General features: G+C 39.9%; 1 protein-coding gene and 1 long non-coding RNA gene across 3 annotated transcripts; one reads left to right on the top strand and one right to left on the bottom strand.

The window, feature by feature from the left end:
• Positions 1-29701: 29701 nt before the first annotated feature.
• elfn2b (extracellular leucine-rich repeat and fibronectin type III domain containing 2b) lies at positions 29702-139432 on the bottom strand. 2 transcript variants are annotated; one of them, XM_023957625.2, is made up of 4 exons: positions 139157-139432; positions 116705-116863; positions 40387-41049; positions 29702-40218 (listed from the first exon to the last, which is right to left on the bottom strand). In XM_023957625.2, exons 3-4 carry the CDS (start codon positions 40726-40728, stop codon positions 37720-37722), a joined length of 2841 nt encoding a protein of 946 aa, XP_023813393.1. In that variant the 5' UTR covers positions 40729-41049; positions 116705-116863; positions 139157-139432; the 3' UTR covers positions 29702-37719. The 2 variants fall into 2 exon arrangements, with proteins under 2 accessions (XP_023813393.1, XP_078807633.1); XM_078951507.1 differs by lacking the exons at positions 116705-116863; positions 139157-139432 and adding an exon at positions 65798-66023.
• On the top strand, positions 54219-54688 carry LOC144994292 (uncharacterized). Its single transcript, XR_013657747.1, has 2 exons — positions 54219-54421; positions 54501-54688. It is a non-coding gene; the product is annotated as an uncharacterized LOC144994292 (long non-coding RNA).
• Positions 139433-140137: the final 705 nt, after the last annotated feature.

The raw sequence follows: 140137 nt of genomic DNA, 5'->3' as shown, positions 1-140137 counted from the left end.
AGATGGTTCCTATTGGAAACCAGGGGCCTCATTTATAAAACTTTGCATAGGATTTGCGTCAGAAGTGGCGTACGGATGAAACATAGGACGTGCATACGCACAGAAATATTTGGATTTATAAAACCGTGCGCACGCACATCCTACGCATCTTTCCCTTAATAAATCACAACCAATTCTAAATGCACCGCAGCTTTTGCGGCTTCATGACACGCCCATAGTTGCCCATAAATAGTCCGTGAAACGCCCACGAATGAATATTCATTGATTGCGAAATCATGGCAAACACCGAGAGGAAATGAAAAAAACGTTACTTCACTCAATGTGAAGTAGAAGTTATCGTTGGCGAGGTGGAAAAGAGGAGAAAAGTGTTCTTTGGAGGGCACAGTGTGGGCATTACTAATGCCAAAAAGGCACGTGAGTGGCAAACGGTGGCAGACGGCTGTAGCCTCACAACCTCGGACCGTGGCTGAAATAAAAAATAAATGGTCGGACATCAAAGTCGAGGCAAAAAAACGTCTGGCGCTGCATCGCCAGAGTGTGTCTGCCACGGGTGGGTGGGGGGGGGACGACACCGGAGCTGACCCCTCTTGATGAGAGACTGGCGGCAATAATTGGGGAATCCCTTTTAAGTGGTGTGGTGACTTAGGCGCAGGGGGAACACCGACGCGCCAGATGCACCGGGTGACACAACCCCAAATGCCCGCAGAGGTCCAACAGGACGGCTCGAGGAAGGCGGAACTGGCTCATAAGCCACTCGTCCTCGTTTGCCAGCAAGTCTTCTTGCTGTCTAAAGATGCGTTCACTCCGAATTCTTCCATTTGCCACATCTTCTAAGAGCGCAAGATCAGCCATTGTGCGTCATTACGCATTGTGATGGGGCATTTTATTTCCCTCCATTTAATTGCATCTGACAAGCTACAGATGTCAGTAATAATCAATGTGGAAATGGGAAATTGATCAGCGCAAATGTAATTTCTTGTTGCTTTCTGAATGGTTGAGACATACGCCATACATTGTTCTATCAAAAATAAAACAAACCAAAGGCATATGCATGAATACCATAATTCCGTAGCTTATGAAAAAATGTTTTACTATGAAAACAACTTTCCCCAGTGGACAATTAATATGTCCGTCTGTCTGTCTGTCTGTCTGTCTGTCTGTCTGTCTGTCTGTCTGTCTGTCTGTCTTTCTGTCTGTCTAATTGCACCTATATCTGCTCCGCCAGACGGACACATTAACGAGAATATCAGTTTTGTACATTCTATCGTTCTGTTAACTATGTAATTTATGAGGATGAATTGCACAACATGCCAATATTGCAGAACATATTTCACTTTTCTTTCAGCAAATACGTGTTCATTTGAATTTTTGTTGTAATTTTCGTTTGATTTTTTTGTTTGTTTCACTACTGATCAATCAAACGGGTGTTCGTGTAGGCTGTTAATTGTAAGACTTGCTTTGTGAAGTCTTCATGTTATTTCTGAGAGGCAGTATTGTCATTTTCACTTTCACGTGTTTCTTCCATCTGCCGACGGTGTCGCCGTTTCTCATTTCACCCGTTTTTGTGCGTACGCCTGGGTCAGAGCTTGCGTGAAGGACCGCACATTTTCCCGTCAAGTTTGCTTTTTATAAATCTCAATTATTGCGTAGAGAGTGGCGTACGCCTTCTTTTGTGCGTACGCAACGTTTATAAATGAGGCCCCAGACCAGGAAACCGAGCTCTGACTTCTGACAGTCGCACTGTCCGAATCTACAATTTCAAAATACAGTAGAAATTTCCCAGAAGTCTCTGCTAAAAACCACTGTGCATCCATCGTTACTCACTAGATTGATGAATGTAGACTGCGCAGTGCATTTGAGGGATTTGTTTATGTGAAAAAAATGAATGTAATTATTTTTTTTTACGAATCCAAGTTTCATTAAAACACACTAGATTCATAAATAGTCTTCTTAAAATGTTCATTTTATAAGGGTTTTTACTTACTTAATTAGTGATGTCATGTTTGCCGTTTATTTTAAAACACGAGTACGGGTCAGGTCTGTACAATATGTTCCTATTTTTAAAACAGATTCAATTATTCAACAGATCACATGCATTAGCAGACAATTTTGTACATTTAATTCTTAATTTAAAGAAAGTAGGGACCTTTTTAACAATCACCTGACATGATAGCTGTCTGCCACAGAGCAAAGATGAAAGTGTTTTCCAATTATGTCGAGTAAAAAAGAATTTAAATTTAAAATGAATTAAAGAGGAAAAACCTTTTGTGAACAATGTCATGGTTCCAAAACATCATCTATGATAACACTGTCTACCTACGACATTTTAAGTACATTCCTAAAGAGTACATTTCTACCCACTGAAAAAATCTTTAGTAAGAATATTGAGACAGTTTGGAGAGATGTAGAGATAGTTCGGGGAGTTATTTAGGAGAAACTGTTGTTTTTAATAAAATTGAATAAAATGCCCGTTTTGCTGTTTTGATTGTCACATAAGTATAGCCGTAAAGTAACACCAGCACAGTGAGATTACATAATAATCTCCAATGTGTCCTTACTTTTTCTTTTAACCCGACCATTGCATCATGTCAACAGACTCCATCATAATAGGTTCACAATTTATATTGATATCACAAACATTCATGTAAATAATCATTCCTCTGTTCATTATAAATATTTCCACCAGAACCACGATGATCAGGTTTGTTCTAATATCAGTCTGCCTCTTACACCATCTTTTGTCCACTTGACGTAGCGGAACAAATGAGGCTCAGGGGTCGAGCAAATTAATGGAATGCCTCAGTGCTTCATGAGGGACTAACTAACTAACTAACTAACTAATTAACTAACTCAATGCTTCATGTAGCATCGCCTCACCATCGCTACTTTTGGAGTTACATTGAACCGGTAAATGGCAGTCGGAATTTAGACCAAACACAAGGTTCAAGACTCGATCCGGACTAAATTAAGTGGACTTAGTCTGTACCAACAGACTTGTCCTGCCTGAATACAGCCTAGGGCTCTATGCACAAGAAAGTAAGCTCCCCCCTTGGCTAAAAAGCTGCATTGTGTTTGTGGCAAACACAATGCAGTCACAAACCATTTAGTCACTATTTGGGTAGCCACAGGTCTAAACTAATACCTTCAATTCTGTGACGAACTGGTCAAACGTCTCATGTTCACCCTGCATCTGTTGGTGGAACTTGTATCTGGCATATAAAGGGTTAGCATTAGGTGTGATATATTCAGTGTACTTATAGTGCGTCTGCAGCTTTTATAGCTTCGTCTGCTGTGAGGTTCCATGTGTCATAAACATCATATCCTTTGTCGCCAATCCATAATAGCTGCACTTATCTGCCTCAGCCTTTTCAGCAGAGCTGATGAACACCAGCTCTGTATGCTTTCTGAACTTCCTCCATGCTTCTGGAAGGATCAAGCATTTTCAGAAGCTGTAGGACTCCATTTTTGGACAGGGTCGACAGAATATCTGCTATTTTGACACCATTATGTTCTTTCTTAAAGAACTTGTTTTGTGTATGAATAAATCACAAACAGGCCAGGAAACTGTGTCATTCACTGCTTTACTTCAGCCATCTTGAGTCTCACACAGGTAGGTACATTTGCAAATGACCTCGTGGTTAGAATATTACACCGGTGAGTACAACGTGGGCAAAATGCGCATTCAAGAATGTTCTTGAATTTAAGGCACATGCCTGCTGTGAAAAAAACAAAGAAAAATAATACTCCTCTGATAACTGTAACTGTTTTATTTTTTTAAATAGCCCTATTAGAAAGACAAAACAACCCTACCATCTAAATAAACTGTACTTCCTGCCCTTTTCATGCGAACCACCACTGGAACAAACATTAAAAATTAGGCTTTTAAAGCTTTGCCGTGACATAATGGATGTTGATGTATGCAGCACATGCAAAAGGAAAAAAAGTTTGCTTATTTGCTGAGTTGCTTGCTAATGTGAATGACTCACTGAATCTCTCGAGAATCAATAAACTGCTTAGATGGATTCAGTAGGTCGCCTTTTGAAATGTAGCCAAATCCAGTAAAGACCTGACTTGGAAGCACATGAAGACTTTCGGGCTTTATCTAAAAGAAATCTGTTTTTATAATTGTATTTTACACCCAGTATTTACCACACAAGCACAAATATTTCATCATCAACTTGTTCATGTCTAACACTTTTGCATAATCAAGTTGAAAATGAACAAATACGTCCAAAACGAATTCAATATTCACCAGATGTCATTTATATTTAAGTGCAATGAATAAAACATCTGGCAGAATCCTGAATGCATCACTCAGCATTAAAAATGCAGGGAATCCTTCCAACAGGTTTTTTAATAAGTCTGATTGGTTGGATCGAGCGTTCATTAGAGTTGTAGTATCAGGACACCTAAGCTCATTACAAAGCTCATTCAAACACTACTGTCACGCCAGGGTTAACGGCTTTGTTGCTTTGTTTTGTCGCCAACAAAACCTCAGTGATCAGCAGAAGTACTCGAGTGTCATTTCCATGACATTGTGCAGCTGCATAATTAAAACAGCAGCTATGATTTTTTTGAAGAAGGCAAAATGTAAAGAGGGCAACAACAACAAAAAACTACCAAGCAATGAATAAAAAGACAATTGCAACCATTGAAAGTAATGAAATTAGAAACCATCTTCATTGATGAAAGTCTAATATGCTAGTAACATTTCAGTCTGGCAGCATGGAACAACATTTGCTATAATTAGATTGAAAAATAATAATTACTTCTTTTAGCCTCTTGTTTGGATTCTCTTCTAGCCATTGCAGAATCGGACTGGGTCATTGTCAGGAAAAGAACAGACACAGGTTCCATCTCCATGATTTGCCTGGCCATTTTACCTTTAATATCCAACTTCAAACTAGGCACCAAATGTAACAGTGACTGGATGAGTCAACAGCAAATGCATCTTGAACCTTGAGAACATCAGCTGCATATATTCTCTCACCTTTTTTTGTGGTCAATCCAAGCTCATTTGGTCCCAAATCTATATATATATATAGATTTACAGGAAACCCGGGTTCGATTCCCAGGGCGGAACGAACAATTAATGGTAATGGAAAATGGGGCAATTACCATAACAATGGAATTGGGGCAATTACCATAACAAAGACGGGCAATTACGTCACCCAGTGAGGGTCCTTGGGCAAGACCCTTAACGTTAATGCCTACCTCACAACATGAGAGACAATGAACCACATGTCATGCCGGTTCAGACGTCGCCCGGCCAAACAAGGTCTGCGTCAGGTGCTGAGGAACCAGAGCACCCTGATGGAAAGTGGGCTACTGGAACAAGACGGAAATGGACTAGATGTGAGAACAAGGTTCTGTTAGAATGCTACTACTCAAGTAATCCCACCCAGAGGGGTTTCATGCAGAGAATGTGGAATGAATGGATGCTTCGAAACCCACAATCAAGGCTAACTGCCAAACAACTGGTAGCTCAGTGCTCTAACATCCACAAACGGCAACTACTATCACAACTTGAGATTGAAGCGATACAATACAATGCCACGGGAGAGCCAGAACAACAGGTCAGAGAGGTCAGAGGTTATGCCACACTCCCACCCTGAGATTGGGTACACAGCCCCAACAACACAGCCCCAACAACCACAATTACACTGAGCAAGGCAGCAATTGACCTGAAAGACAAGATCATGTCTACAATGAACACTAGGCAACCCCGACACCAACTACAACGGTTAAGTGACGTACCTGAAAGTCTACTGGAAACTGTGAATGAAGCATTGAGGGCAATTCCTACCACAACAATCACAGTAACCAATGAACTGATTTACACTTCAGCAGCAGTGATCCTTGAGATGCTTGGCTACAAGAGCAACCATGGAAGAAAACAGTACCCACCATGGAAGCAACGGTTAGAGGCCAAAATCAAGGCAACTCAGAAGGATGTGAGTAAGCTGACAGAGGCTCAAAGAGGTACAATGAGAAAGCAAGTACCTAAGAGATACAGCCAGATGCCCATACTTGAAGCACTGGAAACTGCCAAACAAAGGCTCCTAGCCTTGAGCAGCCGCCTAAAGAGGTACACAAGAGACAATGAAGCCAAACGAATAAACAGGCTCTTCACAACTCAACCTGCAAAAGTGTACGCTCAGTGGCAGGGTCAAAACAGCCGAGCAGACCCACCAAGGCTAGAAACTGAACAGTACTGGAAAAGTATATGGGAGAAAGAGACAGCACATAACAGCAATGCCCAGTGGCTGGTCTCTCTGAGAAAAGAACATAGCAACCTCCCTGAACAGAATCCAGTAACCATCACAGTGGCAGACATCCAAGAAAGAGTCTCAGGTATGAAGAACTGGACAGCACCGGGCCCTGACATGATACATGCCTACTGGCTAAAGAAGCTTACCGCACTCCACGAGCGCCTGGCAGCACAAATGAACCAGCTGCTAAGAGATGGGACTCACCCCGAATGGCTAACGGAAGGGCGAACGATCCTGATCCAGAAGGATCCCTCAAAGGGTGCAGTCCCATCCAACTACCGGCCAATAACCTGTCTGTCCACAACATGGAAGCTCATGTCAGGCATCATTGCAACAAAGATAAAAAGGCACATGGATCAATTCATGAGTAACACACAGAAGGGCATTGGTAGAGACTCCAGAGGAGCCAAACACCAACTCCTGGTCGACAGAACAGTCGCTCAAGACTGCAAGTCACGACACACCAACCTGTGCACAGCCTGGATTGATTACAAGAAGGCCTATGACTCAATGCCACACACATGGATCACTGAATGCTTGGAGCTGTACAACATCAACAGGACTCTAAGAGCCTTCATAGGAAACTCACCCTTGAAGCCAATGGGAAGCCACTTGCACAAGTGTCCATCAAATGTGGGATATACCAAGGTGATGCTCTGTCCCCACTGCTGTTCTGCATAGGTCTCAACCCCCTCAGTCAAATAATCACCAAGACTGGCTATGGATACCGACTCAGAAATGGGGCCAACATCAGTCACCTCCTCTACATGGATGACATCAAGCTATATGCTAAGAGCGAGCGTGACATTGACTCCCTGATCCACACCACCAGGATCTACAGTACTGACATTGGGATGTGATTCGGGCTCGAGAAATGCAGCCGGATGGTGACAAAGAGAGGCAAGGTAGTCCACACAGGAGGAGTCTCACTCCCAGAAGGAACAATAGCAGACATCGAGGACAGTTACAAGTACCTTGGAATCCCACAGGCAAATGGCAACCTGGAGCAGGCAACAAGGAAAGCTGCAACAGCTAAATACCTCCAACGAGTAAGGCAAGTCCTGAGAAGCCAGCTCAATGGCAAAAATAAGACCCGGGCAATAAACAGCTACGCACTGCCCGTTATCAGATACCCTGCAGGAATAATAAGATGGCCAAAGGAAGAGATACAGACCACGGATGTTAAAACACGAAAGCTCCTCACCATGCATGGAGGGTTCCATCCCAAATCCAGCACCCTGAGACTGTATGCTAGCCGCAAGGAAGGAGGCCGAGGACTAGTGAGCGTAGAAGCCACTATCCAGGATGAAACATCCAAGATCCATGAATACATCAAGCTCAAGGCCCCAACTGACAGTGTGCTCAGTGAATGTCTCAGGCAATGGAGAACAAAGGATACAGTGCTGGAGGACAGATCCTCATGGGAAGACAAACCCCTGCATGGGATGTACCACCGGACCATAACTGAAGTGGCTGATATCAAGAAGTCCTACCAATGGCTAGAAAGGGCTGGCCTACAGGACAGCACCGAAGCGCTCATCCTGGCAGCCCAGGAACAAGCCCTGAGCACCAGAGCAATAGAGGCTCAGATCTACCACACCAGACAAGACCCAAGGTGTAGGCTGTGCAAAGAAGCGCCTGAAACAATCCAGCACATAACTGCAGGGTGTAAGATGCTGGCAGGGAAAGCATACATGGAGCGCCACAATCAAGTGGCTGGAAAAATATACAGGAACATGTGTGCAGAATATGAACTGGAAACCCCAAGGTCAAAATGGGAAACACCTCCGAAGGTTGTAGAGAATGAGAGGGCAAAGATCCTGTGGGACTTCCAGATCCAGACTGACAGGATGGTAATGGCAAACACAACATTGTAGTGGTGGATAAAGAACAGAGGAAAGCCGTTGTGGTGGATGTGGCAGTGCCAAGCGATGGGAACATCAGGAAGATGGAACATGAGAAACTGGAAAAATACCAGGGACTCAGACAATAACTAGAGAAAGCCTGGAAAGTGAAGGTGACAGTGGTGCCTGTGGTAATTGGAGCACTCGGGGCAGTAACCCCCAAGCTGGAGGAGTGGCTACAACAGATACCTGGAAAGACCTCAGACCTCTCAGTCCAGAAAAGCGCAGTGCTAGGAACAGCTGAGATACTGCGTAGGACCCTCAAGCTACCAGGCCTCTAGTAGAGAACCCGAGCTTGGAGGAGAAACCACCCGCGGAGGGTGAGAGGGGCGGTTTTTTTTAATTTTTTTATATAAAAATGTCATGGTGCCTCTGTCAGGTTCCTCCCCCCTCCCCGTCTCTGCTTGGCCTAATTCACCGCAGCTGCCGCCACTCAACTCATCAGCCTGCCAGACCTTCATAAGGAGCTCCAGGACCAGTATTCAACGCGAGTCCATTGCCTCTAATGGTGCATGGTCTAGCCTCTAGTGATCCATGTTTGATTACCTCCTACACTTCGCCTCATGACTCTTTGTCCTGTTCCAGGAATATTCTAGTCCACGAGTGGACGGTCAAGCGGACGCGGCGAGCAGATTTCCATCCGCACTCACCTCCTTCAGTGGAGAGCTGTTGGAGTCCACGCCAACTCTCAAGCCACAGTCGGTCCCTCAAGCTACGTTTCCAGTCCTCGTCTCGTCTCGGATCCACGGACCCCCTCCAGCCACGTCGCCTCCCTGCCGCATCAAGACAACATCTCCAGCTGAACTAATAAACCCATTACTTACCACTACTCACCTCCTGTCATCCTTCCGGGTTCCAGCATCTGGGTCTGCCAAGCCTAGTCAGTCATGACAAAGAATTTTAAAACTAATATATATATATATATATATATATATATATATATATATATATATATATATATATATATATATATATATATATATATACAGTCCCTGACAAAAGTCTTGTCGCTTATCCATTTTGTAGAAACAAAAGCGTACAACCTCACTGTTAATGAATCCATTGGTTTTAGAAATTTCTCATATGAAAGCTAAAACCCTCCCAAATTATGTTCGATATACTAAAATAAAATTGCTTCACTGAAGAAATATTGATCATTTAATGAACACAAAAAGGTCACATTTTGGCAAGACAAAAGTTTTGTCGCCTTGTCATATGATGCACCCAATCCTAGATTACAGCCTCACCTGTGATCAATTACTGATCAATCAATTAGTGGGTGTGTATGAAAAGAACCCCAGCACACCAGGCCTTCACATCAACTGCAACTTGACCTCTAACAACATGCCTAAGATTTACCCTGAGACCAAAGCGTTGATTATCAAGAGGCTGAAGACCAGATCCACTGCTGAGGTGGCTGACACCTTTAATGTGTCTCAGCGTCAAGTACAAAGAATAATAAAAAGATTTGAAGAGACTGGAGATGTTTTTGACAAGCCCAGGTCCGGCAGACCCCGCAAGACAGCTGCTCAGGAGGACCGTTTGTTGGTTCGAAAATCCAAGGCCAGCCCCTTTTCCACTGCAGCAGAGCTCCACCAGGCCTGGTCACCTCAAGTCCCTGTGTCAACCAAAACAGTTTGTAGAATTCTGTCTCAAAATGGCCTCCATGGTCGAATCAGTGCCCAGAAACCAGCACTAAACAAAAGGCAATTGAACAAACGTGTGGCATTTGCCAAGGCCCACAGCCTGCTAAAAGGATGGACGCTGGAAAAGTGGCAGAAGGTGGATTTCTCAGATGAGTCTTCTGTTGAATTACATCACAGCCGCCGCAAATATTGCAGGAGACCAACTGGAGCCCGCATGGACCCAAGATTCACCCAGAAATCAGTTAAGTTTGGTGGCGGAAAAATCATGGTCTGGGGTTAAATCCAGTATGGGGGTGTGCAAAACATTTGCAGGGTGGAAGGCAATATTAATAGCCTAAAATATCAAGAAGTATTAGCTACCTCTTACATTCCCAACCATAAAAAGGGTCAAATTCTGCAGCAGGATAGTGCTCCATCGCATACTTCCATCTCTACATCAAAGTTCCTCAAGGCGAAGAAGATCAAGGTGGTTCAGGACTGGCCAGCCCAGTCACCAGACATGAACATCATTGAGCATGTCTGGGATAGAATGAAAGAGGAAGCATGGAAGACGAAACCAAAGAATCTTGATGAACTCTGGGAGGCATGTAAGACTGCTTTCTTTGCTATTCCTGATGACTTCATCGATAAATTGTATGAATCCCTGTCGAACCGCATGGATGCTGTCCTTCAAGCTCATGGAAGTCATACAAGATATTAAATATGGATCTCACAGTAGCACTACTTAATTCACTGATGTTATGCAACATATTTTTGTTTTTGAAGTAAATTATTTGTTAAATTTTCACATTACTCCATGTAGGCGACAAAACTTTTGTCTTGCCAAAATGTTACCTTTCTGTGTTCATTAAATGATCAATCTTTCTTCAGTGAAGCAATTTTATTTTAGTATATTGAACATAATTTGGGAGGGTTTTAGCTTTCATATGAGACATTTCTAAAACCAATGGATTCATTAAAAGTGAGGTTATACGCTTTTGTTTCTACAAAATGGATAAGCGACAAGACTTTTGTCAGGGACTGTATATATTACCGTTTTTCCTACCTTTTTTCCAACCCAGAAGTTAGATGACTCGATTTTTGAGGCACCGACTTTCTCTCCTTGTGGGTGCCGCCCATTTCATGACATCAACCTAGAGCCAGCCTAGGCAGCGTCTCTGTGTTTCACCCATGAAAAACAAACAACATCCGAACTTTTGCTTAGATGTATGTGCGTATGGTGCAAAAAAAATTAAAGTGTCTTTCCCGATCACCTCTAGCACCTTGAAGAAAGTGTCTGTGTTAGCCTGCGGGCAGTCCTGGCAGGACAGACTTTTCCTGGAAGGGGCTGTTCCTTACTTTGTGATGTCACAATGTGAGGACCAAGTTGTTTTTGTGGATTGGGGTGGCTGGTGCTCAGAGCGCAGGACTGTGTGAATGGATTAAAATACCGTTTTGGGTTTGTTTTGTGTGAGGACTTAATTATCAAACGGTGCAGTTCCCCAAATGACCACTGGAGGCTGATTTCAAAACATAGCCATTTCCCCATGATTCACATGAAAAATAGGAAGTGACTATTTGTGCGTAATTAGGGCAGGGTTAAGAATACCCTCTTGGGGCCCCCGGTCGCTCTGGGTGTCATCCGCTTCGGCTGCGGGGTCTGGGGGGGGTGGGGTGGGGGGTCTTGTCGGCCTTGTCCTGTGGGGGGGCATTCTGGGGGAGGGGGGGGGCACTATTGGTACGGGGCAGGGGGGGTTGACGGGTCGGGGTCTCCGCTGAGGCCATCGGCGGTTTCCCCGGCCGGTTGGCTGCCTCGGTCCCGTCGAGGCCTGACTAGAGCTCTTTTAGGGCCTGCGTTTGGGGGTGGGGGCCTGGGCTTGCTCCGGGGGGGGCCGGCGCTTTCTGGCTCCTCTCTCTCTGTGTGGGGGGGGGTGGTGCTGGGCCTGGGGTGTCGGCGCCTCCGGGGGTGGGGCCCCTGGGCTGGGTGGGCCTGGCCCCCTTGCCGGGGGAGGGGGGGGGGGGCGGGGGACAGCTGTTTGACCACCGGGGCACAGTCTATCAGCTGTCCCCAACTTACCCCCTTCCTCATATAACCTCATAATAGGGTGAGGGGGTGGGGGGCTTAGCCTGCGATGAGCCTTGGGGGGGGGTATACTAGGCAGTGGCCCCCCTCCTATGGTTGCCGTATGGAGTGGGCCCCCCCTCTTTCGGTTTTATTTGCACCTTAGACATGTAGGGCCCTTGGTAGGGGGGGTGCTTGGACATCACTGCCAGCAAGCAGCGGATGTCCTCCTAGCACCCTACCCGCCAATTTTAACCGCACCTTAGACATTTACGGCCCCTTGGTGGGGAGGGTGAGGGGACGTCACTGTGAGTAATCAGGAGATGTCCCCTTAGTGCCCTACCCGCCAATTTTAACTGCACCCCCCTTAGTACACACACCCCTCCCCCCTCAATATATACATCCCAACATAAACACACACACATGCACACACACACCCTCTCAAACACACATACACGCACACACATTTTGCAAGGAAGGTGGGACCTGGGTCCGTCTGTCCCCTGCCTCTTCCCTGGTGGGGGGTACGGGCCCCTTTGCAACGGCGGCCGTGTCCCCGGGGTGCCGGCTTCCTGGGCCCGGCGGTGCTCTCTCCGCACGGTGGGGGGGTTCACATTACATCTGAGCCGGGGGTGTCTGGTCCCTGGGGGGTGGGTTCTGGTCCTCGCTCCTGAGTGCTGGGCCCCGCCAAATTTCCAACTGTGGCCGAGCCTGGTCGGGCCATATTTACAACACCCTTTGTGGGCCCTCTTTTTTCCCCGGGGTTCCCCCCTCCTGGGCGGGGGCGGCGGGCCCCTGCCTCGCTCCTCCCTGGACCAACCGTGGGCCGGGCGGATGGCTGCCTGGAGTGCGGAGCGGGTCTCCCTTGGGGGGTCCTGGCTCGTATCTGGGGTTGGGGCGGGGGGGTGCCCGGAACTCCTGGGTGGTGGTGGGGTGCTCGTTTGGGGCTGTGGGCGTCCTTCTCCGGTGGGGCCCTGCGTTGGGTTCTCCCGGCGCGGCGGGGGGGCTGCTCTCCTGGTTGGGCTGGGGCGGCGCTCTCTTTCCCTCCGTGCCTCCCTGGCCTCTGGCTCTGGGGGCCTTGCGGCGGCCCTGCTGGCCCTGGCCTGAGTGGCGGGCTTGGTCGCCCGGGCGGCGGTTGTTCCCTGCCGGTTCCCGTGTGGCGTTGGGGGGATTCCGGCTGCCGCTGCTGCTGCGGCGGGGGTCTTGGGGTGGGGATGGCTGGGCATTCTCCCTCCTTCTTTTCACGTTCCACCACCCATTTTAGAAGAACATAAACACTCACCTGAGCACTGGTGTTAGCTCACCTTTGCACTAACAGTTTGCATGACTGAATGACTGAAATATTTCACACTAGTTGGTTTTAAGGCATAAGTATGCGTGTGAACACTATCTGTTTTGTGTACATGTCGACAGGTGGACATTTTTGCAGCTAGCAGGTGTGTTTAATACATTTGAGTGTGTGTGTGGACAGGCTCCGCCCCTTTTTTATTTTTATTTTATTTTATTTTTTTACTACATTTGAACCTTACCATAATGATTAACAACCAGTAAACTTGTTGCTTTATGCTGCTTCATGGTCTTATCCCCCTTCCCCTCCTATTATCACCCCCTACCCCCCCTCTCTCTAACGTCCCTCTCTCTTCTTCCCTTCTTTCCTTTTCCGTCCGGTCCAACACCAAAGATTTTCAGACATGATTGAAATTAATAAAGTTTGGCCTCAATTACAAAAGGGGTTTATTCAGACATACCTTTGGTTTGTCTGAAGATTAATAACCCCTCTTGTTAAAGTAAAATATGTCCAACACAAGAGGCCCTCAGCTTTCATCTGTCTGCCCAGCTGTTGGACAGGACAAGTTAGAAAAAAAAAAAAAAAAAATGTGTAGTTGTATTTCAGGTTGCTGCTCTCCAGCCACCCCCTGCCCCCGTGCTGCTGTCCCACTTCACCGTCTGATTGTAAGAAATTGTACCGATATATACCGTTAGGGTTCAGAGCGAGGACTGCAGCAATGTGCATTTTAGCCACAGGGATTACATGTGACCAACTCAAAAGTCCTTCAATTTTTGTGCAACTACTATTTGCACAGGAAAACGTAGAAATAACATTGCCCTTAAAAATATTCAATTACTACCTAAACAGACCTTTTTTTATTCCTAATGACAACTGTGATAGGGTGATTTTTTTTTCTAAACTAGTTGTTTTGATTTGTCCCAGCTCTAATTCTTAAGCATTATAAAGGCTATAAAAATATGACTGACAGGTAAGTGGACCCAGCAAAACTTCAATTTGTCCTGCCCAACTGTCCTTTTTACAAAGTTAAATGAAGTAGGTTTCAAAATAAGATAAGCTCCAGTTAATATTTTTACAGAAAGAAAAAACAATTTCTAGAGGATACTTGATGAAATATGTTTTGCAAAAGAAATGCTTTCATATATTCAATTTCACTATTATCCATAGTAATGTCTATTCAATAATGTAAGAATCTTTTCTGAGCTCCCTTCTGTCAAATCTTCAGGTTTAGAAAATCCTGGAGTTTTCAGACCTCTAAATGCCTTTCTAGGCCTGACTCAGACTATATTTAGCATCTGCCCTTTAGCCTCCACAAACTCCCTCCTAGATCTTATAGTCATAAACGACATCGATTAATTGTAGGCGTGCGCGTTTTGAACATCTCACTAAGAAAAAGGTGAACAAGATATAGCATATTATAGCTCTTTAAAAAGGCACTCAAGAACTGCGAAACAAAAGAAGCATTAGACGACTTTTTCTTTTAATCTTTTTTATGCAAAAAAACGACAAAAGGTTTACCACTAGATACTTCGAAGTAAGGACGAAAATAATGCTACAGCGACTGACTGATGCTTTAGCCTTCACCTCAGCAGCACTCTGCTAAGCAGCTAAAAGGGAGACCGTGCAAGGAGGGATGTACATAGGATAGATGAGGGATTAGAGGACGGGAAGGTTTTAAAATTTTAAGGAGGGTGAAAAGGGGGGGGGATACGGAGACGTTCAAATGAGCCTTAATAGCTTCTTAATAACAGTGATTTCTGACACGCTTTTCATGCAGGAGCTGGGATGACACGTAATATTCAGAGTAATTACACGGGTGCCATGAAAGGCTGTTAAGTCCTCACAAGAAGTGGCTGACACAGTTGTAGTTTTGCTTGAGAGAATGTTGTGGACAGCTTGTCTATGCACTTTTACTTTGTTAGGCAAATATTTTAGTGTAATTCATCAAAAATTTGACTATTTAAGTTCAATTCCAGTTGGCAGCTCAAGTTTTCAAATCATTCTCCCAAGTTTCTTTAAAGTCACACTCCGATCATCTTTTAATCTATCGTGAAACCGTTTCTATTTTTTTTCAGTATGTCGTTTTTAGCCAAAATAAAAAAATTAAAAAACTGTGGCATTTTCTAGGAAAGAGTTTCTGCAGAGCAGCAGTAGTTCATAAGAAATATTCACCTCAGTGAGCCTGCACATACTTCCCATGTTTACACTTTCTCTGCTAGCTAATGCCAAGAACAAATATACAACTGCCACCGTGTGATGTGGAGACCATGGCAGAATCTTTAAAAACAGTTGCCGCCACCCGCTTCTTTTGAAAATTGTCGACACGGTCGTGAATGGAAACAGCCACTGGTTATTTGTAACGCACATTTTGGGAGCACATATTAATGATAATAATGATAAACCTTATTTATATAGCACTTTCCAAAATCCAGATTACAAAGTGCTGTGCAAAAATACAAGACAAAATCAGGATTAAAAACAGTATACAGCACGTAAAAATAAAACCCAGTACACACACGAAACAGTGATAGCGGTTAAAATAGAGAGCGGTTCTAACCCTCGTGCTATCCTAGGCCATTGGGAGTTGGGTCATGTAGACCCACTAGACAGTGCTCTGAACCTTTTTCCTTCAATGATTTGTGATCTTCACTGGTGTCCATGCATTACAAGAAATCTTTCCACCTTTATCCACCTTTGTTATGGTAGGGAGAACACGTCAAAGTAAGGGTGGGGTCATAGGATAGCACAAGGGTTAAAAGAGATTTAAAAACTGGTAGGGATTCAGCGAGCCTGATCTCTTCCGGAAGACCGTTCCAAAGTGTTGGGGCTCTTACAGCAAAGGCCCTGTCTCCCCTGGTCTTCAATCTAGATTGAGGGATTGTTAAAAGGCCTTTTGCCGAAAATCTAAGATTGCGACCAGGTACATAAGGAATGAGGAGATCAGCTATATATTTAAGGGCCAAACCACAGAGTGCTTTAAAATCACTCATTAAAATCTTAAGATCTATTCTAAAACGGTCTGGGAGCCAGTGCAAAGACGCTAAAACTGGAGTGATATGGTCTCTCATTCTGGTTTTGGTTAGGAGTCTGGCGGCAGTCTTTTGGACTAACTGGAGTTGATACACACTCGGCTGTGAAAGGCATGTGTGGAGTGCGTTGCAATAGCCCAAATGGGAAAAAATAAAAGTGAATCATCATATATATATATATATATATATATATATATATATATATATATATATATATATATATATATATATATATACACACATCAATTTCTGTCTCCCCATTTAGACACATGGCAGGTGGGATAGCTAGATCGTCGTCCCGTCATCGTCGGGCCCATGCCCAATGTCAACATCACTAGTTGGGTTCTTGAAGTTTACCATACAATTTCTTACAATCAGACGGTGCAAATAGTAGTTGCACAAAAATTGAAGGACTTTTGAGTTGGTCACATGTAATCCCTGTGGCTAAAATGCACATTGCTGCAGTCCTCGCTCTGAACCCTAACGGTATATATCGGTACAATTTCTTACAATCAGACGGTGAAGTGGGACAGCAGCACGGGGGCAGGGGGTGGCTGGAGAGCAGCAACCTGAAATACAACTACACATTTTTTTTTTTTTTTTTTTTCTAACTTGTCCTGTCCAACAGCTGGGCAGACAGATGAAAGCTGAGGGCCTCTTGTGTTGGACATATTTTACTTTAACAAGAGGGGTTATTAATCTTCAGACAAACCAAAGGTGTGACTGAACAAACCCCTTTTGTAATTGAGGCCAAACTTTATTCATTTCAACCATGATTGAAAATCTTTGGTGTTGGACCGGACGGAAAAGGAAAGAAGGGAAGAAGAGGGAGGGATGTCAGAGGGGGGGGGGGGGGGGGTGATAGTGAGAGGGGGGGGGGTAAGACCATGAAGCAGCATAGAGCAGACAGGTTTACTGGTTGTTTATCGTTACGGTACAGTTCCAATGTAGTACAAAAAGGGCGGGGCCTGTTCACATACACTCAAATATTATCAACACACCTGCTAGCTGCAAGAAATGTTCACATGTCAACATGTACACAAAACAGATAGTGTTCACACACGCATACTTATGCCTTTAAACCAACTAGTGTGAAATCTTTCATTCATTCAATCATGCAAACTATAAGTGCAAAGGTGAGCTAACACCTGTGCTCAGGTGAGTGTTTATGTTCTTCTAAAATGGATGGTGGAATGTGAAAAGAAGGAGGAGGAGCGCCCAGCCACCCCCACACCCAGACCCCCGCCGCAGCAGCAGCGGCAGCCGGAATTCCCCCAACGCCACACGGGAACAGGCAGGGAACAACCGCCCCCCGGGCGACCAAGACCGCCACCCAGGCCAGGGCCAGCAGGACCGCCGCGAGGCCCCCAGAGCCAGAGAGCAGGGAGGCGCGGAGGGAAAGAGAGCGCCGCCCCTGCCCAGCCAGGAAAGCAGCCCCCCCGCCGCGCCGGAAGAGCCCAACGCAGGGCCCCACCGGAGAAGGACGCCCACAGCCCCAGACGAGCACCCCACCACCACCCAGGAGTTCCGGGCATCCCCCCGCCCCAACCCCAGGTACGAGCCAGGACCCCCCAAGGGAGACCCGTTCCGCACTCCAGGCAGCCACCCACCCGGCCCACGGTTGGTCCAGGGAGGAGCAAGGCAGGGGCCCGCCGCCCCCGCCCAGGAGGGGGGATCCCCGGGGAAAAAAGGGTGGCCCACAAGGGGTGTTATAAATATGGCCCGACCAGGCTCAGCCATGTTGGAAGTTTGGCGGGGCCCAGCGCTCAGGGGCAAGGACCAGGACCCACCCCCCAGGGACACGAACACCCCCGGCTCAGGTGTAATATGAACCCCCCCACCATGCGGAGAGAGCACCGCCGGGCCCAGGGAGCCGGCACCCAAGGGACACGGCCGCCATCGCCAAGGGGCCCGCACCCCCCACCAGGGAAGGGGTAGGGGCCAGATGGACCCAGGTCCCCCCCTTCCTTGCAAAATGTGTGTGCGTGTATGTGTGTTTGTTTGAGAGGGTGTGTGTGTGGATGTGTGTGTGTTTATGTTGGAATGTATATATTGAAGGGGGAGGGGTGTGTGTACTAAGGGGGGTGCAGTTAAAATTGGCGAGTAGGGCACTAAGGGGACATCTCCTGATTACTCACAGTGATGTCCCCCCACCCTCCCCACCAAGGGGCCCTAAATGTCTAAGGTGCGGTTAAAATTGGTGGGTAGGGTGCCAGGAGGACATCTGCTGCTTGCTTGCAGTGATGTCCAAGCACCCCCCCTACCAAGGGCCCTACATGTCTAAGGTGCAAATAAAACCGAAAGAGGGGGGGCCCACTCCATACGGCAACCATAGGAGGGGGGCCACTGCCAAGTAACCCCCCCCCCTAAGGCGCATCGCAGGCTAGACCCCCCACCCCCTCACCCTAATATGAGGTTATATGAGGAAGGGGGTAAGTTGGGGACAGCTGGTCGACTGTGCCCCGGTGGTCAAACAGCTGTCCCCCAGCCCCCCCCCCCCCCAGCAAAGGGGCCAGGGCCACCCAGCCCAGGGGCCCCACCCTCGGAGGCGCCGACACCCCAAGCCAGCACCACCCACCCCACACAGAGAGAGAGGAGCCAGAAAGCGTCGCCCCCCCCGGAGCAAGCCCAGGCCCCCACCCCCAGACGCCGGCCCTAGAGGAGCTCTGGTCAGGCCTTGACGGGACCGAGGAGGCCAACCGGCCGAGGCAACCACTGATTGCCTCAGCGGAGACCCCGACCCGCTAGCCCCCCCGACCTGTACCAATAATGCCCCCCCCCTCCCCCCCAGAACGCCCCCCCACAGGACAGGGCCGACAAGCCCCCCACTCCACACCACCCCAGACCCCGCAGCCGAAGTGGATGACACCCAGAGCGACCGGGGGCCCCGAGAGGGTTGTCCCATCCCAGAGCCAGGGAAGGGCCGATCCCAGCCCCAGGTGCAGATGGGCAGCCCATCCGGCGCTGCTGCCCCCCCCCCCCCCCCCCGAACAGGGCCCCCCGCCAAACCCCCCCAGCGCAGGCAAAGGGACCACCCCCCCAAGCCAAGCCAGACAACCCCCCCACCACCCCACCACGCACCCCCACACCCAAGCCCAGAGGACCACGCAGCGCCCCAGCCCACCCCACCCAGGCACCGGACCCGGCCCCCCGACCAACGGAGCCCCCACCGCCCCCGCCAGGCACCGGAGGCCCCGACCCCCACCCCAAACCATGGCAGAAGGGCAAGGAGCAGCGACGACCAAGCCCCCCACCCCTTAAGTCATGGAGTCAACCACAGGAGACCAGAGAGACTGAATTCTTTCAAAGTTACTTGAACTTTGGGCTGACGTTTTTTCCAAGCTGATATGATCAAACAGCAGATTTCTGTGTTGACTTATGTTTATATTTTTCTTGTTTTTCCAATTTATTAAAATAGTTTTTTTGGCAATACAAAGAGTTATGAAAATGATAGATGCTAATCCTCCTTCTACATCGATGGCACTCATGTCACCAAGCACACAAAGTGACGGTGAGGCAGTGATTGAAACCTTAAGCCAGACTGATAAATCGGCACATACCTGCTGCCAGAGAGCCTGGACAGGAGTGCAGAACCACAGTGCGTGCATGTAGCTGTCGGGTAGATTATTATCACAGTGCTCGCAAATGTCTGAGTTACTGAGACCCATCTTGAACATCCTCTGTCCAGTGTAGTAAATTCTGTGAAGAGTTTTGAGATGGATTAGCTGCAGATTTGGACTTTTTGTCAGTTTAAAGGTGTTTAGACAGAGTTCTGACCAGAAGCTTTCATCTGTGCTGATGCTCAAATCTGCATCCCATTTTTTTGTTGGAAGGGCAATATTGTTATCTAAATTACATAAAAGTTTGTATATTTTGGAGAGAGTTCTATTCATTGAAAAATTAATCAGAGTGGTAACTACATCTGGTAGCTTTAAATCGTCGTCTTTAAATTTATACTTTTTAGTAATACTTGATTTAAGTTGCTGATATTCCAAGAAGTTATTTATTCCATGTTTGTCTTGAAGTTCCTGGGGAGTTATGAATCTTCTATCAATAATTACGTGCTCTAGTTGTTTTATGCCCCCTGCATGCCAAGCTGGGAAGTGAATCATTTTTTTGTTAATAAGGATGTCCGGGTTGTTCCAGATGGGTGTCATTTTGCACGGTTGAATTGATGATTTTGATATTTTGAGAAATTCCCACCAGGCTGTTAAAGTGGCATTTATATTAATGCTTTTGAAACAATCCTGTTTTTTAACTGTTTGGCTAATAAATGGTAGCTGTGACAGGTTGATCTTCCCACATAACGCTTGTTCCAAGTCTAACCATGAGTTGGTTTCTGGATTAACAGAACCCAACAACTACACATTTAAGTCCAGCAGATGAGCTTCATCCAGATGGAGTTGGGGGGACGGCCGGGGGTGTGAGTTGAGCCGGAGACAGGATCCAGGTCAAGACCAGCATGACCTGTGCGAAATGTGCAAAATTAATTTGCACAAAGCACAATGTGATGACTGATCACTCTTGTGCTGTGCATATGTACAGACACACACGGACAACTTCATTTTGCAATTGCTTGTCTGTTGTTTTGTGATTTAGTTTTTTTTCTGGTTCACAGTGCATGCATGTAAAACAAAATTTCAAGATTATGTTTCAATGTTATGTAAAAGTATTGTATTTTATATGGTGGTCTTTTAAAAGTAATACAGTAGTGAAAAATTTAAAAAAAGTTAGAACATGTATATTTTTAAGAAAAACGAGTGAATTATCTAATAATTCAACCACCAGCTGTTAGAGGTCAGGAACACCATTTCACTAAGTTTTGATAGAATAACTAGTAATGAAGTTAGTAATGAAATATTCACACTGCTTGTTAGGATTTTTTGGGGTTTCAGACATCTTTTAATTAATAAAACCTTCACCGGGTCAAATTGACCCAGGAACATCATCTCTGTTCCTCACAAACGAACATAACAGGAGGGTTAATTTTCTTCATAAATGACAGAAAAAAACGTTACAACATGTCAAAAACCCCAAAATTTTCATCGGCGTGGGACTTTAAACACCATTTAACCTTAGAAATAAACTGATGTATGATTTAATGCCTGGTGAGATGTGGAAGTGGTCACTCCGTTTTTATTTTGGTCCAAACTGCACATCAGGCAGTCTGGTGGAATCCCCCCCCCCCCCCCCCCCCTCCATTATTCCCAGCGCAGAACATGAAGTGTCTGTGTCACTCATTTTCAGCAGCTCCATGAAACTGACAATCTGACATTCACACCCACTTCACACCATTAAGTGAGAAAGGAACTGTGTTCTGGACTTTATTCTGTTTTTGGTGTGAAACCCAGAGCATCGCTGTGAACATCCCACTTTCCAGGGAATGTGAAAACATTCCCAAAAACACATCATGTGTCAAAATGACAGAACTCTAAAGTGTTCTTGTCAGAAACCTTTTTACTCCAGACACCATCTAACAGCTCAAATGCTGCCTGTGAATGATGAATTTAGGCTTGATCACATAGATAAACTCCACAGGGTGCATAGGGGGTTTGCAGCCACAGCAAATGCGCTGTGATAAAGCAGGTGGCAGTGAGCAGCAGCAGCATGACCCAGCAGTTTTATCACCCCCTCAGCAGCAGGGATCTTTACTAATTACTGGGTGCATAGTTCCACTGAATAAAATCAGTTAGTCTGCATAACTTTAGTTACCCTGGTACAACCAATTAAACTAATGGAAAGTGGGAGTGGCTAATTACTGTTACTGTCTCTAAATGAAAGAATGCGTTTCTATTAAGCTCAGGAACACGTGTACAGGTTGTTGTAGTTTTCTGTCATGGTTGCAACAATAATGCGAAGCAATCTAGATAATAAAATAATAATTCAATTTAATTACATTTAACTTTTTCAATTATGTTAATTTAAGACCCGCTCTATAGAAAATATTTTTTTTTTGTGTTTTTTAACAAGTTCTTGTGACATTTTTCTCAAAATGGAAGATTTACATAAAGAAAACAAAGCTTATGAATGCATTTTGGAATATTTCTTCATTCAAATCGTTTGGAATCAGGAGCAGTTTAAAAAAGCTTGTATGTGTGACGCTACTACGGCACGCCACGAGCTCCCTGCTCCGCTCTGTTCCGATGAATCCACTGACAGACAAATAGATCCATGTACGTCTTTGTTTTTTCTTTGTCCGAGCTAGAATCTGGCTCAAAACACTACGAGACTGTACAGCTGGATAGCTCTGATATTGGTGGTTGTTTTTATTGCTTCCATTAGGTTGGGGGTTGGAGGTGCTGTGAGGATGTAAACAAAGAGATGACAGAAAATGGTGGCAGGCCTACTTCCCGCCCTCAGAAGTGAATTTTTAAAGAACTACTGCAGCTCTTTAAATGATGTCCTAGAAAGTAACACGTTTTATTATTTTGGGCAAAAACGATATATAATCAAGATTAAAAAAAAAACACTGGGAACACTTTTAAAATAGATCAAAAGATGATCTGAGTTGGAGTTTATATCCATTCTGATAAGGATTTTCTGCCTGCTTTAAGACATAAGTCTCTTTTTTTTTAGTGTCTGTTCAGAATAATTAATGTGTCGTCCACTCTGGCCCTTATAATTTATGTAAATAAAAAGTGAAGAATTGTTATTGCATTAGTTCTAACTTTAGGTTCTCTCAAAATCACAAGGTTATTGCTTTCAAATTGTGTAACACATGATCACAAAGCCCTCCCAGCTTCTGATAAAGCAGGGCAATGAGAGTCATTTACACCTGCACATCATACTTAACTCCAGTCGCTGAAGAACAGAAAAGATGTGTCATTCTGACAGCTTCTCTTGTCTTTGGATGACATCAAATAAAACAAAATTCTAATACACAGTAGTTTCATTGGGAAGTAGTACGGCAACTATCAGACATTCAAACATTAAGATCTCATTTTTATGATAGTTTTTGTGTACGCATCATCTCTTCCACAACACATAAAATCTTACAAAGCAGGAACACAAATGCAATCATTGTAACGGTACAAAAACAATAGCTTATCACATTCTGTCGATTGTCTTTTCTCATTCTAAAATGTGAAATGGAAACAGAAGAATAGGTTTCAGTTTAAATAAATAACATAACATAAAATGAATATTAATAACAACATAATATTATTCATTCAAAAAAATGTTGTTTTTACATGTTATTTTGCTTCCTAATAAAATTTTGCAATTCCAAATTTCAGAATTTAGGGCCCAAAAAATACATTTAAAGTATTTTTAAAGTATATATATATTTATTAAAGGATAAATAACATGTATAATTTCTGCATAATTAATGTCTGTTTGATTGGAACCAATGGATGAAACATTGCATGTCAAAAGTCTGAATATTTTTCTTTGAAAGCTGCCGAATGGAAATGCAATTAATCTATTTGTGCAACACAAATATGCAAATGACATATTCCTGAAATATAAATAAAGAAAAAAGCACTGCATGCAATAAATTCATGAGCAAAGGTCAGATTGGTCTAACATTTTTTTTAATACACAGATATGAGCAAATACAAGCTGAAAGCCAGGAGAACACAGAGAGAAAGAACAATAAATGATTTGACTCTTGCAAAAATAGATAGATAACCAATCTAGAGGGGTTGAGTTTTATCCCATTGCTTCAACTCTGTGGGAATTTGCTTGCATACTTTAGAAGCTGACCAGCAACTACTATGACCATTTTTGCCTAAGCTGCAAGAAAGTAAAAAAAAAAAAAAGAGTTTTAAGAATAAAATGTAAATTGCACATACAAAAAAAATTGTGTTTCCACTGCAGATCATTTGGATGTAATGATCTGTTTGCTCGTTGAACATATTTGACAGATCAGAGTTTACAAATAAATTCTCCCAATACATTTCCCAATTAGCGATTTTGTTTCATATCTCATTCCTGCAAGTTTTTTGTTTTTTTCAAATAAACATAGCTGATAGTTATTGGACCAAGGAAGATTGGAAATTATATATGGAATTTACAATATCTCGCAGAAAAACACCAGACAGACCATAACAAGAGACACAGCACCACACAAAAACACACACAGAATTTACACCTTGTCTTACCTTTACTTGTACAGAAAGCCTCTGTGACTATGGCGTAAAAAAAGTCCTTCTTTTTTTCTTTTAGTTTTAGAACTCATTTAATATCAATGGAGGTGTATTAGTCTGGCATTGGTCATCTGTTATTTATTTGATGATGTTTTGAATCAAGTCTAATTTTGAGACATTTTGGAGCTGAGATAATACACTTCCAATTTTTTCATTCAATCTGACCATAAAAAAACAAAACAGATAAATATGGAAATTACTCTTGTGCTTTCTTAGATGACCCCACCCTTACATTGACATGTTCTCCCTACCATTACAAAGGTGGATAAAGGTGGAAAGATTTCATGTAATCCATGGACACCAGTGAAGATCACAAATCACTGAAGAAAAAAGGTTCAGCGCACTGTCTAGTGGGGTCTGGATGACCCAACTCCCAATGTTAAAGTGCCTATAGCACAAGGGTTACGGAGCAAACACCAAAGAGTACGTGTGAGCTCACAAGTGCCATCTATGTTTGCAGCAGAGGTACTCCCTGCCTCACCTCATGTCTTTTCGGTGGAGCTTTATGTCAGATAATTATTTTATCATCAGTGTACATCTCATGAAGGCAGTTGAGGATGATGAACGGTGCTTCACCTTCTTCACCTGATTGGAAAACAATGATTCTACCTTCCGTTCTAAAAACATACTGGGATTTTTCCTTTTGATGAAACTAAATATTTAAAACAAATGAAAAGAGCTTTAAAAGCACAAAAAAGGACAGTAAAAATACCCAAATCATTTCTCACTTTGTTTAAAGTCGATACATTTACTTCAGAAATGATAATAAAACAGAATTGTAGGGTCAGCCTCTCTATCTGCAAATCAGTATTTTTTGTACATGTCTGTTCATTGTGCATTCACAGGGCCCTGTGCTCTTCTTTCTGCTCTGTTTTGTGCTATATGGAAGAGCTAACCCCCGAATCTGCAACAGTCTTCCACCGTCTGAATGCTTAGCAGGGGAAGATTCACCAATCCCCATAAATATGTGTGGGGAGCAGAAGGCTGCATAATCAGGTCCATCCATCTATATTTTTATCCCCACGTCATCCTGTTCAGGGTCAGAGGGCTGGAGCCCACAGTGCATCAGTCCCTCACACCGTCACACAAACATGACAAAGAGCTGGACGTTCACACATACACCAATGAGACTATATGTATGGAGAAAAATGCTGGGAGAAAATCCCAAAAGGGATGTTTACAACATTTCTGACATTTTTTTTCTTTTATTTTTTGGGGGGTGGGTAGTAAGGGTCATCTTGTCTCTCTTGAGTAGTAAACCCCAGGCACTCACCTGAATAATTCTCATGCAGTTCAGTCATTCTAGCTGAAGGTCCGGCTCTTGAAACCAGCAGATGAAGCTCAGGTGGGTCACGTCAGTCACACCATGCCTCCATTAGAAGGAGGTCTCTCTCTGATAATGAACTGGATAATGATAATGGTACAGCAGAATAGGGGTGGGATTATATAAATTCACTTCCTTCCTCTCCCTTTCAAGCTAATTTAATGTCTATTTATCCTAAGTTTAATATGTCTTTGTATGTGTGTATAACTGCTGATGGTATTTTTTTGTGCATTATTCTTGCTTTGATTGCTTGAAATAAATCATTTCAAATCAAATCAAAATGTGCTTCTTTCCTGGGCGCATTTATTTAAACTGTTCCCTTAATTAATTTATCTTAATTTCTTAGGTTCTTAGGTTTGAAACCTGAGGGGCATGTCCATCTGAAGAAAACATAACAGTAAACGTCTCTACAAAATATGTGGCTGAATTCATATATTTCAGTACCAGAAAAAAATACTCTTACTGAACTTTTATTGTTTACGACGGAGTTTTAGGGCCACGGGGAGGAAAAAAAATTCTGGCCAACATGACGAGATTAAAGTCGTCATGTCGACTTTAATCTCGTCATGACGAGAAAAAACTCGACACAAAGTTTCGAGAAAAAAACTCGTCTTGTCGAGATTAAAGTCGAAATAAAGTTTCGAGATTAAAGTCGCAATGTTGCGCGCGAGCGAAAAAAACTCACGAGAGTATTGTGGAAGTGAGCAGCACGCAGAGCAGCAGGTGAACGCCGCGCAGCAGCAGAGCAGACCGACTAAACTTTGTTGAACAGGCGAGCTGAATGTTTATTGATAACGTCCCAGATGTCTGGAAGCTATTAAGTTATTAAAGTTTTATTTATTGATGGTTGGTTTGCAGGATCACTGCAGCCCGATGAAGCCGTCATCGGGTGTCCCTGCAGCTGTTTGCTTGAATCCTTTCTTCCTCCACCAAAGACAAGATCTCTATGTTTGTGTGATGCTTCCGTCTGAGGAGGAGAAGCACTTTTTGCCTTTTTCAACGTTGTAATGCTAATATATAGGACTATTTTCATTCATCTTTGTTTTTTAAAGATCAAACGGGTCGCTTCATCTGCAGGAGGGGGCGTATGTAAAATTGTTTTGTATTGATTTTTTACATTCAATAAAGTTTGAAAAAAAAAAACACTGTTTACTTCCGCATTGGTGATCGGATGACAGATTCATGACGTAATGTGACAGATGAACTTCAGGTTATGTGAATGAAAAGGAGAATAAAGGCTGCAGCGATCCTCTACACCCAAACGTGTCTCTGAGCTCCTTATTTTACGTATGAAAGTCCGCTTTACCGACACCGAACCCCGGAAAGACTACTACACGGAAAATAATCTGATTTTGAGTCGCCAAAAGACTCAGAATCACTTTGTTTTAAACCTATAATCCGGAAATAAAGCTTCACAAAAGGCTCCACATATTTCATCTTCAAGCGATGCTCCGATAAACAGACAACTTCGGGGTTTTCTCCTTGTTAATCTATGACATTTTTACCCGTAAATTTACGAGTTTTTATCTCCTAATAAAATTTCTTTTTTTGGTGGCCATAAAACTCTGTCGTAAACTCTTAAATACAAAGCCACTAGCTCACTAACGTTAGCCATAACACTGAATATTCCTGAAAGACTCAGCTTCACTTCTCTCGCGCAACATTGCGACTTTAATCTCGAAACTTTATTTCGACTTTTATCTCGACAGGACGAGTTTTTTCTCGAAACTTTGTGTCGAGTTTTTTCTCGTCATGACGAGATTAAAGTCGACATGACGACTTTAATCTCGTCATGTTGGCCAGAATTTTTTTTCCTCACCGTGGCCCTAAAACTCCGTCGTAGTTTTTTCCTCCCAAAGATTAATACTCAGAAAATGATTTCATAATTACACAGATTTCAGCTGAGGTTGTAAAAACAAATTATTGTTCGATAACCTATGATTCAGTTTTCTTTGAAGAATTGTTTAGCAGTTTTTAGGCACGCACACACAAAAAGAAAGTTAATCAAATTATACTTGTGAGAAACTATATAAATATAGCCTAAAAATATGTCAAACAAATTGTTAAGGATTGTTGACATCACTATGGATGCGTATTGCCTTCTAAAGTTTTACTGTGTATTTAAATAAAACAAAAATAAAAAAACGGGATCTTCGTTCAAATCCTTTCCGTGATTTTTGTTCTGATATTTTGAAGAACTGCAAAAGCAAATAACTCCAAACAGGCTGGGCTCTAACTTCGTCTGCTCATGAAAACTAAGAGATGAGCTGCAACTAAAAGTTAAAAAGTCAAAATCTGTCTGTCATAGACATCATCTGTTATGTTTATGTGCTCGTCACAAAATCGGCGGTCGTTTTTTTTCTTCTTACTTATTTTATCCACAAATATTACAAAGCAAAATGCTGAATGTAGTTCGATTGACCAGTATGAACTATTTTCTCTGTGGAGATGCAGAACATGAGTTACAGCCGGAGTTTGCCTTGATGTGAAGCTGCAGACAAACGCCCCAGACAAACAATGGCGGTTTCTGAATAACTCACCATAAATATTCTCAAAAACATCAGAAGAACTCCATAAAAATCCCCAATATCACCATTCTTTCTCTCAGACTGAAGCACTTTGTAGGTACGTCCCAATATCTTATAGCTTTATAACTACAACTGTTGTAGTCCTAAAAGTCATTACAGCAAAATCTGTTTTTTTTTTTAGAAAAGTTGACCAAGCTGCCCACATCCACAACGCGAGCATGTAGCAGGTCACCCAGAAACCGTTTTGTGCCCAATATTGTTTTCTGGATTGACTTACAATCAAAATAAATAAACAGTTAATACTGGTCAATTTTTAAGACTTCCCTAACGTTTTGCTCTGTAATATTAGCGGATAAAGTAAGAATAGACTGGTGATACTGTGAGGAGCACATAAACAAAACAGATTTTGTGTTTTTAAGACACATTGTGGCTTTTCAACTTTTTATTGCAGCTCATCTCAGAGTTTTCATGATCCACAATAGCTTTTGCACTTTTTAAAAATATTACAACAGAAATTACTGGAATTATTTGAATGAAGATCACCAAATTTTTTTCTGTTTTTTTTTAATTCATGAAAAAAAATAGTTGAATGCAATACGTTTCCATACTTAACCAATAAGATGTTTTAATAACCGTTTTATATGAACACACTCAGAAATGTCAAGAAAGAAAGAAAATTCAATAATCAGTGTGCATTCAGAACTATTGGTTTTTAATTTAATGGTAAAGTTGTTCCTGATTTCATTTTTGCATTAAAAAAAACTTCTATGTTTAACCACATAAAAAACTCAATCACTTTGTAATTAGGATGTTCTTTAAACCTTTAGAAAAAATCTACAAAGACATTTTTTAAAGATTATATTAAAGTAGTCATCTTGAAATGAACAGAAAAAAGCCGTTATACTGCCCCTAGTGGAATGATAGCACACAGAAAACATGGACCATGCTATCATAGGATTTAAGGAAAGTTATGATGAAATACTGCATGTATCAAACATGATACAAATGGTCATACGGGGTTAATTTTGCAGAAACCTTTGGTCAAGAAAAAAATGGATAAAATGTGTAAAAAAAAAAAAAAAGAGTACCTTCCAGATGCTTGTTAGTTGTTTTCCTGCAAATTAAAGATATTGTTGTACCTTGTGACCACTAAATGATGACTATTTTATAACAAAGCAAATATCAATCTATGATTTAGTTGTTCTTGCTTTTCAAAAATCCTTTTTATACTCATAATAAATAATTTTGTTTTTCAAAGCATCCAAGAATCGTATCAGCAAATCTCACAGCTGCAGGGAATTCTGGTCAATCCTGGAAGACGGTTGTCATCATCCTTTGTTTTTCCCCTTTCATTGACTTGTGTTTGTCTAAAGGGGAAGGGATGTGATGTATTTCTCAGGACTCTTTACCTGCATGTCCTGAGCTGTGGATCAGCCTGCACAGATAATGTCTTCTCACCTTTTTTTGAATTCAGTTTTACTGTTTATCATCAAAGACAGTGAATACAGACATCTCAAGCAGGTCATTTTTGTGATGTTTATTAAAAAATGTATTGCAAATATATAAATTGATCTTTTGTACAGAAAACCCAAACTGAAACATGTCAGCAAAAGCAACCGGCTGAGAGAGAAAAGCAGGGAGCCAGGATTTGTCTGCACCCATCCGAACCTCTTTTTTTGTTTTTCAACTTTTGGACTCACGTGTGACCGTGATGAAACCAGAGGGCCAAGTCCATTTCCATCTGAAGAAAACACAACTGCAGCACATTGGATTTCACGCAGCAGTGATCGTTCCAGCTGTTTTCACAGATACAAACTTGTCACATGATGTTTCTGCATTGTATGAGATCAACATAAATGATGAATTATTTTGTTGCTGCCAAGCTAAGACAAAATTAGCATATGATTAAATCAGCCAGTAATCGTATTACTTCAGTACGTCCCCCTTCTTGGTGCCACTTTAAAAAAAAGTGCAACCATTCTGCCAAGCTCTCTGGTTTGAAAACCCATCATCAAGCTCTAAAACTAACAAAGAATTAGACTTAGCTTTAAGAATAGCAATGATGTCCCAACCACTTACTTAAGAGGGCAGAAAATATTACCAGTGACTTAACTGACAGGCCTCAAACCCTCAAAGGCATGTAGATCTGATGCTATGGGACTTTTACAACGTTCTTTACCCCTGGAGACCCAAAACCTCTAAATTAAAGATTAGTCTGCAGAGCTAGATATGTTATGTTTGCTTTATCTGATGAAAGGGCAATTTTTAAAGAGAAATTTAAAGACTAGTTGTTTTTTATAGCACAGCTATGTTGACAGCATGATGAACTGACCTTGCTCAGAGGTTAATACATTTTATTTTTTCTTTGTAAGTGACAAAGGAGACATCCTTCAGCTTTGGAAAAAGCCTGAACCACAAATAACTTATTTGGGAAGTCAGAGAATTATCACAGCCAAATTAATCACGACTTTGTCTTGAGGCTTGTTTTATGAACCCGCAAATGCAAAAAGTCATGCGTCAGTCAAAAAGGGGATAAATATGTTGTGAACCTGGTTTAATTTTTCAGTTGTCTTGAATAAATTTGGTCGCCTCTATTGGGTCAATGTTCATTTTTAATTCTCTCTATATTTGACTTTCCTTTTACCATATTCTCCGCATGAGGCGCACTTACACGCCTTAATTTTTTTCCAAAAACAACAATTCGAAGGGCCTATAGCCTACAATGTGGATTATTTCTGGTTGTTCTTACTGATGTTGACGCGAATTTGAGAAGTACACGAAGCTTTGTCAAAATCACGGCTAACGTTTAGCGGTGTCGGACTGTGTTTTTTACGTGTTAATAACAAGGTTGAGAGTTTTGTTAATACACTAACGGAGCTGTTGTCGAACGTATCTCTGACTTTTGTCTCTCTTAATGTGCCCTTATATGACATAATTTCGACAACACTGGCGTTTCCAGCTCAGTACGATTTAATGTGACAAGAGTGGATTGAAAGACATGATAAAAAGACTCGTTTAGAAGGGGCAGCAAATGAGGTGAATTTAGTCGAGGGTAAAAAGCCAGCAGGTTGTTAGACAAGAGGAGGATGAATGACAATCGCTCACTTAGCTAACAGCAAGTGGCTGGAAACTGAGAGGATTGCAGCTTTTGCTGCATTCATTTGCAGCAGACCTCAAACTGATTGATAGATTAGAATTTCGCAAGTCGAGATTGGCAGCTGAGTCTAAGCCCGCTTCTCCTTAGATGTCATTATGTGATTTTAATCAAACGGAAGTGACTGCACAAGCTGTGGTTTGGGGCCGCCTTGAGCCATGATAGCAGCTTCTTGCATCTGTCACGTAATATAATCTATGTAAACTTGTATGAAAGGAGATGTAAGCCACCACCAGCTTCAAACATTCGGCCCCTTTTTTTGCACCACATTTTACCGCCGGCTGCGGCGAGAAGAGCAGCGCAAAACTGCAGTATCAGGATGTGACAGAAAAGCAGAGAAAGAAAAAAACAACAACACACAGCTGGCAAGAAAGTAAGCGTCATCAGAGTACAGAGAGAAAGAAAGAGCAAAAACCTTGATGTTCAAATGGAATTTACTTGAAGAGACTGCAAATTCAGCCCCTGGTATTTTAGTTTTCAATGAATGTCCACTCATTTTACACAACAACATATTTTCATCTTTCAAAAAATACAGGGAGTCATGCAAATATAACAACGCCTCTTTTTTTTTTTTTTTTACTGTACACTAATTTTAGCTTTCTCTGTTCTTAAACCTGTATAACATATGGTATATGACTGAAAGTACTAAAAAGTCAGACCCTCCATTCCCAGTTAACACCCCCACCCAACCAAAAACAAACAAAGAGACAAACAACCAACTAAAAATAGAGAAGTACACAGATATATCAAGTATAAAACATCCATTGAAGCATTTTTAGTCTTAATAGTACTTTTTCCCCTCTCATTTAATTTACAAAATTCACAGATATTTCACAGATTGAAGTCCGTTGTCCCGTCTTTGGAAACTGGATTCAACCAGGTGGCAAACCCCTTCTCAACTTGGCTCAATCAAACAATGATTCAATGCTCTTCTGCTCAGAAATCATAACTAGTCAAGGCATCTAACCCAGAAATTTATCCCCATAATGACTTCGTTTTTGTGTAAATTTAGATTTTTTCTTTTTGTTTTCAGTTTCATCCTTAATGGTTAGATTTTGGATAAAGGTTGCAATTTCATTTTTTCAAATTTGCTAGAATATCCAATAAGCACACACCATGTCTGATTTTATTGTACCATATAAGCTCTAAAATCATTAAAATGGGAAAGAAAAAAGCACCAACAGTGGTAGTAGTAATATCTGTTGTGCTACATTTACACCAGGCATGTGACTCACATTTAGCTTATAGTGTTCACACTGGAAGAGATGGGAGGGGCTTCTTCTTCTTCTTTTTTTTTGTATACTAGTGCATGTCCGCCACCTATAGTTGGAAGAGGCTTGGTGCGAAATGTCATAGCGGTGCTAATCCGTTTTATCTCACTCCCGGCCTTTTCTTTCACAGCTCTATTCCGAAAAAGATTTTGTGTAATTTAATTCCAACAGTTAGTAATTTCTCCCCCATGATGGATTTTCAAATGGTTGGCACTTCCATGAACGAAAAAAGATACCATCCGTGCGTCACTACCGAATCAGAGTCTCCTATTGGTTTAACTGAATGGCTGCACGTAGAGCCCAAAAAATGGTTGTAGAAACTTGCGCAGCTGTGCGGGAGCAGGAGTTTTGAATGCAGAAGCTCGACATGCGTTTAAATTGACTTTTCACCGGAAGTGTCCACATTGCAGAGGCTGGTGTGAACATAGATTTATTCTGCTGCTGTCAACTCAAACTACACTTCTTAAAGCTTTAGCTGATCAGTTAAAGCTAAAAATAGGCAAAGCTTTAAAAAGACTGATTTGTCTTTTTAAAGCTTTGCCTATTTTTTTACATAATACGTCAGTCCTTTTTCTTTAAAAGCAAAATCTGCCTAAAGGCTGGAAAGATATGTTGTCAAAAAAAAAATGTTGCAACAATCCCTTGAGAGAGCAACGAAAGAAAAAACGTCAGTTTAGAGCTATTCTCACAGTCTTCACGAGAGACTAGCAAAGAATGACAGTAAAGAGGAGCCTATCCAGATCTGGGCCCTCAATCCACCAATGCAGACAAGGGCCCACAGATGCCTCACGCCTGCAGCTTAGCAGCCCCACAAATCCCCACATCGCTACCTAATGCATTCCTTAGAAAAAAATAATTCAAATCGTCTACTTGGTGAATAACACAACCTGCATGTTGTCGTTAAAGGGCAACAATAAGCATCAGCGGACTAGAAATGGAAGCATGTCTGGGGATTGTTTTCTTTGCAGTGAAGCCACATAAAGAAGCTAGTTTTTTTATTATTTTTTTTTTATAGAGGGATTAAACATTAATTGCACAGTGGTCGGCTTTCTCAGATCTTGCTTTCCTGTGTCTCAGACAAACAATAGGGATGGTGCTGTGCAAAGGACCATCCATCTTCAACCAAGCCCCCCTCCAGGGATGCTGGGAAACAGCCTGCTGAAAATGAAGACAATTTTTTTTCCTCCTTTCTTTTTTTTAAAGTTTGTTTTGTGGGCTATGTTTACATAATCTTATTGCTAATGCTTCGAGGATTTACTTAACTGATTGTTTTGTGTGTCATATTCCAATGACAGTTTATAGAGGAGCTGATTTGAAAAACAAAGATATACTATTATGTGCACACAAAAAAAGCTGAGAACCAATTAGTTTCCTGCTGTTAACAGAAAACAGGTGATGATTGAATTTAGCTCCCTTCACTCTTTGTTTTGCATTGCTTTATATTTTATCTATATTACTAAAAATTATATGAAATATAATTCGTTTTGCCTCAATCTACATTATTCCAAGCATTGCTTTCAATTGAAAGGAATGAAATCTGAGCAGAAGAGCAATTGCACCTTTATCACCTGAAAGTTTATTTCCTGAAAATACATCATACATGTAAATAAAAATAGAAAATTTATGACATTAAAAGTCAATAGGGTTTATAAACAAACAGATTTTTTTATACTTTAACTTAATGGATGTGAATGGTTGCTAAAATAATGACCATTCTTTTATTCCTGAATGTTTGCTTTTCCACTTCTTCCGTTCAGTGTCCTTTCTGTAAACGGGCTGTGGCAGTCAAGAGAGTGGGAAGTTGAGTGTAACATGTTTTCATCCCAGGGATTAAAATGCTATGTAAGCATAACAGCAATATACAATATTTGCTTTGGTTATGGTGGATTTCATTCATTTATAAAAAAAAAGGAGTCATACTTCCTATATTTAGGATAAAAAGCACCAAAGAAAAATGTTCAGACACAGTAGATGTTCCAGCAATGACTTTAACTGAATGTGGATGCGACAACTGAACACTGAATCCAAGAGACGTAACCTCTAAGCATTATCGTCCCCACTCATAGATTTAACTAGAATCAAAACAAAAGGGACAAATGTGTTTTTTAAAACAAATGCAAAGTAAATGATGCATCTATTAGAATGGACTTTAACATTGTTTTGCATATTTTCTCCTCAAAAATGCATTCATCCAGAATATTCAATAGCACACAAAAACCTTAAAAAAATAAATAAATAAAAAGAACCTTTACAATGACTCTGTGTCAAAGAGAAAAGTAAATTTGGTAAATGTTGTTGGCAAACCAGCTTGCATGAATGCTTACACAGCAAATTTGACTTAACGACCTGCTCATACCACACTCTTGTTTTATGGGACCCCTGGGAGCAGGGAAGGTATTGGGAAAAGGGTTTCTGAAATGAAACGGACAAAAATGTACAGCAAAGGACACTAGTTCACATTTTAAGGGCAGTATATTTCTGATGATGGCAGATTTGTCTACAGTTAACTATCATTAAAGACAAGTAGGTAACCTTCGACCTCACAATTGTAATCTGCATTAAAAACAAAAACACTAAAATAATGAACATGTTTGACATATGTACATTTGTACATGCCATTAGTATTCCAGTACTCAGACAATCAGAGATGGACGAGTATAATTTTAAGTCAGTTTAAGGGCATACAGAATATATTCTGACAAGGCATGCCAACACCCGCTTACAACGACCATTGTGTACCACAAACATAATCATGAGGCATAAAGTGCAAGCGGACATGCCTGTCACACGTTGGTTAATTAAGTTCTCAGTTTTAGACAACGACGGCATTCATTTCCATTACATAACAGACACACTGGCAGTAATCAGAAGAGTCCCCTCCCACTGTGCCCTATTTTGTTTAATAGTACAGGATGAAAATGATGTGCAACCTCTGCAGCAGGGGGGGGGGGGTGTAACATGTATCACCCTATGGTTGAGCTGAGAAATAATTTCGTGCAAAAAAAAAGTTGGATGAAAACATTATTAAGACCTGTGACCCTTTGCAAAGAGTTGAATAAATATATATAAAACAGGCAGGATGACAATTTATGAGAAGCAGTGGCGTGAAATGATTCCACTGTCTGAGACACAAATGCAAGGTTTTTCTTGTAGATTTTATCTGTAGAGTTAGGATGTAGTCATTTTTCAACATATTCTTTAAAATCAATATAAATAACTATGAAACAGATGAGTGAAAGAGCTCAATATTTATGAACTACAAGATTTTAAGCTAGATAAAGTAAATGTAACTGCCAGTAGTAGTTTAGCTTCTGCAATTCTTATTGATAAAAACCCCTCAACAAACTTCATCAAAAGTTAATATTCTTTACATTTAGAGATAAGATAAAATCAGCTCTGCAGCAACATTATCAAGTTAAAAACATTAACTGTGAGCTAAAGGGGTTATTTGATTGCTCTGTACTTTTTTTCTCTCCCACAAATGAATTGGAAGAAAGGAACATGCCATTCAGGACAGCCGTTAAAGTGGCCTTTTTATACATTTTTCCACAAAGTAAAACAATTTAATCTGATTTAAATCATATTACTCATCAACCCTAACCTCCTCCATGATTTATTTTATCCTCCACAACCTGTAAAACTCTGTTTTCTCATTTTTTGTTTGGATTATCCACATTCTTCTGTCCTAAATTCTCACATACTGTATTTGCCAAATGCTTAAATTATTCACTATTATTTGTTTTACCGTGACACATCCTAACCCATTTTTTATACATACAAATGTAAGCAGGTTATACAACAGTAAAGATCTTGGATCAAACAACCTTAAAGCTTGTGATGAAGCATGGCACTAATTAAACGGGTCAGTAGGATCACTTGAAAGAGTACTTAATTACACTGTTGGCATTTGTTCCCTGTAGAGAATATGAAACCCACAAACGCTAACAAGAACAAAAAGAAGGGTTACTCTTGAGAACAAAGGCCACATTTTACCCTGTACGTCCTTCATCTGTATGGACATATGACCAAGAGGTGGAAAAACTAAAGGATACCGGAATAGATACAGAAAATCTAGATTATTTTTCTTTTATAACTACTCTGTTCCTATTTCCTAATTATGGGGTAGTCTGTAAAGTGACAGGGTAATAATGTGGGTCCTAAAAGACAATTCTACCCTACAAACAACTCAAAATATCCTATGGGTGTTGGAAACTAGTGAGGCTCACAGTAGCTGTTTTAACTGGACAGTTTGGGGCGTGGTCTCTTATGAATTTAATGATTAAGCATGATCAGTACTCTTATGAAATACAGAACATCTCGTTATCCACACCATTCACTGCATTGTCTGCTAAAATGCTCCCATCGATGGAAAAATGACTCAGTTATCCTATATTTAAAAGCTTTCACTTAAAGTTTCTGCAAAGATTTACATTAATGTATGCCTCAAACTTGATAAAATTTAATCTAAGTTAGATACTAGTTTTAATATGCGTAAATGAAGGCCCAGTCCCTTTCACTCATGTACACACAACTTCACGCACTGTGGCACCACCAGGAGCTATGTGGGGTTTTGCCCAAGGACACTTAAAACAAGGGCTGGGAAGACAGGAACCAAACCTGGAACCTTCGTATCCGAGGTCAACCATTTTACCTCTGCACCACAGCCACCCCATGGCCATGATCTAGAACTTCTGTATCCATCATCCATTCGGCAATCCACCTATAGGCCCATCATACAATGTTTTTACATTTAAGTACATTATAATTGCAGAAAAAAATGTGAACATGCCTACGCATTTTTTGCAGGGTAAAAGTTGGGCTTTGTTCTGAAGTATTTCCAAAAGAACTGCTGCCATAAAGTGTGAAATAAAAACATTGTTATGACTCTCTGATCCCAGGCACAGTTTCACAGTACTATCTTTTAGCACAATATCCTATATACCTAGCATGCCAAAAAAAAAAAAAATCACAAAAAGAAAGAAAGAAAATAAAAGGCCATATTTTTGTCCAACATTTTCTCTTCCTGCAGTGTTCAAGTACTCTCTGTTGCCCACAGGCTGATCAGAAAAGGAAGTACCCAAACTTTTGTAACCATTCTCATCTTTTTGTCCTCAGTCACAGCTTCTGCTGAGCAGATACACCCTTCCAATAGTCAAGGATGTCATGCAGGTCCTCACCTTTGGCGAACTGCACCTTTTTTCGAAGAGCGTTTCCAGCTGTCACGTAACATGCCTCTTCTCTTGGGCCTTTCCGGTATGGACGAAAACGCTCCCAGATCCTCAGCGAGCTCTCTGAGGAGTACTCCGGGCTAGAGGAGTATCCAGAGTAACTGGAGTGGTGCCGAGCAGGCGAAAGCTGGGAATAGGAAGCTGCGTCTCTGCGGGAACGCGTCAGGGGTTTGAGGAACGAAACTCTCTGAGCTGGGGAGCCCTGGTGGGACCCTTGGTAGTAGAGAGCTGGGACAGAGTGGCGGTGCTCCGAGCAGTGGTAGTCCTGCTGCACTTCCAGCTGCTGCTGTTGCTGCTGCTGCAGTTGTTGTTGTTGTTGTTGATGGTAGTGGTGTGACTTCTGGCTGTCCTGATGCTGAGCACCAACACCACCACTGTCGCAACCACCACCCCCTCCACCACAGCTCCCAGTCCCCACTAAGGGCAGCCTGTCCAGGGGTTCCCTGCAGCCCACGGGACTGGCCCGTTCTGGGTACTGCTGCTGCTGTTGACTACAACCATCTGGACTTCTTGGTTCTGGAACGTCCAGGCTGTAGACTCTTGATGTTCCACGTTCTCTTTCCCGACCCGTGGAGCCACAAGAAGTGGTGCTGCTCTGCTTCTTGACAGCATTTGCAATAACCACTGCTGCGTCTGCACTCATTTGCCTTTGAACTGGACGAGCAGCATTGGCTGGCGGTGGGTGCCTGTAAGGGGGACTAACAACAAAACCACCGCCGCTTATCCCTGGTCGCTCAGAAAGCGGGGTGTTCAAGGCAGGGAGTGGGGGAGGAGGAGGAATTTTGTTTGCAGCAATGACCTGACATGTCTCTGTCACTCCTGGTGACAAAGGAATCAGGCTGGGAGTGAGAGATGTGCTGGTAGGTGGGGGGGAAGTGGGGCTGGTGGAACCTGTGTGATTAGCAGAAGCACCTGAAGATGCAACTGCTGCATCCAGTTTCAGAGCATCGATGCAGTTGTTGATGATCTGGTTCACCTTGTCCACCTCCATCGCAATCGTAGAGATCTCTGAGGCAGATCCACGCCCGTCATCATCAGAGTCTTCTCCAGGGTCAGTCCCATCCTCATCTCTCAAATCCTCACCTCTCATGCCAACATGTCCACCATCTCCCATTCTCTCACGTCCAGCTCCTGCACTTCTCACATCCATGTAGTTTCCTTTGCTTGTGGCCAGGGCTTCAGAGAAGGCGGTCGCCATCTTTTCTACTTGAGGGATTGATGAAAGCCTGGAGGAGGTGGTGTTGGCCGAGTGGAGCATTCCTGAGCTTGAGGACGTTGACAGTTTTCCGCCGTGGTGGTGCTGATACTGATGATGTTCTCTGGATTGCTCCTGAAGCTTGTGGACGGCTGATGGATCATTTGCCACGGCGGCCGCAACCTCTGGGCCATAACGCATTTCTAAAATAGTTTTCTTAACGCAGATGGACTTCTTCTTTTCATCATGCATTCGCTTCTTACGAAGACAATAGTAGACAATTCCTAAAACAATTAGCATCCCAAAAAGGCAGCCAACAATGGTCATGATGTAGTGAGTAGTGGTGGAGGGGAGAACATCCTGGCTTTGCCCTTTGGTGGTGAAATTGAGGCAGGTGTGGTTATACCGCTGAGATTTGCTGATGGATGCTACACAAAAGGTGTAATTGTTGTGAGGCTTTAGCTTGTTGAGAGTTATCCTCTCCTTTGTGTTCTTCAGATTCATCACATCAGAAACGAACGTTTGGTTGTACTGCGTCAGAATGTACATTTTACTGTAAGGTCGTGGAATCTTCACAACAAGAGACGCTGATGACAACGTGACATGCTCGAGTATGATTTTGGGGCTGAGGTTGTTTTCTGCTGATGACGAGGAAGTGGTGGGTTGGTGGTAGGGCCCCACACCACCAAACATGTCTGACCCAATCCCAGATGGGCCCTCCAGATCCGGGGGTAGCGACGTCATGCCTGCAATCATCACACCGTCTCGGCAGTGATGGTACAGTATGTTTTTGGCATTCCGAATGGCATGGCCAGCCGCGACGGGACTGAGTAAGGGGTAGCCAAACATTTCCCGCGGTGTCTCACACTGGAGGCGGTCGTAGGTGTGTGACACGTTGTTAAAGAACTCCAACCAGGTGAGGAAGCTGTAGAGATCACAACCGCAGTGAAATGGATTTGCTGCTAGTTCACACACCATTAGTCGATTAAGAACTGTGAATGTGGAGGGGTCAATTCGTGCAAGTTTGTTGGATGACAAGTCAATGCTGCTGAGGCTGGGGCACTCCCAGAATGCATTGGTGGCAATCACCTCAATGAGGTTGTGCTGCAGGAAAAGACACTGAAGGCGCCCAAGTCCTCTCATCATACCCTCAGTTAGGTTGGTCAACTTGTTGTAGCCCAACTGAAGGACCTGATGAAAAACAGAAATAGCATTTAGATACTTACAAGCATAGCAAAATAAATTAACATCATTTGGTTATTTTTATAAATATTTATTTTTTACCAATTTAACTATTTTCTTTTTATAATCCTCATCCTATCTGTAAAGCTTAAAGCTTAAAGATCCAATTTTTATCACCTGAAGATTTGCTTGTCCCGCAAAGGCGCCATCCTCTATATAACTGATTTCATTCTTGGTGAGGTTGAGGTCTGTCAAATTGGTGAAGCGATACATGGAGCTAAAAAGCACAGCTTTCAGCTTGTTCTCGTTCAGTCTCAGGTCATGCACCGTGTTGTTGATGTGTTGGGGTATAGTCTCATAGGGCGGCTGGTTCTGACTGCATATAGCAAGCCAAACATAGCCTTTGTCCCCTTCAATGAGCCAGCAGTCCCCTCTGACCATGTTGGGGAAATTGGACAACAATAAGAGGGAGGGAAGAATAAGAAGGAGGAAGGCGGGGATGGGAGAAGCACTTTGCATGATGTCAGTGAAAAGAAACACAGAAGAGGAAAGCCTTAATCAGGGAAAATATGTGAGGGGCATATGGGGAAAGTTAATGTGTATTTGGGGAGAAAGGGAGACAAGAATAGATGCAAGAAAAAAATAAACTTAAGTGGGGATTGGTTGGGTTGGGCCTGGAGAAGGGGATAAAAGCTTCACAATGCCAATATCTGCATTATGGTGATTAGGAGAGGACCCATGCTATTTCATCTTTGTTCAAACTGGAAGGCGAGTGGACTTGGAATTTGTCTTCATGCTCTCTCTGATTGCAACTGGAATGGAGCAGCCTTCAGAAATGGCCTGAAAAACAAAAGCAGAGGGAAAGAAATGTCAACAGTAAAACACGTATAAAGGTGACTTTATGCAGAACGTTGAAAATAATCTTCACTAGAAGTGTATGGAGCTTGTTGATAGAAGCTCCAATTCAAGATTGTATTATCTTAAAAGTCCATCATAGGTCAGCTACATTGTTTTTCTTACTGAAATTTTACCGCAATGGATTACAAAATACATTATTCAACGGTGGAGTTTTTAAGCTTTGGCTTGGACATTTGTATTTGCCACTAAGTCCTTTGTGCTTTTTTTAGACCCAAAATGCTGCAATAATCATCAAAATGCTAACAGTACTTTGGTCTCTACAGTCAGTCTCCAATGTCATAATTTTGCCAAAACTCAAGCCAAGCATTTACATATGGTCAGGATTAAATGCCTCTTATCGTGAGGGATAGTGTCCCCCTTGCTTGCACTGCAGCTAGGAAAAACACACTGGTATTTACATGGACACTGCACAAATGTGCACATCATAACCGACTCATGTTCAAAGAGAAATGTATGAGTACACTTGCACACTGAAATATATTACATACCCGCTATGGAACTGTATATTTTTAATTGTATTTTTTCTATGCAAAGATCACTGACTGTACTGTATGTCCACATTTGATCAAAACTGAAAAAGAATTACATCTCGGCTCTGAAGGAAAATGCCATTATTGTACTGCAATTTCAGACCAAATCAAAAAGAAGAACTCATTATAGTTAATTCTAGTTCATGATCCCCAGAGGTACAAGAAAAAAAAATTGGTCCATCTCATCTTTCAGTCTACCAACTACTGCTGATACCCATAATAGAGGATTCTTGTATAAAATAACACATTAGGACACAAACACGTCCACGTAGAGCATCGAGGCAAATAACATGTAACACAATTAGTTGTGAAAATGTATAGTTTCAGAGCAAAGTAAGTAACATGTATGTTAAAACTGATTAATACAGTCAGCTTTTTCATGTTTGAGCTCTTAAGGAGGTCGTAGGTATAAAAACTGTCCAGAAAAAAACAACTCTGTACCTAATAATTGTGATTCTGGAAAATGTAAAATATCACTGTGGCACAAAAATATATATTTTTGTTTACACCAATTTTTTAGTCTTTGCATCTCTATTCTCTTGTATGTTAAAAAAGTTATTTTGTTTTCAAGTGTAATTTAGGGCATCGTTTAAAGGTAGCACAAACTCTGTACATTAGTTATTTTCAGATTAGTCTGAAGGTACATTCACACCAGCTGTGTCTACTTGTGTTTGAGTGGCCACTTCCAATGAAAAGTGTATGCATGTAAATCCTCGTTTTTGGCTTTCGGGTCTAGAACTCTTTAGTTCTCGTGTTGCAAGTTTTTATGTCCGGTCGCGGGGCCCAGGTATTCATATATTGCGCACTGGAAGTTTAACCAGTTTTGACTGCTAAATAGCAAAAACACTGAACTTTGACCAATCAGGGACACGGGCTTTTCAAAACACCAAACTGCTAACTGTTGGAAACATGATCACAAAGGAGAAATACATAAATGGAGGTTTGTGTCTGGCTGGAATAACATGACATCAAGACCATCATATATCAGAATAGAGCTGTGAAAGAAAAAGCCTGAAGCAAGATTCACAAGAATTGCACCTTTGGCTTTTCAACAATTGTACAAGTACTAGTAAACAGTAAAAAACAAAAGAAGAGAAAGACCCTTCCTGCTGCTACCTGCTTGTCCAGTGTGTGAACATCACTGGCTGACTGCGCATTCATTAAACCGTACATAGTGCGTTGTTACATAGCTTAATGCTACGTTCACATCTGGCTTGAAAATGCACGTTTGAGCAACCACTTCCAATGAAAAGTCCATGTAAACACGCAAATAAGTGCATTTAAGGTTTCTGTCTTCAAAACTCTCACGTTTGCAGGTTGCTTCATACGTTTTTTTGTCCGTTTCTGGAATATACGTACAAAAGTGCTGCTGAAAGTTAAACCAGTTGATTTCGCACAATGGCCTCTTCCAACTATTGGTACATACACTAGTATCGGGTAGCTATATCGGGTATGCTAAAAGGGCATTTGTAGCATTTTAGGAAAGTCACTAAATGTCCAACGTTATACCTATTTTTACACTTAAAAGCTTGCTATTACCAGCTATTTATATCTTGTTACTTACAGGAAAAAACTGCATGATAAAAATGACAAAACCTATTGCATACTTCTACTTTGATTTGCAAAGATCAACAAAATCCTTCAAAGAGGAGTTGTCACTGACAAACTTTGAATTATTATTATTTTTTGACCAACAACCGTTCATAAGATGTATACCTGACAGACAACATGTTCAGCTTTTCAATCTGTTTCACTACTCTCTAGTGGGACAAACAGAGCCTTTTTTTAGCCTAGAAAACCCTGTTTTGGTATACTCCCTTGCTATTCAGTATGCTGCTATCTCGACTGAAGTTTATCCTCTACGCATGAGACATGATCTCATTTGCTGTTCCACATACTGAAACCCAGAGGGTTCACATGAGGGAAACTGCAACTCACAGTACGTCTGCATGTGTGGCCGACTGGGGATTTGACTATATAATTAGGAATATGGGACATGTTGCAACACCTGTCTTAGAAGGACAAACCACATCCTTAACACAAATGCACTTGTAACGTAAATCTTTAACTTCTCCATCAGGCATTTCTCTCTCATCATTTCTTTTTTTCCCCACTTCTGCTGTTCCTTAAAAGAACGGTTTTGCAGCAATTTGACATTTTACGCTATGTCATTTGAAGGTGAACCACACCAAAAAGCTGTTTTTGCATATCAGCAAAACAAAAAAACACAAATAGCTCCTACAGTATATAGCATTGTAACTTGCAGCTATATTTGACCTATATGCTGGAACAGCAATGATCCAAATCTGGGAACAAAATGGAGAAGTGAAAGAAAAATGTATTTCAACAAAAGGTCAAATTTCAACTTCATGTCTTCTGTTTATTCTCCATCCTATTTATGTGTTCACACAGATTTGCAAAAAACAATGACGGTTTGATTTTCAGTTAGAGTTTCTCCTACATGCTGTAACCCTTATTGTGTTCGGGTCATAATTGACCCGGTCAATTTTGACCTGAGCCAAATGACCTGACCCAATATAAGGATTTTATGGCTATTGTAGTCCTTAACTGTCTTACTGATTGAAATTTTCCACGTTACATCGTCTTCCTCATATATTCTTAGAGCCTTACATCAACAATTACATTTCTGCAAAACTTCCCAGACTCTATTTGCCTCTATACCCACGAGACCCCACATATCCATAGAGAGGCATGACACTATGTCTTCCCAACAGTATGTCATGGAAGCATGCAAGCAGCACAGATGCTGCTGAATAATCATTGAAATAACACATGAATATTAAAAACTCCACAAGGAGCAGCATGCATCAGAGACGTTCTCCTTCCACGATGTCTGTACCGCTACCTACGTCTTTGATCAAGAAGGTGACATTACTTTAAAAACAAATATTTGCTGCTGTTGATGTTAGATACAGCAGTTTAAAGTTAAAAGATGTTACAGATCAATAAAATATCAATCAAAGATCAAATAAATAAAATAGGAGAAAAATAAGACAATAGTCCATTGACTGATCTGTCTGTTGCTTTAGCATAATGGATGGTGCTACTAGTTTTTGAACAGTTTTCCTCACATTCAGAGCCTTTAACGTGTGTATTTATAAAAAAAAGAGAAGTTACTCTGAAGTTTTTCACATGAGGAAGGAGAAAAAGGAAGGCAATTTAACGAAGCAACTGCATCTAGGTGATTTAGTTGGCATTCATTAAGTCCTCAAGTAATCTGCTGCCTTTGAATTTCTTTTATTTTTTTTGTCCCAAAAACATCAATTCTTATTTTCTTAATGACCTCATCCTGTTTAGGGAGCCACACAGAAATTCAAATGTCAATTTGCAAACAAACGTGTTAACTTAGACAAGGTGTCTGGTTAAAGAAAAATGATTGTGGTTTTAGTTAGCACTGGCTTATTTTTGATTATTTAGATCTAAGACCATATGGCTAAGATGCTCTTTTAACAATACAATAAACTGATAATTGTTTTTACTGCTGAAATTAAACCTAAATTAAAAGGCTATGAGCTATTTATCATTCCTCCAGGAAGCACATATTTCAAATATTGAGCAAAACTGTGGTAAAAAAATTTGATCTCCTGTAAGCTTTGTTTAATGATAAAATAAGTATAAAGCACAAATTATCGACCAAAATAGTTAGTTGCTGTCCAGAAGTGCTAACATATATATACTTTCTGAAGTCACGTTAACATTAGTAAGTAGGGGGAAAAGACAATGACAGACCACCATATTTTCTGCACAAGTTTTTGTGTTTTTTAAATTGAATTTCTTGATTTAAATCGTGGGGAATCAGAGGCAGATTAAAAAGTGCTGTTTAAAAAAGTTCTCAGTTGTGACGCAGCAGCTGACATGGCCGGGCCAAAGTCTCAGTTCTGATGCATCCACTTGCAGACAAATAGATCCATGTATGTCTTCATTTTCCTCGTCCAATCTAGCATCCGGCCTAAAATTGTACTGCTGGATAGCTTTGATATCGCTCATCATTTTTGTTGCACCACTAATATTAGCTTGGGGCTGTAAATTAATAATAATAATAATAATAATAATAATAATGGATTGGATTTATCTGCGCTTTTCAAGATACCCAAAGCGCTTACATTATGTCCATTATTCATTCACTCCTCATTCATACTTGGTGATGGTAAGCTACTGTTGTAGCCACAGCTGCCCTGAGGCAGACTGACAGAGGCGTGGCTGCCATTTTGCGCCTACGGCCCCTCTGACCATCACCGGGATCATTCATACACATGCACACGCCAGTGGAGCTGCACTGGAGGCAAGGAGGGTGAAGTGTCTTGCCCAAGGACACAATGACATTTTTGCTGGTGGGAGCGGGGATTGAACCGCCAACCCTTTGATCATTGGACGACCCGCTCAACCACCTGAGCCACTGTCACCCCAAACTAGTGGGAGAGAGTGTAAATAAAGGGATGATGGGATATCAGCGGAGGCTAACTTCCATGTCAACAGTCCCACCCACAACTCAGAAGTAAATTTATGATGAACTTCTGCAGAAACTATGTCTTAAAAAACGATACAGTTTTTTGATTTGGGCTAAAAATGGCAGAGCCTTGCTTAAAAGACCACTGGGAACAGTATCAATTTTTCTAAGGATTATATTTGGTTTAGCTTGATGATCGCATGTGGAACAGATTATCATGTATTTTTAAAGGAACTGATATGTGGCTTTGTCAAACCAAACGTATCTCTGAGCTCCTTATTTTACATAATATGAAACTCCACTTTAACAACACCAAACCCCTAAAAGCCAGCAACACAAACAAAAGGTTCAGAATTTTTTGTTTTTGAAACCTATCTGATATAACCGATATAAAGCTTTTCAAAATGCTCCACATCTTTCATCTTAAAGCAAGGCTCCGATAAACAGACACCTTTGCTGTAGCAGGTTAAATCTATTGAGACTTTGTTTTGACTTTATTCTCGACATTTTGACTTTATTCTTGACATTTTGACTTTATGTCGACATTTGGACTTTTTTTTCCTATAAGTGAGGAACAAAAACAAAATTATCCTCCAGAATCCTAAAACAACGTTGTATAAATCTGCTATAAAAATGAAGGATTATTTTTGATCACATTCATCAAATAACCTTCTTTTCTAGAATTATAAAATATCTAATTAGTTTTTTTTTTAAACTATAAAGCCAAAAACAACCATTACACCCCTTCAGCTCTATATCCTTTCATCTCGACACAGATCTGGGTTACTCTGAAGTTCCCATTGATCTTCCCCGTTGCCATGGAAACACACTTAGGATTGACAGTCCCAATTTCTTCTAATACTGAGAGAGTGGAATGCTGTTGGCATTTGCATCAAATCAGCATGTCTGCTCTGCTCCATTACCCTCGCTGAGAAAACTCTCCTCCATGCATTCCAGCAGCATCCACCGAGCACTCGTAGTGACAGGTGCCGCAAACGGAGGGGGATCCATATCTCTTCCACCCTATTACCAACACGACTCCTGGACCCGGGCCACTGTCAGCCCAAATGTGAATTCATTGGCTGGGACCTCGTGACTTAGGCTGCATATGATACTGTCATTTTGCATTACATCACCTGAGAATTGTCTGTGGGTATTGCACTGGCGTGCTAAAACACAGAGATGCACATTAGTCCACCTGAATGCACAGTAAATGCACACTCTGCCTTTTATCCAATTGTCACATGGCAAATGTTTCAGGATTAGCAGGCGATATACTCTTGCAGGAGCCTATTGCATGATCAGTAAGATGATGATCAGTAAGTGGAGAGAAACATTACTGAATGAGTCGGGATTTAAAAAAAGAGTTGCTGCTGCAGAAATGCTACTTCTTAATATTTATGAACTCATAACAGTGATTTAAGAGAAGCGGCAGCGTTTTGTCTATTGACTCATTTAAAAAATAACATTAGAGACAAACAGCCTAACTTCAGTTCCATTGTTAGCACACAAAAAAAGAAAAGAAAACTTGAGAATTATTCTTTGATTTATTTGCCTTCCGCTTTATCACTTTAAAGGGAGTGAAATCCGTTTTAACTAGAAAATGACTCCATAACAGGATCTGTGAATGTGGTAGCTGCTGGTGTCCGTGACAATAATCCCATCATTACTTTGGCGTGTTTAGAGAAACCTGTCCGTCAGGGGCCCCATTTTTCCAAGTCGTATTACTATACAACAGAAGCAGCCATTCCCACAGTCTTTCTGAAGAGCTCACAAGGCAGTAAATGCTGTCAAGCAGATCAACACTGTGGAGCCTGATACATACTGAAATGAGATTTTCTGCTTCTGTTACACTCCCTGCACTTTCCCAGAGCATGTTTATCTGAGGGAAAACTAACATTTTCTTTAGGGAACTCGGTTTCATAAATAACAAAAATGTATCAATTTGTAAAAAACAAGTACAAAATAAATCCAGGAAAATAGTGTCTGAGTGGAAAAAAATAGTGATATCTATAGTATTTTTTTGTGTGGTAATATTCCAAGGCAAAACTTTGACTCTTTTATAGAGTTAACCACTGTACCAGTACTCTAACTAATGTCAAGCCCGGGTTTTTTAATGCTGTTTGGTGCTGATTCACTTTCCTTATAGTAAATAGTGGATTTACTGGTTTACCACTTATCCTATTGGACAGAATAGAGTGAATAATTCAAGTACTCGTTCATCCAATCGCAACCAGCCACACTACTATTTCTAGTAAAAAAGTCCCACTCTGTTCATCTTTTGATCTATCGTAAAAGTGTTCCCAGCTGACTTTTAATTATGATTATGCCGCTTTTAGCCAAAAAAAGACAACAAAGAAAACAGTTGTCCTTTTTTAGGACATAGTTTCTGCAGAGCGACAGGAGTTAATTAGAAATTTGCATCTGAGTTGTGAGAGGGTAGCATCACAGCCCTCCCCCTCACGTTCGAAATAGGTAATACCTGCTGGCTCCAAGAAACTAAAGTGCCATAGATTTCTGTAGAGAAATAAACAACTAACTGTCACAACAACCATTTTTGCTCTAGTACCTTTCTTCTTGCTAATTCTAATTTTTTTCATGAGATTTTCTTTTTGGTTATTCAAGTTATAAACTGACCAATCAGACCCCAGCCTCAAATGTTTGATCGACAAATTCTTCAGCTTTCAGTGGAAGTGGCGTGGACTTCAAGGAAACTTACTCATGATTGGTGACAGAACTTGCCTTTAGAAATGTGAAATGTAACCAACTCGGACTAATCACTGTTATCTGGCTCCAGATGGTGGCGCCCGCATCGTGGAAAAATGGCAACTGAATGGACTTCACTTGCTGGAGCCCAAGGTAAGGCATTTTCTATGGGTGACGTCACACCCGTATTGTCCAGTGATATATGACTGGCAGCGCTGCAGAGTTAGCCCAGCCCCATTTCCCATCATCCCTTTGTTTACACCCTTTCCTGCTAATTTAAAGCCCCTCATAATCCAAATTTAACATTAGTGGTGCAACAAAAATGGTGAGCAATATTGGAGGTACAGTTACAAATTTCAGCCAGATGCAAGAATGGACGAGGAAAAAGAAGACGTACATGGATCTAGTCTACGTCACACCTACAAGCTTTTTTCAACTGCATTTTGTCAACTGCCCCTGATTCACCACGAATTGAATAAATAAAAACTCAGAAATGCAATTTCAAGCTTCATTTTCTTTAAATGTGTCCTCCATTTTGAGAAAAATGTCACAAGAACATGTCATAAACAACAAAAACACAATCTTTATCATAATTGGTCTTTAAAGACGTAAACTTCAAACACTTTATCCTTTATTTTTAGTTGTCTTTAGATTTTTTTTACTTCTCTTTCCAAGTCCGATTTGGGTCTTATCATCCACTCCTTCCTGCTTTAAACTGCAAACATTTGTGAAGTTCGACAGTGATCAGTGGTGTGAGTTTGTTTGTTGTTTTTCCGTTCACAGTTTCTCTTTTCTTTTTCCTTTCATTTAACACTGGTGTTTGTTCGTCCTTCTCCTCCAGGACAGTTCCCCAGAGTACAGTCTGTGCAGTGCGAAGACGCTCCGGCTGTCAGCAAAACACTCTTTCCTCTCCACTTCACACGGGGCTTAGGAACTAGACGACCACAGCTGCAGACATATGAGGCTCCTCTGAGAGCTTAACCTTGTGTACCACTGAGTGGAGCAGATGATATATCAGTTGCCATATTGGTAACCTGCTCAAAGCGGTTGCAGCAATGTGTTCAATGGTTCTAAGCAGACTGCTACTCATCACCTTGTACTTTAACCTCTTCACACCAGCACTCTCTTCCGACTACCGTAACTCTTCAACCGTTAATGCAATTAATGTAATTCCAGCAGATTCTGAAGTGCAGAAAAGCAGCTATGCAGTGAAACGCAACACTTTACAGTTGAGGAGTGTTTACGCATTCAATGTGAATCAGCTGATTTTGTCGTGATGAAGGGGGAAAACCACACCACCTAACTTTCTAAAGATCACATTAAAAAACCAAAACAAATAATAAAAACACAACGTTGAATTTTAAAAATCAAAACAACATTTCAGAAAAACTAAAACACAATTCAAAAACAATGAAACTAAACAAAAATGAAATGTTTCGGAAAACAAAAGTATTTTTTTCAGAAACACAGAGAAGCTAGGTACTATGGGACATAGCCAGCTGATGTATGACGTTTTTACAAATGCGTTGTGAAGGTTTTATGATTAGTATGGAACATATTTAATATAGCAGGTATGTCCAACTAAACTGAAAATTGTGAAAGCAAAATCAAAGATAAGGAGAAAGCAATATGAGAGACAATGCATCTAAAAAAAGTCTGTGTTGCAAACGCACAAATGTATTTTAAAGGCAAACGAAAAGATTTTAAAAGCACAAATTTGTTATTTTTAATTGCAACTTTGAAAGTTTTGTTTTAAAAAATGAACATTTTCTTTGCAATGCATTAAATTTTGATCTCAAAACGGTGACTTCTGTTCGCGATATGGTGGCACAAATATCACTCAGTAATTTCAGTAATGTCCCATGGTCCCTACCTATTTCACTCTCTTGTGGTGTTTTTTTTTAATATTTCCTTTAGTTTTCTGAAAATCCCTTTTGTTTTTTCCGAAAGATTTTGTTTCATTTTTATGAAAACCGGATTTTCAAAAATGCAATTTTAGTATTTGTTTTTCTTCTTTAATTGCCGATGTGATCTTTGAAATGTTTTTGCGTTGATGTTGAGCGTTGAGTTTGTTGGTGGGATTTGCACTTTTGGGGCACCGTAGTTACTCAGCACTTTAAGTTAGAAATGTGTTGCATATCGGTGCAAAGCCAATCCAAAGAGTTGCTTTTCTGCACTTCAGAATCATCGAATTCACGTTGATCGCGTACATAGTCCAATAGTTCTGGTCGATCAAAGTGTGTGTTATTTAGGTGTCGCCGGCGACATCCCTGGTGTCAAAGGGTTAATACAACATGCTGGAATTTATTTTAGCATTAATTTGATATACTGAGAAGACTTACATTTTAGTTTTACAACATAAACATTTTAGCAGCTTTGGGTAAAGAAATAAATGTGTCTGAATTGATGAATAGCTCTCAGGGGCGATCCCGGGCTCAGCTGCGTCCCGCGTAATTGGTGTCAGGAACAAGGTCACCAAACATCTGAACATCACTGAATCTGTCAGTCCGTTCGGAGGCTTGTGCCTCTTAAAGGTATATGTAGAAAAATGTCACGTTATGCAATTACATTAGGATTAAAACTGAAACAGAAAGAGGGGAGGATACAGAAGCCATAAGGAACAGAGAAAAGATGCTGCAGCAGAGCACTCCAGACAAAACCTTTTATTTTGAGGATTAAAAAGCCTACAAATGATAAATAAAAGAAAAAAGGCTAAGCATGAAAGTGATAAAACATAAAATAAGCGAAAAGGAGTTCTGTTTCTTTTATAATTCATATTTTACCTTTGTGCTCTGCTATCTTTTCAACATGTCCCTTCTTTTTTTAATGTCTGTGTAAGGATTCAGTGGTTTGGTTTTCTTTGTCATGTTTTTGGTTTCCTTGTCAGTCACACCTTCAGGTTCATGTTCATGATCCACAGCTGTCTTCAGTTCAGTTAATTGCCCTCAGCCTATTTAAGTGTCTTGGTTTCTGTTCATCCTTGTCAGGTCATCTGCTCTGTTTTGTCACAGTTTTGTTTCTCCTCATAGTTTTGTCATGGTTCAGTTTGCTAATTAAATTTTTTAGTTCCTGTCACCAAGCTTGGTCTCCTGCATTTGGGTCCTCCACCACCAGTTCGTGACAGAATGACCTGACCAGCTTGGACCCAGCAGGGGAGTTTTCCGTCATGCCCATTCCATGCCTTGCCAGATGAGTTCCTGCAGCTTTGTTCATGCTATGCCCTTCCACATCAAGCCTATCTGTTCCTGAGGGGGATTGCCGGGACCATCCTTCAAGCATCAAGTTTCCTGTGGAGGGTCACCGGGGCCGCTCCTCTTCATGTCTGTTCCTGAGGAGGGTCGCCGGGCCCACACTTCATGTCCCCTGTCCCGGAGGATGGTCACCATTCCCCCTTGGCTGTGTCACCTGGTCCAGAAGAGGGTCACCAGTGCTGCTCCCCTTCATGGTTCCTGTCCCTGGGGAGAGTAATTGGGACTTCTTCTCTTCATGCCTGTTCACAGAAGGGGTTCTGATGCCCCTCACTTCCGTCTGGGTGCAGGAACCCAAACTGTTCTGGACTTGTTTTTCCATTTTCTGTTCCTCCAGGTCCCCTCCTCCTAGGGGTTTTTGGGCATCTGGGATCTGCCCTTTTCGGGAGGGGTACTGTAAGGATTCAGTGGTTTGGTTTTCTTTGTCATGTTTTTGGTTTCCTTGTCAGTCACACCTTCAGGTTCATGTTCATGATCCACAGCTGTCTTCAGTTCAGTTAATTGCCCTCAGCCTATTTAAGTGTCTTGGTTTCTGTTCATCCTTGTCAGGTCATCTGCTCTGTTTTGTCACAGTTTTGTTTCTCCTCATAGTTTTGTCATGGTTCAGTTTGCTAATTAAATTTTTTAGTTCCTGTCACCAAGCTTGGTCTCCTGCATTTGGGTCCTCCACCACCAGTTCGTGACAGTCTGTATCGTTTCCTGTTACTATCCCGTGTGGCTTTCTTCTTGTCTTGGTCTCACACTGCATTTGTTTGTCGAAGTGTGATGTTTAGACCACTGTCATCTGTGGCTGCTCAGCCATGACATCATATCCATTTCTTGAATGCCTCGAAGGAAAAAAAAAAAAAAGAAGAAGTGATGCAGTGGAGCGTGGCGGATGGCCTCAAGGTTTGGGGCTAAATGGAGCAGAGCCCCTCGACGGCTCTCTGACTGACCACTGCATCCAACTCCACAAACATACTTTGCTTTTTTTGTCCCACGGATGACCCGGAGAAAGACCAGCAGCTGTACTGGCATGGTGTGGTTTGGGCATGCAAGATAAGAAGGTGGCTGAAGAGTTTCCAGTAGAAGAAGCAGGTCAGATGCCACCCCCAGCTCAGGTTGAAGCCGGGGGCATACATGCTGAAACTCAAGTGAAGTTATGGCACTCATGTGGAAAGAAAAAGATTGTTTTCTTGCTAGAGGCCAAGACGGAACTTGAGGAAAAATGGCAATGAGCAGCAAAACATGCATGGCTTGAATCTGGGCCAAAGGGGAACATAAAGTGGATCATGTGAACTACAAGGAGAGTGCAGATAAATCAGAGGTTGAGATCAGTGACATATGAGAGATTATAGTTCAGGCAATAATCCATAATGCAGAGGTTTAGAGGATGGAGGCAGAGGGCGTGTTCCTTTTTGCATGTTACAGTAACGGTGAATTATGCTCATCATAAAAGTTTATTCTTAAGGTCCTTTAGAGGATGTTAGAGCTTGCCTGGGTTTCCCCTCCCCTTTTTCTACTGTGTGTGCACGTCAGCAACCAAAAACCCGTAGTCCTTGGTTGGTTCAACCCTCGCTGCAGCACACCTGAGCTCATTCCAATTACAATCAGGGGTTCTTAAGTTCACATTGACTTTCTACCCCCTGCCAGATTGTCTGACTCTCTTGCAGAATTACAGATGCCAGTCTCTAATGTCGGGAGTGATGCCTTGCCTTCTTCATTCACTGTCCAGGAAATGAGTAACTTCATGCTGCAGATCATCAGGAGTCCTAAGTGCATTCAGAACTGATCACATCAGTGTGAGCCTCTGCAGGAAATCATCGCCGGCAGCCTTCACCCTCATCTCCACCTGTTCAGAACAAGCTGAACACATCAAGTCACTAATCAGGCCGGGGCAAATACTGAAGCTCAGAGCAGCAGTCTGTGAAATCCCCATTCAGAACTTCAGCAATTACAAAAACACATTTAAAAAGAGTTTTAGACACTCAACAGCTGAACAAAAGGAGATTTCAGCTTCTATGTTCATTAACGACCAACTCTGATGAAAATGGTGTTTTTACCATATTCTTGTGGATTTTTTTGTTTGATGACGGAGAACGTAAATAAAGAGAATTAAGCTTAACATTGCTGAATACTTATTTAACCAAATAATTGATTTTTTGAGTTGGGCTTATTAAATAAAAGACCACTGGGAAGACTTTTACAATGGAACTGTCACGGTGCCTGGCGGTCTCCTCCCCCCTCCAGCTCTGCCCTAATGTTCCTGATTGCCACCAGCTGCCATCACTCTCCTGATCATCTTCTGTGGATTCAAAAGGAGATCAACGCCACTACTCGACGCCAGTTTGTTACCCCTTATGGTGACTGCTCTGGTTCTAGCCTCGTTACAGCTTTGTTCCAAGTCTCTGGCTCTAACTAATTCTTTGCTCCCTGTCTCAGGATCCTACCGCTCACGAGTGACGGCAGCACGGACCTTCCATTCTACGCCTCAGGAGCACGGAAACTCTCGGCAGCCGCTAACCGCTTCAAGACCCTCCAGCCACGCCACAGCCACGTCTAACCTGGACACTCCTCAAACCAGCCATCTTCACATCTGGAGCAAACAATAAATCCATTCTCATCCTCCACTTACCTGTCTTCCTTCTGGGTTGCAGCATCTGGGTTCCTCATCCTTGTGAAATCATGACAGGAACAGAAGATGATCAGAGTGGGACTTTAACTCTTTTACAATTAAGGGACATTTAAGTTTAGTAAAGCTTTGAGATACTACTTCTTTTACATGACATGCCCCAATTAAAATCCTATTAAATTCCTGAAAATATGGTTTTGTTCCAGGTAATTCAGGATGGATGTGTGTTAATGGATAAAAAGTAATGACATCACATTTCTACTAAGTTTCAAATTTATCAAATACAACTTTCAGCTTTTAGTTTTAGGAATGATCCTCTCTGTAAAGAGTGCTTCGCTGATTCAACAAAAACGTTCCAACAGCATCGCAGGTTGAAGCCAGGTCTAGTTTTTACAATCAGCTCATCCGTATTCCTACAGCCCATCCAGTTGCACTTTGCGGCCATGGCAACCACTTATCAGAACTTGAAGTGTGACGGCACATTTGCTTTTTGATCACACAAGAGCATGAGGAGCAACGATGCATAAAATGACGGTTTAGATGAAATCGAAGAGCAAAGAGCCGAAAGTGAGAACAGTGGGAGAAATCTGGTCCTTTTGGGAATCATTGACTGCTAAATAGTTCGCTACCACATCTCTGAAATGTAAAGCTTTAAGGGGAAAGACAGGAGGATAGATGATCAGATGGTCTTTACGCCCCAAGGTACAAACAAAGCATTTTAATGACTTTGAGGTGGACTGGATCGTTGCAACATCTCCATTCTTGGTTTTTGCAGGACTGCTGCTGTACTCCATCATTTAACACAACCTCCATATGTCTAATTTACCAACCAGTTCACCTCCTTTGTCTCCAAAACCACTTGCAAGCTTGACTCCGCCTTCTTTTATGCCTTTTCCCCTACTTAAATACATGCATGAAAAAATGTTCCCCAAACTCTGGGCTCCAGTCTGGTACCGTCTGTGGTACATTTGGTACCAGGCGGCAAAAGAAAAGAAAAAATCCACAACCAACATTTTTTCTGTTTTACGTATAATCTGATTCTGAAGGAAGTTTTATTTTGGAAAATTCTCCATACAACATCCGACTTTCGAAGCGGTTGTGCTGACCACTAAATTTAAAACCCCAAACTGGCAAAGAAAAAAAAAACATATCTGGATAGTTTATTGGAGGAAACAGAAGAAGAGCCTTTAGCTTAAAAGACAAGTGACAGTGGCTCAGGTGGTTGAGCGGGTCGTCCAATGACCGAAGGGTTGGCGGTTCGATCCCCGCTCCCACCAGCCAAAATGTCGTTGTGTCCTTGGGCAAGACACTTCACCCTCCTTGCCTCCAGTGTGGCTCCACTGGTGTGTGAATGTGCATGAATGTTCCCGGTGATGGTCAGAGGGGCCTTAGGCGCGAAATGACAGCCATGCCTCTGTCAGTCTGCCCCAGGGCAGCTGTGGCTACAACCGTAGCTTACCATCACCAAGTATGAATGAGGAGTGAATGAATAATGGACACAATGTAAGCGCTTTGAGTGTCTTGAAAAGCGCAGATAAATCCAATCTATTATTATTATTATTAAAAAAGAAATCTGGTTAATCGATTAAAAAAAAGCGGTATATTGCAACAGTTGATCCCATTGAGGCCACTCTACGTAAAATTCCGCAACAATGTTGCTAATGCAGAAACTCAACTGCCTTTATGTTTATACTTAGAAAAAACAAGTTTCAGTGAACTTTTTTTTCATTTATTTATCCATCTCACCTTAAAAGTTGGACGAAGCTAAAGTTGGCGTCTCATTTTTTAACTTCCACTTTAACAGTTATGGGTTAAGGGGAAACCTATCTCACATTTTGATGGCTCCTACAGGAAATCTAGAGTACAAAATAAGTTTTAACCAGCTGCCAATATTTTACAGAAGATGACGATAAACTTTCCCGTCTAATGATAAAGGAAACTGAAAGATTAAAAAAAAAAAGAATTAAATCAGGCACCAGGTCCATGGCCTGAAAAAAGTTGGGGATCACTACTTTTGCAATGCTGATAAATAAAAAAAAGAGATGTAACTAAACTTTAAATAAACAATTAACAAAATTTGTGAGATATACAGTTAAAGACAAACAATTGCGGAAAAAAAAAAACTAAAATCTAAAATAGTTTTGATGGAACAAATCTTATAATATTCATATATATATTCATATATATATATATATATATATATATATAGTGTCATGGGAAGTTTCAAAATAAGAATAATGAAAAAAACTGACTGTGCCATAATTTAATATTTGGGGTATTTTGTGAATGTACCCATTTTTTAAAAAGTGCAATAATCTTCAACTTTTACATAATACATCAACTTGATGTCAGATTTTTTTCCAGGACTTGTAGTCTGTCTCTGGTGCTTCAGGGAACAGCGGCAATCTCACGTGATACTACTGAGCTCTTTCCGCAAAACACGCACAGCATGAGTTAGCTGGTGTTTGACAGCATTTCTTTTTTAGATTCACAGTGACTTCAAGTCTTCTTAGTGTAAAGAGAAAAAACTCCACTTGGATTCTTTCAGTGGAAAGAAAAGGAACGATTACAATCTAAGGCTGCTTGAGGAAACCATTGAATTCAGTCTTATGGGGAAATACACTTTTCCATTGTTTTTTTTTATTTATCTTAATATTTTAAAAATACCAACTAATCGACAAAGAAAAGTGTCAGACTTTGTTCTCTGACTTTACTATTTAGACTTTATTTTCATTTAAATTGCACTTCTATGAAATCCTTTGCAATGCATCAGACAAGGTGACCAATACCGCTCCCATTGCTGAACAGTAAACATGAGATCGCAGCCTGCAGCTAGTTAGCCTTGCAAAACCGAGGAAGTCCGCCTGCTGAATTAGAAGCATTAGAAAAAAATAAAGTCCTTCGTCAGAACTGACGAGAGTCAATAAACGGAGATGTGCTTGACCTCACATTGTGGTCTGCACGGTGATACTTCTTTTTCATAAAGATCAGAGCTAGTGTGTTGATGGATCATTTGACAGGTCCCTTCACACTTTTTGCTGACCTGTCACCTGAGGTTGTCACCAGATCAGATTGATCGGTTACACTTTTTTATATGTTTCATGTGTTTCCAAAAATGTGAACCAGGGGGGGAAAACGGTTTTAGACAATTGGGGATTTTATTTTTATAAATAGTTTAGATTTCCTTTTGTTTCATGTTTTGCTCTTTCCAACAACTAAAAGGGAAATATACCCTATACTGTCCTGCCTCACCCTTAGTTACAACAAAAGAAGAAAAAAAAGGGAAAAGCTTAGACTTTCATGTATGCCTGCATTTATGCCTTTCGGCTGTTTCACCGGACTCTGGAAGAACAAGAGCCATCTAGACGGAGAATAATTGAGCAATATCTTCAAAGGGAGCCGAGTAATTGTTCTCCAGGATTAGTGGATTAAAAAGGGAACGATCAGAATTTTGAAAGAAGTCTCCAATAGTTCCTGCAGATTGGTGCTGTTACCCTTTGGCTCACTAACATCTCTACAGAGGCAGAGATGCATCTAGTATGTTTTGCCAGCCGCTATTGATTCATTTTATTAACAATGACTCAGCAGCAAATCAAGGCAATGAGTCATAGTTAATAATGATGAGTTTCTGTGGCCAAAGAGAGATGGTTCCCAGCGAGCAGCCTGCAGGACTGCATTACAACAGGCTGATTATAACACGGGTCTGACAAATGTGCAACACATGCAGAGACGTACTGAATGTTCACAAAATAAAGGTATTCCAGTTGAAGTCCTTGCTTTAAAAGAATGCAGGTCTCCTTTTAGAGAAGCAGTTTAGTTTGATCAGGTTAAGCTTTCCTTATATATATATATTCACACATTTCATTTAAAAGGAAAATCACATCTCATTTTTGTTTATCAAAAAATAAAAGTAAAAAATGTGAAATGTGAAGTTATTTCTTGGTGTAAATGCCAAAAACAAACCAACAGGAGTTAAAACAAGCAAATTACACATCACAAGCATCTTTATCCTTTATGTCACTGCCTTGTTCTTGGAAAGCCGTTACTTGTCTCACAGTGATAACATCTTTAAAGGAAGACTGCACCTCTATGAGTGTCTCTTTCTGCTTGTTTATTTAAAAAAAAAATGTTTTTTGGAGCAGATATAAAAAATATCATGACGAATAGAACTTTCACCCCACTACACGTGTAGCTTCTTTTTTTGCAGAGATTTTGATGCTTCCACGTTGGGTTTTAAAATTAATAAATATATATATATTTATTTATTTATTTATTTTGGGGGGCTGATCCGAATGAAACCGTCTGCAGTGTTAAACTAGGCCACTGCCTGGCTGCAGGCGAAAAAGAGACGGAGGAAAACAGAACTAGGGGAGGGTGAGACAAAGGGAAGAAGATGAGGTAATGAAAAAAAAAAACATTACATAAGAAAGTGAAGTATCATTAAATGCACCTTACATCTTACTGTAACGTGCAGGTTGGTGTCGTTTCTGCTACGTCATGTGCATGGTAGACGGGGATATGAAAATTGATGTTGAGGGTTTGGAGCACGGGCAAAAAGAAAAGAAAGAAATGTTTGAATCTCGAAATTTTATTTCAAGAAGATAAAAAATGGACATGCTTGGAGCCCGACACGAAACAACAGGAGTACTGCAACTGCAGGATGATGTATGCTGCCGAGAAGCAGCCGCAGAAACATTCCCAGAGTCTGCTACCTTTCTGCACGGCTTTTTGACTATACATGAGGTGGAGACTGCTGACAGAGGAGCCGGATCAAAGGAGCAGGAACTGCAGATGTCGGAATACTAGACTTTGTGCTATAAGGAAATGTGAATGCATGATGAAAGCGTCGGCTGGTGTTTTACATACTGGAAGACTTAACCTAGTTGTGCTGTTTATTTCATAAAAAATAAAGTATTTTAACTATGATTTAGAATTTAACTGTAATTTAGTCTTTTTAAATCCTGCTTTTGCCACGTTAGAATGAGCAGCTTATCTCTGCAGATGGTGTCTGACACAATGCGTTACCGCACTGGCACATAAACCAAAAAAATTAATAAAATAATAAAATGTTGGCCCTGGAGAGGACCTTTAAAACAGAACTGTTTTTTTATTTGTCAAGTTGGATTTTTCTCTCTTTTTTAGTGGCCACCATAATTGCTCCTGCACGCCTTGGAGGAAAGGCCTAAGCGGGGACATATTCCGCTGCTTCAATTAGCATTTTTTCCCCCTCTTTGTATAAAAAAAAGTAAAAAAAAACAAAACACTGCTAAATCGTTTGCTCAAACACTATATTTATCTTTGCTGAAAAGGCAACAGTGTGGGCTTTGAAAGCCACCGAGTGTATTTGTTTGTGGGGATACTGTACGTTCACTTCACTGGAGAGCTATTGTGCCATCTGTTTCGTTTCTCTCACAATGGGCGCACCAAACAAGCAAGCCAAAGTAGATGCCTATAGGATTTTTTTCTAAGGCAGGCAAACTCTGCTAGTCTTTTTGTCTTACTAGCAGTTAAAGTAGGATTTCTAAAAATTTAAAATGTAACCTGCAAATTAAAAGCCACATAGAGCTTATATGAGATGAAGTATTAAACTCCTAAAGCACGGAGTGCAATAGGGTTTTTTATGTTTGGCCACTTTTTGGAGCAATACTAAATTCTGTGGGGTTTTTTTTACCGTTCTTAAATTAAAATAATCCCAAAAAACATTCTTAACCTCATAGCTAAGTTTATTTCCTTTTTTTTAACTGTAGAGTTTTTAGAATAGTAGATATCTCGGCAAGTCAAAGACGGAAAAATATCCGGGAGGAGGGCAGGGAACACACTGAAATATAAGAAAAGGAATGGGTCTGATGGAGGGAACAAAAGACGCCACATATCAAATAAACCAAAGATCATAAAGTTATGAAACATCCTCCTGATTGTTCAATTTGAGGACAGATGGAAAAAGCGAGAGATCAAGAAAAAAATTGGACATCGAGAACAGATTCGTCTGACCATAAAGAAGAGTCTGACAACCTCATATGAATAAATCTCACCTATCAAAACCCCTAATAGAAATGTTTTTAAAAACGGCACAGATATCTAAATTTGTGTTGCCCAGAATGCGATTAGTGTGCACATATTTCACTTTTTAATCAAAAAAATAAACTGTAGCATGAAAAAGTGTAATTATAACATCAGTTCATGATGCAAACCATATTCCGAGGTTAAAAAAACAACTTCATCTGTTCTCTCCCTCCAGCCACTTTTCTCAAACACCTTTGCTTCTCAAAATGCTGCGTTTAATAACTGTTAGTTTTCCTGCCCAGGTGGGTCAGAGAAAATCGGTTCCAAATAAAATCAAATTTGTACTCCCAGCCTCCCTGTCGGTTCTCCTGCACTGTTTGCAGATTACTCTCACTTGCTTCTTTCAAAACAAAATATAGATTTGTGCAGCAAATAGTGTGTCTCATTTATCTCACTGATTTCTGTTTAAGGAGCAAGCCTCAGCACCAGGTGCAGAGTGCAACCCTGACTGTGATCATGTCATGCACGTGCTGTGTTCAGGTGCAGCAAGAACGATTTATTTATGGCTTTGATTAATGCAGATTTGATTTAAAAAAAAAAAAAAAAAAAAAAGGACAATTCTCCCCAAAACATCTGCTTTTTGACACGTGTCATGCAGGAAATCTTTTTGCTTAGTCATTGCTCTCTATTTTAGGGTAAAGACTTGCACACAGTTGTGTACGCAGCTTTGACAGACTGATGATTTTTTCATCAGTGTTTTGGGGATACGGAGCGCTTTTACCATTAGGATTGTCAAAACACAGCAGTTTTCCTGAATAATGGGACAGACAGTTAAAGCACGTGGACCTCTAATCCTCCTTAGACAGACGGTGTTTGCTTGGAAAGATGGACGGATGGTGTCAGGGAGACGGTCTTCAGATGACAGCAGGAGGGACAGGAAAATAGAGTTTATTGTTCCCAACACGTAAATTAAATGAACTGCCGTGCTGTCGGGCTGAGCAAATGACCCAAAAGAGTTGGCGAGGGACGCAGTCATCTGAAAATGTAAATACACTGAGTGGACACTCTGACACCTGATCCTCCATGTGCCTGCTAGAAAAAAACCCGGGTGTCACATCTTCAATGAACTAAAAAAAATTACAAATCAGGAGTCCTGGATTAGCAGAGTTGGCCTAAATATAAAATCATTTAGAAAATGTCATACATATGGACTGAAAATACACACTTTATTATAAAACACAGATTTTAAAGTGACTCAGACAATTATTTTGAATTTAAATTGATACATTTAGATGAATATTTTAGATTACAACATGATAAAAATGTACTGTCATTTTTCTTTCAGCAGCTGAAGGAAAAATGATGAATTGGACCTGTGTGCTGCAGCGCAGTGTGCCAACAACAAAAACGTTCTATGTGCACCCTCTTCAAGGGTCTTTCTGAGTGACTGACCTTGGGCCATTTAGCATCCATGGTTAGAAACTCTATAGATTTTACGAAATGTTTCGGAGGAAGAAAAACTCCACATTTGCAATCGGCGCGTGGATCTCAGTTTAGTAGGAAGATACGTTTGCAGTGACTGAGACTGGCCGTTCTGTATGTCAATCAATTGAGGTACTTCATGATTGGCTGACAGCCAGCGATCTACACGCACTTCCTTCACAATCAACCAACCAATCAATCGCAGTCATCGTATTGGAGACCATTGTTTTAGAGCCATTAAAGATCAGGATCACAAAACTATGATACTTTATTAAAAAATGAATGCAAGAAGATAGCAGAACATTGTTTTCCACCAGAACCTATAGAATTAGTTAAGTCAGATGAATCACCTATTAAACAGTTTGGTCAAAGTGCTTAAGATGTTTTGCTCTGAAAACAGTTTTTCCAAGAAACAGGAAATATGAGGCCTAATGTTGTGTCTAAGAGCTGAGATTTAGGCACAGCTTGGACCTTTTAATAGTAATAAAATGATCCTTTGAGAAAGGCGGAGGGAGAAACATTACAAAAAGAGGCTGTTTAAAGAAGGAAATGAGACTTTACAAATGCACTATAAAGCTTAAACTTTAAAGCAGATGGTAAAATGAGTCATAAAACATCTTGGAACCAAATTCATTTTTCTCAGAAAACAAAAGAAAATAGATGAAAAAATGCTAAACACCAATGTAACGCACAATTCCAAACACCTCTACCAGAATGAATTTATGATGAGAAGAAGATTTTTTGTAACCATTTCTATGGCAGACAATTTAATTATTCATATCTACCACCATGTGGTTTAAACCTTCATTTTTGGTGCAAAAACCAAGAAATTCAGAAAATTATTTTTTTTTCTTTGCTAACAAGCGAGTAACAATGGAGAGAACCATTATACTAATCCCTCAAAAAAGGAAATGATGAATCCTCCTTAAATGTTACACAACACGTGTTTGACACTTTCCATGTTAACAGTGGTATGCATAGATGCAACAATTCACTTTCCCCACTAATGGTGTAACATATGGTTTGGTTTTTGATCTAGAAATGTGGCACCCCTGGAATTTACATAAATTTTTACCTATTAAAGGGCCTTTACAATGCAAAATCAACTTTTTAAGCTATCAAGTGTATTATAATATGTATTCCTCACTATAAACAACCCCAAAGCGGTATTCACACATTTCTGAGTATTCCTCTTCTCTGGGTTCTCACGTTGTGACGTAGATAAGTGAGAACAGCGCCTCCCAGAAAGAATCTGCACTGTCAGCACCGCCCCCAGGCTAACACACACACACACACACTCTTTCTCTGTGGGGATAACACCAGCCGCAGTTGCACGTGCAAAATGTTTTGATCGGATCAAAAATTGGATTAGAATTCAACCGTGTACATGGACCCAGAAAAACTTTTTATGATTATAACAAACGTTTACATAGCCCACACTTGTGGTCGGAATAAATCATTTGGGCGTGCGCAGTATTCTCTAAAATACCAGTAGAGGAAACGAGTCCCGCTGTAAAATACGAGATGATCTTTTAAAAGTGCTTTTATTATTGTTATGGTTATTATGAAGGGCCTGTTCGCTCATCATTTTATTTTTAATCCGTGTGGTCAGTGCTTTTTTTGTGCCGGGACGGAGCTGGAAGATGGGTTAGGAGAAGGCTAACACGCGCTAACAACATTTAGCTTTGGATGAACATAAAATCCATGCGGGAAATGCCGCAATCTGAATCTTGGCTGCACGTAAATAAGTGGGAATAACATCAGCCTTTATTTTGTCTGGACACGACTGGAAACACCAATTCAAGTGATTGTTTAAAAGGTTTCTAAGGACTGAGCGGCATTTCTGCTTTGAAAAACTCACACACCGCCCGAAAGCCGGTGTGTGCTCTGCTCGGAGACATGGTTCTCCTGAGTTTGGCAGCTCGTTCACCTATAGCTACGGGACAGATCGCAGTTCGAAGCCTCCGACACGTAACAAAGCATCCTCCCCTCCCCTCAAACACAAAGCTATAAGTCCGGCTGCTCTGCTCAGAAACACGGTTCGCTCGGCCCACCAGCACGGAGACGCGGAGTGCAAAGGAGCAGCCGATCGGTTCTGTTTGCGCTCCAAAGCCTTCCCTGGAGCAAAACACCTTCTATCCATGACACAAAACCAGAGTAGTAGTGACACATGATCGGAATAAACTGTTTTCATGCACCACTGTCGGATCAACAATCAGTATAACCCACCTATCTCGATCAGAAAGAAATCTTGATCTGAACAAGTCTGATCCGGGCAGAGTACTCTGAATGGCGTGTTTTCATGACACATTTTTCTTCCGATCAGGCGTTCTTTACCGCTTACTTTTGTCCATGTAAACGCAGCTAGTGATCGGCAAAAACTCTTTGCTTTTTTATGCACATTATGCACATCCATCTTTGAAAAGTTCGGATGTTGTTTGTTTTCGTGGGAGAAATGCAGACACGCTGCAGAGGTCGACTCTAGGTTGACGTCATGAAATGGGCAGCAGCCACACGGAGCGAAAGCCGGAGTCTCGGAGACCGAGTCGTCTCACTTAGGAAGAGAGCTCGCAAAAATAACTCATACAGTTTTTCATTTGAAAAACTGATCTTTAGTGTACCAAAGATAATAAATTATCATGTACATGATGTACATGATATAGTTTACTCTGAAAGGCTTTAAATCCCTATAAAACAAAATTTTACATTAGATTTTTCGAAAAGCAATGTTTCAAAAATAAGCAAATGTTGTTTTATTTTCTTTGAAATATATAAAAAAAAGCAATTACTAATAGATGTTTCACAACCAATAAAACTCTGCATTAGATGAAGCAAAACAAAATTGTCGAGCATATTATTTGAGGTTTTTTTTTGCCATAAACAGAATCTGTAGAGAAAGTAATTGAAGGAAAGAAAAAAAAGTGAAAGCAAGTGAGACTGAAAAGGGAAAAAAGAGTGTGAGACTGAGGACTAAAGCTCAGGAGGTAAATGAGTTTTAAAAGAACAAAACCAGCATCCAAAGTGTGAGCCTTCACTGGCAAACGCACACAAAAAAATGAGAAAGGGTGTTGTGAATAGTTTTGTGTTCATCTGAAGGTGGGAGGGTGAAGAATCAGAGGCATAAAACATTTAAACCTACTCCATTTCTGTCCATGTAGCTGCGCATAATAGTAGCTTCTTCTGTATCTCTCACATTTAATCACATGCACAGCAAAGCATCTCATGTGGAAGAAACTGAGAAGTCAGCTTTACTATTTACAACCCCCTCCTGCTTTTATTTGGGTCAAAACATCTGATAAATCAATTCTTTCATGCCGTCATCAACCCTTAAGTGATTCCTTAATTTTCCGGCAACAGCGATTCAAAGAATTTTTTAAGTGGGATGATACGCTCAAACGATCATTGTTTATTTTTACATACACACCCACACAGATGCTAGCAGCTAGCAGTTACTCAACTATGAAGGGCAATGAGGAGGGCTAAAATCAGCCCCGCGTATGAAAGGCAGAGGCTGACACAGATGCAGATTGCACCGGCAGAGAAGACGCAAACATGGGTGCCCAAGCTTCCAGCAAATCCTCCAAGATAAGAGTTGTTGATCAAAGCAGAAAACTTATTTTACCATCTTTCCTTCATCTGTTATTCTCACACGGAGGGGCTTGGGAACGTGAAAATCCCAGCAAAAAGCCAATCAGATGATTCAAGTCCAGGATGTTTCTCATCTCGTGGAACGTTTCTGCTCAGAGGATTCAGCTTGTGCATGCTGTGGGTGGGTTATCATTGCTGGTAGCTGACGTCAGAGATGCTTTACTGCTCTACTGTCAAACCAGTAATCCCCCTTGACCACTATTACTCAGTTATTGTCAACTGCTGCATAACCTTGTTGACATTTGCGGTTTTAACAGCTGTTATTTTTAGAAAAAAAAGTTGAATCTGAATTCTAGAAAGCTTGTATTACATGTCAGTGTCCAAAAATATTCAACGTCCTGCAATTAAATGTGCATTTAATGAGCAAGTGCAGTCAGTAAACAAAACCAGAACTATTGCACCAAAAGTATCAATACAAAAAGAAAACTTATAAAAAATAAATGGGAAAAATTGATTTGTTATGTAAAGTCTTAATCACAATGGTTGACCTGTACGGGGCTGCAGGTTTTTGGATTGTCTTAAGCAGTAGGGGGTTGACAGGATCAGCATTTTAAGGGGAGCACAGGTGTGTCTCAGAGTTCCCTAGTGGCACAAAACGGCTATCTCAAAGGACTTGTAACAAATGTATGATGAAGTATTTGTAAGGATAATGGAAGTTACTCACACTTCACTAACCGCACACAAATGCCGCACGCATAGGGTGTACAGATGAAGATACGTTCACTCCGATACCACTGTTTCAGGCTCTATGTACAAAACACGCAGCCATTGAACGCCCATTGAACGTTAAACCAGTTGAACTTTGACCAATCAGGGATTATGATTTGGTAGTTATGTAAAGAATAAAAAAACAGCATGGCTGTCCAACTACTGATGTCTAACCTCATGGTATAGTCGGATACGACTTATGCCTACCGATAGATGGATAGATAGCATCCCTATAATTGACAGAAGTACCAAAAGTCTTTCCTAAATCAGAATAGAGCTAATAGAAAGAAAAAACCTGGAGCAAGATTCTCTGCTATCGGGTAGGGACAGTCCAGTGTGAACACCATATGCTAAACGTGCATTCAAGAACACGCTTCATTTCGAACAGTCAGGTTTGCAAGGACCACCCCCTCATCACCGCAGTAATGGGCTCCCAGCATGATGCGCAGGGCTTAGGGGAGTTGAAAAAAATATAAACTCTTTTATCTTTTATCCCTACTTCCCCTTACATGTTACTTAAGTGTTTGCTACGACCTGTTGCCCCTAGAAAAAAATGCATGAACATTTTCGCTCTTCGAGAAATCTATGTCTTCAATATTTCTGCATGGCCCCGTACAGGTTTGACCATTTTCTATCCGTAGACAGCCGGAATCTACCCTTAAAGGGCAGTTATGACGAAGGCTTTAGGAGCAGAAACGATCATCATTATAATGTGTTTACTCGCAAACTGCAAAAGTGGATCTAAAAGCTGAAACGTTATGGATATTTTGGATCCAATAAAACATACTTTACCTTTTATGTTTGCAATTTAAACCTCAACTTTCTTGTAGGATATGCCTCAAGAAATCTTACATTTTTTCTATTACCACAGATGCCTGCCTGCACTCTTTTCTTTCTTTGTCTTCAATTTCCCAGAAGGATAACCCCCCACAGCAAAGTATATTATCTCGCTGCACAGGAGCTTTAACTAAGTGCCACTTTCTCCAATTAGCATTCGTAAAACAACAACATTTGTCAAATCTAATTGCATTCTTTGGGAAGATTGTATGCATGGACCGGAGCACAGCCAAGATTAGATGTATTGAGAGTCAGAATGCATCAGTGCTCTTTTAGCACCTGTCTTCCCCCGAGGAGCAACAAGCGCTGCTTCATTGCTCTATCATGTCAGGAGCCAAAACTGTTCAACCCACTCCACGCAGGCAATCATGCAGCACTCGGAAGTTTTTACGAGTGCCTTTCTTCAGGGTCAGATTGTAAACACCAAGGGCCTGTTATTTCTCTGAGGCATCGTGGCATTTTTCTGCATTCCATGAACTCGAACATTTCTTGTTTTAGAAACCGATACTCACCCGTCACCTTTGTAGAAAAAAAAACCCATCAGTTTCAGCCGTCTGCTGTGATGAAAAAGACACCTAATTGAAGATAATTTACGTCTTTTATATTCATTATCAGATAAGGTCCAGGGAGTCAATGAGGTTTGGTGGCAAACATAGCTAGCAAATAGGTTATTAACTTTTTTTCAGATTTTTCCCTGATCTATTTCATTGTGTATTGTCGTCAGTTGATGATGCGACAATTATCTTTTAATTCAAACTGGTGTTAAAGGGGATCAGTGTTTGACAACAACTGCATGATTAGGCAAAAGAGAAATTGCACGTTGATTGCATGACAAATTGATTTCTGATTATTATTTGTGCATTTGCGACAATTGAATGAACATTTTACAGTGACAAAGCAGCTTCTCATCCACATTACTCCAAAAATAAAACAGGTGGACAGGATTATGGAGGAGAATAAATCCTTGGTTTATGCCATTCAGTCTCAAAGACGACTTTTTGAAGGGACAGAGTCAGTTTGACACAAATTCACCAGCTCTAGCTCCTGTCATTTTTCAATTTAGAGCCAAGGGGAAGGTGCAAACCACCCTCTCTTTCCAGACTGAGTTACACCTCTCTGAGAGGCTATAATAGAGTTTCTTGCCTGGTGAAGCCAGAAAATAACCGCCTGCAGCAGCTTGGAATCGTAACAAAATAAAAAATAAAAATAAAAAATAGAAACAAGCCATTTCTTTTTCGTTTGTATTTTTTTTTTTTGCTTACATTAATGAATCAAATTCATTAGGTTTTACATGAGATTTTCCCTAAAGTATAAAGATCGATTCACTGGTTTTTGAAGCTATAGCATTTAATGGTATGGTCTAAAGCAGGGGTGTCCAGACTTTTTGCAAAGAGGGCTCAATTTGGTGAGTGAAAAAGCATGAGGGCCAAACATTCGGCCTGCAATCTTTGAATTCCTATATTAACATTAAATGCAAATTAATGGAAATTATATTGTACTGGGATATTTTTCATTTTTTCACATAGAACAGAAATCCAATCTAAATACATTTTAACCCAATTTATTGTGAATTTCATATTTGAAGACCTGAAATAAAAAAGAAGAAAAAAACTTTTCTCAACATTAAATGTGGGTTTATATGAAATGTTACATATTATTCAGGATTAAATGCTCTCTTTAAACTTTCTAAATTGTGAACAGGAAAATAACACATAGTTATCTTATTCACTGCTGTTATTATTACAAAAACAAACACATCTCTTTTAATTGTTTTTTTCTTGGGCATTCTTGGTCTACAGTTTTGTTCTATTACAATTATCACTTAAAAATCTGGATTTTAACCAGTTTATAGATTAAAACGACATTACACTTAAGTATTATTTAAGCCATGCTGCCCTTTTTAAAAAAAAGAGACGCTTTTGACAAACGTGTGCTGATCATAACCTATTTTTTGTAAACGCTTAACAATTCTGAGACAAACAGGCAGTTGACAAACTTCATCATCTTAATTCATTTCAGCAGTTTCCATGTTCTTTTATAAAAGTTCCTTCATAGTAAACCATAATAACTTCTGAGTGGTTCCAAACATGGATGACACTTTAATTATGGGGCGCAATTACTCTTAAACTGATATAAAATGGACTAAATCTCAAACTGCACGATGACTGTATTATACAGTGTTGATGAAATATTTGACTGAACATTTCAAATCAGCAGTTTGTCAGCATCACATGACAATTTTTTAATGAAATCTTTAGTCTAAATTCAAAGCGCACTCAAAACAAATGCATAAATATTCATATAGACAGGAATGTTTCCTAAAACAAGTTATTTCAAGACATTTATGTGTTTGTTGTCTCTATTGGCTTTAAGCTTAAAATATGCAAAGGATACAACGATGCAGCCAAACACACCAAAACAAACAGACTTCTCATTTTTGTGCCAGGCGTTCACACAAACTCTTCTCTCACCCCTTCATGTAATTTCAATTTTTGATCAGCTGTGTTTCATTGTTAAAACAGAATAAAGAAGAGGTATGCGAGCTTAAGTAGAAGGGTAAAGGTTTTGCCAATGTTCAACATTCATCTTGACTGCTCTGCTACAGAGTTGACCTAACTCATGCATCTCACTGATGAATAAAAGATCTACAGCACTGTACTAAAGTCTTAGGTGTCCTCATTCCTTATATAGTGGAGCCAGACATTTAGAAGTTTTCTAGAGCAACAGCTTTCTGAAAGTCATTTCAAAAAGTTTCCAAATTTTGACATTTTTCTGTCCTCTTCCTTTCCTGGACTATTCTTTTAGAGATATCTGCATTACATTATGTCAACACTGTGACGTAGAGACTAATGTGGAGGGTTTGTGTTTTATTACTGCCCTTGTACCCACCAGTGGCAGAGTCACCAGAGTACTTCAGAAGAACACATTTCTAACAACTTCATAGAAACTAAAAAAAAGGGCTGTCTTTCCATGATCTCAAGTCAGTAATGCCTTTCATGAAACATTTCAGTGTGCTGTTTAGAATAGGTATAGTTGACATCCTGAACCCCAACTTAGACAATATTTAACATATGGTTTGCTGCTTTGCTTCTTTGCTGGGTGGTGGTGAAAAATAGCTTGGTTGGCTGCACCCTTGATAGCTTAGATAAAGCCCCTCTGTTGTGGTTTGGATAAAAAAAGAAAAAACGTTCCTTCTCTGTAGAGATCGCTGCTCTTTTTTCTTTGAAATGGGTTTGGCAGTTTTATTAATATGTTTCCCTTCTTGTTTTCCGAGTTCAATCTCCTGATTTTTGATGCGGGTGAACAAGCAGAGCCTCAACATCAATTGGGGGCTCATCCGGGATTTGCTTTGAACATTTTCTAAGCTGAGACAGAACTTCAAGTTAAAGTCTACGAAGCAGAATCTGCTTGTCCTTATTGCACATGCATATTTGTCCAGTGAAAGTTTTGGTCATTTTGGTGGTCATTCACTAAACTGATAGTTCTTCAGTTACTGTTAACCCTTCAACACAAAAGATGTCATCTCTATATATATGTACTTGTATGTCCTGCTAGATGAAGACTATCTTCCTTGAAGGCCCAAAATGCTAGTCCCATTCACCAACATTTCCACATACCCACACTAATGATGATCCATTAAGCTGGACCAAACTGTACCGTTTTTGGGCTCCCTTTGGTAGTAGAAAAATGTTGAATGTTAGGGCAGAGCTTCTGTCGTCACACGATGAAAGCTGTTGATTGGCAAAAGAAAGCACCAAACCAGCGCCAGCGTATTTCTCTTTGCCTCCTATAATCATTTCTTAAACAACATTAAATGCTTTGTATATTCAAAGTACCAAAAGCCAAGCAGAAAAAAAGAGCTGCTGGATGACCTCCATTGTTGTTGTTGAAAACGTCGCTTTTGCTGTAGTCGCACTACTAATGTATGACTCAAAGCAATTGGTCTACACCCCATATGAGCCGTGATAGTTCAACTCTGAGTGGAAACAATGATTATAAACCGTACTGTTCTGCTCAGTGGAAACGAGGCTTTAGGGAGTGGTGTTGCGTGTTTGTTGCACAATTGTTTCAGTGGCAACTTTTTGGGAACCATTTGTGTTGGGTTGGCTGTTATAGTTCCAACAGTAGCTGCCAAACTGTGGATTCAGGTAAGATTTGCAGTTATCCCTCTCTTCTCTCCCAACCTGTTGAAACACATGCTTATCTCAGCGGCTCTCTTTAAATAAGTCCTTCTTCAGCTCCAGATGACCACACATCCTGTTGTGCTGGAGCTCACTCTCCAGGTTGTTTCTGCATCTTTGTTTTTGATCTATTTGCGATCTTGTGAAGCACTTTGAGTCTTTGACACTGCTTTATCTCCTTTCAGACATTTATAATTTAAGGTGTATGTTAGCAATCACCACCCTAGTTTGAAAGATGAGGTTGGAAGTAGGTCCTCTGTGGGATTCAGAAGTCAGGTTAGGAAAAAAACTTAGATTCACCTTTGATGTTTACAAATAGAATAATAATGTTCAGTGTCTCTTGTGGAAGAATTGCTAAACTGACGACTTCAAAGTGAAGCACTGAGCGATCTGTGGCTCAAATCTCCAAAGATTACCACTATAAGTTATTGTTTAAAGTCAAGTAACAGCCACTTGTCTGTAGCTGGTGGTGAGGTGCACGCGGCTGCCGAAGCAAGGCTGGTATACGCAGCTCATTATTCAGACATATAATCATATCACTGTCATGCACACAAATAAAAAACACGGAACAAAATAAAAACTTCCACCCTGAGGCTCATTATTGTTTATTTGATTTGCTTGTAATATTTGCTAAAAAACATGCTGCCTTTGTCTACTTTTTGTTTGATCTCTCACACATCTGTCACGTTTGAAAGTCGGATAAAAAGAAGAATATAATACTATCGAGATGGAGCTCTGCTTTACATGTGATTGCGGCACCACAAACAGGTGTTAAGATGAAATATAGATAAGATGGGTAAAAAAAAGGTAGATAAAGACCTGTCTGGCTGTGTCACAAAAGCACTGAATGAAATGGGAATAATAATGAAAAGATAGGTAAAAAAAGAAAAAGATGCAAGAAAGAGGAAGAAAAATGAGTGTAATAAACAAAAAAAAGCTATATGGAAAAGAAAAGAAACCAAAATAAAGTTAGGAGGAAGACAGGAGAAACAGCGAGGGCTGACAAAGAAGGAACGTTGCGAAAAGTAAATAGCAGTTTCTAAGATGACACTAGAAGACAGATGACAAAAATGAGCCTCATTAAAACTCATATTGTACCCTGTGCTGCTTTGGAAATTTTTAGAAGCTGTCATTATCACTTTACCTGTCATCCCGCTATCTTGGCGAGGGCAGACTGTACTCTAATAATTATGCCTTTTTCTCTCTTCCGCCTCACACCCTCAAGCAAGCCAAAGCAGGAGTGCATCTTTTCCTCAAAGAGGCGACAACGCCCAGCACTCGCTGTTAATGGAATGATGTTTGCAGCCGAACCTGCCGATCCATCTATTTATTTCCTTCCGCACAGTGTTTCTACCTCCGTCCGTGGGCGCCGGCGTTTCTTGTTGTGAGAATGTAGGCATATCATCAGCATATGGTCTGTGATCACGCAGGAATGGAGCACAGTTAAAGGAATAATGGCTTTGTTTGGAACAATGTCTTCATATATTGCTGGATGCAACAATAAAAATAAAAAAAAAACTGCTACATTCTCACTGCACTGTGAGCCAAGTGTGCCTCTTGCAAAAAAGGTGAAATTCACAACTTTAGCTGAAACGCACAGCAACGAAGAAGCATATTTGGCACGTGGAAGCGAGATCCACTTCACTTGTTTTATCTAAAAGGTGCAAATTTGCATACATGTCTTTCCCCTATATCCATCTTTACAGCCTACGTAATTGACTTATAGTTGTTATATTATGCACGCATTGAGGAAAATGTAACTATATGTGGTAATGATGAAGAGGAGTCCTATCTACTCATAGTTTAAGGCAACTAAACATTAAAAGTTAGGATTTTGCTCTTCATCCTAATCATTCTTGGATTTACTGTAAAAAAATTCCCGTTTGTCTTTTAATTATGATTATGATGTTTTTAGCCAAAATATAAATCTATAAAAAAGAGTTGTTTGTTAGAGTAGTTCATAGGAAATTTGCATTTGAGTTATAGGCGGAACTGTTGGCACATGCAGAGTAAGCCTGCTCCCCTACCCATCATCCATCTAATTGCATGCTCTCCTGGTAGGTTACAAGCCCTAACAGCCCCAACCGAGCATAGCCGGTGTAACAAAAATGGCGAGCAATATTGGGGCTATCCATCTGTACAGTTTATGAGCCAGATGTCAGCTTGGACAAGGAAAAGGAAGACATTCATGGATTTAGTAAGTAAGTAAACTTTGTTTGTGTAGTACCTTTTACAGATAAAATCCCAAAGTGCTTTACAAAATAAAACAGTGAAAGGCAGAGAAACAGATTAAAACAATGGAACAAGGTACAGAATAATTAACTGAATCTTGGAAGATGGAGCCTTCGTAGCTTCTTCGCTACACCTACAAGCTTTTCCCAACAGCATTTCTGCATCTGTTCTTGTTGCACAATGATTTAAAAAAAGAAATACTCAGAAATGTAATTTTAATCTAAATTTTCTTGATTTACATCTTTCATTGTGAAAAAAGAAATACCACAAGAACATGTAAAAAGCAGCAAAAACACAATTTTCATCAGAGTGGGTCTTTAAACACACAACGTAACCTGATCAAGCGAGTAAAGGTTGGACCTCAATTATCAAAGTGCATAAATGAAAATGTGTCTTTAAAAATGCTTTTACTTTCATCTAAATCACATAAACCAAATTACAGTATAAATTTGATTTTTTTTCTTTTCAATAAAGTTCTTAACATCTATCCCTAGTTACATTTCAATAGATCAGTCAATTGTGACATCATTTAATTAAAACATGAGACTTACTGTATGGATTGGTGCTGTAGCTAGTCATCACAGTCATTTAAGAAAAAACATCAACAATAATTGAAAAAATTAAATACTAAAAACTTAAAAATGTATTTGAATAAAAGGCTTATGAAAGACGTAAATCATCAATTGCAGAAATCTTATTTTTTTTGGATATCAGATTTTTTAAATTTTATTTTTAGAAGAAAAAAACTTAAACATAGAGCTAAATCTCTGGACATAATTTAGACACAAATGAGGTTCTGAAATGATGAAAAAATAAAATCTTTATCCGCCTTCGCCAGTGGCTGAGATTGGCTCCAGCATTCCTGTGACCCGGAAAGGAATCAGCCAGGTTTGGAAAATGACTGGATCAGAGGATGAAATATTCCAATCACAAAGAGAGATGTTCGTATCAGCAAATCATGAAAAATCGTTGCCTATAAAGATTTATAGGCGTGAGGGATAAAAAGCATCTGTTTGCACTGCTAGTTAACAGCTGCCTCATGTGAAAAGTCAGTTTGAGGATCAATGCTGGATGCAGCTCTGCAATGCTAAAATAAAACGTATATTTATTATTCCTTGTATTTATCACTTTTAAAATACTTCTAATGCAACATTTATACAGGCGTTGACTAACACATACAGCATGCACCATAGGTAAATGGCAGGTCGCTCTACTTTAAGGCTACCTACTTAGTGTAACCCTGACATGCTTCTCAGATTTAAAATAACACCAGGCTAAGTCTCAGACGACACACAGATCCTCATTTCGTGCTCCACTTTTATCCAGTTGGCAGTGTATCAGCGTGCTGATAAGTTTGCATGCGCGTGTGTGTGCGTGTCTTAATCAAGACCCCGCTGCACACAAATTACGACCTAATAAAAAACTTCTGCCTACAGCTTAAATACTGTGCATCCAAACTTTTTTTTTAACACCACAATTTCTCAATTCAGTGGAGTGACATGAAAAACGGCAAGGAAAAAAAGCTGGATGAAAAACAACATGGCTCTGGAGCTAAACTCTGAATCTGTGGTGCCTCATTTCAGTTCTCTCTTGTCAGCATCTTTTAGCGTGCTTCTTGTAGACGTAACTGCATTGCTTGTTTGTTTACTGAGCCCAGCAGAGCTGCTTCTTGTATTATTTAAGAATCTGCCTTCACCGGCCATCACTTCAAAGGATTTATTCACATCGTGCACAGGGAATTTCTTTCTATACCTTCAATCTTGCTCTAAATGTTAGATTTGGTTTTCATTATAGAAAAAATGTAAATAGAAAAGAAAATACTGCTTGAAGTGAAAACTTTACCAACAATCAATAACGTTCTTAGTTTGTGGAATCCTCGCCAATTTCCTAACATGAGTAAATCTGGTAGATTTTGAAGCAGGTTAAGCATTAACTGTATAGCGGATTGTCGCACAGCAAGACTTTTTGCATCATGACTTTGTTGCCATGTCACTCATGTGCAGAGAGTTCCACATGCTACATGATTTGTGCGCTCTGTCGTGAAATTAAACGTTGGATCTTGATTCTGAAAATCTTACTGTGCTACTAAAATCACAGTCTGTGAAAATCCACAATGTGGATTTCACTCAAGCAAGATGACACTGGAGCTTAACCCTTCCCATCCCATATGATCCAAACTATCTCCTTAGGTTGCAAACACACTGGAATAGTGTTGTGGACTTGGTTCAAATGGGAAGAGAAGGTTACAAAATTTCACTCCTTTATCTGGTTTGGTTTGTTTTCATGTCTTACTGCATGTGAAATCCTGCAGTTTCAACTGCCACTCACCTAGGGGCAGTAAATGAACTCTGACCAGGAATATAAGAAACACGAAGAAGAAAACCAGCTCGCCCCATTAGCCTTTAGACTTACACTGCATCAACAATCCTGCCTACAATACAGATGTGACGCTCTGCACAAACTATGCTAGAAAATGACAATTTTTTAAAAATATTCTGTCTAAAAACAGCATAATCATAACTAAAAGACACTGGGAACACTTTTGAATCAAAAGATGATCAGAGTGGAACTTTAACCTGAGTACAACATTTGATATGGTGAACCATGAATTTCTTCTTGATATGCTAGAAAATTGGTTAGAATACATCAGATCCTATCCTATCCTTGAGGGCAGGGTTTCCCTTACCAAAAGGTAATCTATGTAAGTGTACTTTACAATTATACTTAGTCTATACTAAAAGTGAGGCAGTATACTTGAAGTTTAGTTCCATCCACTTTTATACCCCCAGCTACCTTTTGCTTTGTAACTCCATCCCCTCCAACTTCTTAATCTTCCTCTAATGCATTGACCACTCCCCCCCCCCTTTCTTTTATACCCTTTCATCACACTTTCTCATTCTCTCATTTTCTCTTTTCTGTCTGGTTCAACTAGAAATGTATACAAATATAATATAAATAAAGTGTAACCTCAAATGCAAAAGGGATTTATACAAATATACACCTCACGTGTCTGAAGATTCATAGTCCACTGTTTTGTGTGTGTGTGTGGGTGTGTAGTTGTGTGTGTGTGTGTGTGTGTGTGTGAAGAAGGTAATGCGAGACATTGTTTTATACCTTAGTGGAATGAGAGCAAGTAAACAAGTTACAGGAGTGGCCAGAGAGATGAGGACCAGAAAAATAATTCGGGACTCCACATTGCCACATTGCTGAGGTGAGGCAGGGTGGCAACACCAGGCAAAAAAAGAAAAAATAAAGAAGAATCTTTTGAGTGTCCCACAATTCAGTAGTGGGAACCGATGTTAAAATACAGTCATGTGTGCACATAAAGCTAATTTGTGGCCATAAAATGCTAATCTGTGCAAACTAAATAATAATTTGTTACCACAAAATAAATTGTGGCCACAAAATAATAATAACATGGAATTTTTCGCGGACAAAATACAAATCAGAGGCTACAAATTATTAATTTGAATGTCATGTCTGGGGCTCTGTACTTCGTTAGCTCCAATATTGGTTTGTTCTTTGTCTTGTTTTGTGTTTTTATTCTAAAGAAAATTTGTTTTCAAGTTTATTGTGTCCTGGGAGTTGGCATATTGCTTACGTCCTTTTTTCTTTGGGGTGTTTATTCCTTTGAATTTGCTACTTTTTCAATTAAAACTAGAGAATAGTCATATTGTTTTGAAAGATGCAATATGTGGTTTTGCAATGCATAACTTCTGGCTCAATGCCGATAGGCTTTGGGACAATTTTAAAGAAGAAAACTACATTTTGTGATCTACATTTCCTTGGAGCTTAAATACATAGATATTTCTTGCAGTTTTGCACAAAGTTTATTATTTCACCTCCCGAAAAAAGAGAACGACAGTTGATATTAGAAGAAACCAAGAATCTATCTGAAAAAGAAAAAGCCTTTAGGTTGGGTTTTGACTGCCTGTTTGGACTTTTATGGTGATTTTAAGTGTCATAAAAGCAGGTCAGAACAGTCTTGCAGCACTTCTGCAAGTTCTCTCTACGTGGGCACTTTATATTCAGTGTGTGGAAAAAGTCAGCAGACCTCGATGCTCATACGTAAATCTTCAAGCACACGCCCTCATACCCCCCCCCCCCCCTTTCCTATTAAAGTCTACTTGGACCTAGAAATATCACAGCTCTCATAAAATATACATACAGGATTTTAAAGTGAAAACCCACAGTCACACTTGCCCTATTCCCTTGCTGTGTTGTTTCTGTCCATGAATCAAATGGGTTCAAAAAGACAAAGAAAAATAGGTGTAGGAAGATCCAGTGGTTTCTCTTCCCATTGATTCCTAACATTATCTATTATTATTTCAAAGGTAAATACTATTGTTTTATTCTTTTCCTCTAGATTTTACTATAGTGTCTTATTGTAGCAAAAGTCTCCCATTACGCTTCTGTAATGGGAGGCTCTTCCTATCATTAATGCAATAAAGTTAATAACTATATGGAAATATTGTCAAGCCCAGTAAGACAGTAAATAATGAAGGGTAACAAAATTGTCCTTAAATATTGCATTTGAGCACTTATGTATTGTGTATCATCGGGTAGAGTGGAAACTTTAACCCTAAAAGGCCCACTAGATCATAGAATTGACGGAAAATCCACATTTTTTTTTGGCATAAGGAGGTTTTTTCAAACCCTTTAAAGAAATCCAAAGAAGTAATTGCAATGTCCTTTATTTAAGATATTATTAATTATGATACGTTGGGTGATTTATACATTTTAGTTCGAATGGTATGTTTCAGATACCCTTTTTCCACTGTAGCTTAGACATACAGTCTTGCTAGATCCTTCCTAAACTTTTTTTTTTTAATGCCAGGCAAGAAGAGATTATTTCTGTTCATATTGTCTCTTCACTAGATCCATTTTTTTTCTCCACTCCTATAATCTGTTTTGGTCTTTATTCCTTGCCTAATAATGCCTTTTCCATTCTCTTCTTAGTGCTTCAGGCTGTTTTTGTGCATGTTTATATGTGCGCATATGCTTACTAAGTATGCAAGCATGACAGAATCCATCGCGAGAGCCAACGTTAGCCCGCTGCAGCTCGCATAGGATTTCATTGCAAAAATAATACGGGTTAAGAGCCCTAAAGAACTTTTGCACTCAACAGACAGGAAATTACAGGAATTAAACCAGTTTTCTATCGTTCTGTTCTTGTCACTTTCACTCTTACATACAAAGAGAATTGATAATTACCTGCAGGCTGCAGCTCCATCAACCACAAGACCTGGCAGGCGGATTATCACTTCAAAGGACACACGAAACAAATTACAGCTATGAAGTATCAGGTATGTATAAAATGCTAAGAATATGCAGGACTAAGGGCTAAATGCAGAAATACCATGACAAAGCTTCACAAATGTCGTATGTATTTGCACGGTTCTCCCTATTTTCCTCCAAAATTGTGGCATTGACGGCAATCTGAGCCGCTGCTGTCTGCTAGACTGTCAGAGACTGTTCATATCTGTGCATTGGTGCATCTGCGTAAGCCGTCTGTTCCATGTTTATGAAAGCGCTGATGCAAATAAAAGGAAGTTTCAGGAGAGGATGAAATAAGTGAGCTATAAATTTAGAAATGAAGCAGAAATGACAAAAACAGGGTTAGAGGACAACCCTAACCCTGACTCCAGACCGGTGAAGCTAGACCTTTATATTAAGGGGAGTGAGAAGACTAACAGTTTTATTATTGTTAATACAATTAAAACAGCAGCTCTTTTAGCTATATAGGTGCTTCTTACTTATGCTTAAAGAAGTAGGTATTGATGATTTCTTAATCTTTGTCTATAATGAAATCAATATTAACTCAACCTCCCTGTAGCTCCACCACTGCTCCAGACAAACAATCCAGTTAGTTCCAAAGAATTTAATTTTTTTTCAGTATGTGTGGCACAACAATTTTAAAGTGAACATGGAATTTAGGAAGATAAAGAAAAGATCCCAAACTACTTCTTTTTTTTTTGCTTTGGATCGCATTGTTGGCTAATTCTATTAGGTTCTAATGCTGTAGTTAAACCTTTAACACAGGAGATTTCCCTGGCGATACCTTAATAACACACTCTTTGGCCTTGTGTGCTGTTTCTGATTCGCAGAAAAGCAGCGTTTCATATTGGCTTTGCACCGATATGCAACAAATTGTTGCATATCAGCGTGAAACCGCTTTTCTGTGTGATAGAATCTGTTGATTTACGTCAATTTCGTTGGCACTGCACTGTTCCATAAGTGTTTCATGTTTAAAAAAAGTGCTGCTTTTCTCAGCTTCAGAGTCCACTGGATTTAGGTTTATCGGCTTGAAGAGTTATGGTACTCAAAAGAATGTCAATACTGGAGCTAAAGCTTTGGTGTTCAAGGGGTAACCATACCTTACCTCATACCTCACAGTCTTTTACTGTTCAAATCTCACTCTAATTCGGTACATATTTGGAATTTTTCAGATTCCTCCAATGACCATTTCCTAGAAAAGGGCAACATACAAATCTAATGATTCTAGCTTCAGTTCAGACTTTCTGGTGTGAAAGTGAAAGTGGATTCCATCAAAGGACAGCCGGGTCAAACGGCGCCAACATTGGCCCAGCCCCCAACTCCTACATCCCTGTACCCTAGTTTCAGCAGCAGTCAAAGCAGTTGATACTCACTAATAACACACATTTTCCTCTTGTTTAAACTCTTAAAGTTCAAAACTTTGTTGAAAAATCAGTCCAGTATTATAGAATCAACACAAAAATCTGCAGAAGATTTGTGTGAATTGGTAGAAAACGCTTTCTGTACAGAAGACATGGCAGTGAGATTGATTGACAAGGCCTACAGAATGCAAGTACTATTGTCAGTCGGTGATGAAGACGGGTAGAATTTGTACCGTTAACAAAACCAAGCGTAAAACATGTTCGTGGTTGTAAATATTTTAGGGTTTTCTTCCACTTATCTTTCGTCTCACCGCATTGTTCTTTTCTCATGCACTGTTCTTTGCAGCTATAAACCAGTAATGCACATTTGCTTTGACATGACCCAATTACAACAGCCAGTAGAAACTTTCCTTAATGAATGTTCCCTCATTTATCACAGGGGTTACGTTCTAAAAATAACCAGCGATATGTAAAATCTGCAAAGTAGGATTACAGATTTTTTAAGTGTGTAAAACCCCTAAATACACACTTTTGTCAGACATACATGAAGATTCTTACACTCCTCTCTCTTGTTAAAACTTTTAAAGTCCAAAGAAAGTCCAGGATTATAGAATGAAAACAAAGGTCTGATCGCAATCAAAGATTTAAGTCAATTTGACGAACTGAACGCATTCTGAGACAACACGGCAGAGATTGTTTGACAATGTTGGCAGCCAATCAGGATGCATAACACAATGCACTGAAGAAAACAAAAGCATGTAAGACTGCACTGAAAAAATGTTCTAAACTTTCTCCAAAAGTCTTAAGTGACCCTGATTTTCAGCAGAGAGTTCTGACCTGCAGACAACTTGACCTCAACTTTCAGCGCCGCTGATATCAGCTGAAGAAGGATATGGACCTCAATCTAATGTCTGCAGACATAACATCGGAGAGAACTATAAAATCTGTTTAAACCCAGAAGAACTGCTGTTAATCAGCAGAAGACGGAATACCAACCTTGGACAATCAACAGATTACGGATCCTTTTTTATCTTATTTTATTTTCACAGCATTACCTTATCATATAAAAAAAAAAAAAACTTAATTATGGCCCGCAGCACTCACAGAGTGCAAGGACCATATTGTAACTGGTACGAGGGTCGAACACTCAAAAAGGTCCAAAAAGTCAAAAAAACGCGTCAAAACGCCAAAAAATGGGGTCAAAAGTCGCCCAAAGCACAAAACAGCACGACAATTGTGTAACGCAACAAAAATACACACACACACGCACAACACCAACGCAAAAACGTAAAAATTGTAGTCGCAAAAATGACGACAAAAACACAAAAAAGCCCCAAAAAGCCCTCAAAAGACAGGTTTAAAGCCAAAAAGACATGCCCAGCCTATAGTAAAAGACAGGCCGCATTGAAATACATAGGAAATCCTAACCGCAAAAACTTCTATATTGTTTTTCGAATGTTTATTATTATTATTATGGCCCGCAGCAGTCATAGACTGCAAGGACCATATTGTAACTGGTACGAGGGTCGAACACTCAAAAAGTCCAAAACGTCAAAAAAACGCGTCAAAACGCCAAAAAATGGGGTCAAAAGTCGCCCAAAGCACACAACGAGACGACAATTGTGTAACGCAACAAAAATAGACACACACACGCACAACACCCCCGCACAAACGACAAATTTGTAGTCGCAAAAATGACGACAAAAACACGAAAAAGCCCCAAAAAGCCCTCAAAAGACGGGTTTAAAGCCAAAAAGACATGCCCAGCCTATAGTAAAAGACAGGCCGCATTGAAATACATAGGAAATCCTAACCGCAAAAACTTCTATATTGTTTCTGCTTTGTTTCATTATTATGGCCCGCAGCAGTCATAGACTGCAAGGACCATATTGTAACTGGTACGAGGGTCGAACACTCAAAAAGTCCAAAACGTCGAAAAAACGCGTCAAAACGCCAAAAAATGGAGTCAAAAGTCGCCCAAAGCACACAACGACACGACAATTGTGTAACGGAACAAAAATAAACACACACACGCACAACACCCCCGCACAAACGACAAAATTGTAGTCGCAAAAATGACGACAAAAACACAAAAAAGCCCCCAAAAGCCCTCAAAAGACGGGTTTAAAGCCAAAAAGACATGCCCAGCCTATAGTAAAAGACAGGCCGCATTGAAATACATAGGCCACCTGACTGCAAAAACTTCTATATTGTTTCTGCTTCGTTTCATTATTATGGCCCGCAGCACTCACAGAGTGCAAGGACCATATTGTAACTGGTACGAGGGTCGAACACTCAAAAAGGTCCAAAACGTCAAAAAAACGCGTCAAAACGCCAAAAAATGGGGTCAAAAATCGCCCAAAGCACAAAACAATACGACAATTGTGTAACGCAACAAAAATACACACACACACGCACAACACCATCGCAAAAACGACAAAATTGTAGTCGCAAAAATGACGACAAAAACCCAAAAAAGCCCCAAAAAGCCCTCAAAAGACGGGTTTAAAGCCAAAACGACATGCCCAGCCTATAGTAAAAGACAGGCCGCATTGAAATACATGGGAAATCCTAACCGCAAAAACTTCTATATTGTTTCTGCTTCGTTTCATTATTATTATTCTTCTTGCACACTAACGGCGTCTTTGAGCTTAATTTTGACCCCCGCCACATACCCGAAAACTCACCAAAATTGGCACACATCTGGGATAAATTGAAAATGAATTTTCGACAAAGAGAACGTCACCCCCCCGAAGTCGATGACATCACAGCGAGCGTTCCCGTAAAAAAAATGAATGGGCCGAAAATCGCTTATGGGGCCAAAAAAAAATATTTTGAAATACAGTTACGAAACCAAAACACGCGTGTTGGATATATCCCAGAGAAGTTCTGAAATCATTATGGGATGGCCACACGACCTACGGCTTGGCGGCCATTTTGTGGCGAACACAGAGAAATGGCGATTTTCTTGTTTTTTGACAAAATGGGAAAACGACCCTTTTGTTTAAGCGATTTTCACGAAATTGCACACACATGCCAAGACCATGATTTTACAACTACCAATGAAGTTTCGTTGACCTTTGACCTTGGGAAGGGGCGGCCATCTTAAATTTTCATAAAAAAGCACCTTTAGTAACGGATACAAACGAAAACTCGTCCTAGGGATTTTTATCGATCTTTTTGAAACTTCTCGGGCATCAATGGCAAGCTACTGTGGACAAAATGTTGGAATTAGAAGTTGTAGAATTTGAAACGCGTGCGCGTGGCGATTTCGCAACCGTCGCCATTTTAGCTAGCTCGCACATATTTTATCGGAATAGCCTGAAACTGAAATATGCGATACCCTGGCCCACACTGAACAAAACGATGTCACATACGACAAAATCGATAAAGGAATGTGGCCGTGGTAAACAAAAAACGATCGCAAAAAAAAGTGCTGACTCGGCAAAAAATTTTTTTTTCGGATTTTATTTTTAAGAATCGGCTAACGAAACCCAGATAACTTTGTCGGGTATATCCAAAGAAAGTTTTGAAATCATTATGTGATGGCGACACAACCTACGGTTTGGCGGCCATTTTGTGCCAAAATCTGCCATTTTGAGTTTTTCGCGTTTTTACACAATATGGAAAAATGAACTTTTTTTCGAGCGATTTTCACGAAATTTGACTCGCATGTCCCTAGCGTAAGTTTACATTCACCTCTGGAGTTTCGTCGACCTTTGACCTCGGGAAAAGGCGGCCATCTTGAATTTTCTATAAAAAACACCTTTACCACCGGATTCAAACGTAAACTTGTCGTTGGAATTTTCATCAATCGTCTCGAAACTTTTTGGGCATCAATGGCAAGCTACTGTGGAAAAAATGTTGGAATTAGAAGTTGTAGATTTTGAACGGCGTGTGCGTGGCAAGCTAGCAAAGTGGCGCACTGTTATAACTCCCATGCCTTTCAATACAATACAGTGAAAATTGAATGCATGCACTCATGCCTGAAACAGATTACATTGAAAAACACTGGATATGGACATATAAGGAATGTGGGCGTGGTTAGCATAAAACCACTGTTGCTAAGGACAACAAAAAGTTTACTTTTACCGATTTGTCCGAAACTGAAGTCAATCTGTTCGTCTTCTCAAGGGGACCAAAACATAAAATGGTTGCTATGGAGATAAAATCAACAGAATAGCCGCCATTTTGGAAAAAGTGGGGTTTTTATCTACTTATGGCATATAGCTCTCACCAATGGAGGAATGTGTTTTTCTGAATCAGTTGATGATGCTGATCGCTATGCTAGCACTTTTAGCCACATTAGCATAGCTAGCATAGTTAGCATAATTAGCATTTTAGGTAATGTGTTTTTCCGAGTGAGTTGATGATGCTGATCGCAATGCTAGCACTTTTAGCCACATTAGCATAGCTAGCATAGTTAGCATAATTAGCATTTTATGTAATGTGTTTTTCTGAGTCAGTTAATGATGTTGATCGCTAAGCTAGCACTTTTAGCCACATTAGCATAGCTAGCATAGTTAGCATAATTAGCATTTTATGTAATGTGTTTTTCTGAGTCAATTGATGATGCTGATCGCAATGCTAGTACTTTTAGCCACATTAGCATAGCTAGCATAGTTAGCATAATTAGCATTTTAAGTAATGTGTTTTTCTGAGTCAGTTAATGATGTTGATCGCTAAGCTAGCACTTTTAGCCACATTAGCATAGCTAGCATAGTTAGCATAATTAGCATTTTAGGTAATGTGTTTTTCTGAGTCAGTTGATGATGTTGATTGCAATGCTAGCACTTTTAGCCTCATTAGCATAGCTAGCATAGTTAGCATAATTAGCATTTTAGGTAATGTGTTTTTCTGAGTCAGTTGATGATGCTGATCGCTATGCTAGCACTTTTAGCCACATTAGCATAGCTAGCATAGTTAGCATAATTAGCATATGCAGTTTTGACTAGCCATTATTAAAAGTGGGCAGTGAGGGCGGTGGTGCGTAGAGTTGGGCGTAGAAGGCGGGTTGCGTCTGCGGGCCATACAACGCCGCTTGCGGCTTTAATTATTATTATTCTTTCTAACGGATACTTTGAGCTCAAATTTGACCCCCGCCACATACCCGAAAACTCACCAAAATTGGCACACATCTGGGATAAATTGAAAATGAATTTTCGGAAAAGAAAACGTCAACCCCCCCACGACGATGACATCACGCCGAGCGTTCCCGTAAAAAAAATGAATGGGCCGAAAATCGCTTATGGGGCCAAAAAAAAATATTTTGGAATACAGTTACGAAACCAAAACACGCGTGTTGGAGATATCCCAAAAAAGATTTGAAATCATTATGGGATGGCCACACGACCTACAGCTTGGCGGCCATTTTGTGGCGAACTCAGAGAAATGGCGATTTTCGTGTATTTTGACAATATGGGAAAACGACACTTTTGTTTATGCGATTGTCACGAAATTGCACACACATGCCAAGACCCTGATTCTACAATAACCAAAGAAGTTTCGTTGACCTTTGACCTTGGGAAGGGGCGGCCATCTTGAATTTTCATAAAAAAGCACCTTTAGTAACGTATACAAACGAAAACTCGTCCTAGGGATTTTTATCGATCTTTTTGAAACTTCTCAGGCATCAATGGCAAGCTACTGTGGACAAAATGTTGGAATTAGAAGTTGTAGAATTTGAAACGCGTGCGCGTGGCGAATTCGCAACCGTCGCCATTTTAGCTAGCTCGCACATATTTTATCGGAATAGCCTGAAACTGAAATATGCGATTGCCTGGCCCACACTGAACAAAACGATGTCACATACGACAAAATCGATAAAGGAATGTGGCCGTGGTAAACAAAAAACCGTCGCAAAAAAAAGTGCTGACTCGGCAAAAAAAATTTTTTTCGGATTTTATTTTTAAGAATCGGCTAACGAAACCCAGATAACTTTGTCGGGTATATCCAAAGAAAGTTTTGAAATCATTACGTGATGGCGACACGACCTACGGTTTGGCGGCCATTTTGTGCCAAAATCTGCCATTTTGCGTTTTTCGCGTTTTTACACGATATGGAAAAATGAACTTTTTTTCGAGCGATTTTCACGAAATTTGACGCGCATGTCCCTAGCGTAAGTCTACAATCACCTCTGGAGTTTCGTCCACCTTTGACCTAGGGAAAAGGCGGCCATCTTGAATTTTCTATAAAAAACACCTTAACCACCAGATTCAAACGTAAACTTGTCGTTGGAATTTTCTTAGATCGTCTCAAAACTTTTTGGGCATTAATGGCAAGCTACTGTGTAAAAAATGTTGGAATTAGAAGTTGTAGATTTTGAACGGCGTGCGCGTGGCAAGCTAGCAAAGTGGCGCACTGTTATAACTCCCATGCATTTCAATACAATACAGTGAAAATTGAATGCATGCATTAATGCCTGAAACTGAATACATTGAAAAACACTGGATATGGACATATAAGGAATGTGGGCGTGGTTAGCATAAAACCACTGTTGCTAAGGACAACAAAAAGTTTACTTTTACCGATTTGTCCGAAACTGACGTCAATCTGTTCGTCCTCCAGAGGGGACCAAAACATAAAATGGTTGCTATGGAGATAAAATCAACAGAAAAGCCGCCATTTTGGAAAAAGTGGGTTTTTTATCAACTTATGACATGTAGCTCTCGCCAATGGAGGAATGTGTTTTTCTGAGTCAGTTGATGACGCTAATCGCTATGCTAGCACTTTTAGCTATGTTAGCATAACTAGCATAGTTAGCATAATTAGTATTTTAGCTAATGTGTTTTTCTCAGTCAGTTGATGATGCTGATTGCTATGCTAGCACTTTTAGCCACATTAGCATAGCTAGCATAGTTAGCATAATTAGCATTTTAGGTAATGTGTTTTTCTGAGTCAGTTGATGATGCTATTCACAATGCTAGCACTTTTAGCCACATTAGCATAGCTAGCATAGTTAGCATAATTAGCATTTTAGGTAATGTGTTTTTCTGAGTTAGTTGATGATGCTGATCGCTACGCTAGCACTTTTAGCCAAATTAGCATAGTTAGCATAATTAGCATAGTTAGCAGAATTAGGAAATTTAGCCTCGACTAGCTTTTAATTTGTGGGCTGTGAGGGTGGTGAGGTCGGCGTTTGTGAGTAGAGTATGGCGTGGGTGGCGGGTTGCGTCTGCGGGCCATACAACGCCGCTTGCGGCTTTAATTATTCTTCTTCTTTCTTTCTTCCACTTTGAGCCAAAATTTGACCCCCACCACATACCCGAAAACTCACCAAAATTGGCACACACCTAGGATAAATTGAAAATGAATTTTCGGCAAAGAAAACGTCACCCCCCCCACGATGATGACATCACGGCGAGCAATCCCGTCAAAAAAATGAATGGGCCGAAAATCGCTTATGGGGCCAAAAAAAAATATTTCAAAATACAGTTACGAAACCAAAACAGGCGTGTTGGAGATATCCCAAAGAAGTTATGAAATTATTATGGGATGGCCACACGACCTGCGGCTTGGCGGCCATTTTGTGGCGAACTCAGAGAAATGGCGATTTTCGTGTTTTTTGACAATATGGGAAAATGACACTTTTGTTTAAGCGATTGTCACGAAATTGCACACACATGCCAAGACCCTGATTCTACAATAACCAAAGAAGTTTCGTTGACCTTTGACCTTGGGAAGGGGCGGCCATGTTGAAGTTTCTTAAAAAAGCACCTTTAGTAACGTATACAAACGAAAACTCGTCCTAGGGATTTTTATCGATCTTTTTGAAACTTCTCGGGCATCAATGGCAAGCTACTGTGGACAAAATGTTGGAATTAGAAGTTGTAGAATTTGAAACGCGTGCGCGTGGCGAATTCGCAACCGTCGCCATTTTAGCTAGCTCGCACATATTTTATCGGAATGGCCTGAAACTGAAATATGCGATACCCTGGCCCACACTGAACAAAACGATGTCACATACGACAAAATCGATAAAGGAATGTGGCCGTGGTAAACAAAAAACCGTCGCAAAAAAAAAAGCTGACTCGGCAAAAAAAATTTTTTTCGGATTTTATTTTTAAGAATCGGCTAACGAAACCCAGATAACTTTGTCGGGTATATCCAAAGAAAGTTTTGGAATCATTACGTGATGGCGACACGACCTACGGTTTGGCGGCCATTTTGTGCCAAAATATGCCATTTTGCATTTTTCGCGTTTTTACACGATATGGAAAAATGAACTTTTTTTCGAGCGATTTTCATGAAATTTGACGCACATGTCCTTAGCGTAAGTCTACAATCACCTCTGGAGTTTCGTCGACCTTTGACCTCGGGAAAAGGCGGCCATCTTGAATTTTCTATAAAAAACACCTTTGCCATCGGATTCAAACGTAAACTTGTCGTTGGAATTTTTATCGATCGTCTCGAAACTTTTTGGGCATCAATGGCAAGCTACTGTGGAAAGAATGTTGGAATTAGAAGTTGTAGATTTTGAACGGCGTGCGTGTGGCAAGCTAGCAAAGTGGCGCACTGTTATAACTCCCATGCATTTCAATACAATACAGTGAAAATTGAATGCATGCATTCATGCCTGAAACTGAATACATTGAAAAACACTGGATATGGACATATAAGGAAAGTGGGCGTGGTTAGCATAAAACCACTGTTGCTAAGGACGACAAAAACTTTACTTTTACCGATTTGTCCGAAACTGACGTCAATCTGTTCGTCTTCTCAAGGGGACCAAAACATAAAATGGTTGCTATGGAGAAAAAATAAACAAAAAAGCCGCCATTTTGGAAAAAGTGTTTTTTTTTATCAACTTATGGCATATAGCTCTCACCAATGGAGGAATGTGTTTTTCTGAGTCAGTTGATGATGCTGATCGCAATGCTAGCACTTTTAGCTATGTTAGCATATTTAGCATAGTTAGCATAATTAGCATTTTAGGTAATGTGTTTTTCTGAGTCAGTTGATGATGCTGATCGCTATGCTAGCACTTTTAGCCACATTAGCATAGCTAGCATAGTTAGCATAATTAGCATTTTAGGTAATATGTTTTTCTGAGTCAGTTGATGATGCTGATTGCTATGCTAGAACTTTTAGCTACATTAGCATAGCTAGCATAGTTAGCATAATTAGCATTTTAGGTAATGTGTTTTTCTGAGTCAGTTGATGATGCTGATCGCTATGCTAGCACTTTTAGCCACATTAGCATAGCTAGCATAGTTAGCATTATTAGCATTTTAGATAATGTGTTTTTATGAGTCAGTTAAAGATGCTGATCGCAATGCTAGCACTTTTAGCCACATTAGCATAGCTAGCATAGTTAGCATAATTAGCATTTTAGGTAATGTGTTTTTCTGAGTCAGTTGATGATGCTGATCGCTATGCTAGCACTTTTAGCCACATTAGCATAGCTAGCATAGCTAGCATAGTTAGCATAATTAGCATATGCAGTTTTGACTAGCCTTCATCAAAAGTGTGCGGTGAGGGCGGTGAGGGCGGTGGTGCGTAGAGTTGGGCGTGGAAGGCGGGTTGCGTCTGCGGGCCATACAACGCCGCTTGCGGCTTTAATTATTATTATTATTCTTCTTGCACACTAACGGCGTCTTTGAGCTTAATTTTGACCCCCGCCACATACCCGAAAACTCACCAAAATTGGCACACATCTGGGATAAATTGAAAATGAATTTTCGGCAAAGAGAACGTCACCCCCCCGAAGTCGATGACATCACAGCGAGCGGTCCCGTAAAAAAAATGAATGGGCCGAAAATCGCTTATGGGGCCAAAAAAAAATATTTCAAATTAGAGCAACGAAACCAAAACACGCGTGTTGGAGATATCCCAAAGAAGTTCTGAAATCATTATGGGATGGCCACACGACCTACGGCTTGGCGGCCATTTTGTGGCCAACTCAGAGAAATGGCGATTTTCGTGTTTTTTGACAATATGGGAAAACGACACTTTTGTTTAAGCAATTTTCACGAAATTGCACACACATGCCAAGACCATGATTCTACAATAACCAAAGAAGTTTCGTTGACCTTTGACCTTGGGAAGGGGCGGCCATCTTGAATTTTCATAAAAAAGCACCTTTAGTAACGGATACAAACGAAAACTCGTCCTAGGGGTTTTTATCGATCTTTTTGAAACTTTTCGGGCATCAATGGCAAGCTACTGTGGACAAAATGTTGGAATTAGAAGTTGTAGAATTTGAAACGCGTGCGCGTGGCGAATTCGCAACCGTCGCCATTTTAGCTAGCTCGCACATATTTTATCGGAATAGCCTGAGAATGAAATATGCGATTCCCTGGCTCACACTGAACAAAACGATGTCACATACGACAAAATCGATAAAGGAATGTGGCCGTGGTAAACAAAAAACGATCGCAAAAAAAAGTGCTGACTCGGCAAAAAATTTTTTTTTCTGATTTTATTTTTAAGAATCGGCTAACGAAACCCAGATAACTTTGTCGGGTATATCCAAAGAAAGTTTTGAAATCATTACGTGATGGCGACACGACCTACGGTTTGGCGGCCATTCTGTGCCAAAATATGCCATTTTGAGTTTTTCGCGTTTTTACACAATATGGAAAAATGAACTTTTTTTCGAGCGATTTTCACGAAATTTGACTCGCATGTCCCTAGCGTAAGTCTACAATCACCTCTGGAGTTTTTTCGACCTTTGACCTCGGGAAAAGGCGGTCATCTTGAATTTTCTATAAAAAACACCTTTACCACCAGATTCAAACGTAAACTTGTCGTTGGAATTTTCATTGATCGTCTCACAACTTTTTGGGCATCTACGGCAAGCTACTGTGGAAAAAATGTTGGAATTAGAAGTTGTAGATTTTGAACGGCGTGCGCGTGGCAAGCTAGCAAAGTGGCGCACTGTTATAACTCCCATGCATTTCAATACAATACAGTGAAAATTGAATGCATGCATTAATGCCTGAAACTGAATACATTGAAAAACACTGGATATGGACATATAAGGAATGTGGGCGTGGTTACCATAAAACTACTGTTGCTAAGGACAACAAAAAGTTTACTTTTACTGATTTGTCCGAAACTGACGTCAATCTGTTCGTCCTCCCGAGGGGACCAAAACATAAAATGGTTGCTATGGAGATAAAATCAACAGAAAAGCCGCCATTTTGGAAAAAGTGGTTTTTTTATCAACTTATGACATATAGCTCTCGCCAATGGAGGAATGTGTTTTTCTGAGTCAGTTGATGACGCTGATCGCTATGCTAGCACTTTTAGCTATGTTAGCATAACTAGCATAGTTAGCATAATTAGCATTTTAGGTAATGTGTTTTTCTGAGTCAGTTGATGACGCTGATCGCTATGCTAGCACTTTTGGCCACATTAGCATAGCTAGCATAGTTAGCATAATTAGCATTTTAGGTAATGTGTTTTTCTGAGTCAGTTGATGATGCTGATCGCAATGCTTGCACTTTTAGCCACATTAGCATAGCTAGCATAGTTAGCATAATTAGCATATGCAGTTTTGACTAGCCATTATCAAAAGTGGGCTGTGAGGGCGGTGGTGCGTAGAGTTGGGCGTTGAAGGCGGGTTGCGTCTGCGGGCCATACAACGCCGCTTGCGGCTTTAATTATTATTATTATTATTCCCGTTTCTAACGGATCCGTTGAGCTCAAATTTGACCCCCGCCACATACCCGAAAACTCACCAAAATTGGCATACACCTGGGATAAATTGAAAATGAATTTTCGGCAAAGAGAACGTCACCCCCCCGAAATCGATGACATCACAGCGAGCGTTCCCGTAAAAAAAATGAATGGGCCGAAATCTCTTTATGGGGCCAAAAAAAAATATTTCGAAATAGAGCTATGAAACCAAAACAGGCGTGTTGGAGATATCCCAAAGAAGTTATGAAATTATTATGGGATGGCCACACGACCTACGGCTTGGCGGCCATTTTGTGGCAAACTCAGAGAAATGGCGATTTTCGTGTTTTTTGACAATATGGGAAAACGACACTTTTGTTTAAGCGATTTTCACGAAATTGCACACATATGCCAAGACCCTGATTCTACAATAACCAAAGAAGTTTCGTTGACCTTTGACCTTGGGAAGGGGCGGCCATCTTGAATTTTCTTAAAAAAGCACCTTTAGTAACGTATACAAACGAAAACTCGTCCTAGGGATTTTTATCGATCTTTTTGAAACTTCTCGGGCATCAATGGCAAGCTACTGTGGACAAAATGTTGGAATTAGAAGTTGTAGAATTTGAAAGGCGTGCGCGTGGCGAATTCGCAACCGTCGCCATTTTAGCTAGCTCGCACATATTTTATCGGAATAGCCTGAAACTGAAATATGCGATACCCTGGCCCACACTGAACAAAACGATGTCACATACGACAAAATCGAGAAAGGAATGTGGCCGTGGTAAACAAAAAACCGTCGCAAAAAAAAGTGCTGACTCGGCAAAAAAAAATTTTTTCGGATTTTATTTTTAAGAATCGGCTAACGAAACCCAGATAACTCTGTCGGGTATATCCAAATAAAGTTTTGAAATCATTACGTGATGGCGACCCGACCTACGGTTTGGCGGCCATTTTGTGCCAAAATCTGCCGTTTTGAGTTTTTCGCGTTTTTACACAATATGGAAAAATGAACTTTTTTTCGAGCGATTTTCACGAAATTTGACGCGCATGTCCGTAGCGTAAGTCTACAATCACCTCTGGAGTTTTGTCGACTTTTGACCTCGGGAAAAGGCGGCCATCTTGAATTTTCTATAAAAAACACCTTTACCACCAGATTCAAACGTAAACTTGTCGTTGGAATTTTCATCGATCGTCTCGAAACTTTTTGGGCATCAATGGCAAGCTACTGTGGAAAAAATGTTGGAATTAGAAGTTGTAGATTTTGAACGGCGTGCGCGTGGCGAGCTAGCAAAGTGGCGCACTGTTATAACTCCCATGCATTTCAATACAATACAGTGAAAATTGAATGCATGCATAAATGCCTGAAACTGAATACATTGAAAAACACTGGATATGGACATATAAGGAATGTGGGCGTGGTTAGCATAAAACCCCTGTTGCTAAGGACAACAAAAATTTTACTTTTACCGATTTGTCCGAAACTGACGTCAATCTGTTCGTCCTCTCAAGGGAACCAAAACACAAAATGGTTGCTATGGAGATAAAATCAACAGAAAAGCCGCCATTTTGGAAAAAGTGGGTTTTTTATCAACTTATGACATATAGATCTCAGCAATGGAGGAATGTGTTTTTCTGAGTCAGTTGATGATGCTGATCGCTATGCTAGCACTTTCAGCCACATTAGCATAGCTAGCATAGTTAGCATAATTAGCATTTTAGGAAATGTGTTTTTCTGAGTCAGTTGATGATGCTGATCGCTATGCTAGCAATTTTAGCCACGTTAGCATAGCTAGCATTGTTAGCATAATTAGCATTTTAGGTAATGTGTTTTTCTGAGTCAGTCGATCATGCTGATCGCTATGCTAGCACTTTTAGCTATGTTAGCATAACTAGCATAGTAAGCATAATAAGCATTTTAGGTAATGTTTTTTTCTGAGTAAGTTGAAGATGCTGATCGCAATGCTAGCAATTTTAGCAATGTTAGGATAGCTAGCATAGTTAGCATAAATTAGCATTTTAGGTAATGTGTTTTTCTGAGTCAGTTGATTATGCTAATCCCTATGCTAGGACTTTTAGTCACATTAGCATAGTTAGCATAGTTAGCAGTATTAGCAAATCCAGCCTTAACTAGCTTTTAATTTGTGGGCGGTGAGGGCGGAGAGGGCCGCGATGTTGCGTCGAATTGGGCGTGGAAGGCGGGTTGCGTCTGCGGGCCATACAACGCCGCTTGCGGCTTTAATTATTATTATTATTATTCCGCTTTCTTATCGCGCCTTTGAGCTCAAATTTGACCCCCGCCACATACCCGAAAACTCACCAAAATTGGAACACACCTGGGATAAATTGAAAATGAATTTTCGGCAAAGAGAACGTCACCCCCCCCACGACGATGACATCACGGCGAGCGTTCCCGTAAAAAAAATGAATGGGCCGAAAATCGCTTATGGGGCCAAAAAAAAATATTTTGAAATACAGTTACAAAACCAAAACACGCGTGTTGGAGATATCCCAAAGAAGTTATAAAATCATTATGGGATGGCCACACGACCTACGGCTTGGCGGCCATTTTGTGGCGAACTCAGAGAAATGGCGATTTTCGTGTTTTTTCACAACATGGGAAAACGACACTTTTGTTCAAGCGATTTTCACGAAATCGGACACACATGCCACGACCTTGATTCTACAATAACCAAAGAAGTTTCGTTGACCTTTGACCTTGGGAAGGGGCGGCCATCTTGAATTTTCATAAAAAAGCACATTTAGTAACGGATACAAACGAAAACTCGTCCTAGGGATTTTTATCGATCTTTTTGAAACTTCTTGGGCATCAATGGCAAGCTACTGTGGACAAAATGTTGGAATTAGAAGTTGTAGAATTTGAAACGCGTGCGCGTGGCTAATTCGCAACCGTCGCCATTTTAGCTAGCTCGCACATATTTTATCGGAATAGCCTGAAACTGAAATATGCGATACCCTGGCCCACACTGAACAAAACGATGTAACATAAGACAAAATCGATAAAGGAATGTGGCCGTGGTAAACAAAAAACGATCGCAAAAAAAAGTGCTGACTCGGCAAAAACAAAAAAATTCGGATTTTATTTTTAAGAATCGGCTAACGAAACCCAGATAACTTTGTCGGGTATATCCAAAGAAAGTTTTGAAATAATTACGTGATGGCGACACGATCTACGGTTTGGCGGCCATTTTGTGCCAAAATCTGCCATTTTGCGTTTTTCGCGATTTTACACAATATGGAAAAATGAACTTTTTTTCGAGCGATTTTCACAAAATTTGACGCGCATGTCCGTAGCATAAGTCTACAATTACCTCTGGAGTTTCGTCGACCTTTGACCTCGGGAAAAAGCGGCCATCTTGAATTTTCTATAAAAAACACCTTTGCCACTGGATTCAAACGTAAACTTGTCTATGGAATTTTTATCGATCGTCTCGAAACTTTTTGGGCATCAATGGCAAGCTACTGTGGAAAAAATGTTGGAATTAGAAGTTGTAGATTTTGAACGGCGTGCGCGTGGCAAGCTAGCAAAGTGGCGCACTGTTATAACTCCCATGCATTTCAATACAATACAGTGAAAATTGAATGCATGCATTCATGCCTGAAACTGAATACATTGAAAAACACTGGTTCTGGACATATAAGGAATGTGGGCGTGGTTAGCATAAAACCACTGTTGCTAAGGACGACAAAAAGTTTACTTTTACCGATTTGTCCGAAACTGACGTCAATCTGTTCGTCTTCTCAAGGGGAACATAACATAAAATGGTTGCTCTGGAGATAAAATAAACAAAAAAGCCGCCATTTTGGAAAAAGTGGGTTTTTTATCAACTTATGGCATATAGCTCTCACCAATGGAGGAATGTGTTTTTCTGAGTCAGTTGATGATGCCGATCGCTATGCTAGCACTTTTAGCCACATTAGCATAGCTAGCATACTTACCATAATTAGCATTTTAGGCAATGTGTTTTTCTGAGTCAGTTGATGATGCTGATCGCAATGCTAGCACTTTTAGCCACATTAGCATAGCTAGCATAGTTAGCATAATTAGCATTTTTAGTAATGTGTTTTTCTGAGTCAGTTGATGATGCTGATCGCAATGCTAGCACTTTTAGCCACATTAGCATAGCTAGCATAGTTAGCATAATTAGCATTTTAGATAATGTGTTTTTCTGAGTCAGTTAATGATGCTGATCACAATGCTAGCACTTTTAGCCACATTAGCATAGCTAGCATAGTTGCCATAATTAGCATTTTAGGTAATGTGTTTTTCTGAGTCAGTTGATGATGCTGATCGCTATGCTAGCACTTTTAGCCACATTAGCATAGCTAGCATAGTTAGCATAATTAGCATATGCAGTTTTGACTAGCCTTCATCAAAAGTGGGGGGTGAGGGCGGTGGTGCGTAGAGTTGGGCGTGGAAGTCGGGTTGCGTCTGCGGGCCATACAACGCCGCTTGCGGCTTTAATTATTATTCTTCTTGCACACTAACGGCGTCTTTGAGCTTAATTTTGACCCCCGCCACATACCCGAAAACTCACCAAAATTGGCACACACCTGGGATAAATTGAAAATGAATTTTCGGCAAAGAGAACGCCACCCCCCCGAAGTCGATGACATCACGGCGAGCGATCCCGTAAAAAAAATGAATGGGACGAAAATCGCTTATGGGGCCAAAAAAAAATATTTTGGAATACAGTTACGAAACCAAAACACGCGTGTTGGAGATATCCCAAAGAAGATTTTAAATCATTATGGGATGGCCACACGACCTACAGCTTGGCGGCCATTTTGTGGCGAACTCAGAGAAATGGCGATTTTCGTGTTTTTTGACAATATGGGAAAACGACACTTTTGTTTATGCGATTGTCACGAAATTGCACACACATGCCAAGACCCTGATTCTACAATAACCAAAGAAGTTTCGTTGACCTTTGACCTTGGAAAGGGGCGGCCATCTTGAATTTTCATAAAAAAGCACCTTTAGTAACGTATACAAACGAAAACTCGTCCTAGGGATTTTTATCGATCTTTTTGAAACTTCTCAGGCATCAATGGCAAGCTACTGTGGACAAAATGTTGGAATTAGAAGTTGTAGAATTTGAAACGCGTGCGCGTGGCGAATTCGCAACCGTCGCCATTTTAGCTAGCTCGCACATATTTTATCGGAATAGCCTGAAACTGAAATATGCGATACCCTGGCCCACACTGAACAAAACGATGTCACATACGACAAAATCGGTAAAGGAATGTGGCCGTGGTAAACAAAAAACCGTCGCAAAAAAAAGTGCTGACTCTGCAAAAAAAAAAATTTTCGGATTTTATTTTTAAGAATCGGCTAACGAAACCCAGATAATTTTGTCGGGTATATCCAAAGAAAGTTTTGAAATCATTACGTGATGGCGACACGACCTACGGTTTGGCTGCCATTTTGTGCCAAAATCTGCCATTTTGCGTATTTCGCGTTTTTACACGATATGGAAAAATGAATTTTTTTTCGAGCGATTTTCACGAAATTTGACGCGCATGTCCCTAGCGTAAGTCTACAATCACCTCTGGAGTTTCGTCGACCTTTGACCTCGGGAAAAGGCGGCCATCTTGAATTTTCTATAAAAAACACCTTAACCACCAGATTCAAACGTAAACTTGTCGTTGGAATTTTCTTCGATCGTCTCAAAACTTTTTGGGCATCAATGGCAAGCTACTGTGTAAAAATGTTGGAATTAGATGTTGTAGATTTTGAACGGCGTGCGCGTGGCAAGCTAGCAAAGTGGCGCACTGTTATAACTCCCATGCATTTCAATACAATACAGTGAAAATTGAATGCATGCATTAATGCCTGAAACTGAATACATTGAAAAACACTGGATATGGACATATAAGGAATGTGGGCGTGGTTACCATGAAACCACTGTTGCTAAAGACAACAAAAATTTTACTTTTACCGATTTGTCCGAAACTGACGTCAATCTGTTCGTCCTCTCGAGGGGACCAAAACACAAAATGGTTGCTATGGAGATAAAATCAACAGAAAAGCCGCCATTTTGGAAAAAGTGTTTTTTTTATCAAATTATGACATAGCTCTCACCAATGGAGGAATGTGTTTTTCTGAGTCAGTTGATAATGCTGATCGCTATGCTAGCACTTTTAGCCACATTAGCATAGCTAGCATAGTTAGCATAATTAGCATTTTAGGTAATGTGTTTTTCTGAGTCAGTTGATGATGCTGATTGCTATGCTAGCACTTTTAGCCACATTAGCATAGCTAGCATAGTTAGCATAATTAGCATTTTAGGTAATGTGTTTTTCTGAGTCAGTTGATGATGCTGATCGCTATGCTAGCACTTTTAGCCACATTAGCATAGTTAGCATAATTAGCATAATTAACATTTTAGGTAATGTGTTTTTCTGAGTCAGTTGATGATGCTGATCGCTATGCTAGCACTATTAGCCACATTAACATAGCTAGCATAGTTAGCATAAGTAGCATTTTAGGTAATGTGTTTTTCTGAGTCAGTTGATGATGCTGATCGCTATGCTAGCACTTTTAGCCACATTAGCATAGCTAGCATAGTTAGCATAATTAGCATATGCAGTTTTGACTAGCCTTCATCAAAAGTGGGCGGTGAGGGCGGTGAGGGCGGTGGTGCGTAGAATTGGGCGTGGAAGGCGGGTTGCGTCTGCGGGCCATACAACGCCGCTTGCGGCTTTAATTATTATTCCCGTTTCTAACGGATCCGTTGAGCTCAAATTTGACCCCCGCCACATACCCGAAAACTCACCAAAATTGGCATACACCTGGGATAAATTGAAAATGAATTTTCGGCAAAGAGAACGTCACCCCCCCGAAATCGATGACATCACAGCGAGCGTTCCCGTAAAAAAAATGAATGGGCCGAAATCTCTTTATGGGGCCAAAAAAAAATATTTCGAAATAGAGCTATGAAACCAAAACACGCGTGTTGGAGATATCCCAAAGAAGTTTTTAAATCATTATGGGATGGCCACACGACCTACGGCTTGGCGGCCATTTTGTGGCGAACTCAGAGAAATGGCGATTTTCGTGTTTTTTGACAATATGGGAAAACGACACTTTTGTTTAAGCGATTTTCACGAAATTGCACACATATGCCAAGACCCTGATTCTACAATAACCAAAGAAGTTTCGTTGACCTTTGACCTTGGGAAGGGGCGGCCATCTTGAATTTTCTTAAAAAAGCACCTTTAGTAACGTATACAAACGAAAACTCGTCCTAGGGATTTTTATCGATCTTTTTGAAACTTCTCGGGCATCAATGGCAAGCTACTGTGGACAAAATGTTGGAATTAGAAGTTGTAGAATTTGAAAGGCGTGCGCGTGGCGAATTCGCAACCGTCGCCATTTTAGCTAGCTCGCACATATTTTATCGGAATAGCCTGAAACTGAAATATGCGATACCCTGGCCCACACTGAACAAAACGATGTCACATACGACAAAATCGAGAAAGGAATGTGGCCGTGGTAAACAAAAAACCGTCGCAAAAAAAAGTGCTGACTCGGCAAAAAAAAATTTTTTCGGATTTTATTTTTAAGAATCGGCTAACGAAACCCAGATAACTCTGTCGGGTATATCCAAATAAAGTTTTGAAATCATTACGTGATGGCGACCCGACCTACGGTTTGGCGGCCATTTTGTGCCAAAATCTGCCGTTTTGAGTTTTTCGCGTTTTTACACAATATGGAAAAATGAACTTTTTTTCGAGCGATTTTCACGAAATTTGACGCGCATGTCCGTAGCGTAAGTCTACAATCACCTCTGGAGTTTTGTCGACCTTTGACCTCGGGAAAAGGCGGCCATCTTGAATTTTCTATAAAAAACACCTTTACCACCAGATTCAAACGTAAACTTGTCGTTGGAATTTTCATCGATCGTCTCGAAACTTTTTGGGCATCAATGGCAAGCTACTGTGGAAAAAATGTTGGAATTAGAAGTTGTAGATTTTGAACGGCGTGCGCGTGGCGAGCTAGCAAAGTGGCGCACTGTTATAACTCCCATGCATTTCAATACAATACAGTGAAAATTGAATGCATGCATAAATGCCTGAAACTGAATACATTGAAAAACACTGGATATGGACATATAAGGAATGTGGGCGTGGTTAGCATAAAACCCCTGTTGCTAAGGACAACAAAAATTTTACTTTTACCGATTTGTCCGAAACTGACGTCAATCTGTTCGTCCTCTCAAGGGAACCAAAACACAAAATGGTTGCTATGGAGATAAAATCAACAGAAAAGCCGCCATTTTGGAAAAAGTGGGTTTTTTATCAACTTATGACATATAGATCTCAGCAATGGAGGAATGTGTTTTTCTGAGTCAGTTGATGATGCTGATCGCTATGCTAGCACTTTCAGCCACATTAGCATAGCTAGCATAGTTAGCATAATTAGCATTTTAGGAAATGTGTTTTTCTGAGTCAGTTGATGATGCTGATCGCTATGCTAGCAATTTTAGCCACGTTAGCATAGCTAGCATTGTTAGCATAATTAGCATTTTAGGTAATGTGTTTTTCTGAGTCAGTCGATCATGCTGATCGCTATGCTAGCACTTTTAGCTATGTTAGCATAACTAGCATAGTTAGCATAATAAGCATTTTAGGTAATGTTTTTTTCTGAGTAAGTTGAAGATGCTGATCGCAATGCTAGCAATTTTAGCAATGTTAGGATAGCTAGCATAGTTAGCATAAATTAGCATTTTAGGTAATGTGTTTTTCTGAGTCAGTTGATTATGCTAATCCCTATGCTAGGACTTTTAGTCACATTAGCATAGTTAGCATAGTTAGCAGTATTAGCAAATCCAGCCTTAACTAGCTTTTAATTTGTGGGCGGTGAGGGCGGAGAGGGCCGCGATGTTGCGTCGAATTGGGCGTGGAAGGCGGGTTGCGTCTGCGGGCCATACAACGCCGCTTGCGGCTTTAATTATTATTATTATTATTCTTCTTGTCCTATAACGGCGTCTTTGAGCTTAATTTTGACCCCCGCCACATACCCGAAAACTCACCAAAATTGGCACACACCTGGGATAAATTGAAAATGAATTTTTGGCAAAGAGAACGCCACCCCCCCGAAGTCGATGACATCACGGCGAGCGATCCCGTAAAAAAAATGAATGGGCCGAAAATCGCTTATGGGGCCAAAAAAAAATATTTTGAAATACAGTTACGAAACCAAAACACGCGTGTTGGAGATATCCCAAAGAAGTTATGAAATCATTATGGGATGCCCACACGACCTACGGCTTGGCGGCCATTTTGTGGCGAACTCAGAGAAATGGCGATTTTCGTGTTTTTTGACAATATGGGAAAACTACACTTTTGTTAAAGCGATTTTCACGAAATTTCATACACATGCCAAAAACACGATTCTACAACTACCAAAGAAGTTTTGTTGACCTTTGACCTTGGGAAGGGGCGGCCATCTTGAATTTTCATAAAAAAGCACCTTTAGTAACGTATACAAACGAAAACTCGTCCTAGGGATTTTTATCGATCTTTTTGAAACTTCTCAGGCATCAATGGCAAGCTACTGTGGACAAAATGTTGGAATTAGAAGTTGTAGAATTTGAAACGCGTGCGCGTGGCGAATTCGCAACCGTCGCCATTTTAGCTAGCTCGCACATATTTTATCGGAATAGCCTGAAACTGAAATATGCGATACCCTGGCCCACACTGAACAAAACGATGTCACATACGACAAAATCGATAAAGGAATGTGGCCGTGGTAAGCAACAAACCGTCGCAAAAAAAAGTGCTGACTCGGCAAAAAAAAATTTTTTCGGATTTTATTTTTAAGAATCGGCTAACAAAACCCAGATAACTTTGTCGGGTATATCCAAAGAAAGTTTTGAAATCATTACGTGATGGCCACACGACCTACGGTTTGGCGGCCATTTTGTGCCAAAATCTGCCATTTTGAGTTTTTCGCGTTTTTACACGATATGGAAAAATGAACTTTTTTTTGAGCGATTTTCACGAAATTTGACTCGCATGTCCCTAGCGTAAGTCTACAATCACCTTTGGAGTTTCGTCGACCTTTGACCTCGGGAAAAGGCGGCCATCTTGAATTTTCTATAAAAAACACCTTAACCACCAGATTCAAACGTAAACTTGTCGTTGGAATTTTCTTCGATCGTCTCAAAACTTTTTGGGCATCAATGGCAAGCTACTGTGTAAAAAATGTTGGAATTAGAAGTTGTAGATTTTGAACGGCGTGCGCGTGGCAAGCTAGCAAAGTGGCGCACTGTTATAACTCCCATGCATTTCAATACAATACAGTGAAAATTGAATGCATGCATTCATGCCTGAAACTGAATACATTGAAAAACACTGGATATGGACATATAAGGAATGTGGGCGTGGTTAGCATAAAACCACTGTTGCTAAGGACGACAAAAAGTTTACTTTTACCGATTTGTCCGAAACTGACGTCAATCTGTTCGTCCTCCCGAGGGGACCAAAACATAAAATGGTTGCTATGGAGATAAAATCAACAGAAAAGCCGCCATTTTGGAAAAAGTGGGCTTTTTAGCAACTTATGACATATAACTCTCACCAATGGAGGAATGTGTTTTTCTGAGTCAGTTGATGATGCTGATCGCTATGCTAGCAATTTTAGCCACATTAGCATAGCTAGCATAGTTAGCATAATTAGCATTTTAGGAAATGTGTTTTTTTGAGTCAGTTGATGATGCTGATCGCTATGCTAGCACTTTTAGCTATGTTAGCATAGCTAGCATAGTTAGCATAATTAGCATTTTAGGTAATGTGTTTTTCTGAGTCAGTTGAAGATGCTGATTGCTATGCTAGCACTTTTAGCCACATTAGCATAGTTAGCATAGTTAGCATAATTAGCATTTTAGGTAATATGTTTTTCTGAGTCAGTTGATGATGCTGATCGCTATGCTAGCACTTTTAGCCACATTAGCATAGCTAGCATAGTTAGCATAATTAGCATTTTAGGAAATGTGTTTTTTTGAGTCAGTTGATGATGCTAATCGCAATGCTAGCTCATTTAGGCACATTAGCATAGCTAGCATGGTTAGCATAATTAGCATTTTAGGAAATGTGTTTTTCTGAGAGAGTTGATTATGCTGATCGCTATGCTAGGACTTTTAGTCACATTAGCATAGTTAGCATAGTTAGCATTATGAGCAAATCCAGCCTTGATTAGCTTTTAATTTGTGGGCGGTGAGGGCGGAGAGGGCCGCGGTAGTGCGTAGAGTTGGGCGTGGAAGGCGGGTTGCGTCTGCGGGCCATACAACGCCGCTTGCGGCTTTAATTAATTATTGAAGATGGTTAAATTGATTGATTTCTAATGATATTACTTCAATTGCTCCAAAAATCGAAACATTGATTCATGTTTTTTTCCTAATGTAATTTTGCACATATTTTAACTTTGATACTTGAGCATTTATTGCTATGAAGATTTCTGAAACAGTGTTATGTCTAGTTTACCGATAAAGTATTTTTTTTAAATCATACAACTTACTTTTATAAGTAGTATAATCTGCATATATTTTGGATAACTGATCTGCATTTGCCATATTGATTTCTAAAATAGTTATTTTTACATAATAATTAAGTAATTCATCTTTGTCGTGTGCTTTATTGATACTTAATGATTCTTAATTCTGTCTGATAAAAGCTAGGAACCGGATAATGATAAATCATGTAATTAAATGGTTACGGTATAACGGGATGGGATTATATAAGTTCGCTTCCTTCCACTCCCTTTCAAGCAATATTTATTAATATGTCTAATTATCCTCAGTTTGATAGGTCATTGTATGAATGTATAAATGATGATTGTATTGTTTGTGTGTACTATTCTTATTTGATTGCTCGAAATAAACCATTTCCAAATCCAAATCCAAACTGTGAACGGTGAACCGCGATATAGTGAGGGAGAACTGTAGATGGCAAGAACTCCCTTTCCAGCATTAGCGTTAATTTCTGTGTTCGAACTTTTAATTTAGCTCACACAGCAAGAGGTTTCTAGAGATTAGGTGAGAATATAAAAAGCAGATTCATTTATCTCATGTAGGCTGGATTACCACTGTCACATTTTAACCCAGTGTGCAAATAATAGTAAGGAAAATCCTCCTGTTGATTTAAAATGTCTTGTTTCCAATTGGGTCGACAAGAAAAACAGCATTCCCCCTTTTCCTAATCCACTGTGCATATGAAATCAAATATATTTTTTAATCACCAACGCAGCCATCGAGGCTTAGTCTCCTTTTTTATTTGGACTATCTAATCCATCTTTCAAATCTGCAAATAACACTTTTTATTCCATATCTAATGAGAGCACTACAAGTTTGCTTAATCTGCTTGTTTGGGTGAAAAATGCTGACAGCTTCTCTGTTTTTAGGAGAAAGGTTCAAAGGCTTGAGCACGTATGTGTGTGTGTGTGAGTGCGTTAGATGGAAATGAGCCATTGGAGCTTGCTAACAAGGGAGAGAAAGAAAGAAGTAACAGGGAAAAATGCTGCAGTGAGACAGGCAACAAAGGCAGAGGGGGGAGCTTCATGGTTTGAATGTAAAAATATTGTTTCTAAAAGTGACTTATTATCCTGACAGTCTTGGTGCAAGTGACACGAGATGCAGATGCTTTGAAAACTGTGTAAGATTTCTCTTGACTGATAAGACACAACTCGCATTTAAGTGACCACTTCCAATGAACAGTCAACGCAAACGTGAGTCAACCTGAATTTCTGTCATCCGCATCCCGAACTCTCGCATTCACACGTCGCTCCCCAAGTTTTTAAGCTCGCTTGCAGGCTCTACGAACAAATTTTTTATTGATCTCACACTGGAAGTCCAACCAGTAGACTGCTAAATCAGAGACTCAGATCTGGTAGGGACATGTGGGTAGCGTCCTTTTCAAAACTCTGAAGTATCAACCGTTGTAAACATGATCACAAAGGAGACAATTAATAATTGCGGTCTGTGCCTGCGACCAGAATTAAATGACACCTAGACATACATTTATAGGAACAGAGCTGTAAAAGAAAAAGCCTAGCACAGTAACAAAGCAGTACTGCTTTGACATTACGCACCAAGCCTCTACCAAATGTATGTAGCAGACATGCTCTACCTTGTCCGGTGTGTGAACACCACCAGCTGAATGCATGTTCATGGAACCGCCTATAGTTCATTCTTAAACACAACGCATGGTGTGTGAACCCAGCAAATGGGTGCGTAGTTCCATACAAGATGGCTCCCAGACACCATTAGTAGAAAACAGAAATTCTACAAGGTTTCAGAATTGTAGCACCTTTTATTAAAACTTTTTCATGTGAATAAACGGTTCAGTGTGCAACATGAGCTTAAGACGGGGCAAAGACGCTTACCGTTTTATTCCTTTCAAAAGGAAATTAGCAGATTTGTAAAACTGTTACACCAGAGCTTTAGAAGCAAAGCCCCGCAAAGCCACTTTTCTCTGTCAATCAGTTGATTCACGTTTATTGCGTAAGGAGTCAACGTCAGAGCAAAGCAGGCTTTGACAAAGACATCTCCGGTGTTAAAGTTTTGAAGCTTAAAGCTGAAAAAACCCGTAACTGCTAGGGTTGTCAGTTAAATTAGTGTCCCTAGACCAAAAATACAGTATTTTTCAATTGACATGAGAAGGGGAGGGTGACACATAAACTTCCGGACTTCTAGTTCCTGCTAATGATGTCAGGGTCTTATGTTGTTGTCTGCAAGCAGGTCTTCTTGAGACCACCGGCTGAATGCACGTTCATAAAACCGTGCATGGCCCATTCTTGAACATGCAACACATGTCCAGTGTAAATGTAGCTTTATGCCTCGGAAACACACGTTCAAGCAAGCACTTTCAATGGAAAGTCTATGTAAACATATGTGGGTTTCAGGCTTCCGCGTTTGAAACACTCGCATTCACACAAGATTTGAAGTCCATTTAAGGGCACCAAACGCACACTGAGCACCCGTTAAAAGTTAGACCTGTTGAACTTTGACCAATCAGGGACTCGGATGTGGTAGTGATGTATGGATGGCCTCCTTTGAAATTCATGAAAGTACCAACCATTTGAAAATTCATCATGAAGGAGAAATTAATTATTGTAGTTTGCGCCCAGTCGGTAATATACGGAAGCAAGTCTTTATATGTCGGAATAGAGATGTGAAAAAAAAAGCCAGATTTGCAAGACTTTCACCGCTTTAACCCCCCCCCGGCATTGCATGCCTGGTGTGAACGTATACATCAAACTGCTGGAGTTTGTAAATCCTTCCGTCAAGGTCCTCTGACTTCTATCTGCAACCAGGATTCTCTTCCATCTCCTATCCCTCTCAGACTGCAGCTGCAGGCTGACTGTGCGAGGAAAAACATTCACACCAGCTAACCATCAGTGTGTTTACGCTCTCTCCCTGCTCGATTGTAGGCCTAAAAAAGCTTGTTCAAGTGGATTTAGGAGATTAAACGGGTGTACTTTGATCCCACTGTCATTCTTTGTGGGAATTCTTCGAAAAAGCTGTTTAATTTTCCACATTTGGGCTCGGCTTTGAAATGATCTGAGTCATTAGTAAAACAAAACGCAATCATTTATCATTAGCTTCAACATTTTTCTTGGTATATGTGGGTGCAGTGAGATGGACACCAAAAAAAAAAAAGATTAAAAAACATTTTCAACCACAGATGCTGATTGGAAATGTTGATTTCAGGCTTTGAAGTGTGTTCTGGTAATTTAGACAGCTCCACTGAAGTTTTATCTCATTGTATCTACAGTAACCATCTGCTTATTTTCATTTCAGGGTTAATTCGAAACCACTATGATAGCAACAACAGCAGAGTCCTGGTGGATCAGACTTCAAATGAGAACTTATCAGTAATTCATGTCACACAGCTGATGAGACTCAGCTTGTGAGGTAATTTAATGCTTCATTCTCTCAGCCTTTCAGTGGTAGCGCCCATCGACAAGACTATGCAGACACACACCGAGCAACTTTCCATTTGTCATTTTCATGCGGCCCCTCACTCACGCACTCGCAGAACAGCATGCACGTGTGTGTCACACATGCGCCTCGCCACACACAAACAAACGCAAAGTTTCAGTTCCAGACTGCCACCCAATCGATAATCCCATTACAGCTGAAAAGGCCTTTCTTATTTGTTCCTATTGAGTTTTGGGGGAGGAAAAGGTATGGCTCATAATTAAAGCGGGATTTGCCAGATTGATGGTTAAATGGGGTGGATCAGAATTTAAGGAAACACTGGATGTGTGGCACGTGTAAAAAACAGATTGATAAAGTGCACGAACAGTTGGGTCTTCGAGCCTCGGCATGATACCCCCCGCCGCCTTAAATCAACAGGAAAGCTCTCAGCTTTAATGGATGAGTTAAAGTGTGGGTGACATGGCCTATTTTAATAAGCCAAAATATAGTAAATAGTTTCTATTTCATGTTGCGATTGTTTTTAATATTTTTCGAAAAAGAATAAATAGCGAAAAACGCAATATAAACAACGAGGACGGCCGCCGGCTTCACGCATTCCGCCGAATTCGCGCCGCCCTGTTTGTGACGTAACGAAAGGAAGACAAGGCAGACAACATGGCTAGCACCGATAGCGAAGCACAGAGTGATGCTACCGTCTCTATTAGCGATTTATCATCAGATGAACAGAAAGATGAAGAGGAAAGTTGCGGAGATTATCATGATGATGAGTCACTTTTGCAACCGTATCGATTCGAACCCTTTTGCGAAAGTGAGGAGGATATAGCAGAAAGTAGTAGGTCTAGTGATCATGCCGATCATGACGATAGCCAGCATGAAGATTCGGCTAGACTCCAGTAAGTCTAAAAAATGTATAAAATTAAATTACTCCACTTACCCTAAAATATACTCAAAATGTCCCCTTTTGGCCTAATCTAAACAAAGGTAAACACTGGTTTTCAACCCAATTTACAAAATAAATGTCACAAAATAAAAGTTTCCCAGATGGTACTACTCTTTAGTTAACAAAGTCACTGTATACCATTAACAACTGTGGAACATTAACAGTTTTACCCGTTTGAACCCGTTTGAAACCTTTTCTCGTGCGCGCGCGCGCGCTCACACACACACAGTTCAGTTTACTCACGGTACCGGCACCTCAAAAGCAAAAGAAAAAAAACGTTGCAGGCCTGTTGCTTCTCTTGCAAAACATTGAGTGCGTTGAAATACTCCAGTTGGATCCAAGGACAACAGAAAACACGACTACTTCGCCTCAATGTGATCCATCGTGATGCACACTAGCTTAGCAGCCTCCGCTCCCGACTCCAGCGCCGTCCTCTCCGACCCAGAAAACGGCTCGCTCGCTTCCAGCTCACCCGCCTTTCCTCGACTCAGAAGCCAAGATCCTCCTCCCAACTCTCCGTTCAAAATTCTTCGTTTGTGTCCCGGTTTTTGTCCCTTCGAAAACGCAGACTTCTCTCCTGCAGATCTGGAGGGAAAAATCCTTCGCCGTCCACCTTCTTGAACTTTCCCCTTTTCAGCAGCGTTTCTTGTTTGGGAATTTTATACACAGATACACTTTCAGTAGATGTATTGCTACATCCAGCTGCCACACAACGACTTGGCATGTTGATGATTAACAGATTTAAACACGAGAGAAACGAAGACTACCGGTTTTGTTTACATGCTGTCCGAAGCGGAACTGCGAAAATCAACGCCTTTCATGACGTCACAGGTCATATCGGGTTCACTTCCAGCCTGCGCTCTAGCGGCAGATCCAAATCTCTGATTCCTTCGAAAGATGTCTATTATTCATATGCTTCGGATTTTTTTCGACGCGAACTATTGGTATCAATAGAATCAGCGTTTAAAGGGCTTTTTTATTTGACAAAGTTGTTCAAAGCATGGCATCCACACTTTAAAGACCGCCATGTGTCATCAGGACTGTGGCTAAATACCAGTGAGCTTCACAAATGTGCACGTCTAACAATAGAGCATGAACTCTTTTGCTCAGAGTCCAGAGATCAAGTGCGGTCGAACAATTCTTAAGAGGGCATATTAGGTAAAAGTATTTATGCAAGACTTCTTTGCACTGTCACAGCTACCACAATAGCCAAAGTTCATGTATTTAGATGAATTTAGAATTTAGTGGCTTTCGGCTCTCAAGCTTTCTCCGCAGCAGTGTGTGACTTTTATCATGCATGACAAAGGCTTACAGCACAGATTTACAAGAACTGCTTTCCAATGTAAACTGCAATTTGAAGGCAAAGAAAGCAGAAGCTGCCAAAACTGGTTTCAGGGACCTGCATGCCACATTCTGATTTTGAGGATTGAGAACGCTACATTTATTTTTTGCCAAGCTTGTAGCTCTGCCTTTAGGTGGATTTCAAGCAAATAATACAGTATAGATGTAATGATTTAGGATAGCTTTTCTCTGCAAGTCCTATAGATATTATTGAATAAAAATAACATAAAAACAAATTAGCTAGTGGCTTAAAGAACGACAAAAACTAAAAAAGATACCTTTTCATCCATTTTCAAAGCTTTATTATATTTAAATACAGGTTTTTGGGTACTGACGCCTATCAGATGGGATTTCTACGGCACATCAATCATGAATGTGCCACTAATTGCTCTGAAAAATGATCCATTCCAAAACTTTTATTTGTATGGAAAACAGGCCAGTTTCATTTTGTAAGTTAATTAGTTCATTCAATTAACAAGAATGACAATTATGTCTGTCAGCGTGTGCGGAGCCGCACAGTGATAATTCTTCCCACTGTTGTTGGATTACGAATGAAGGAGAGTTCATATGTTGCTGTTGCCAGGTCCCTCTGGTTATTCGTTTATAATTCTGTCAAACTCAAACAATCTGCGGGGAGTTGAAAAGACTTACAAGATAACAGTGTAAAGCTGTGAAGATATGGAGGTTTTTTCTTTTTATTTACACAATAATTCCATCAGCAAGAGCTAATCCATCCAATCTTCAGAACTCGCTGAATCCCTTTCAGGATCACGGGGTTGCTGGAGCCAACCCAGCTACTGTTGGACCAAGGCGGGTTTGCCAGCCTGTCTCAGGGCCGCACACTCGCAATCACATGAACACAGGAGGTAAAATGTGTCCTTTAACCAGAAGACCTGCTAAAAGGAGCAGACGAAACAATTCTGTTTGAAAAATGCCTAATTTGGGAGGTTGAAAATACTCTGGTGCGCCATAAGCTCCCTGCTCTGCCCCACTCTGCAAAGGGGAGGGTAATTGGGGGTGGGGTTGATCCCAGCCAATAGTCCCGCCCACAACTCGAAGGCAAATTTTCTATTTGCTGCTGCCGCTCTGCAGAAACTATGTCCTGAAAAACAACACAAGTTGTATGATTTTTGCCTAAAAGTGGCATATTCATACCTAAAAGACCACTGGGAACGCTTTTACAATAGATCAAAAGATCATCTGAGTGGGACTTTAGGAAATTTCAGTTGTCTTTTGAAATGGGAATGATTAATTTTGACATTTCCTCGGAAACATTATTTAATTTGATGAAATCGTTCTCGTCTTGAAATGTACATTTATTTTTGTTTTGTTTTTTCCATTCATGCTCCAACTAGACAGATGCTTATACAGTGTTTACACAAGGGTTTGCGCACAGTATGACTTTGTTTCCGGGGAGAAAAACGTGTGAAGAATTTCTTTTACATGTTAGTCTTTCACCTTTTGAGCACTGAAAACAAAAATAAAACATGATATAAATTTTGTAGTAAATTAAAAAAAATATACTTTTTAAAGAAATGTATCCTATTATGACTGTTTTTAACTTAAAAGATTCTTTCCAATGATAATTCAACTAATCATAATAGCAACTGTAGTCATTCTAGCTGCACTGGGAGAGTTTCAGACCTTTTTAAAGTGTTGGCAGGCATGACATCCCTTGGATTTTGCAATATGCAATATAACAGCTGAGTCACATGACTCTTGAGTTTTGAAAGGTTGTTTGAGAAAGAAGTCAGCATAATAAGCTCCATCTGTACATCTGTGTCTCCCTCCTGATCATCGTCCAGGCAGAGCTGGGTGTTCCAACACAGGCTGTGACTTCATCTGCTACAAAGAAAAAGTTGCAAAGATTATTTCCTGATTTGAGTTAGGAGGAGACGTTTTGTTTCTTTGTACACTTAACTCTTTTGGGGTTAAACTAAATATTCACTTCTGCCCTGATCTTCAGGGATTTCTTCTCTTTCTGCAGATTTGCCATTTTACAGTTCCAATTTGGCGTCTAAATTTTTTTCAGTTACACAATCAACAGTTTGTTTGTGCTTTTACCTTAATTATCTACTATGTTGTGGTGCAAACTGGGCTTTATAACGTAAATGAGAGCAGAAAAAAAGAGAAAACTGGAAAATCATGCATCCATTATTTTGTGACAGAAAACCATATTCAAATAAATTTAGTGATAAAGCTACACTTGAATTCTCTGGCTTCTGGAGATTTCAACTGCTTCACTCATGAAGCCACATAAAATTTCATGGATCTTGCTCAAGGTCTCTAAGGTTATCTGCCTTTTTTGTTGTTGTTTCCAAAAATCAATCCAAATCCACAGAGACTGCTTTCAATTAAAGGAGGTCCAACATGTTTTCTGCTGACTTGAGGTCAAACACTGTTGTTCCTGTGTCTGCATGTGAACACAAGTTCAAAAGAAAAACCACAACTCCTGACTTGCTTCAGTTGTTTTGTGAGGCATTTTTGTGTGTTTGCTTGTCCAGATGTTTAGGACAATAAGATAACACAATTCAAACCATTCTTAGGCCGTTTGAATAGGATTTAGCAACAAAAATCTTAATTTCAAAACATTTTTAATGTTAATATCATGTATATTTTTTATCACTTGCTAAAGTGCTTGTTTACAAAGGGTGTAAGGATTAATCGACTAAATTGATGTATCGATTTCTATTCCTAAGATTCGGCTAGATCAATCTGTCTGAGGCAAGTTGTTGTTAAAATGACGTCCCTAATGTTTACCTCGGAGCATAAGTTCCACATTTTTTAGCTGCTCTCATCTCTCTAGGATACATAGTCCATGCTGAGTTTTGTTTTTTTTTTTAATTAGGAAATATGAGCTGTGTGGTACTGTGTCATCACCCTGGGATGACACAGTACGACTAGATGGCTCCTACAGAGAAGCTGCAGATCACACTGCTCGCTGGTGCAAATAAGGAACCAACTCGTGCCAAGTGAGTGCATTCTGAAACAAATGTGCACCACCTTGTAGCAAACATGGAGGAGCAGCCACAACTGTGTACACACATACATTCATTTAACCTTTTGTAATAAACCACAATAAAGAGTGACACAAAGACCCCAAAAACGGGTTTAAGCTTTATGATCTCATTTACAGTGCAGGTCCTAGTTTTTTGGAGGCCAAAAAAAGGTGTTTCCAAATATTTCAATGGTAAAATATTTTGTCAGACTGTTTAGTGTTTATTTTAGCTTTTAATTGTTTTATTTTAGTTTGTACCTTTTTATTTGTATCATCATATTTGGGTTTTTGTACTTTAAATGTTTGGTGCATGTTTAATACTGTAGAATAGTAGAAATACTTTGAGAAAAAAATAGCTTTAGGTAAAACATTGGTGAACATTCTGTCAGAAAAAAAACGCTGCACTTCTCTCGGGAAATATGATTTTTTTTTTTTTTTTTTTTTTTGCCACTGTATGGCACACAATAAAAAAAGAGAAAAAAGTCATCAAACCTCATGGGCTGTAAACCTTTTGATAATATTGCACACTGCGGACACAGAAACATGAAGCTTTTTAGACTTCCACCCTTGAGATTTTCCATTTCTTTCGAAATTTTCTTCTTTCAAATCCCCAGACGCCTTTTTAGACTTTCATTTCTCCACGCTCAGTGTGACACGAAACACAAAAGAGGAGTTGTCCCTTTTTCCTTTTCAAACGGTCACGCATGCAGGTAGTGTATAACTCACATCTGTTACTCGTCACATTTAGACACACCTGTTACTCGTCAAAGGTGTGTCTCAGTACAGATTACAGGCGAGTCACATGCTTGACACACAATCATTTCTTACAATTTTGCAAAGGTGCCAACAATTTTGTGTAGACCATTTTTCAGTTCTGTGGGAATTACTGTGTGAGGTTTGACTCATCTCTATTCATGTGTTGTTGCAGTGCAAACAAAAGCCTGTGGATCAAAACATGAAAACATTTTTAATTAGAATAATTATCAGAAAGAAATGCTTTATTGCAACAGAATTGCAAGGCTACCAATATTTAATAGGAATGTGTGCTTTTGTTAGTTTTTCTATTTTCATTTTTTTCCATTAACCAATTTATTATATGTGAATGTTTGAATATAAACCTCAGATCACGTTTTTGAATTATATAGCAGATATGTATGTATGTGTTTAGATACAAGATTTTTAAATAGTTTTTAAAAACATATTCTTTTTCTTAGAAGAAAGGTGCAGAAAATTCTTATTTCTGCTCCCTTTAATTTTCCTGTTCCTAGGTGTAAATCATTTTATTGTTTCGTGGAAGTAAATACATTAAAATAAAACATATTTGTTATTTTTTATTTTTCTAAGTCTGTCTATGTTTTTTTTTTTAAACCAGCTTTTGTTTTCTGCCTAAAGCCAATTTAACAAGAAACATTAACTAATCTTGTAAGAACCAATCTGATGTAATTTGATAAGCTTGTATAAGTTAAGTTTCTTGCAAAGCTTTATATAAGTTTATTGATTACTTTTGTAATTCAATACTTTGGTGAATTTGTTACTTATTTTTATTAATGGGCATTGTAGACGGTGGGCATGTCGTTTGTGCAGCATGATTGCAGGTGTTTTAAAAGCATCATTGGGGTGCGTGCTGAGAGACACCTCGCACCTGAGAGTGAGGCAATTTTTGACCGTACAAAAAGGTCCAAATTCAAAAAATCCATGAGTAAAAGAACCAAGGAATTGTGTTGACTTTATCAGTTCACTTGTAAAGATTTATTTTTTTAAATACAGCTTTGGAAATGTAAATCTAAACATCTCATCTGGCTAAATTTTTCTTAATAAAACTCTGACAAACTGTCATCCACCTCACTTCTAACATCAGTAGGATCACAAACAGAATCCCAATCACCACTAATGATTACATTTAAAAGATTATTTTGAAGCGTAACTTAAAGATATTTTAAACTCAAATTTTGGTAAATTGTAGATTCTAAGACAATGTTGATCACTTTTATCCGTAAAAGTTAAAAAATAAAAACTGAGCCAATATTGCAAACTGCCTTCAAAACAGGAAACTTTAAATGAATTTGATTGTTTTTGAGCTAAAAACTGCAAAAGATCTGCAGCATCAAACAACTTTACAACTTTCAAGCTCTCGTCAAGCAAAATTTTATAAAACAGACCCAAATTAACAAAAAACATCACTGTCCTTTTTCCTTTTATGAACCTTTTGAGCTTATCAAGGCAAAGAGCTGACAGCTGACAGATGATCTTTGTGTTGACTGTTGCTGTTGTCTGGGGACATAAAAATGTTTTTTTGTTCTTTTTTCAACTTTTTCTTTTGCAAATATAAGCGCTGAGGTTCCTTCAGCCTAACTCATCAGAAATGTCTACAAACATCTAAACGCAGCCATCAGCGAGTGTGTTTTTCAGAGAGGTGAGGTGAACACACATGACATCTTTGCTTTTTTTGTCTGTTTTCTCAAAAAACAGAAAAGAGCATTTCATTCTGACTGCTGTCATAGTTGTTTTTCAACAGTTGGATGAGCAGTTAGAGCACGATTTGTTGCTCTGATGTACTAAAATATTATCACAAAGGTTGTTTTTTTTTGTCGGGAATATTTTTTAGGAATGTTGTTTATTGTTCCAACAAAGGTTATAAAAGGAAAGTGTGTTATTGTGCATTAGTATCAACCCTTCCCTTCATAGCTAGCGTCCTTCAGGCTAAAGGATTCAGTGGCAAAAAAAAAAAAAACATTTCTGAGTCCCTGGTTTCTATTACTTTTGTTTACTTTCACATTAGTTCTTTAGTTTTAAAAACCTTTCTTTGACTTGAAATATCTTGACTTGAAATAATAGATCAGAACAAGTGACACCAGGAGAATTTGTTTAACCCTTTAACACCAGAGATGTCACGGGCGACACCAAAATAGTTCACATTCTTTGAAATACAAATTACTCTTCGACTGTTTACGCGATCAGCGTGAGTCAGCTGATGTGGAAAAAAAGCAGCTTTGCACAGATATGCAACACATTGCTAAAGTCTTCCATTTCTGCACAAAGCGGCTTTTCTCTGAGACAGAATTAGCTGATTAACGTCATTGCGTTAACACTTCGCCACTTTGAAGTGTTGCATATCAGTTTGAGTCCACTTATGTCCACTTCAGAATGGAAGTGGAACTGCGTAAACGGTTAAAGAGTTACAACAGTCGAAAGAAAGTACACACTGGAGCTAAAGCTCCAGCATTAAGCCACACGGCAGTCAAGGCTGCTAAAAGTGTTCTGCAGTGCAAATGTGGACTTATGACAATCTGACAATCTAACATCTAAGTATATTTTTACTCTAACAGTGTAATGCTTAGGCCATTAGGGAATGATTTTGTAAGATCAAGGCCAAATCCAAATTCTTCCCATAACCATACGGCTTCTCCCTATTGCTCCAGTTATAGGGGCATTTGAAGCTCTAGTGGTGCCCGAACTTGTTTTTTTAAGGGAAAACTCAGGGCTTAGCTCATAGTGACTTGTGCTCCTCATTATTCTATTGAAACAACTAACACCAGGAAATTCCAAATTCCCAAGAAATAAAGAACTAAAAGTGGGTCACTCGCTCTCATGCCTGTGTGTAGAGGAGCTTATATAAAGTAAAACTCAAAGAATTCCAATGAGTGATCAGTTATTATCTGTTGTGAATCAAGCTGGTGCTCGTGGTCCTATTTTAATTTGATACACACACCAGCCTCTTCTTTTTTTGGTTTTCCTCAACAAAGAGAAGTTACAGAAAATAAAACTGCCCAAATTTGGCTAAAAAAACCAATAAAATTGCTGGCAAAGCCAATGTCTTTAGTAGTGATCTGAGGCTCTATCTCTGTTTTTTGTGGTACTTCTGTCAGCTTCTCTTCCTGACAACAGTAATTAAATTAATGACACATGAGCACCCAAAAATCGTGCTTAATCTTCGTGCCATGAATACAAAGGTGAACAAATTGGGTCGGGTTGCTGTGCACCGCATTCCTCTCAGAACAGCAGCAATCTCTTCGATGTTAGCGCAGTGGGCGGAGAGAGATCGGAAAAGAAATAATTACAACAATTACTTCTTTTTCTTTATCTTTGCCTGTCACGCACGGCACACTCACACACGGGACAAAGAATATAATAGCTTTGGTAAATGAAGTGCTGTCAGCACTAATGGCAGTGTTGTCAGTGAATAGGTGCAATAGGAGCAGAAACAATGGCATAATATAGGCTTACAATGGAACTAACGAAAGATTTAATCCCTTCGCTAAACTGTACAGCAAAGAATATTTGAGTGAAGTAAATGTGGATATGTTGTAAAAAAAAATTAGGTTTGGGGAACGAAGACATTGGGGATTAACATTTGTGAAAAAATTAAGATGTGTGTTCATATTGTTACCAAAAATGCCTTAAAATCAAAAGGTTTCACCAACCGGTTTTCAGTCTTGTCAGGTCTTTCTCCCTTTTTTTTCCTCTTCTTGACAAGAAGTCTTCTGAAAGTTGGCATGTGCGCCTGAACCAGAAAACTTTTGTGTATCCTTTCCTGGACTCTCGAAGGTTCCTCTGTAGTTCAGGAGGAAGTAAAATGGGATCTGAAACCAAATGAAAGAAAATAAATGTAAAGAATAGTTGTTAAAATTCTTACCTCTGTAGCTGCATTTATAAGAAGGAAGCATTCATCTTACTTCAGTGGCTAGTGTAAAGTCAAGTTCTCTATAGGTGAACAGTCAGTAGTGAAAAACTGTGATCTTTTTAACCCCAGAGAATCCATAAGGTCAAATTTAGGTACTGTTTTTTATTTTGTTTTTGTTTTTTCTATTTTATTTATTTGGGCCTTAATTGCCGCTTCCCAAAATCAACAAACAAACAGACAAAAGTCAAATTAAAATTAAAATCCCAGAAGACTCTTAAGCTATGTACACACCGGGCATATGACGCATGTTCTTGAATGTGCTAAACGCGGGCTCTGGAGTGTTCACACTGGATAAGCAGGGAGGGGCTATTTCTTCTTTTTTTCTTCTATTCTTTACTAGTGTATGTCCGCCACCTACACTTGTAAGAGGCTTGGTGCAAATGTCAAAGTGGTGCAAATCTCCCAAATTAAGAACAAAACAGAAGTGTTCTTGCGATGGCAGATAGAGATTACCACCATGTCAGGAGACCGGGCGTAGTTTATCTTTATTTGAAAAACAAATGCAGACGTTGTCAGGCTAATCGCTGTGTCTGCATTCACCAGAAAAAAAACAGATCCACACGTCACTAACAAATCCAAGTCCCTGACTGGTTAAAGTTCAACCTGGGTTGACAGGCAACGTGTGTTTACTGGCCAAGTGTTTCGTACGAAAAGCCCAAAATGGTCGTAAAAAAGACAGAAATGCATTTTTACAAAGACTTTTCATTGAAAGGGGCAACTTGATCGCACTTTACAGAGAGCAGTGTGACCGTAGCTATGGGTTCTCCAGCGTTAATTTAATTTTGAGACTCCTGCTTATAATAAACCTTGTTAAAGCTCTTTTTTTTTTTTAGGCTTCCTTGGTCTGCCAATTCTTCTAGGTTTTGTGTTCCTAATGGTCTCAAAATGTCCCTGAAGGATATTTTGAGTTTGTTAAATCAACACTCCTGTCTTTAATATGTTCTAAAGAAAACACAACAATCTTTGAGCCGCTACTAAACTCACATTTAACTTCAAATAAACAATACAATCTTTCTCCCAAACTGGAGGTCACTGAATGTATTAGATTTATTTGGAACCCTTCTCTAGTGACTTTAAGTTTTTTTTTTTTTAAACAGAAATCTTACCTGGTTTGACCTGTTTACATTTTGATCAATGAATCCTGAAAGTCTAAATTTATTTCCCTTAAGAAGCGGCACAACATCTTTTTTTCTTTGCATCTGGGCTCAATAAACGACAAAATAACAGTGGTCTTGAGTTGCACCAGGCCACAGAAGTCATACCAGAGAATGGGCCAATTTGTAAATGACTAAATCTGTTGAGATAGACAGAGTCTCGAAGAAGACTTTAGGTTACAGTCTGTCTCTTCTGTTTGTCGTCTGCTGACTTCTTGAAAGCTTCAGCTTTCATCCTAGATTAACTCCATTGCGACAGAAAAGCAGGTTAACATTAATGATGATAATTACCGCTCATGATCCGTCAGATTTGAACAAGGTGGCAGATGGTTTGATCTGCAAGGGCCAATTAAAACAGACACATTCCAGGTTGTCTGCTATTAAAGACCCTCAGCCATGAGCGCAACACCATGACCCTTCAATGGGTGATTGCAGCTGTCTGGTAGAGTAACAAAGAGTTGCACTTTTACAAATATTCTAGTACAGAAATAAACTGCAATTACTAATTTCTCCTCCATGATCAATTTTCAAACCTTTAGCACTTCCGTGAGTTAAACAGCACGCCATCCATACGGCACTAACAGATCCGAGCCCCTGATTGATCAAAGTTAGATCTGGTTAAACTTACAGAGTACATTCAATATGCGTTGTACCAGAAAGCGGTAGGCTTTCATAGCTATGCCCAAAACAAGCATATACGCATATTTTCATAGACTATTCATTGAAAGTGAACACTTTGCTGAGGCAGATGTGACTGCAGCTTCACACAGGGAGTTATTATTTGTCTGAAAAACTGAAGGTTGGTTCAACTATAGTCCCGTTTTGTATTGGTAAAGTGTAAAAGAGTGCATCCTTTATGATGGCATTTATTACATCTTTATATTACAAATCAGTGCTTTGGAAACATTGCTGTGACGATTTTGTTTGTTTATCCTTCTTCTGGTACCACTTTCTGAGCAAAAATCAGTTTAAACCATGTCTTGCAAAAAGGCCGGCTTTCAAACCGGGGAGTGTTTTACTGGCCAGAAGTCTGCAGAAAAAACAGTGAGTCAGTGTTGAAACAGCATAACAAGGCTCTGTAAGCAACAGTTTAGCTTCAGGCCTCAACAGCACTCAATTACACCAAAACATACCACTGTTTGACAGTTAATTATTATGTACACTTTATTAATAATGTCAGTTATATGCATACACATTGAAAAAAATATCACAGTCATATAAATTCTGCAAAAATGATTCGTTCTGTCCTAAACCGCAGATTTTGAATGGCATGTTCTACATTAAAAGGTGTGTAATGCTGATGTGTAGCACAAATGAGGCAAACATGGTTCCATCTCATTACCATTAATTAGAATTTGTGATTGTATTTTTTTGTTGCTTTGTGATTGCATCATTATCATTGACCCTTTTTCCAGTGAACTGCAGCTATTGGATTTATGCAACATTGTATATTTTCCTTAGTAAATTAATAAATGACTGAGGAAAAAAATTGATTACTATGTTTCCAAAACCATTTTTTTTAAAGAACTATTATCCTCTGTTAGACCACCAATTAAAAATAAACGCCACTTTCTGCAACTATCTCTGTAGATTGAGTTCTCAGATATTTTCATAATTTTAGGTCAAAAGGATTTTATTTTTTTTTTCTCTGCTAGTATCAATTTTATCCAAAACGACGCAGTAACTGGAATGATGCAAAAAACCTGAAAAGAATCTCTTATAGGCCTACATACACAGGAACAGAGGAAAAGCATTGTCGTGCTTGGCAATTTTCTATAGCCCCCACATCTTCTCATGGGTGGGTTACACAAGTAGGTTACATTATCTAAGGAGTTCCAACGTAAGTACAGCTTGAAACTCTTTATTTATCATTTTTTTTACACAGAATGGGGGTGGCAAAGGAGAAATGATCATAGGTTTAAAAAATATGGTTGGTATGACTGCAAGGTATGAAATATGGAGTTGGAATGAGCTCCAGGCATGTTTATCCATGAATGTTGACTCAATATGCCGGCTCATCCATTTATAAAATATATAAAATTATTTATTTTGTGTTGGGTTGTCTGTGATAACAGTTCTTCTTAAATTTTGATCATGCTAAAAAGCAATTTTCAAATGAAATATGTTCATATATTGTACCCCCCCCCCCCTTAAAGCAAGCAGTGAGATCCAGCTCCAGATCCCGCTGCAGCGACCCTGCTCACTGCAAAGGCTTAATCACTGCTGTGGAGGGTCCCCATGAGGAAAAACTGGGGTTTAAACTAAATTCATATTTAATAAAATGAATGAAGTAGTAAAAATGGATGAACCTAAAAGCAGCAGGAATATGTAAAGTCGCAAAAAAAATACAGATAAAGTCATTAAAATCATGCATATGAAACATATTGAAAGAATCTTTTAGAAAAACGTTAAATATCAAATAATATTTTTCTAAATCTCAACTTATAGTAAGGTTAAAATGGTAAGTATTGAGCCTTTTTATAGTAAAATAAACGACCTCTGCACCCCTCAGGCTCTCTGGGAGGCTGTTGCAGCGACATGGACCATAATGACTGAAGGAGGCCTTGACATATATTTCGGTTCCGACTTTAGGAATAACTAAGAAGCTTGCACCTGAGGACTTTAAAGTCCATGCGGGCTCATTCTGTAAATATCACAGGATACATTTTAAAACCCAAGACCATAAAACATTTATAAATAATTGGAAGACCCTTCAAATCAATTCTGAAACGCACAGTAAGCCAGTGTAGCCATTTAAAAAAAAGGATGAATAGATGGTGTTACTACCCTTTGGCTAAGCTCTGGAGTAACTGAAGGTTTAAAATGCTCTTTGAAATGACAACAAAAACCAAAGGTCTGTTCTGGTCGAGCTGTAAGAAGTTCTCTACCTCCATCATGACCGTAATGTGCCTCACAACATAGTCAGACAGGTATGCTCACCATGTTCAAGCTTCAATGGCGTGCATCCAGTAGACAAAAAAGCACCTGGACATGAGTCTCTTCTTCAGAGGTGGATGCTGTACTGATGCTGATATCATAGCTGTTCTTCGCTGCACTGTTTGGATGACCTCATTACAAAAAATTCATGATTTAAAGACAGAAACCAAAATAAAAAAGGAGTAAGGACTTGTCTATGTCATAAATACGATCTTTTTCAAGCTGCATTTTTATCTGCTCCTGATTCAAAGTGATGTCAATAAAGAAATACTCAGAAATGCAATTTTATGCTTAATTTTCTTCATATATGTCCCCCATAATGAGAAAAATGGCACAAAAACATGTTTAAAACCCCAAAAATATAATTTTCATTAGAGTGGGCTTTTAACCATTTTTATCTTGGTTTAGAAAGTCATAAACGATGCTATAATTATGCTTGAAATACTTTAATGTCTCCACATATCTGGCCATGACAAAATCTACAAGACAATGACGCAGAATCAGCATCACTGTCAAAACCAAATTGTGTAGTAAAGTCAGTCAACTGGGAATTCATTTGGTCAATCATATCAACACAACAACCCAGTCCCCCATTCACTCCCATTTTACTGTGAAAATACAAGGACACATTTTTACAAAACTTTTATGGTCTAAACTTATTTAAAGAATATACTGTAGGAATTCTAGTCGTACGCAGATGAATAGAAATAAATAACCGGCTTACACTATTATATAATTTTAAGTATTGTTTTGGTCAATTTTCAAAAGTGGTACGTTCCTTGTAAAAGTATTGTTATTTCACCGCTCAAGGCTTTAAAGCAGATAATAAAACAGAATGTCAAAATAATGCTAGGTAAGAAAAATGCCATTAGCGATTTTTTTTTTCTCCAGGCTGAGTAGAAAAGGTGTAAGGGTCAGGGCCCGAGATGATGTCACGCAGCTGGAGGAGGCAGGTGGGCTAACTACTCTAAAGGGTGAGAATAAACTAGCGTGTGTGTCACTAATGGTAAGGTAATGATGCCAAAGGTTGAAACAAGGGAGACCTCTCGTCTTTTCCCTCCAGATTTCACAATGTCAGACTGAAAAAAACGAAAATAGCTGTATCGCACAGCATACATTTAATCATTCTAAAGTTAATAGACAAAGGCAAAATCCCTAAAAGACATGGAGTCATCAACAAGCAGAAGTTTTAGAGCAATCAAGACACTTTTGCTCAACTCAGTACATCAGCGTCATGTGAAATCTTGTATATTCACGAAATAATACATTTAGTGAAATTTACCAGAATTTTGCCATATATGGTCATGTTATGTATTTGTTTGTGTTTTGTTGATGCTTTTTAAGCCTACATTAAAGACCACAGTGTCTGGCTCCAGATCAGGCGGTTGGACAGAAGCCATCATGTCTAACATAAAAAAATGTCTATATTGTTGTAAAAGCCTTTTTTGAAGGTACAAATGGTTTCACACTCTTTTTTTTTTTTTTTTACGTAAAGATTAAAAGTGATAAAGTGTGACAGACTTGACGGCAACTAAACGCAATTTGTGATACGTATTAGCATCTTCCACCTGTGTTTAGATGCAAGGAGAATTTGTTGCTGGACGCTTGTCCGAAAACGTGTTCATAAACCTGACATAAGTGGGAGAGAAGCTACTGTCCAAAGTGTTTAGCCTCATCGCTACATGGAAGCATTGACTGCATCTCCTATTTACAATTCATGGAAGACACTGATGATGCTGAGATATTTGGAAAAGCTCAACAAAAGTAACCATGTCTCCATGTCTGGGTTCATGAGATCATTCAGAGACTCTCCCAGTACGGTGAGGTTCACCATCTGCTGCAGGAGCGGCAGCTAAATGACGGCCGCTTTCAGCTGTACTCTCTCCGCGACTTCGTGTGACGACTTGCTGTCCTGCATTAGTCTAAGCTCTGAGGTCTTTTTTTCAAATGCCTCAATACAAAAAAGAAAAATATTATAAAGTTCTGGTGGAGAACAATCAGATTCTCTTCAATGTTATTTTTGGACTCCACCCGTTGATCCACGCCTCAACACAAAGCTACAGTAGTTCCTGATTGGTTGAAACAACACAAAATTTTCACCAAAGTTCAGATATTTGAGCTCTGATTATTTGCTATGTCGCCTAAAACGCCATGTCGCCAAACCGCCACACCTGACGCTAAAATCTTACCGCAGGACCTCTGACATTAACTGAACATTAAAAGTCGACGCCATGCGAATTGCTTTCAGTCTGAACGAAGCTTAAGAGAAGAGAAATGGTGAAAAAGGAAGGAAGGAAAAGACAGGAAAGGAATTAATGATATGATAGGAAATACAAGAAGAAAACTTCTGATATTAAAGGTTAGTGTTTGTGTATAAGAGACTTAAGGTGACTGACCATGTGACTCACTAATGAGGAAGTCCACCACATCCTTTAAGCTTAATTTTATTTATTTTTTGCACAGTGATGGACAAATTTAAAACATTTTATCTTTAGTATTTATATGAAATGGGATGATCTCTGTGTTTGCTCAAAGAAATAATCAAACTCCTCCTATTTGTTTAATGTTCATAATATCAAATTATTTTTTATAACTAAACATTTGGAAATTATATCATTATTAATAGTAAAAAATGATAATGAACATCTGTTATGGACTTTTAAATAAACACTAACAAAAACTTTTTTTATTAAAAAAAAAGGATTTTCAAAATAAAATAACAAACCTTCTTGGTTGTGGATTAAACCTTTTCCTTTACACTTTCTTAAAAATTAATGGAATGCAGAAGTTGCAATTTCTCACCATTACTTGCACTTAAGACACTTCCATCAACTTGACCCCTGTGCTTGCAGACTTTAGCCTACACAAGCTCCGTGTGAGCTTTTATTCTTTTATTTATTCAAAGCTTTCTGCTGCGCAAACCAGAAAAAATTGACATGACACAAATTCTTCACCAAAGAATAAAACTCTAACACTCAAGCCAACAAGGTGACACAATCTACCTTTAATAAGTCAGAAGATTGTGTCACCTGACACAATCTTCTGACTTATTAAAAAGCTTTAAACGTCAGCGGCTCTATTAGACACAACCAACATAAAAACTTCTTTTGATGCTCATGGCAAGGTCAGAGGCCAGAAATACATAAGTAGCTTTAAATTGCTTATAAGATTCTTGGAAATTTGGTCAAAAATGTTTGCATTGTTTAGGGAGCAATACAAGACACAAACTGTATAGAAGCCAATGTGGGGGCGGACTTTAACTTTACCAAAGCCTCTTGTGATTTTTTTTTTGTTTTGGCAAAGTTCGTTGTTTTATTTGTGGGTCATCCTTTTGGAACTGTAAAGTGACAATACGAGGAACCAAAACACATCTTATTTCTCTGCTAAAATGAACGGGTTTTTTTCAGCATTTTGTATTCCACAGAAAAAGACAAAAATGTCTTGCTTTCGTGCTCACATTTCCTCCCCACCACTCCTATTTAATTCGGTTCTGCTTAAGCGAGCATCAAAATTTATTTGGTCGCACTCAATATTCATTTTAGCTCTGCCCAACAGGCTCCTGCAAGCAGATGGGGGACAGTTTTTAGATGCTTCAAGAATCTGAGGGAATGTGGAATTATTATTATGCATTGTCAGTGTTAAATAACTAGTATAATTATCCAACATTTATTAGATTATTAGTGTTAATTAAATGCGTATTTAAATAGCACAGAACAAGCAACGATTGGAATGCAGTGCCAAGGCCAAAAAAGACTGAAATATGTGTTATTTTGATTTTTCCTTTCTTATATTCTGGAAACATAAATGCTTTTATATTGATAACCTGATTGTTCAGGCAAATCAGAAATATTAAACTGTTGAAATCTTTGCAGTGTTTGGCTCTCCTTTTTCTAAAGAAATGTAGATTTTGCACACTTAAAATAAATCTTTTTATTTTATTTATTTGCGTGTTTTATCTCTACTGTGGTATAATTCTAAATATTTGCACAAAGCTGGTTTTGATTTTGATAAAGACAAATGCTTTGCCATCTTTTGTCTGAAGGATTAAAGTTGGGATTATGAAAACACTGAGTTCTGGATTATTTACTTTGCTGGTATTGGCAGATTGTTTTTGTTCATTTTTTATGGTCAGTCATGTTGACAAATATAAGTTTTCAATTATAATGGCACTTTTCTTTAATATTTTTTCCTAAATAAATATTTTTTAACAGTTAAAATTGTTATTTCTTATGGAAAAATAATGTGGAGGGGAAAAAAAGCTTTTTATTTCCAGCCTTTTTTTCTTTACGTTTCTGTCAGTTTCTACTAATACGCAAGAGAGCACCCTTCCAGAATAATTTAATAGCCATCAGTTTTGCACACGGCCAACTGTTCTCAGAATGACTTGGAGTTGTTTACAGTTCGTCAAAGGATGTCAGTCAGATCTGGCAGTCTGTGCAGACAGACACACGCTGAAACCCTGAAACTATAGAGCCTGCACACAACAAATCCCAGATTAATCCTCGAGTGCTTCTCGGCACAAAGAGTAAGGTCAAGCACAGAAGTGGAGCTGTTACTGTAGCGACTGCATTCTGCAGCAGCAACAGCAGGACTAAATAAATTCAGCTGCGTGACTGTCAACCTGGGATTTTTACTGTAACATGACAGGCCCTTCTGTGATTTAACCCTGATGAGATACTCAGGGCTTTGCAGTAACTCAATGGCCGCAGCATTGCAGTCCAATCAGAGCAGTTATTCTCGATAAAAGGGATCTAGAGGAAGAAAAGAGAGTCATTTAGTAACCCCACTGCTTCACAAGCTCACAAATTCAAGGCAACCACCCCCTTCTTCAATGCCAGATTTACAACAGCCATAAATATTTAATAAGACTGTTTTTTCTTGCTGTCTGTCAGGATAGAGAATTGGAGTAAACTCTCAGCTGCATGGTGAAAACAACTGAGAAAATAGAACTAGAATTGGAACTGTAATGTGACTATCCTAAAATATGAGTCTAAATATCTATGCATGGAAAAAGGCTTGTGTGCCAAAAGAAAAGCACATGCGAGAGCCAAAATGTGTCATCCACTTAAAGATTAATGGAAACAGCTCTTGGACAATAAATCAGAAAAGTTTTCCTCTGATTTGGTGAGAAATCGACTTTCCTTCTGACTGACTTTATGTCTGTTCTATTTTTGCATCGTGAAACGTTTTTTTTTGTTCTTTTTTTTTCCCCCTCCAGCAGTCTAACTTCAATGTACAGCATGTGGGTGTTGGCAGTGTGGACCGTCTGCATCGGAGTGTGACATCGCCACCAGCGGAGTGGATTTCTTGTGTCATCACACAGACCCACTACCACCTCCACCTCCTTTTTGAGTCGTCTAAACTATGTCAGAATGTTATATCTTCACCAGTACTTGCATTCTAATTGCTTAAAGGGCTGAAATAGGCAAACAGACGATCCTGATGTTATGTTAACTCCAGGGATCTGATGTGCATGCAGAAAGGCGCATTCACACTGGATTGTCGTTATCCGATACTAGCGCACGTACCTACACTTGGAAGAGGCATGGTGCAGAATTTGATGTATGAAAGACTTAGTGTCATGTAATTCCAGTCGGACACAAACCGCAATTATTAATTTGTCCACCATGATCAATTTTTGAACGGTTGGCTCTTATAAACCACATTCAGCCGGACAAGCAGGGAGGGGCTTTCTCCTTTCGGTTTTCTACTGTTTACAATCGCTTGTTCGCAACCTACAGTTGGAAGAGGCTTGATGTGAAATATGGAAGCGGTGCAAGTCCTTCAATTTTTTCTCCAGGATTTTTCTGTCACAGCTCTGTTCCTGTAAATGTAAGCCTTGGTGTTTTATAATTCCAGCTGTGCACTAGCCGCAATAATTTTGAAACAGTTGGTACTTCTGTACTATGAAAAGGAGACTACCAACACATAACCGACAAATCGGAATCCCTGATTGGTCACAGTTCACGGTTGTTTTACGAAAACAAAAACTCAGTGGAGATAGTTTACCTAGCAACCGGTTGAACTTTTCGATGCTAAATTAATGCCCGCCCGCCAGCCTGGACTTAAAAAGTTGCGTAGCAACGTATGAACGTGAGCGTTCTGGACGCAGAAGCGCAAAATTCTTTTCATTTAAAGAGGCTGATTCAACCCGAGTCCATGCAGCCAGTGTGAACCCAGCGATAGAGTAGTCCTGTGCGTGTGAATGTGGCTTAAAACTCAGCCCAACCTCCTTAAATCATTTGTCTTTTGCATCGGAGTGAATTGTAAAATGAGTAAATAATGACACCTTTTTACTTATTGAAGCAAACAATCCCTAATCCCTCTAATCCCCTAGAACAAATTCCACAATGGCTTCCCCAAATTTCCGTGCTTTAGGTTGTTTGATGATCTCAAATCATTTGAAGCTGCATGTTGGTGAGCAGCACAGTGTGAGCTCTGCCTGGATTTGTGCAAAGTCTGCATGTGTTCCAGGGCACGCGGTCATGTCTGTGTGATTCAGCTCTGCTACCAATACACACCTGTGAGACGGGCAAAGAAGCTGAAAATGAAGGAAGACTTCTTTAAACTGAGGATGCAGTATAATCAATATCATCACTGACTGAAGGAAGAGCTAGTATTTGTTTGACTATCGATTATGTAATTGAAGCCAACATCCTTTTTATGGGTTTTTGTTTTTTTTTTACATTTTCACAGCTCCAAACTCAAGCCCTGACTCAGCAGTTCAAGGAATCTCAAATATATGATTTCCTTTTTAAATTTGCGTAAAGCTGCAATGCATCCACCTATGCACACCATCAAGGTGTGTTTTTTTTTTTTTTTTGTGGGGAAAATCTGTGCCAATGTTTCCAAAAAGCAGTGCATTCTGGCAGCAGGTTATGTTTAGAGATCTAATCTTTAATCCCCTGCCATAAACTATAATTATTCTGCTCCAACTCTCACACAGTTGATTTATCCAAACAGACTCTGACAACAGAGTTCTATCCATCCATCTACCAAGGAAAATATGTGCACGGTCTCAGTCTTTCACCCAGAAATCCCACATTTCTACTAAACCGTGTATTATGGTTTTTGGTTTTACTTCCATTTTTGACTCTGTTTATACTCTTTCTGTTTCTTTCTCTGCACCTCCTGGTTGCGAGTTTATCTTGACTCCTTTTATAGCAAAGCATTATCGTCTTTAAAAAAATTTTTCCTTCATTTGTTGTTTTTCTTATCTTTGTTTGTACTCGTGATGCTCTTATTCAGTTTTAGACAGCTTTTCTTTTCTCCTTATCATAATACTTTAGGAAAAATCTACATTTTTTATTCTTCCACTTTTAGAGTTCTGGGCAAAATAAATTTGAATTAACCAATAAATTGGTTAGTTTACATGTTTGCTTTAAAAAGAATCTAACTGCCATCAACAGTTTTGGCCACCTTGCTATCTAAACGCTGCTTCCTAAGAGCTCGACTGTATGGTGTTTCTCTGCCTGCCTGCCCTTCAGAATGTTTGCGTTCAGCTTGGAATATCAGATGGAAAACAAAAAATATTGGCCATGTCCGAATTTCCTTCCTACTACCTAAGTTATTATAAGTACAAAATTAAGTACTATAAGTAAGTACTGATGAAGGAAATGTGAATAAGTTATTACAAAAAAGTTAAAACACTTTTTTTTACATGAAAATTGTTCAAAAGCAATGCATTGGGGTCTATTCATCAATTTAGTGAGCATTGATGCACACTGGTTTTTCCCAGACTTCTGGGAAATTTCTAGCACACTGGAATTTGGAGTATTAGACTTGGACAGCACTGAAAATTGGTAAACAATGACGCACTGAATAGTGGGTAGTGAGGGAATTTAGACTCAACCATAGTTCTTGTTGACTGCTGGTATTTTTGTCATGTTGGATTGACAGCATTCTGAGGTCTAAAGTATCAACACAACTGTATAAAAAAATTAATAAAACCTCATAAGAAAGAAGCATGTAATGTTTTGTTACTGACCTGACAACAAAGTAATTGCAATTATTTATTTTTATTACTATGCTAATGAAAATAACTTATTTTTATTTTTAGCCAGAATTTGTCAGTTAGATCAATCGATCAAATTGACAAATTCCCACTAAATTTCTTGCTATTTCTTAGCCATCATTCTGTGAAGACATCAATAAAAATGTACCTACGAAGTGCTATCTTTCTTTTTGGGAGTTTTATGTGGTGTTTTTGACATTTTTGCTGCTTCTAAATGCAAACATAAGTTGCTATAAAAATTGACTTTCTGTTGCTCAGCAAGCAAGAATTTGGGTTCCTCTACAGGTAAAAACAAACTGAAGTGACTCTCAGGTGTAGCTTACATATATATTTTCAGAAATGCATTTATCTAAGTGTAACTTTTGTTTATAACAGAAGCAATTAGTCTAAAGATTTTGGCTCTATAGGAAAGAAAAATGCATTAACAGCCAGAAGCAGCCTCAACATTTTCATAACGGCAGATTCTCAATAGAGTTGCCAATGTTTCTTAACAAATCTTTTTTTTTTTTTTTTTTTTGTCGCTGTGGGACAAAACTACAGTACAAACAGATGCTTTAGCAGAACAGGGCAGGAAGCCATCATCTAACCAAACACGGCCTAAAAAACACACACAGGCACATACAGGGACGCACACACACAAACACACACCCAGCTGGATTTACAGTAGGTCTACTGTCTCTACTGTGAAACTGCAGTTGCAGAGCGGGTGACAGAGCTAAAATATTTATACCCAGATCTTAGCAGTCAGTTCTAAGAGGGGGAAAGAGAACTGGAAAGATGAGCAAAGGCTAGAAGGGAAGATATTCGAGGGAGAAGAAAAAAACGGCTGGGGGAAAGAAAACAGTGTGGAAGAGGAGAAGCAGAAAAACAGACAAAGAGAAAAAGAAAGAGGGAGAAGGAGAGTGTGCAACACAGCTGCCAAATTAATCTAGGGCAATTCGGGTTAAAAAAAAAAAAAAAGGGGAGAAAAAAAACTTTATTACAAAACCCACTCTACGCATGTGTAAATCTGTGTTTGTGTAATTACAATCCTTAAATGTTATTTGACGCTCGAGCCTCTACCTACTATTAAAGTGACATGCCAAAGGTTAAAACGCACATAGAAGCCTATTTGTTTATCTTCATTGGGATTTAACGATTACGTACTCGCCGCATCACTCCCACTCGTTCTCTTGGCATCCTCTGCTTCGCTCCTGCATACATGCATCCGTCTTTTTTCTTCATTTCTGCATCAAACTCCAACACTGAGGGATTTTGTACAATAGAGCAAGGGCGTGGGTTAAGAAGGTGGGGGGTTGGCACAAACCAAAGATCACGGCAGATGGTGTCCTGTCTTAACACGCGTACGCACAATTATTAAAAAGAAACACCCCCTCAAGCAGAAGGAAATGGATAGCATGCACATGTGCTGCAGTACACATGCATGCATGCACAACTGCATTTCTGCCTGAATTAGCCATTGATCATTCAGATTGGCATGAAAATATATTTAAAAAAAATGAACTTCAAAACATACATAAATAAAAGCATTTTTAAGTTTACCTAATTTCGTGTCGGTTTTTACAATCATCAAGCAAAAAACAAAAAACAAAGTGCGTCCTATGCCTGGACAGTTTGACCCACTCAAGGTTTGACTCACACAAACAACCATGAAAAACTCTCCCTCACTCTAAAGTGGGATTTAAAATAATCATTCAACTGAACATGCATGTTCTTAACGTATGAAAGAAGCTAAAGCAGCCTTTGCCTCCAAAGGAAAAAAGAAAAAAAACAACAACAAGCAGAATGCAGAGGCCTCTGGCGGGGCTTAAGCTAAAACCTCCATACAGACACCATCAAATCATTTTTTGCCCTTAATTTCTGCTATTTAGATGAAGAGTTTCCATGCAACAAATAAAAAGTCAAAGATTTTCCTCTGAGGGTATTATTAATAAATTCTAAAAGCTAGTTATTAATTACATATTAGGAGGTCAACTTATTATTGAGCTGGATTTGAAAGGCTAAAATTAAAAGAAAAATAAGTTTGCTCAACATCCAATTATTGCTTGAAATCTCCTTTTTATGATGAGCAGCTGACTGACACTGTTTTCAGATCAGTTTTGTTTAGAATGTGTAGATGTCCTCCTTTGCTTGATCAGTAATTGTTTTACTACAGACACCTAAAATCTGAAACATGCATGTAAGAAGAAATAAAAAGATCCACTGAATTTTTCTGACTTTAAGTAGCTCAGGTATACGTTGCAGCAGAAAAAAAATGTGTAATAAAGAAAACATAATCACACATTTTGGGAGAAAATAACTTAACAAAATGCTGAAACAAAAATGGATATTCCATATTGAAAGGCGAATCAAATAGAATGGATCAATTCCGCCAAACCCAGCATAAGACTCAGCAACTTTTTTTTTCTTCTTCTCGGTTGCTGTCAGTAGAAAATACTAATATGCACACTTACAGCGCCCTCTAGCGGCTGTAGTTCCTATTAATGTTCTTTTAATCACATATAAGTCGCATCTGAATATAAGTCGCACCCCTGGCTACAAAAAAAGGAACTGAGACTCTGAAAAATATAGTAAATCAAATGAAGATCAAGAAAACGTTTAGGTGCATTTTGTAAAAGACTCAATACTTTTGGAACTTCCTCATACGGTAGAGAGCTAACAGCTAGAGATAGGATCTCTCCCAAAAAAAAAAGAAAATTGGGATCTGAAGCCCTAATGAGTTGGAGTGAAGAAAGAGACTGTTCAGACGCAGCAGAGGGTTACCAAAGGGTTTTCAACCTCCACATCCAAGAGAGCATTAAACAGGTACCAATGGGGGGCCGAATGGACAATGACCATAATTTCCACGTTTTTGAGGCTTTGGCACCTGTGGGAGCACCAATCCATCAACGTGGTATAGTGGGAGCTGCAAGTATGGGACCTGTTGGCATGTGGGACTCTCAAGGAGTCTCTCAAAGCAGCAGACTCACAGTCCAAGCAGCATGAAGGTGGAAAGGGAAAAAACTTTGGTCTGGAAGGAATTTGGTGCGCCATGGAGATGAATTATTGGTCGACATCAGTGAAATTCCTGGAAACCATTGGCCCCCAAAACAGTTCTCTGACCCTGACCAGAGCAGTGTTTTTCAACCTTTTCTGAGCCACGGCACACTTTAACCTTAAAAAAAATCCCGCGGCACACCAGCATCCAAAAAAATAAATAAATAAAAGGAGAAACTCATAGTCTGTATTGATCTACAGCCCCTCCACAATCTCACATGCATTTTTGAGATAATTGTGTCAGAAAAAGCTGGAAACTGCAGCTGTTTTTTTCTAAAAGATGCAATAAAAGTTAAGTTAGAAGATTTAAAAAAAGTTTGATGTGTGTTCGTTGGTTTCAAGACGTTTAACAACAGATTTCCTGGTACCGTCATTCTTATCAAAATGTCTTTAATAAAATAAAATAAACGCAAAGAAAAAGTATTTTACGATCTTTTATATTCTTAACTACTCAGTGTTTTATCAGGGCCTGTTTGGATGAACAGAGAGCTGAAATCCTGGAGATGGGAAATGTTTTTAGATCAGTTAATGAGGGCAATTTCCCACGGCACACTTGACCATCTCCCGCGGCACACTGGTTGAAAAACACTGGACTACAGGGCTGGTGGTGACATGTTGACCTGGACTAAGGGCATTGTTGAAGGAGAAGAAATCTGCTGGGCCTTTTTTTGCTTTCCTGCTCTAAAAAGGCAGCTGATCGCTGATATAACAGGGCAGCTGTGGCGCAGAGGCAAGCGGTCAATCTGTGGTCGGAATATTGCAGTTCCGGTTCCCGGCCTGACCCCCCGCCAACGTGCCAAAGTGTCCTTGTGCAAGACACTAAGCCCCAGGTTGCTCCTGGGCGTTCTAGGTCGGCGCCAGTGTTAGGTAGCGTAGCATTAGTGTGTGATTATGTGTGTGTGTTTATGGATGAATGGAACTTGATAAATCGACCAAACCTCCCAAAAGGGGATTTTAAATGCTTTCAGTCAATGTTTCCGTCACTTTTTTAAACGACATCTGCATACTCCAGAGTCTAACTACAGCAATGGCTTTTGTCATCCTTCCCGACAACAAAAAAGTAAAATTAAAAATTAAGAAAAACATTTGTACAGAGAGTGATTATATCATACCTCAGTCAGGCCATCTGTCTAACAGCGAAAGCTTACCTAGAACTAGGTCATGCAGGACAACAATAGTGTGAAAAAGCCCCAGCAAAGCTACATAGTGTTAGTCATTGTGGCTGCAAACAATGATGGTCACATTTTGGCATCCAAACAATCAAAATTTTAAACCAAATTAATTGAATTCAGTGTGGGACTTTAAAAGAGAGCAATGCAAAATCAAATCCTCTAAAGCTTAAGTCAGCTGATGCAAATATGTGGAATAGAATTCACTTAAAGCTTTTCACTAGAAAAGCAAAATAAAGACTTCAAGTTATTGCTGCCAAAGGTAACATTTACTCAGTTATCATAGTCATTTGGGTCATCTTTTTGCCTAAACAATTCATGGTCAGAAATGTCAAAAATAATGTTTTATTATCAAATGAAGCAAATGTTTTAAGTCAAGATCTTCTTTTTTTCCCTCTTTTTCCCCAAAAAGTTGATTTAGTCTGTGATGTCAAGGTACCAAAAGCTGACTGTGGCATTTAAGGCTTTTATTTCATCCCACTTGGCAGAAATTGTTTGTACAAAGACTTGGGGGAGTGATTAAATCAGAACCTCAGTCAGAGGGTGGATGACAAGACACTGGGGCTTAGCTGGCAAGAATGCCGCAGTGCAAAGCAGCAGACAGAGCCAGATAAAACAGAGAGGTTTTGCATCTTCAGACAGGAAGTGGGGCAGAGGTGACGACCTGTCGTTAGCTTTTCCTTCAGGGTGGCCCCAGGTGACTAACAGATAAACATTGTAATTGCGTAAACGTCTCATTGAAATTTCATTTTTTTGACATGTCCGATAACTCACGGGTCCATTGGTGGATAAAATCCAACCTCTTTCTCTTTGACAGACGTGCAGCATCTCCCCTCTGAACAGCTACTCTCTGTCAAAAACATTTTGTCAGTGTCAGGCCACATGGTACCACTTTGTCACTCTGCTTGTCAAAATGCGAAGTTTTGATTTCGATAACATCATGGGATGACTGCACTTGACAATGCTGCAGGCTCATTGAGTTGCATATTTTGCTTTTAGCCTCCACATGTTTTTGTGATACACAGATTGTGTGATTCTTATAGGCTTTTTTTTATAGGTCTGTGTTAGAAAATGACCAAAAAGATAATGTATGCACAGCTGCTGAAGTGTCTGCAGATGTTGCAACAATAATTTCTCCATTTATAACAGAGATTGAGTGTCTCTAGAAGAGAATGTGATTTTGAAATTATTTGTTAGGGGTGCTTTCCATCAATTCGGATTTTAATTTCTCAGATTTTCTGCTTTAGTTTTGCAGATTTGATTTGTTGTTTTTACTATGGTAAAGACTAAAAGAAGCAAACTCTGCTCCGCTTGCTCCCTTTTGCTTGCGCGAGAAGTCTGATGTTTGGCAACAATGTGAACACCAATGTGAAGTCAAAAGGGAATAAACTATAAATATAGTTACATTTTTAAAAAGAAATCCTCAACATTTTTTGTGTTTCACCTCTTTCTACTCATGCCATGCCTTCCTCCTTTTTCTGGAAAAAATGTCTTCAACACTATCATTTCATTTTAGCATCTGTCCTACATTCTTGTCCTGAAAACCAAACTCACTTCTTTGTCACATCTGTTTCCCTCAACTACATGTCTGTTTGAGTCTGGCCCAATCCCTACTCTCTTCCCTTGAGAAATACTCTGGATCACTTTATCCATCTTCCTCCTTTAGCTCACATTCTACCTGAGGGGCACAAACCACTGACAACAGATTCAACGTCACAACTTTTAGATTCATTTCCCAATTTGACTACTCTATTTACCTCCAGAACATTTGTAGCAAATTCCTCCTTCGGTCTCACACTCTGTTTGACTTTCAATGCACTCCATGATAAAACAGCATTGGACCTGCTCCCAATCGAAAAGCCATCATCTCTTTTCCATCTGGTGTCTAGAACACACTGGATAACCTCCTCTCTCTGCCTACAAACACACCTTCCTCTTCTCCCTCTTTCACCATTATTAGTCCAATTTCCACAGGAATTTTTTAGGCCAACAGCACTCTCGCATTATAAATTCAGCTTCACGTTCAAACGCCCTTTTTGAAACAACCCTCTTCTTTTATCCTGACTAAAAGACCCATGCAGATGAAAATCCTGTTTTTGGTGTTTTTAACATGTTCTTGTAGCATTTTTCTAATGGAGGAGGACATATATGAAGAAAATTAAGCCTTAAAAAAATCACACTTCTCCGTATTTCTTTATTAGAGTCGCTGTGAATCAGGAGCAGACGAAATAATGACGTTTGAAAAAGAACGTATTTGTGATGCAGAAAATATGATGGGTGGACCACAAGCTCCCTGCTCCACTTCATTCCGATGCATCCACTTGTAGAAAAGAGATGTAGAACGTATGTCTTTGTTTGGCATCTGGCTCAAAACTGAACTACTGGATAACTCCAATATTGCTCGCCATTTTTGTTGGACCAGTGATGTTAGGTTGGGGTTGTGAGGCGCTGTAAGTTAGTGGGAGAGAGTAAGCAAAGGGATGATGGGAAAAACGACCCTGCCCACAACTCAGAGGCAAATTTCTAATGGACTGCTGCTGCTCTGCAGAAACTGTGCTTGGAAACGGCATAACAATAATTAAAAGACCACTGGGAATGCTTTTAAAATAGATCAAAAGATGATCAGAGAACCCTGGACTGTGGCTCCCTTTGGTTGCATCATGCTCATACTAGGCACCCCACCCTTTGTCTTGCACTTTGATTTGCCAAACCAAACAATTGTATGAAATCCAAAACTTATTCCAAGCTCTCCAACCAACTGATCAAAGTCAGATTGAAAGCCCCCTTGATCCCCACTCTCTTCCATTTTTGCCATTTTTGTTTTATTCCTGTCCTGTTGCTCCTTTTCTGTTTTCTCTTTACAGCCTCGGTCTGCAAAAGGTCTGCTCTCCTTTTACATTCTGACAGAAAAAAGGCCTTCACCAGTTCACACATTCATACCTGCAGAGCCGCATTATGTACTGCAATGAAATCCTTTAAATCTCTCAATGCTCATGATTCTTTTAAAGTCTTGTCAGCAAATAAGTTTCAACCTCATTTTCTTGCCCAAGGGGGCCTCCCACAAGTTCCTGGCAGTGAAGGAATGACAGTTGTTGTGAAACATGACTGCTGTATTGATTGCACAGAGCTCTCCAACAGCTGGTAGGCTGAAAGAGAGCACGGTGAGCCTTGGCCAAGAATGGGATGTAGGGGAGTGAACGAGTGTGAATGACCCCCAAGAGTTATCCCTCTCAGGATCTTTGCATAATCCCCCCTGATGGATGCAGAAATCGATTTGGAGGGTGTGGCTGGGAAAACGAGGCCACGAGCGGGTGTCGGGTAGGAATTACTGATCTGAGATTATCAACTCTGCTTGACTTATGCTGACAGTCTTGAATATTACAAATAAATGTTCTGAACCAGAGTTTTCATCAGAATTATTTTATTGTCAGGGGATCAAACTGAGGGATTTGATGCTGAAATGTACATGAATTTAGGGTGACAATTTTAGACCAAAGATTAGCATCCAGTGAGATTGTTCCTATTTGTCCTTAAAAAGTCTTAAAACAAAGAACATGACTCATTCTTTTCAGATATTTAGCAAAACTAAGTTTGACAAAATGCAAAATCGTCATGAGAAACACCTTTACTGCTTTAATGGAAAATAAAATGGTAAGAAGAGGAATTTTGTAGCACAAATTTTGTTGCAACAACATTCTCAAAAATGACCTTATGGATAGTCGAGCTTAAGTCTAAAGTCTAAACACTAGTTCAACAACACCCATGGTGTTCACACTGGACAAGCAGGGAGGGGCTTCTTCTACTTCTTTTGCTACTTTTTACTAGTGCCAGTCCTCCACCTGCAGGGGTAAGAGGGTTGGTGCAAAATTTCAAAGTGGTGCAAACCCTGCTACGGTTTTTTTTCTTTCACAGCTCTATACAGATTTTATGAAAGACTTGATATCTAATAATTTCATCATGGCACAAACTGTAATTATTACTTTCTACTCCACGATCAGTTTTCAAATGGTTGGTACTTCCGTGAAATAAGATGTGAATTGAATTGAAGTTCAAGGTTTTTACCACTGATAGCAACTCATTTGAGCCAAGAGTTTTAGCAACAGCATCTGGCATAAAAAATATTGTTATTAAATAAAAAATCACTCAAAATTTAATGCAGTAAGCAATTGTGTTTGTATGTTTTTTGCTTTAAAAAATCCCCTTTGTCAGTCTGGCCTTTTTTGCATCCTATTTCATAACATGGAACCATCTCAGGACCCAAGTGTGACGTGATTTAATTAGGTCGTTGGAGCTTGACATGTCTTGGCCTCAGAGGACAGAGGTCGAGCCTGTATAATCGCACCGCTTGCTCTTGTCATTAACTTTTCAGGAGCTGCAGAAGCTTCCAATGGCGTGTCCTTTCCAAGACTCCAAAGGTGGTCCTGTTCTCGTTTATTTCTTTTATGGCAACCAAACCTAGCCACAGCTGTTTGCTAATGTATGCCAACAAATAAAAGCTAAACACACTTTAGAGCTTTAACAATACAGCGTCCCTGAAATGTGGCTTTATGTTATTCTGATGAAAATTTCGCAGCAACAGCAGGGCAGTGGTTTAGCCCAGTAGGTGGTTGTTACCTCGGTCTGTTTGGCTTGCACTTCATGCCAATTCCCTATCCCCCTTTATCGCTTATGTGCGATTGCAATTGATTGGCTCACCATTCCTACAGGAGCAACATCAGGAATCTTGGTGCAAAGGAAAATGCGTGGACAGAGAGCGAAATGATGTGTAATGTGGGAAATACAGCTGTGGATGTCAACCCATGCACACTTCTGTGTAACTGAAGAGAGTATGGGTGGTGATCGATCAGGCCAAGAGGGAGAACGCCAGAGGATTTCCTTATTGACTGTATAGTAAAAGCTAATTTACTGGGTATAAGAGAGGGATCCACTCAAATGCCAAATTAAATGGTTTTTTTTTTCAAATAAAATGAAGATGTACACACACAGTTCAGAATTTGCTGCATTAAGCTCAAACCCAAAGTCGGCATCGCTTGATCTGCGCAACATGTTGGGCTCATGACCCACCAAAAGCTCATTTTAATGAGCATGGCTTAATGCCGGAGAGCTGAGGCACTGCACTCTTTCCCCTGTCCCCCCTGCATTTCCAGACAAGCGTGTGCACGCACAACTCTCCGCCGACAATGCAACAACCGTGTTGAAAATGATTTTTGAACAAGCTGCTCCCTGCGGTCCATAGTGTGTGGGCGGAAAAAAATCTGTGGGGTCCACCGGTCAGTAGTCAGACACTGTTGCTGCTATGGCGTGAGATCTCTCACTCTCACAGACACACTCTCAATCACAAACGTGCACTAGTGCAAGGAGGAGAAGTCACTTTGCTCTCACGTCAGGTGAAGAGTAGCGCAAGGAAAACACAAGCAGGAAACGCATGTGAGCGCTCATACATCATCAGTTTTTTTTTTATTATCCCCTGCCTGATTCCTCCCTCGACACTAAATCCCTTCTGCACATCTGCCCATGGCGCGTTCACTTTGCCTGGCCATCCTCTCAGTGCAGAATGCAGGGTAAACACCAGCCTGGCTTCATGTGACACTTCAAATCTGTGAGCACAGATTTAATCACTGGGGTGAGCCTCCAAACCCGAGCGTGCAGGAATAATAGTAATTGTTGCCACAAGACACTCAGCAGGGGGAAAAAAACACGCTTCAGTGCGCTTGCATAATTCATTTTGAGAGTTTTTTTTTTTTTTTTCTAATCAAGCATTGGCGTGCGCAGGGCAAGCAGGTACGTTCTTGCCTCTACTGCATGAGATTGATCACAGAGGGACCAAAATCCAAGAAACAGACAAATCTGATTTTAAGATTATCAAAATTAATGCATAATACCTTTATTTGCTTCCCTTCCAAATGACGCGTCCGCCGGCTGGAGCGAAGCGAGGCTTTTATTATTTATTTCTTGTCCAACGTTGCAGGCTCAGCATCCAAAGCGGGAGAGGATGACTGAGAGAGATGGAGCAAGCACCAGAGAGGCAGAGGGAGGGAGGGAGGGAGGGAGAAAAGGAGAGAAGGAGGGAGGTGGGTGGGTGGGATTGGAATTGAGGATGCATGGACCTTTGCTTAGAGTAATGTAGTTTAACTACTGCAGTGAGCATCCGCCTCTGCAAAGAGAAACCTGCAGACTCGCTCCATCCATTCGCCTTTTGTTAACAGGTGTGATGGTGAAAACAGCCCCGATCCACTGAATAAAACATGAGGTGCTGCTCTCCAGCATGCAACACAGGAGAATGAAAAAAAGAAAACTGCATTTTTCAACCATCCTTGTCCAGATCTATCCTGATGAATGGACAGGCAGGGAAAAATAGTTCTGTAATGTAAACAGCCCCTGACAGAAGTTAATTATTTAACATTTGGACATGAATGCTAAGAGCAACAGCTCAATATATATATATATATATATATATATATATATATATATATATATATATATATATATATATATATATATATATATATATATATATATATATATATATATATATTGAGCTGTTGCTCTTAGCATTCATGTATATATATATATATATATATATATATATATATATATATATATATATATATATATATATATATATATATATATATATATATATATTTATATATCCTTTGTAACTCAGATGTACCTGAAAGAGCTTCAGAACAATGCATTCTGGGTACATTTGACAAAAGCATTTCACTGCAGCAAATCTCTCCATGGAGGTAAATGGTTTACCAAAACCAAATAAAAATATGACATTTAATCATCAAAGGCTTGCTTTATTACTCTGTGTTTTACTTCATCAGATTACAAAATTCTTGATCTTGGAATATTTT

Source organism: Oryzias latipes, chromosome 8 (assembly GCF_053564925.1).
Source record: "Oryzias latipes strain Hd-rR chromosome 8, Olatipes_Hd-rR_3.1".
In the NCBI taxonomy this organism is placed as follows: domain Eukaryota; kingdom Metazoa; phylum Chordata; class Actinopteri; order Beloniformes; family Adrianichthyidae; genus Oryzias; species Oryzias latipes.
Note: the sequence above shows the minus strand (reverse complement) of the source record. Positions and strands in the feature narration are given on the sequence as shown.

Coding starts and splice junctions, on each gene's coding strand:
- elfn2b (XM_023957625.2), bottom strand. CDS start 40,728: ATGCAAAGTGCTTCTCCCATCCCCGCCTTCCTCCTTCTTATTCTTCCC. Junction 40,219..40,386: donor CGGGACAAGCAAATCTTCAG/GTGATAAAAATT, acceptor GTTTTTCATCAG/GTCCTTCAGTTGGGCTACAA.